This window comes from Pinus tabuliformis, chromosome 2_2 (genome assembly GCF_031772625.1).
Source record: "Pinus tabuliformis cultivar Carrire ecotype Pingquan chromosome 2_2, CPIR1, whole genome shotgun sequence".
NCBI classification, from domain to species: Eukaryota; Viridiplantae; Streptophyta; class Pinopsida; order Pinales; family Pinaceae; genus Pinus; species Pinus tabuliformis.
The window spans coordinates 166309660-166453838 of record NC_142300.1 but is presented as its reverse complement, the minus strand read 5'-3'; the positions used below and the strand labels follow the sequence as shown (position 1 = coordinate 166453838).

The following is a 144179-nucleotide window of genomic DNA, read 5'->3' as shown; positions in this document are numbered from 1 at the left end:
ATTAATAACAATCTAGTCCATGGTATTTGTCCCATAGTATTTTGGCAGTAGGTTTCACCTAAATATAACCCATTTTTTGAGTGTTCGTAAATATAATGTGACTTATGGAGTAAATATGAAAAAATGTTTTATTTGTTTACCATACCTCTCGTTTATTTATATTTTTATTAATTTACCATACCTCTTTTACAAATATGGTATTTGGCCCATAGGATTCACTTAAATAAAACTTCTTTCTTAGCCTTCATAAATAGAATGAGGGTTATGGACTAAATATAAAAAGAGGTTTTATTTATTTACGATACGTCTAGTTTATTTATATTTTTATTTATTTACCATACCTTTTGAGTAAGTATAAAAAGGCGTTTTATTTATTTACCATACCTCCACTTTACTTATATTTTTATTTGTTTACACCCTTACATGTATATAAGGTGACTTATGGAGTAAATATAAAAAATGTTTTATTTATTTACCATACCTCTCATTTATTTATATTTTTATTATTTATTTACCATACCTCCACTTTACTTATATTTTTATTTGTTTACACCCTTACATGTATATAAGGTGACTTATGGAGTAAATATAAAAAATGTTTTATTTATTTACCATACCTCTCATTTATTTATATTTTTATTAATTTACCATACCTCTTTTATAAATATGGTATTTGGCCCATAGAATTCACTTAAATAAAACCTATTCTTGAAAATGGGCGAATGGATTCACTTAAATAAAACTTATTCTTGAAAATGGGCGAATGGAAGGTTGTAAGTCCTAATTTCAAGGGCTAAATTTACCTTTTTTACCCTCTCCCTTAAAATAAGGTGGGCTATTTGAGGTGATTTGTAAAAATGTACTATGATACAAAATATTCGCCCACTAAAAATTTAAAACCCCTTAATTTCACCAAAGGGCGAACATTCGCCCCTAAAATTATCCTTGTCTTAGGTGCATTTTTAGTGTTTTGGAGTCGAGTCTTCACACCATAAAGTTTCATCTCCATACCTTTTGACCTAAGGAACAACCAATAAAAATAACGCTTAAAGTAAAATTTATCTAGCAATCTTTTTATTTCTAGGGCTCTTTATCACCAACATAGCTTAGGCTAGTATCTTGAAGTAGGGAGTAATTAACTCTCCAAGATAGTTAAAACAAACAAGTAGCTATATCTTGTGGTAGGAGATAAATTCCAATTGTTACATCTATGCTCTGGGAAGCTCCTCTTAAAGGAGTCAAGCACGAGATCATATCTGAACCAGTGGGGTAATCAATCCTTCCTCATTGGGAACGATAGAAGATATACACGTATTAAAAACGGTAAACCTCAGATTGACCATTGTCAAGGAGCCTGGGGTCACTTGTTGGTAAACCTTGAATTATGTCAAGGAGCCTTCAAGGGGATTGAGCTTTGTTACTCTGCCCTTGCGTGTGTATCAGATCACAGACTGTTCCCCCAAGTATATTTGTTTCTTTTGGTAACCATAGTGACCATAATCTATAGGATTCTTTCCTAAGGTGATGGTGGAGGGAAGATCCCACTGTACTTGGAGTAGACATCGACTAGACTCAATTGGACTCTCTGGGGGTTTTTCTTCACATGAGACGGTTTAGTGAAGAAACTTGTGCCAGTCTGTTTCATTAAGCAGGTTGTCGGGGTAACTGTTCCAACCACCCTTTCTGTATTGAATTCTACGACGTTGGATTTCATCACCAACTAGTGTCTTCGGTACAGAAAGTTACTGTTTGTGTGTGGTTTGAACTCCTAGATTTTTTAGGCGTGTGATTCAAATTGTTTGGTTCTTTAGAGACTTTAGATGGTTTTATTGAGATTTTTCTTTGTTTGCATGTGAAGTAATTAAAATATTTAATCGTGGCTGAATTACCGAGACAATCCCATAGACTGCGGGGGAACCTCCCGAGTATTCACCAAGCCAGCTTGAAGGGCTACGAGCTCTTGTAACTCCTAGTGACAGTAGAGTTGGGTCACCGAAAGAAAGAGAATCTTCTTTAGTTATTCATCCTAATTATCAAGTTCAAGCAATAGAGTATATTTCCGAACCAATTTCATTTTCCGAAGTTACTGTTAATGTTTCTTCTACTAATGAATTAGCTGAAGAACCTGAAATTTCTGAGCCTGAAACTGAACCTGCTGCTACTCCATCGTCAGGATTTTCTTCTCCAACTTCCAGTGGTCCTAGTTCACCCAGGGTAGGAAGAATCATTACCCAAAGTCTTCCTTCTAGACTCATTGCTATTGAAGAACTCGTTAGTCCGGAATAAGGTATAACTATCCTTGAAAATCAACCAACTATAGAACTTAGGGAGCGTGAATCAATTTTCTATAGTCCACCTAGGAGGGACGCTTGGTATCTTTCGTTGACCAACTTTTTAGAAAATCTAGGTCTCAGTTTTTCACCACCTCGAGTTCCTTTTCATCCAACACCTAAAGGTTATTATCCTCCTTTGAATATGTCGAGACAGTCATCCATGTTTCCTAATCACCGGAAACATTTTATTATGGTGGTCCTTCTGTTCCTTCTGGGTATCAATCACTCACTGGTACATTTTCAGAAGCATCTCCTCAACCCATTGAACATGGGTTATCAACTTGTAATAACGAAACTAAACTGTTGAGTGTAGAAGACATTCTTATGATGTCGGATACCATTCCAAATCCGAAACCTTAAGGTAGTCAGTTACCGCCTGGGGGACAACCTCAAGGTACTCAATTATCACTTGGGGGGCAACCTCAAGGTACCCAGTTACCACCTGGGGGGCAACCTCAAGGACAATACATACCTTCGGGACAATACATTCCTCAAGGTCAACCCCAAACTCAGTACATACCTCAAGGTCAACCCCAGTATCAATATATACCTCAAGGTCAACCCCAGTTTCAGTACGTGCCTCAAGGTTATCAACTTCAAGGTCAGTACCCAACCCAAGGTTTCCAACCACCTTTAGGTCAATCATTTGTCCAAGGAGCTGGAAATGTACCTTTGAATTATCAACCCTACCCTCAACCCGATTATGGTCCTCAATATGCTCAATCTTCTATGGGTCCATACCCTGGAATGAACATGGTGTGGGATCCATCTCAATCTCAACAGATCTTGCAACCTAATGTGCAGTTGTCATCTCAATCTGGACAACCTTTAGTTTCTGGTTCGACCTAGCAACCTGTCCAGTCTACTATTCAAACTTTTGCACCTTGTGTAGCTCATCAGTCTGGGCCTAGTTCGCCTCGAACTCCACCTCAAACGACTTCTGCAACTACTGCAGCTTCTGTTCAATCTCCCCCACCTACTTCTGGAGTATCGGTAGCTCCGGTTTCTACTGTTCCTGAATCAACTCCTCAAGCATCTTTACCTCAGTCTGGACATACAATTCAGACTTCGGTTCAGATGCCTGTAGGACAATTTGGTCCAAGTACGGTTGTCACAAGTCAACCTCAATTTACTTATCAACTGTACTAGGGACAGTACCAATTCGGTCCTGCTGTTCAAAGCCCAGTCTACCAGTATCAACCATACCCTGGATATACTTATCAACAACCTCAACAACCCCAGTACGGTTCGGTAATCCTGGTTTTCCGGGAGGATATAATATCGCAAATGTAATTCCAATTCCAAGTTATCCTGGATATCCTCCTCCTGGGGTTGGTCTTACGACCCAAGGTTTTCGAGACCCTAACCGTCAGTTACCATTCATTGCAACTTTGAACTTGCCTGATTCGTCGCGCCTTACGAATGATTCGATTAATTATCTTCCATTTTGGCCGCCAATGCCGAATAAGTTGCCCAATGATATCCCAAAGTTTGAAGGTAAATCAGGAGAGGATCCGTCAAACCATGTGATAACTTATCACCTCTGGTGTGCATCTAACTCCATTATAGATGATTCAATTCATTTACATCTTTTTCAACGCACTCTGATTGGTCTTGCGGCCAAGTGGTACATTGAGTTACCACGAGCCTCTTTTTATAACTTTAGTCGTCTAGCTACTTCATTCTTAACTCATTTTCAGTTGCCTGTCAGATATAACAATGTCACGGAATTATTAACTTCATTAAAACAATCAACGTCCACTTATATTTCAGATCACATTCATGAATGGAGACGTCGACGACGTTTAGTGAAAGTTTTTATTCCGGATCAAATCTTAGCATAATGGTTTGTTAAATCATTATTACCTAAAATCACCGAGGATGTAGCTAAGGCAGGAGTTGTTACTGAAGAGCAAGTAATTTCTTAAGCTCAGTACCTTGACCTCGTTTATACGCAGTCAGGTACTTTACACGAAAAAATCCCCGACCTTCCGAAACAAAATCAAATAACTGCAGCTCCTTCAGGGTCTCATGCCACTGATGGTATGATTGGTTCAGTTAACACTAAAAGTAAGAAGAAATCTTCAAATAATTCTTCTCCTATCATAACTTTACCAGATTCCCCGACAGGAGACTCTTCCACTGAAATTTCTGCTGATATTCATGTCGTAGAATCATCTACGGCCAAATCAAAATCCAGTGGTAAAAAGAAGGGGAAGAAGAAAAATAAACAAAATTCGAAAGAGAAATCAGATAAAACGGAATCTACTGACGAGAAACGTAAACCTCATTATCCTTGTCTCATTTGTGATGAAGAGAATTTTACAAGAGACTGCACTCATCGCACCGAGGTTGCAAAAATCGTCAAAGGTTCTCAAACGCCTGTTGTCTTGAAGGATCCTTTTCCTAGTCAAGACAGTAAGATGATCGGTTCATCCTCAAATGCCTTAGAAGAACCCATAATGATGATGTCCCATGTTAGGATTGTGACACAATCACAAGATTATGGAAGTAAAAGTCTTGTTGGTGGTAAGGAAGCAAAATCTTCTAATTCAAATCCATCAACTTCAACTCCTGGTTCTGATCCGCTACAGATCAAGAAACCTAACCCAAACTTAGTAATCAAACCGCCTGCTAAAGGTATACTTCGAAAGTCAGCTTTCAATCTGCATGCGAGAGCTACTCAAAACTATAAGATTGTTGAAGATTTAGCTATTTCCCCTTCAGCAATGTCGGCTTTGGAGGTGCTGCAATCATGTCCAGCACAGCGTAAATTGCTATTGTCGGCTATATGAGCTGTTGATATTTAGGATGCAAACCTTATAATCATTGATTTAGAAAATATTACACCTCGCTTACCTCATCAAATGGCTTTCCAGATTCCACTGTTAGTAAAAAACAAACCTTGCTTTAGGACTGTGATTGATGAGGGAGCTTCAACGTGTATTATGTCGATCCAGTGTTGGATATCGCTTGGTTATACTACACTCAATCAATCCCCAACGATTCTAAAGGCTTTTGATGGCCGTGGGTTCCATCCTTTTGGAATTCTACAGGATTTACCTATAGGGGTTGAAGGCAAAATTGTTAATCTAGATGTGGAAGTGGTTGATGCCCCTCTAGATTACAACCTTCTCTTGGGTCGCAGTTGGTCTTATGCTATGACTGCTGTTGTTTCATCGATCTTTCGGCTTATAAAGTTTCCTCATAATGGAAAGATCGTAACTATAGACAAGCTAACTTACTTTTCATCTGACCCAGCCTCTTCTGAAAGTATCCAGCATGTCGGCAAAACAACTATCCATTATAAGGATGTTGGGGTAGGATTGGTTAAAGATTCCAGTTTCTTCGGAACTTTTTCCTTTCCTCCTCCTAACGTATCGCCTTCTACTGCAACCATTCATATGATTTCATCAGACACTATTGTTATGATGATCCTTGGATTGTACCTTGCGAATTTGAGGCGGATTCATTAGGTGATGCGATGCCTTTGAGTCCCTATGAAATTGCATACCAAGCTGTACAGTCTTTTTCCGACCCTTCTTCAACCGAAATTGATCTAATGAATGTGGTCCATGGAGAATCACTTTTAACATTAAACTCAGATTCAACAACTTTTTCCGAGCTTGTTCATACTGATGAGCAGATTCGTGAAATTTTGTCTGTTGATGATTTACCATGGGAAGATCTGCATCATAGATCTTTGTTATTACCTGAATTGATCATTTTGAAAATGATTTTTCATCTATTTTTACTACTGATTATGTCAAAGAACCACAGAATCCATTGCAAAATCCTGATTCTGAGTTAAATTTGGGAAATATTTCTCGAACGATTCCTATTGACATTTCAGTTAAACCTGGAATTGTTGAAAACATTCATATGGGTGCCTCCTGTACGGAAAATGAACTCCAAGCTTATAAGGCCCTATTTCAAGAATTCCGCGATGTGTTTGCCCGGTCATATGAAGAAATGCCAGGGATTGATCCAACAATTGTTGTTCATGAAATCAAAACTTACCCAGATGCTAAACCCGTCCGACAATGTTTGCGTCAGATCCACCCGTGAAAAGTTGCTGCTATTAAAGTAGAAGTTGACAAATTACTTAAAATAGGTTTCATTTATCCAATTCCCTTAACGGATTGGTATCGAATATTGTTCCTGTTAACAAAAAGCAAGGAACGATAAGAATATGTATCGATTATAGGGATATTAATCGAGCTTGTCCCAAAGACAATTACCCAACTCCCTATATCGATCAAATAATTATGATTGTGCCAGCAGTGAAATTTTCTCTTTTATGGATGGTTTTTCCGGTTACAATCAAATTAACATTCTCCTTGCTGATCAACCAAAAATGGCTTTCATTTGTCCATGGGGGACATTTGCTTATTGCAAATTACCTTTTGGACTGAAGAATGTCGGAGCAACTTTTCAAAGAGCTATGTCTTACGTGTTTCATGACATCAAGCACATTGTGCAACCTTATCTCAATGATTTACTTGCCCATTCATTACACAGAGCCGATCATCTCACGCATTTACGAGCAATCTTTATGAGATGTAGGCATTATCGAATTAGGTTGAATCCACACAAATGTGTTTTCTATATAGAAACGGGTCGTGTACTGGGATTTGTTGTTTCGAAAGCCGACATTCATGTCGATCCCTTGAAAGTTGAAGCTATTGTCAAATTGCCTCCTCCTTTGACTCTTCGCCAACTCCAAAGTTTGCAAGGGAAAGCAAACTTTTTACGCCGATTCATTCCTAACTACGCTGAGATAACAAAGGGTTTTACCAGGTTATTGAAACATAATACTCCATTCTTTTGGGATGAGATAGCTGACAAATATTTTGATGCACTTAAACACACGTTGACCCATGCACCGTTATTGCATCCTCCCAACTACAACCAGGATTACTTCTTGTATCTCACCGCCTCTCATTCCACCATCGGGATGGTGTTAGTTCAGGAAGATGAATTCGGTAGTGAACACGTGATTTACTATCGAACTTTGAATCCGACTGAGCTAAAATATTCACATGTGGAGAAATTGGTCTTGGCAGCTGTTCAAGCTGTCCAAAGATTTCGTCATTACATCTTACTACGCAAAACTACCGTAATTTCTGACTGTAACCCTATGATCTATATTTTGACAAAACAATTGCTAGGGGGCAAGTATTCCAAATGGATTGTTATCCTGCAGGAATTTGACTCGGAATTTGAAAAATCCAAATCAAAGAAATCTTTAGTTTTTGTGGAGTTGATGTGTGACTTCCCGCGTGCTGATACTGAAACTGTGGCGGAAGAGCCCATTGCAGACGAATCCTTGTTTCTTATTAGCACTCTTGATCCATGGTATGGATATATCATAGTTTATCTCCAAACCCAATCTTTTTGGCCTGAATTTCATGATCTCAGCGACGGAAAATACGTTTCCAATCCCAACAATACAAGATTATTGGAGATAAACTCTATCATCATGGGGCGGACTCTGTTTTCCGACGTTGTTTAACTCATGAGGAAGCTGAAAAGGTTCTAAATGACTGTCACTCTGGAGCATGTGGCGGTCATATGTCTGGGTATGCCACAGCCCAAAAGATATTGCGCGCTAGCTATTTTTGGCTGTCTTTGTTTAAAGATTGTATTTACGCGGTCTGAAAATGCCACAATTGTCAAATTTTTGATCGAAAGATGCGTGCTCCACCTGCTCCTCTCCACCCTATAATTGCCGTCGGTCCTTTTTTCAAAGTGGGGTATCGAATTTATTACATGTAAGCCTCACTCGGTCAGGGGGCATGTGTATATCATCCTTGCGGTAGATTATTTTACCAAGTGGGCCGAGGCGATGCCTACATTTTCGGCAGACGGCAAAACTACTGCAATTTTCGTTTTCAATCATATAATTACTAGATTCGGTGTTCCACAAGCGATTATCACTGATCATGGGCGTCATTTTAGAAACATCATGATGACTGAACTAACATATCAACTTGGCCTGCGTCATGATAGTTCTACTCCATATTACCCATAGGCTAATGGTCTGGTTGACGCCATCAACAAAGTTCTAGTCATTATGATCCGACGAATCAATGGTATTCATAGGTCGAATTGGCATAACACGTTATTTTCAGTGCTTTGGGCGTATCGAACCTCAGTAAAAACATCAACTGGTTTCACTCCTTTCCAACTAGTTTATGGTTTGGAAGTTGTGTTACCCATTGAATGCGAAATCCCGTCATTGCAAATAGCCATAGAATTACTTCCAGCCACTTCTGAAGAGGAGAAACATTTGTTGTACTTGACTCAGCTAGATGAGAATCGACGTGATGCTGCACTAGCAATTGAAACTCATGCCAAACGAATTAAAGTTCAGTATGATCGAAATTTTTCGGAAGGAGACCTAGTCTTACTATACGATCAAGCAAATGATAACCTAGGGGCTGGAAAATTCGTACCTATGTGGCATGGTCCTTATGTTGTTAAGCGAAAGCTGGCAAAAGGGGCCTACGAATTGGTAGATTTTGACGGTGTCTCTTTAGGTAAGCCTAGAAATGGTCTTTATCTGAAGAGATATTATGCTTAAATCTGGGTGTGGAGATTTTAGTTATATTAGTTTTCTTTCTAGCTGGTGTATTTTAGATTAGAAAATTTTGCTTAGTTTAGAGAGTGTTTTTGTCATTATTCCTGCTTATCTTGATTTTATTATTGATATTGCAGATGTCGATGTCTCTTCAAACGTACATTGGTTTCGCTGATGGTGCTTGTCGTAATACACGGAACATTTCTTCCGCAGCTTGGGTTATCTATTCACCCTCTGATGAGTTGGTATCTATGCATGGGGTAAGCCTCGGTCAAACAACGAACAACATTGCAAAGTATAGTGCAGTGATTTAGTTATTATCTGAATCCATCTCATTTGGGATTCGTAGTTTGATTGTGAGGTTAGATTCTGAACTCGTTGTATTGCAGCTTAATAGAGTTTATGCCATTAGAAATCCAATGGTATTAAGATTATTTTTGAGAGTTCGTCTCTTGGAACGTGAATTTGATTATATTGAATATCAACATATTCCAAGATATTTAAATACATTAGCAGATGCAATTGCTTCTCGAATGTTAAATAGAAATTTGCAATAATCAAACAGTAAATTTAAAAACATTCCATAACATGTTTTAGAAGATAGCCAGTAATAGTGATATAGCATAGCATAGAAGTGTGTCCAATATACATCGTCTTCAATCATAGGTTGAAAAACACCTTATGATCAGCAAAAATGATAGTACAAAAAGCAAAAATGCCATATGAGTCTACAACAGGTGATCATCCTATCACTGGTGATGATCACGATAAGAAACCACTGCTTGGGCCACCCTACAAAGGAACCTCCTGAAAGGTCCTGGGACCCCAATCACATAGCACTGTAACCTAAGAGGAATGTAATCTATGCTAGTCTCAGGAATATCTGCTGTCAAACGCTCTAGATGATTTTCCAATTTGGCCAGGGTCTCTGTAGATTCGTCCCGTGGGGCTGGTACTGCTGCAGCTGGGTGTCTCCTCTCATAGGGCCGGAGAGTGGCTGGTCACCATGGACCCACATATGCATTTGAAACCTTTTACTATCAATTTTGGATGATTAAAAAAAAAAAATTAAATTAGAAAATGTTGAGAATGATTTTACCTGAGTCATCCCATTGCTCTCCTGGTGGAAGAACCATGTCTGGGTCACCACAATAATCCATCCCAGCATAAGGAAAATCCCGAATCACGAAAACTTGGTTCTCCAACCAATGAAAATACTCATGAGGAAATCAAACAACCTCTGAACCCTCCTTAGGATGACGGGCCATAACTACAACCCAACGCATCAGCTTGGGCTCTTGGGGAAGTCTAGCTCCAACAGAAAGATGCTGTGGGACCAACATCGGGACCCTCTCTAGACCAAAGCTCACAACTAAGAAACCATATCCAAAGTTTTTTAGTTGTCCATTATTTTCTCTAGTCAGTTGGCCTTTTACATTAGCCAACATAGCTTCGCACCAGTTGAAGATGGTGCCTCGATAACAGTCTACTGCCATTCGCATTTGGGATTCAGTGGCTACATGTAGTGCTGCGCTTTCGTAGAGTCTGGTGACAGTAAATGCAATCACTTTGAGTTCAGGACGGGAGATGGTTTTGATATCAATCCCTTTGTCTTTTGTTTGGTCATTACAGAACTCTAATTGGAGACTATCGACACACTGGCCACCTGGCCTAGTCCCGAATAGAGTCAATTGTTCACCTCTCTTGGGAAAACCAGTCAAGAAGTAAATGTCCTCTGGCTCCATTTCGAGCTGGTGGCCACCAATAATGAAACACTGCTCCTGTATATTCCATCTGTCCACCAGCCACTGTAAAAAGTCTACTTGGGCCCTCATGCCAGGTATGGCCCAAAATTTAAATAGCCGCATGCCTTCAATGCATCTATTGAAGGTTGATGATTAATTGCGGCAAGGTCCACATCTTCGTGCTCCCATTCCCGCCAACTGAGCAATGTGTATATCCTACATTGAAAGAAAATGCGGATTAGAACATTTTAGTTCAAATTTTTGGGCGGAAATTGAGAATATTGAAGTTGTAAAACCTATGTCGCGGGGTCCGCACTCTCCAGTTAGGGACAATGTGTAGGTCTGCAATCTGCCTAAACAGTAGGTGCGGGCCCCTAGCTTTTTCCTTTGTGGGAAAAAGTCGGGGTCCGCAGGTTTTGCATGTAGCGCCTGCAGACCCCCGCGAGCGGTCTTTTAAACTAAATTATTCCTAAAAATCAAAATAGAAGCCTAAAAACAAAATTCAAATGGTTGAAATGCAAAATTAAAGTGATGTGGATTACTTGGAGGTGACGGTTTTCGATTCCAATGGACGGATTTTCCGCAATCTTCACAGGAAGTTTCTTACCCAAAAGCTCTGTTTTCTCACTCTAAAGTCAAACGCTAAAAATGAATTTACAAAAGCCCTTTTTATAAGCTTTTTTGAATAAATGAATTTTTAATTTGTTTATTTTTTACTTTAAAAAGGTAACTTTTTGATGCATTTTTATTTATTTTAAATAGGTATGAGTAATGTTTGAGTTTTTGTGCAGAATATCAGATTTTTCAGGCAAAATTGATCATTTTCAACAAAAACATTAGAGTCATCTTTAAGCTCTTTTCTGACTCCTAAAATATGAAAAGATTGCTGAGTTTTTCTTTTTAAGCTCGTTAAAACGGAATTAAAAAGACGGTCCACTTACAGCTCTTTTTTGACCGTATAAACATGAAAAGACTGATGGGCTTTTGTCGTTTCAAGTTCGGTATTGGTTATAAAACGACGTGTCGTTGATCACTTTTTTACTTTTTCAGATCAGAGACACTAATTATGAAAAGTACTCCTTGATCGTAATGGTCAAGCGGTTCTCTCAAGTATTATTTTATACTTTTTCAGGCTTGGGAGACACAAATTTACGAAAAAGGACAACCATGGAGTTTTCTTAAGTTTTTCTTCTGACTCCCTAAAATTGAAAAACACCGAGTTTCTCCTATACTGGACTCGCTAAAATTTAACAGTAAAGGACCTGTTCAATTACAAGTAGGAACAGACCACTCCTTCTTAGGGTTTGAATTTTAAACTAAGTTGGACTCATCGAAGGATGAGCTTATAACCAAGCAAATGTTATCCTCCTCAAGATTGTCAAAAATAAAGAGGTACTTGCCAGAAATGGTGGGGGAAAAGAGAGAAAAATGAACCTATTTGTTATACTTTGTGTCTCAGAAAAGCATTCAACCACTCTTGAACATGACACTTTTTGTTCACCTGGGTTGGGAAATCCTTTGCCTAACAGTTAATCAAACCATATTGAAAGTCTTCAGCCGATTTCTAGGTATTAGCTTTGGGTCAATTGTCACCAAACCATCTGCAGTGTCGTTATGTGTTCAAGAGGATAGTGCAAATAAGCCATTCATCTGCAAAATATCTGTCATCCATCTTGACCATCCCTGAGTCAGTCCTTGCAACTATATTTCTTCAAACTTGATCTATGATTTCATGTTGTGGGCTTGCCTACGACGGATTGCTTTCTATCGACTTCAACTCATTATCTAGAAAGATGATCTAGAAATCGTTAGTACCTTGGCATTTGCATGCCTCAATGGCAGGTTTCTCGCCTTCGACAACAGGTTGCATCATTGACCTTCGATCAAAGGATTCCATTGCATGTTCGACATCAACTCATCTATTCACATTTCATGGATTGTACTGAGTACTTTGAGAGCCATTGACATTATTGGTGGTTTCTCTCACACTTGTTAATAGTTTACATCATTGACTGGTAATCAAGTGGTTTCTACCATGTTCGACTTCGACACATTCATTCACATGGATAGAATTGTACTAATTCGGGAAGCAGAAATCAAGACCCTGGATCTAGTTTCCACCATCCAGGCTGCGAGGAATTTTGTTATTCATTATACAATGGACTATTCATAAATAGATGGCTACGCCCATACTGTGTCTACATATGTCTATACTTGTGATGTATTACAAGATCATTCCTATATCAGAGCAGTTTAGTTAGTTTTATAGTCAGTTTTGATCTGAGTATGGGAATGCCTACCTCAGTGATGATATGATCACATATATATATATTTTGTATTGAATGTTTTTACAGGTTCCAGCCAGGCTCTCCACAAGATGATCCTCGAAATGATAAATTACTTCACTCTTCTTAGATGAAAAATGAAATCCTCATCTATTACAGACTTCGCACTTTAGGGGGCAATCTATTACACAAAATATTGTCACCATGACATTCTGCAGTCAGTGTGAGTCTATCACCACTCATACTTTCCTCCTATGCAAGTCTTAAACCTCAGATCTTCATGTCAAGCCTTGAAAAATGAGAGAAAGTCCTTGAAAATCTCTAAAACTCTGGTTCCGCACTTTCTCTTAGCATTACCTGCGGTCCTGTATGTACTGGTCATGTCCCTTACGGACCTACCCGCTCTGTTTCTGTGTAATGGGTGCGGAACCCTATAAAAGTAAAAAAGGCGCAAGTACATTCTTAAAAACTCACTTTGGGTTATTTCTGGAAGCTTCTAGAGGGAATCTTGAGGTGGCAAGTTCGCTCCTTTGAGGTTCATGCATCCCATAACTAAATGAGCTAACCCCTTGATGTGAGGAGCTTATCCCTTTGAAGGAGGACTCTATCCCTTCATAGGTGGACCTGTAACTTCTTTCCTCTGCACTATAAAATGAGGCATTGAGCTGGTTACTAGGGAGGTTGAAAGCTGAATATTTTTGAGGGTAAATGTTGTTGAAATTTAGACTTCCTAATTGAGCTTGAGAGGAGAGATTACATACCTTTTGATCTCATTGGGAAGAGTGTGAAGCTTGTCAAAGTAGAGGATATTCTTGCTTGGACCCTGGGAGGAGCTTGTACAACATCAAGGCACCAAGGTTGTAAAGTTCTTCTTTGTTTAAAGTTAATATAATCAAGTTTATTTTTCTCAATAAGCTGTGTCTTATGGTTTATTTCATGGATTCCTTGATCACCATGATGAATATGATTTATTATATTGGCTATGTAGGTGTTATTTGATGTGTGCTTGTTTGTGTTTTCGGGTTCCTAAAAGGAAACTCATTCGGACGGTCGAAGCGTGGCTGCCACAAACTAGCGTTGGACTTAAGGTAGGTTCTAAAACACCTCTTGGTTTTTATTTATAAATCGCAATATTTAGAGAAAGGTAGATTTGCTTGTTCTGCTTGTCGCTAGATATCAGTTGATACTAGGGAGATCAGTCTTGTCTGCAAGAATGATTTATGCGGCCGACATGAGCCATGACCAGTCAGCAATACAACAACCGTTTGGCTTGAGCCTGAATCCAAGGTATTTGAGACCCATCTCCAGCTCTTGTCTGACAAAATTAAATTGTTGTAAAGAATGTTTCCTCATTTTGGAGGCAAGACATTAATATGATGGTGGATTTGTTCAAGTTGGGCTCCATACATGTAGCTTTACAAAATAGGGATAGTATTTTCTTGAAAGAAGTGGTATCATAGAATGAACCATTTAAAAAAATAAGCACATCATCTACACACAATGGATGTGAGAGGTAAGACACATAAGATATCATTACATCTCCTAGAGACCATTTGCCCGAGCTTTTATTAACAGTCTACTTAATCTCTCCATGATCAAAAGAAATAACAAAGGGGATAAAGGGCATCCCTGTCTCAAACAACGTTCATCATGGAAAAAACACGAAGCAATCCCATTGATAAGGATGCTATATGATGCAAAAGTGAAACAACACATGATCCAGTTTATGAATAAATGAGGGAAACCGATATGAGTAAGGATAAGTTGAAGATATGACCAACTTGCACGATCAAAGGCTTTTGAAAGATCAATTTTGAGAATGATACACTTGTTGTTATTTTTTTGATCGAGTGGAGACCTTACTGAGCAGTCCCTATGGCTTCATGGATTTGTCGATGGCTGAGGAAAGCGAATTGTTCCTTGGAGATAATCTTGGACAAGAAAGGTTCGATGCACAAAGCAATGATTTTCGAGATTAGTTTGTAAATGTAGCTGCAAAGGGAAATAGGCCGATAGTCATCAAAAGATAGAGGGTTATCATCTTTGGGGGTGAGGGCAAGAAAATTCAAGTTGAAACCATCATACATCTGGCTAGAAAGTCTGCAATCCTCAATAGCCAAAAGGAGGTCATGCCCAATAAGCGCGAAAAAGGTAAGGTAGAATTCCATAGGCCACCCATCTGGGCCCATACTCTTATATCTTTTGAAACCTTTCAGGGAAACTTCCATTTCCCCTAGCGTTACAGGCTCATTTAGGGTCTCTACATCTTCAACCTCTACAAATCTAAGAAAGAATTTAGCAATGTGGAATATCTTAGTGACGAAGGCTTCCCTAAGTGCTTTGAAGATATGAGAGAAATGTCTGATGCCCATGTTTGCAAGCTAATTGAAAGTGTTGGCCTCCCTGCCCATCTGATCCCGCAAAGACCAAATAGTGTTGGAATTTTTCCTCCCCTAGCATATTGTTGGAAAAACTTTGAGTTCTCATCCCCAACCTTTAGCCAGATAGCTCTACTCTTTAAATGCCAAGTCTCCTCTTTCTGTCTTAGGAGACAAATCTTTTCAATTTCAAATTTGAGCAGATGACCCTTTGATTCAGAGTTTGTGTATCTTTTAATCCCCAAATTTTCCATCTTCTTAATGTCAGATTCAATCCTCTATAAGGAGGCCTCATCATTTTTCTTCTTTTCTCTTGCCCAACTGATGGTTTTGGTTTTTAAGCGGGCCAAGTTGCAAGCGATCACTTCTGCCAGAGAGGTACGATTTACAACCGAAAATCCTATCTAGCTTATTACAATGTTAAATTCTACTCTTATCCATATGCATCCAAAATATTTTAACAATAGAAATAATTAGCAAAATGATCTCAACTCAAATCTGAAAGAAATAAAAAACACAAATACTTAATCGAATAAAAATAAATCTATAGAAAATATGAAGCTAATTACTAACTACTAAAACATAATGGAAATCCTTACTGTCTCGAGGGGGCCCTCCACGAGAAGCAGGCAATCACCATAATGCTATCAACCAGGCACTTAACCACACATTAATGCTTACTTAGAAAACAAAATAATTCTTTGAAAAAAGTGTATCAATAATAGAGTTTTTTATCTTGTTGCCGCTCCCCCTTTTCATTTCTGCTGAGAGGCATATTTATATAGCTCATGGCAATTAATTGTTCAGAGATATATGCCTAATCCCTATCACAAAAACTAATTTTAACTTTAAAAAACAACATCACATAATTTGCTCACGATTTTCTATCATTGAAGAAAATCATGGAGCATAAATCTCGTTTTCACTTGCCTGTGCCGACTATGGAGGTTGACTTCGTCTTTAGACGAATTACTATGACCTTTTTCCATAGATTTGGCTCATGAGAGTAGGAGGAAATTTTTGGGTGCATCAATTTCCACCTACCCGCATATTTCGCTTCCCGGATAGCATCTTGGAACCTATCAAACCATGGACTTGGCTGCAGAATCGTGTGTTAGTTACAGAATCACTGTAATTCGATAGCTAAAGTAAACATTAAACTAAATAATAAAGAACATTATCATTTTATGAAATAAAAGACAATTGTATACGTGCCATGTCATAAATCTTGTAACTCGATGCCCAATGTGTTGTTATGAAGATAAAAAAGAAAGAGAGGGGGTGAAAAAGGATGTCAAAAAGAAGCAATTACGAGGTTCAACATTCCCCCACATGGAGGTCATTGCATGTCCTCATGCATAATTTCAAAATTGATGAACCCTTCCTGTTACTGGAATTCTTTAGATAGTTGAGCCAAAACATCTAGATTTGTCTTCCTTGCTTTCTTTCTGGTGACTGCCATTCTCGGTTCTTCATCAAAATCTTATACTTCAGACTTATGAATTTTCTCTCAAGGGATTTGTTCTTTTCTTTCAACTTCTTATTATTTTCGTACCATAGACAAAGATGTAAGAGAATGTTGTCATTATTGGTTCTTTGTATTTCATTTTGCACTTTTAATGTTTCATGCTCCTATTTTAAGTGCCTGTTTAGTGTCTCCAATTCACAAATCTCCTGTTTTAGAGTAATTATAATTAGAGGTTCTTGTGGAATATAAGAATGAATTTATTTTTCCTCATTTGAAGAGGATGCAATGGCCTTGCCTGTAGCTCTCTTTTCCAAAGATTCTATATAATCATATATTTCCTGTTGGACCGGGTCAATTTTGGGTGCCCTGCTTGCTGGGCTAGAAATTGGTGACAAAATGATTGGTGATGGAGCCCTTGGTTATTCTTCTTCCTCCAGATTGTCAAATTCGGTGGACTATTGAGATGGTTCCTTCATTGTTTTATTGAGTCTTGCACTCCTCCTTATAGTGGATGAGGTCTTAATAAGAGGATCTTGCTTTTGAATTTTCCTTCGTTATGTCTTTGCTTACTCTGTTTCCTCTATTTTTCTTTTAGGTGTGCTTTCTTCCTTATCATTGACTTTCTTTCTTCTAACATTCTTCTTTTTTAGATTTTCTAATACACCTACAAGAGGATTTTCATTCTCTGAGGGTTGCTCTTATTATGGAGGTAGGTCATCATTAGGGTTTATAGATAATCTTCTTATACTTCGTTTTATTTTGTTGTTGGGTTCTTCCTGTTCTACCTCTTTGAAGTGGTTTCTGACTAAGAAACTTTCTCAATCATCTCCTATATTTTTGAGGTGGTCTTCAATCAACATTTTTATCAAACCGTGATGATATATGGTTTTCTCAATAGATTGTATTTTTCTCTAAGTGTTACTGGTCATTTTCTTCAGACTATGGAGTAAGAAATAAGGCAAATTAATCTCATTCCCCTCAAGGAAATGCATCATCAAACTTACATGATAGAAAAAAATATTGCCAAATCTACCTTGACAAGTAATAAATTTTTGAACGACCAAGAATAATTTTCTCCATTTTTTTTAAAAGTTGTAATTGGAATGCCTTTCTTAAAGATTGAAGTATCCATACGTGGGATTTTGAGAAATGTTTTCCATTCACTTGCTTCAATTCCTCTGCTCTTGAACCATCTTTCATCAACCCTAGGTAGCTCGGTTACTTCTGCTATGAAGGATTTTGTTAATACTACCTTCACATCTCCAATTTCTCCCTCTACTCCATCGAATGCTCGAGAAAAGGAATTTGTAACGTCTTTGTCATGGCTGGTAAATTTCTCTATAAACTCCAATCATTGTGTCTGCTATAACATTTGTCTAACTTGTGGATAACGCTCCATGAATTTATTCCTTATTGACTTTGTCTTCACAATAACCCCCATGTTGCAGAAGTCTTAACCCGCAACTGCTTCTATTGACAAGGTTGCAGAGTGAAAATGGTTTCGGAAAATAGAGTATGGATGAGGGCGAAATTTTCAATGGAATAGGGTTTATGGAGTGGAGTAGTTGTGCAATGATGAGTGGTGAATTTTGAATTATGATGGGCTTATGGCCAACTTCGTTGACAAGACATAGTATTTATGGTTAAGTCTGAAATTGGAATAATAATGATGATTATTTAAAGTGGCAGTGGCAATGTCTATTTTAATTTCATAATCTAATGTTTTATTACCTTTATGATTTAATATAATATTTACATACCTTTAGATTCATGATTCTAATGTTTTTATTGACCTTTTATAGGTTTTCCTTGGATGCCTTCAACTGCAAGCTCGATCATCTTCTTCTTATGCCAATATCTTCAATTGTCCTAGTTGATCCCTGTCAATATTAGTTGCATAATTTTGTTAAATCTGTAGATTTTTAACAATTCTGTAGCTGCTTATTTTCAAGATAAAAAGAGGGTTACAAAGAAAATGGGATGAGAACAGAGTTTATAAAGAAAATCTACGGTGTCGAGAGTACTTGGGTTTTCATCCTATATTTTCTGTATAAACATGCCAACAATGTTGGTTTTCATGTTTATACAATTTATTTATTAATATATATATATATATATATATATATATATATATATATATATATATATATATATATATATATATATATATATATATATTTATTTATTTATTTATTTATTTTTTCTTTTATTTTTTTGATTTTATTTATTTATTTTTTAGAATACAAAAGGATTTTGTGAGTTAAGTTGGAGAGGAAGGAGAATCCTTCCTAACCACCTTCAAATCATCATTGCTTTGTAGATGTTTAACAAACTCCTCCCTTGTCAATGGTTTGTGATAAATTCTCAATTGATGACCATTTACAAGGAAGGTCACTTTTTCTTCATCAATGGTTCTAATTCTGACTGCACCATTATCAAAGACAGTTTCAATCTCATAAGGCGCAAGCCAATGCGTTTGAAATTTCCCTTGAAAATATTTAAACTTTGAGTCAAAAAGTAATGCCCAATCTCCTAGCTGAAATTTCCTTTCTTTTATGAACCTGTCATGCCATTTGGATCTTTGTTGTTGAATTATGTTAGTTCTTTGAATAACACCCTGTCTCATCTAATCAAGTTCATTTAGTTGTTCCATCCTTTATTTCTGTGCTTTAGATAGATCAAGACCCAATTTGACTACTGTCTTGAAAGTTTTTATCTAGAACTCAATAGGAAATAAGACTTTTTTTTCCATAAACAAGTTCATAAGGAGTGTGGCCAGTTGTATTTCTCCATGTGCATATGCCCACAAAACTTCTGGAAGCTTTTATGCCCAATCCCTTCTATGCAAATGCACAATTTTGGTAAGAATTGATTCAATTACTTTGTTGGTAGATTCAACTTGTTCATTGGCTTGTGGATGGTATGAAATTGACCTTCTATGTTTGATTTTGTATTCCTCCATTATCTTTTGTATCAACTTGGATGTAAATTGAGTGCCTTGATCTATCACAATTTCCCTCAGGACACCAAAACGAGTGAAAATATATTAAAAAAGAAATGAAACTACAACATTTTCAGTAGCAGAAGAAAGTGCTTTAGCTTCTACCCATTTTGTGACATAATTTGTACAAACAAGAATATACCTTTTTTGTCTTGATGGTGGATTCATTGGACCAACAAAATCTCAAGCCCATTTTTCAAAGGGTTCAATAAGTACATGACGCTGTAAAGGCATTTCATCTGAAGGAACATGTTTTCTCATTCTCTGACAATTTTCACATCTCTCAACATATTCCTTGACATCCTTAAAAATGGAAGGCCAATAATATCCTAAGAGGAGGACTTTATAAGCAATTATTTTATCAACGAAATGTTCTCCATAGGGTTCATCATGACAAGCTTTCAATATTTCCGGCACCTCATCTTCTCTGACACATCTCTGAATGATCAAATTAGGTTTTGTCTTGTATAAATTTTCATTTATCCATGAATAGGATGCACTCGTTTGAATAACCTTTCTTTTCTCTCTAGGAGACAAATATGGTGGTAACTTCCCTATAGCTGTATAATTAACAATTTCTACAAACCAAGGAGATTCAATAGATACTGCAAAAAGATATTCATCAGGAAAATTATCTTCTACAAGAACATCGTTATTATTATTTTGAATCCTAGATAGAAAATCAGCAACTATATTTTGTTTTCCGAGTTTATCCAAAATAGTAATATTGAATTCTTGTAATAACAATAACCATCTTGTAATTATGCCATTAGTGATCGGTTTATTCATTAAATATCTAATTGTAGAATGATCTGTGTATGAAGGTTTCATAACAACTGATGTAATATTTGAATTTATTGATGGCATGGACAACAATTAAAAACTCCTTTTTTGTTACAGTGTGATTTAACTCTGTAGGAGTCAAATTTTTTCTCGTGTAGTAAATGGCATAAGGAGTTAAATCCTTTTGTCCTAACATAGCTCCTAAAGTTGTATCAGAAGCATCAGTTGAAATGTGAAAAGGTAATTTCCAATTTGGTCCTCTTAAGATGGGTGCTTTAGAAATGTTTTCTTTCAATGTTTCAAAAGCTTTTTGGCAATCAGAATTCCATATGAAAATTCACAATCTTTTGTGAGAAATTTGAAAAGTGGAGAGGTTATTTTTGTAAAATCTTCTATGAATCTTCTATAATAACTAGTAAATCCAAGAAAAGTCCTAACATCTCGTTGACAAGTTGGAATTGATAATTTAGAAATAACTTCTACTTTAGATGTATCCACTCTAATTCCATTTCCTGAAATATGGTGTCCTAAAACAATTCCCTCAGTAAACATGATAAAAAAAATTTCATGACTTAATGGGAGATTTGCTTCTTTACATCTAATAAGAAGTTTTTCCAAAATTTTAAGAGCTTCTTCAAAGGATTTTCAATAGAGAGTAAAATCATCCATATAGACTTCCACACAATCATGAATTAGATCAGAGAAAATGTCGAAAATTTCTCTTTGTAATGTTGCAGGTGCATTACATAACCCAAAAGGAAGTACTCGATAGGCATAAGTTCCTCATGGATAGGTAAAAGTGGTCTTAATCTTATGGAGCTACTTGGATCTGGTTATATCCACCAAAACCATCCAAGAATGAGAAATGTTTCTTTCCTGCCAAAGTATCTAAAACTTGATCTATAAAGGGAAGTGGAAAATGATATTTTAAAGTGGCTTTATTCAATTTCCTATAGTTAATGCATACTCTCCATTTTCCATTCTTTTTAGGAACAAGTACCTATGGTGAAACCCACTAGCTATCTGATATTGGATAAATGAAATTCACATTTAACAATTTTTGTATTTCCTCTTTAACAATCTGTCTTAAATTTAGATTCATTCTTCTCTGAGGTTTTTAGATTGGTTTGACATTTTATTCAATATAGATATGATGTATACAAGTATTGGGATCAATTTCTTTCATGTCAGTCTATTCTCATGAATAAGTAGAGGAATGTTTTTGTAACATCTTTATTAATTCTTTCTTTTGAAATTCTTCCAGATTATTATTGATGTTCAAAGTTTGTTTTTTATTGTTTTTGTTTTTGTTTTTTGTTTTTGTTTTTGTTTTTTTGTTTTTGTTTTTTGTGTTTTTTGTGTTTTTTTTTTTTTGTTTTTTGTTTTGTTTTTTTGTTTTTGTTTTTGTTTTTTTGTTTTTTGTTTTTTGTTTTTGTTTTTTGTTTTTTTTTGTTTTGTTTTGTTTTGTTTTGTTTTGTTTTTTTGTTTTGTTTTATTTGGAAATATTTCTATTAAAGAATTGCGAAATTTTTCCATAGAATGTAAAGACAATTGACAAGATGATATACATTCAATATTACATTGTTCTTGAAAACTTTGATTAGGTTCACAATATGAGAAAGATTCAATATTTTCTATTAAATTCAAAATCTAATCTTCTTCATCTATTTATGAAGTAACAAAGATTTGTCGTATATCAATATCATCATCTATCCATTCTTCACTTTCTACCTCTATTGTTGTTTTTGCGGGAGGATATAATGTGAATTTCTTTGTTGAACTTCCATAAGAAATAAACATATCACAAGAACTACAACTTATAAAAGCATCAATTGTAGCTAACCATGGTCTTCCTAGAATCAATGAATGTCCTCCTAAATTATTTTTGGGTGTTAAGATCATAAGGTCAACAAGATATTCCCAAGAATTTAAGGATAAAAATGTATCTTCTAACACACCATTAGGTTTGATAATAGATCTATCTGCTAATTGCAATAATGTAGGTGTATATTGAATATTAAGAAGTTTTAATTGATTCATAGTTTGTTTAATCATGATGTTTATAACTGCTCCTAAATCAATCAATGTATTTGGAAATTCGATACCATTGATGCATGTTTTCACAATGGGACATCCTAGATCAAGATATTTCCGAGTTGTTGTTTTTCCCATCATGATATCTGCAATTTTTCCAACTAACTAAATTCTTTTGACTTATTTTCTCTTTCTTCCTGGTCTTTTAATACTTAACTTCGTGATTGTCTTTGCAAATATTGGTATTTCTTTGATAGCTTATAACAAAGGAATTTTTATGCAAATATTCTTCAGTTCATCTATCATATCATAATCAAGCAACAAAATTTGTTTTTCTACCCCTTTATCAATTTTCAATCTTTCAGGAAAAGGTGATGTTTGAACAGGCACTGAAGGTTGTTCTATGACGGGAGTTGAATTTATTGGAATATCATCATAATGTGCAGGGGTGGTTTGTTTTTGAAAATTTTCCTCTTGATTGAGATATTTCTCTTCATGAGAGATGTTCTTTTTCAGATACCTGAATAATAATTGATGGTGACTTCTTTTCCAGTAGTCTACCAGATCTAAGTTGGACATTGTTTAGATCTAATGGAGTTATCATGTAGGTTTGGAAATTTTTTCCTTCCACATTGTAAACAGGTTGTGAAATTTTATTATTATTCAGATTTGGAAGTGGTTGGGCAAGTAATTGATTTGGTCTTTGATGAAATGGTAATGAAAGTTGTGGATTTGGGTTCTGAGGTTGAGTTTTTTTTTTTTTTTCCAAAGAAGAAAATTCATAATTTCTATTATAAGAAATTACATGTTGTTGATGCCCATAGGCATATGCTGTAATGTGGTTTTCACCACTGATCAAAAAGCAAAATTTACATATAGGTACCCGCAGGGATACAGTAATAGGATCAATGTCCATCATAGTAGTGCATATTCGCTATACAAAAACAGATCAAGCTGGAATATACTGAGCAGTTCTGAGGTTGAGTTGGTTGAATAGGCTGAGGAAAATATTGTGGTGGAAAAACAGGGTAAGGTTATTGATATTGAGGATATTGAGGGTATTTTCCATAAGGATTTTTCCATCCTTATGCCCAAGGTTGAGGCCAATATTTCCAAGGCATGGGTGCAGTCCAATTGCTTTGTGATACTTGTGTAAATGTTTGAGTGTTAAAACCTTGAGTCATATTTGGTTGTGAATTTTTCCATGGCCTCTTAGTAATAAAACATAGGGGCTCTACTTGATTTGGTATTACTTCCTCTTGATAGACATCTTTAAGACTTGGTATTGAAGGACACTCCTTTGTATCATGATTTTCTGCACATATAACACAAGTTTCTACAATTTTTATGTCAAGAGGGCATTCTCTCAAAGCATGTCTTTTCCTACATTTTGGACAAAATATAGATAATGTAGCATTTTCAGCCTTTTGCTTGTTTTGTACTTTAAGGGTATCTATTTGTTCACTAAGACTCCATAAAATATATGTTTTAAAATTGTCAAGAAAATTACCTAATTCAACCCTACTTACTATCCTAGCTGCAGATTTATTAATCTTATACATGATAGGGTCTCTTGAATTTTTCCCAGTTCTTGCTTTACCTCTTGAAATGTGTATGCATAATTCACAAATATCTCCAAATGTTAACTAAGAAATATCTCCCTTACTCATAAAATTGAGAAGATCAATCCACTCATCTCTGATCGATTTTAATAAGAGAGCTTTCAAAGTTTCTTCATCTAGATTATGCATTTTAGCCCTTTTAACATTATAACCAAATCTTTCAATGAAATCTTCAAGATTTTCATCTTCTTTTTGCATCATTTTAAAGACTTCATCCTTAATATTACGAGGCATACATTAGTCCTTATATTTCTCTAAGAATATAGTTTTCATTTGTTCCCATGTTCTTATAGAATGTGCTTCTAATCCCATGAACAATTTTAATGCTACATCCTTAAGAGTTGCTGGAAATAATTTCAACTTTTGAGTGTCAAGAAAGTAGTCATAAGATCTACACAAGACTTCAAATTCAAAGAGAAATGTTTTAGGATCTTCACTCCTTAATCCATGAAAATTTGGAAGGATGGAGGGTGAGATATTTTTCATTGTGGTTGTGGTATCTTAATCGAAGATGGGAAATCCAAAAGGTTTTGGATCTCCTCTACCACCTCCTCTTCCTCTTCCTCCACCTCTTCCACCTCCTTTGTTTCCTCCTATTCCACCTCCAATCCTAAGTTGTTCACCATTCACATTATGTACTTCTCCTTCCCCTTCTCCAGCCATTGTAGATTCTTCAGAACTAATATAAGGTTCCAAAATTGGATTTTCTAATTCCTCTTCTAGTTCTTTTGGTTCTTCTATCAATGGAAGGTTAAAATAAGTTTCTTCCTTTTTGTCTTCACTAGGGATTTCTATTTCTTGTCCTAGAAGTTGCTCTCCAGTTGAAGATAGAAAAATTACACCTTCTATTGGGGATGTAGGATCCTCTTCTTATATTATAGCTTCAGTTGATGAAATTGGTGAATCTCTAGGTTGGATTTCAGATCTAAGTACCTCAGGAAGTTTGTGTTCACCTGCAATAGATGGAATATGAGTTTATGTGGATGGTGTGGCACTACGAGGTCGTGTTGGGGTGAGCGATGATGTTGGAATCAAACTTCTACCTCTACCTATAAATCTACCTCTAGAATCTCTTTCTCTATGCATATCATTTTTTTTTTTTAAAGGAAAAGAAAAAGGCTCTTATATACACTTCCCTGGCAACAATGCCAAAACGTTTGGTAATTTAATTGATCTTAAATTACTTACATGAATTATCAACCATGGCTAGTAATCTGATGAAATGTATGTGCATTGCATGTGATAGAAGTATTTTGTCACTCACACAATTTCTAAATTAAATTGAGTTATCCAAATGCACATGTCTTCTATGAGTAAATTAATTATTCCCAGAAAATAACTCTACAATGATGATCACACTCTCTTGCTTCCAAACAAAACTAATTTTTCTTATAAAATTCTACACTTTGCTTTGAAATAGAAAATCTCACACTTTTGCATAAATATAAATCAATATCACACTTTACATGAAGGAAAATCAATTCACACTTTACATAAAAATTATATACACACTCATTTGTACTCATTTGTAGAAATGAATACTACTCATACTTGAGAAATATCGTACTTAAATAAAATCATGCATTTGCATAAATAGAAATCACTTGCATGAATAAAACCACCCTTCATATTTTGAAACGAATCGACTTTCATAAAGGAAGATTAACTATACAACTGAAAATCCTATCTAGCTTATTATAGTGTTAAATTCTACTCTTATCCATGCGCATCCAAAATATTTGAACAATAGAAATGATTAGCAAAATGATCTCAACTCAAATCTAAAAGAAATAAAAAACACAAATACTTAATCGAATAAATAGAAATCTATAGAAAATATGAAGCTAATTACTAACTACTAAAACAGAATGGAAATCCTTACTGTCTTGAGGGGGGCATCCACGAGAAGTAGGCAATCACTATAACGTTATCCACCAAGCACTTAACCATGCATTAATGCTTAATAAGAAAATTAAATAATTCTTTAAAAACAAAGTATCAATAACAGAGTTTTTAATCTCTCTCATTATCATTTTATGAAATAAAAGACAATTGTATACCTGCCATGTCATAAATCCTGTAACTTGATGCCCACTGTGTTGTTGAAGATGAAAAAGAAAGAGATGTGGTGAAAAAGGATGTCAAAAAGAAGAAATTGTGAGGTTTAACAACTGCAATGACATTCGCTTGTGATCGAGAGTCAAACAGAGCATCAATCTTTGTTTTCTTGACTTGTATCTTTATATGGAAGAGTTTGGTCATTTCTTTCTCTTCTTGTTGTTGAAGGCTACTCAGATTCACCTCCTTCTACATTGATGTATAAACAATCTTCTCATCCACGTCTGAGTTTCTTTCATCTTATTATCTTTCTTCTTGTTCTTTAGGTTTAGCTCTGGATGCAACTTCCAACACTTCTCCTCTGTATGGCCATCAATGTTGCAGTGGTTGCTAGGATCTTTGCACTAGTGTGTTGTAGTTGTCGTCTTCTTATCTTTTCCCCCTTTTTGCTTCTTTTTCCCCTCAAAAGATTCTTGTTGCTCCTTATGCTTCGATCCACTTGATTGCGCTCTTTTTAGGCCTATGTTTATTGGGTAGCGGAGGCCCCGAGTAACGGTTTTGGGGCTCAAAGCCCACAATTTTGGTAATAGTATGGTACAGGCTCCGGGAGGTGCACGGAGCACGAATTGTAATGAGTCAATTCAAAAGGGTTGTCCACCGGAAAATAATGTAAGCAAATAGAAAGTGAGTCAGCAAGACTCTAAGGTTAGAGGTCATTTTTTGGTTTTTGAATCTGGAATGTTATGGGTTTATGAAGACAATATTCTCTTTGCGTCTGTAAGTCCAACTCGAGGGTGTTGACAAATAGATAGAGGCTTTGCAGCTATGTGCACAGAGGCCTGGTAGAGTCCACAACTATGTGCGTGGACCCTTGCAGTTGAGTGCGCAAGGCGGATCTGGTTGTACTGAAAAGGAGATAAATAAAGATAAGAATTGCCGAATCATTGTGTGCTTGATTGCGAATCTATCTGTTGCTTATTTTTGTATATTTATGATTGTATGCACTGGTTGTTACTGTTAAATGTTGGCTTAAGGACCTAAAGAAGTAGATCTGATCTATAATAAACTCTTTAATAATAAAGCGCACAACCTGGATCTACGCGGAAGCCTGACAGTAGTGCAGGTTGGCGCAAGGGCACAGATTGGTTCGTGACCCCTCCAGACCATATCAAGACATCCCAAAGGTGTGGAAACCTAGTTCTAGCACCCTCCCCTACTACCTCAGGTGAGACTTCAGTCCGCGCTTCGCGGACTGTTGCCGAAAGGGCTGGTAGTGCGGGATTTGTTTGGCTAAATCACTTCTGAACCTGGGTCAGGCCCCAACAAGCCAACAAATGGTTCCGTTTCTAGGACCGGATCTGCCTAAGGGATGTATGATGTTGGAACACTGGAACCCTATGAAGAAAGAACTTGAAGATTGGTTGGATCAGAAGCTTCACGAGTTCGTGGTACAGGAAAATAGAAATCCGCGGATATCTGAGGAAAGGTGGCTGGATCGCTACATATACACGGAAATCCACAAGATCTTCTTCGCGTCCTTCTCGACAGAACTATATGAGTGGATCATGAGGCTAGCTGACAGTCAAAGAAGGTGCAAACTTGAACAACCGATCGTGTGGACTCCAGAGTTGGTATGCAGGCTAGAAGCATCTGAAGATAAAATCGCAAGGGCTATAGATCATTGGTTGGATTGGATAATAGGAGGGTTTATCATTGAGTTCGCGATAGACACAACTGTGAGTTACAACGAAGCAGAAAGACGCTTTCTCCAAGGACTGCGGGGTAAGTACATCAAATTGTTGAATACCTGGATTAAAATGCTATTATGTGAAAAACGGGTTATGCACATCCATTGATGTCTGGGGTAACGCGGAGCAGAAGAGGCTACCGAGGAACTGAAGGATTAGAGAACAGTCCCCTGATTTCACTTTCATGAGAAAGCAAGGAGGAGCTCGCAGGGTTCTCTCCGAGAAGCGCAGTCCGGTTGATAAAGCAATGCATTCCACTGATACCACCACCATCCACACCATCACCCACTTCACCTACATCAAACCCATCTTCACCTACTCCACCTCTGCCACCACCGAGGGTTGGAATGACGAGTGCGATCAAGTTGCCGGTATTTAGAGGCGTAGGAAACGAGGAACCGGATCAGTTCTGGTTCGTGGTAAAGGCTGTATGGGAAGCCCAAGGTGTTACAGATGATAACATCAAAAAGGTTAATTTGGTGAGCGTGCTGCAGGATTGCACGTTGACGTGGTATATAAAGTACTCTAGTGATCACCCGAATGCAGGAATAGCAGTGATCCAGGATGCATTGAACAAAGAATTTAGCCGGTTGAAATCGGAGACACAGTCGATCACTGGGTTCAAAGAAATCGTGATGCTACTAGGTGAAACTCCATGGGATCTGGATCAAATATTGAAGAGTACGATCTGTGAGGCCAACATGATGTTGACAGATGCGCAGCACCGCGCGTGGTTTGTGGCGTCTTTGACACCACATCTAAGGACAGCGCTGTCACAGCAAAAGATCTTAGCCCAAGCTGAAGCATTAGAGATAGAAATGAGGTTGCATGAAACTCCAATACAGGATCTGGGGTTGGGAGTTCAGCAAATCCATGTGCAACTACAAAACCTATGCTTAGAAATGCAAAGTTTGAAGCAAGATAGGGCACCCCGATCGGAGGCGCGTGAAGAAGTGTGGTGTATCAAATGCAAAGGCCAAGGTCAGGACAAGGATCACTGCCCCGTATTCGCGAACTATCTGGTGGGGGGACGGTCAATGCCATTGAGGCTGGAGGTACAAGTAGGGCCAAGTGCGGCACCCGTGCTCTGTTGCGCGATTTGTCAAGTAGGAGGAAAGCACGCAACAGACAACTGTCACTTGTTGCAAAAGTATACCTAGACCACGCAGCCGCTGTATTGCAACTTCTGTAGATCAGTGGGTCACGATGAGCGAATGTGTCGAAGCTAGCTGCTAATGATGGAGAGGACCCCAGCCTATCGAATGCAGACTGAGACGCGGGGTTTTGACCCAGCTGCGGGGCCACATGGTGGATTCCAAGGACGTGGATGAGGGAGAGGAGGAATGGGACTTGGACGAGGGTGCAGACAACTGATCTGTTATAATTGCAGAGGGCCGGGGCACTACGCTTGTGATTGTACTAACCCGATGAGAATATCTTGTCCATACTGTGAGGAGTTTGACCATGAGATGGTAGATTGTCCGATGCTGATTTCCCAAATGCACAAAAAGGGGGTACTACAGTCCACTCCAACTCAAAATGTCCAAATGATGAGGTCTGAACCACATGAAGAGGACCCAAATGTAAACATGGTACTGAGGAGCGGCACAACTACAGGGGGAGATGCGAGGAAATAGCCTAGAGAAGATGTGAAGGGTCGCGATGCTCCTATAAAGGAACCTGACTTTGAGATGGAACATGTGAAGGGGATCTCTAAGGAAGCTAAGAAGAGCTTCACGGAAGCCTCTACTCTAGGTAGTAGGGATCCAATTAAGTCGGGAATGGATCCTTCCATGCTTACTACCTTTTTAGAGACATGTATGAAGTTGCTACGTGACAATAAGGTAGTTAAGGGATTGCAAGAGCTGATCACTAGGTGCGCAGGATCAGGGGAGCCGCGCGTAGTCCAGAAACTTGGAAAACATGCTCTGCGCACTGGGCGGGAAATGCAAATGATGATGCAAATTGGTGAGTATGAGATGGATCAGGTCATCCTGGATTTGGGGTCAGATGCGAATGTATTGCCTAAGCAAACGTGGGAACGCATGGGCAGGCCCACACTATAGTGGTCTCCTATTCAACTACGGATGGCCAACCAGCAAAAGATCTTATCGATGGGAAGATTGCAAGGGGTGACAGTGGACATTGAAGGTGTAAGTACGTAGACAAACTTTGAGGTAATAGAAATTGTTGATGATAGTAATCCATACCCTGCGTTGCTAGGGATAGATTGGGCCACAGACATGAATGGGGTCATCAACTTAAAAAGACGAAAGATGACATCTGAGAAAAAGTCACTCCGTGTTATAGTTCCACTGGACCCAGCTGAAGGAGTGTGCTACACCGAACCGGTGTGCAACGAGGATAATGATGATGAACTGGATTGCATCTACCAGATAACAGTGCAAGACCAGGATCAGGTGAATCCCACAGCAGATGGGAGAATCTCATGGGAGCACGATAGTTCCTGCACATTAGATTTAGATGAGGAGATAGAATGATGGCAGAACTGATTGCATGAAGTCACAACACTCAACTGTAACATGATGATTAGATCACTACGACGCGTGACAACCGAGGTAAGGAAATGACCAATGGACGATGGTGCAACAAATGGGGAGGACTTCGTCAACCTCTGCGGAACTTCAATTGTAGAGCAGAAGTGGCATGGTGCACCAGAAGGAGCATTGCGCGCGACAATCACACCAGTGTGGTGTGCACATAGGAAGATGAGGTGGAATGGGCATGAAGGTAGAAGGCAGATGCGTGTATGGGTTGGAGGACTTCTGCGGTGAACGCAGCTAGAGTAGCCACGACAAAGTAGTTCGGGCACCTGTCTACAACAGAGGGTATGGTTGTATGCTGTACAACCATCGACCCAACTGAATCTGTGTGTGACAGGGGTTTGCTGGGCCAATAAGGCCGTAAACACAGTAGGGTGTGCGAAGAGAACTCTATCCACGGTCAAACGTGTTGAAACCATGAAAGTGAAGAGAATTTCCCCGACCACTACCCCTGCAGTTCGACCTAAACGAGAGGACCTAGACAAGGGGACCCGATAGTTGCAGGAAGCTATTTGGCATGGTAGCTTGAGACTTCGGAACTTGAGGAAGAGGGGGCAAGGCTAAGGAGGAAAAGTGTGAGGCTAGACGAAGAAATTGGCAAAAGAAAAATTGGAGTCACACAAACAGGCCGTGCGGATGTGAAAATAAGGGGACCGGACCTGGCCGGTCCTCCTACGATACTAGAACGAGCCGTGACCCTACTATCATGGTTGCGAGCACACCCTGTTGAACGAGGGAGCACAACACATGATGCGCTACTTGATTCAAAGGTACACAAAGGGTGCCTGCAGCCCAGGCTAATAGGGAAGAGGAAGTCTCGCACGAGGGGTGCGACTACCTGACTATCGGTAGGAGGCCCAGTCTCAGCACTCCACGCAATTGAAAGAGGGCACAGGACTATAAAGAAGTCTATAGGAAGGGTGCGCGATTCAGACGTGGTAGCAGGACCAACAGGAAGCATAGAACGCGTCCATGTACCAGGGACTGCACTGCCACGTGGGAAGGATGGAAGGTGACCGTTGCAGATACTGTTCATGACAATATGTCCCATTTAAGACACCGAGGAGCAGGAAGTGGGCCATTAAGACACAGGGCTAAATGGATTTTCTGTCAAAATCACATTAATGGGCCACGAACGAGGAGCACGACCGAATATGAAGTCGAAAAGGTATATAAAGCACAGGTGGCTTGTTACCACACAACCTTTGGCCCCTTGCATTGTAAGTTGTTCTGTGTTCAAATAGAGAGGCGTAGGATGAATGAGGCAGTCGTAAAAGGAAGCCCATGGTTCCAATAATTATCAAAGGTAATATAAGAGTCCCTACTCAGGTCAATATCCACAACCAAGGACGTTACGGAGAGCTTTGTGTCACAGATGGGAGGGACAACCGAAGTTCCTAAATCACCCTAGACACTGCGGACCAAGAAGAACCCATAGGTAGCAGGACTGGTTCAGATTTCTCCGCAGAATCCGTGATTTAGAAAATTATCGATGGAGGAAAAATGCAAAACCATTACTATTGAGAGCGATGAAGAGGAAGAGGATCCTCTGACCTTTGTCAAAGAAATCGAACCAGAAGAAGAGATGGAAGAAGATATCCAGCCAGTACGGGCTCCAGCAAAGCAGCCTAAGTATGTTCCTCCAAGGAAAGGGAAGGCCAAGGTACCTAAAGATTTAGATGCCGTTGAAAACACACTCATCACCCCGTCTCTCCCTAAAGGGGTTCTGTTCGAAGGAACGACGACCGGCCACATCCCTACTATGAAATTTGAAGACTGGGACCTTGCAGATACTGAGAAGTTTCCCCATTTGGAAACTAGCGAACTAATGGAGAAAAGCATAGAGGGGGTTGTTACGACACTACAGCCATAGGAATGGCTATGAAAGGTGGAGGAAGTCAGGCTACTCTGCCTCCTGTCAATTCCACATTTTCATTGGGCCCCCATTACAATATTGGTCATCAGGCAATTGCTCTGCCTGGTACATGATGGGTACTTATGGATAGACAAACCTATCCCTATCACGACAGAGCTCATTCATAAGATCTCGCAGCTTCCCTATGAAGGAAGGGACCCTGTGGAAATAGTTGGTATGAGTGGCGATTTGACGATGATGGAAGCCCTGAAAAAGAAATACAAATTGGAGAAAAAGCAGAGAGGGTATGCTATTACTAGTATTCAGGACAAAGGGGTCTGCATTGCTACCCAGTTGTTGGTAGGAAAAGTGATGAGGAAATGTTGAGGCAGTGAGGTCCCAGCAATGGTCGTCGCATTAGCTGAGCAATGCGCAGAAGGGGAATGGTTCAATTGGGTGCAGTTCCTCTGTGACAAATTCCTGACCAACTGTAGGGAGGCCCAGGAGGAGGGTAAGACCTTCCACTATGCGTGGTTGCTTTTATCCATCCTATTGGTTACAAGTGAATTACCCAAAGATAGTTAGTTTCCTTCCCTAGACTAGGATTGGCCAGAGGCTGCAAAATACGTGTCGCTCTGGGTGACGAAGGATGCCGTAAGGATCCAAGAAGTCAAGATTTTCTGGATACTGATGGACGCGAACATATGACAGTGGATCAACCAGAAACCCCGTTTATCTACCGAGGTATATGACAGTGTAAAGAACGTAGCCTTTAAGGCAGATATGCACCATGTATACATCCGAGCGCGCAAGGATCCCGAGCAGAGGTGGACCACACTTCCCTTCAATGGCATCGACGAGGCTATTTTTGTGATGTTGGATACCTGGCCACCGGAGTGGCGCGGACCAGATGCGGTAGGGCGCAATGAGACCACCATCCAAAAATAGAAGGTTGAGGCCAAGTGCTTAGCACAACAGAAGAGGAACAAACAACATGCTACGGAAGTATGGGCGGCTCTGGAGGCAGCGCTGGCTTCCACAAGCAAGGTGCCAGCAAGAGGGGCTACTATGACAGAGGACAAATGTGGCCTGAATGTGACTACAGAGCCAAGCATGGATATAGGGATGGAAGGTGTGGCGCCAACCACCATCGGCTCACCCTTAAAATGACCACGGCCGATAGAACGGTCAAAGTCATGGAAGAAGACCAAGCCGTCCAAGTTGGATGGGGAACTTATCACATTAACTTAAGGTGACCTATGTGACATAGGGGATACAGTTTGCAAAGTCACCTGGGAGGCACTCGACAAGGCCATGATGGAGAAGCAGACTGTGTTGGGGGCACTCAGCATTTAGCTGTAGGAACTCGGAGCACAGGCCTCACAACCAGGAATAGTCACTACCCAGGGAGCTACGGGTATGTTAGCAACTGAGCAACTACTATAGGCCAAAATGGCTAATACTATCACACTCTCGACATGAGTGTTGACAACAGACAATGCGGTGAACAAAGCTGTGGTAGGCCGGCTTACGGGGCTTGGATTAAATTTGGCTTCCCTCCCACGCGAGAGCTTATACCAGCTCCAGGACAATGCAACGACAGAGCTCCGTGCTAGGGAAGGACGTGCGGTATAGGTACTCAGTGAGCAGCTAATTAACATAGAATAGTTGAATCTCCAACGTGATGAAGCAATAGCACAATCGGCAGTTGGAGAAAATTATGGGGGAAGCATGTTGTCGTGCCCCTGAGCTCGAGATTGCGGCAGATTCACCTATTGGCATACGGATTCACCTACTGGCAGATCGCAGAACTGAAATTGAAATCATAGCCCTCTACACCACTAGAGGTCACCGAGCGGCGGAAAGGCATCATTCAATCTGGGCGGGAAACAATAGCACGTGCCATGCAGGAGTGTGCCGGCTTGTTGGATCAGTCACTTATTATGGTCACTTCACTACAAGAAGACCCAACCTTACAGTGGTTGGAAACAGACGCAAGGGAGCTGCAACAACCCTATGATAATGTCAGGGGGACCACACAGACGGTTGCGATTATGCAGCACTTGGCAAGATGAGGGAGGCCCAGGCTCTCAAGATACAAGTTGATGTCGCTCGACAGAAGGAAGCAGTGATTAAAGAATGCATCCAACCTTGGCTTGATGAGGCATTCGTGGTTTCCACCACCATCGAGCGAAAGATGGCACACATGTAGGCAGTATATGAACCTGACCAAGAAACTGAACTGATACTGGTGCATTGGTGGCTTGCATATAACAGGTACAACAGATGGTGGAAGATTTTGTTGTGAGTGTAACCGAAGCGTAGAAGTTGTTGAATGACCTCCGTGTGAAGATTGCCGCACCAGCTGAGTGACTCAGGATGAGTCATGATGATTGTGTTGGGGGCCTGTTGGGTAGCGGAGGCCCCATGTAACGGTTTTGGGGCTCAAAGCCCACAGTTTTGGTAATAGTATGGTAAAGGCTCCACGAGGTGTGTGGAGCATGAATTGTAATGAGTCAAGTCAAAAGGGTTGTTCGCCTGAAAATAATGTAAGCAAATAAAAAGTGAGTTGGCTTGCCCATGGTCCGCGGACCATGGAAATGTATAAATGGAGCAAGGCTCTAAGGTTAGAGGCAGACCATGGGAATGTATAAATGGAGCAAGGCTCTAAGGTTAGAGGCAGACCATGGGAATGTATAAATGGAGCAAGGCTCTAAGGTTAGAGGTTAGTTTTTGGTTGTTGAATCTGGAATGTTATGGGTTTATGAAGGTAATATTCTCTTTGCGTCTGTAAGTCCGAGTCGAGGGTGTTGATAGATAGATAGAGGCTTTGCAGCTGTGTGCGCAGAGGCCTGGTAGAGTCTACAGCTGTGTGCACAAACCCTTGCAGCTGAGTGCGCAGGGCAGATTTGGTTGTATTGAAAAGGAGATAAATAAAGAGAAGAATTTCTGAATCGTTGTGTGCTTGATTGTAAATCTATATGTTGCTTATTTTTGTATATTTATGATTATGCGCATTGGTTATTACTGTTAAATGTTGGCTTAAGGACCTAAAGAAGTAGATCTGATCTATAATAAACTCTTTAATAATAAAGCCCACGACTCGGATTTACGCGGAAGCCTGACAGTAGTGCAGGTTGGCGTGAGGGTGCAGATTGGTTCATGACCCCTCCAGACCACATCAAGACATCCCAAGGGTTTGGAAACTTGGTTCCAACACCCTCTCCTACTACCTTGGGTGGGACTTCAGTCCGCGCTCTGCGGATTGTTGCCGAAAGGGCTGGTAGTGCACGATTTGTTTGACTAAATCACTTTTGAACCTGGGTCAGGCCCCAAGAAGCCAACAATGTTCTCTAGGTATTGTGCATGTACACAAGCCTCACCTACTGATTTGGGCTTGAACAACATTACTTTCTCCCGCAGATGGCGGCGAAGACCCCCCAAATACTTGAGGAGTACATCTAGGTTATTTTGAGAGATACCCAACTTTGTAGCCATCTTTTTAAATTTCGCGGTGTGCTCTTGCATGTTGTGGCCCGATTTTGCCTGAAGTAATGCCACCGGATCCAATGGTCCTTCTGTTATGAAACCAGCTCACAAAAAGATATAAAAGAGAGATCCACGCCTTAGAATTCAGCCTCTTCGAGGGGGCAACCTCCCTTACATTACATAAATGAACAATTCTTGGATGATACAAATGAAAATACCTCCTTTCTATATATAGGAGTCTAAGTGGTCCCAATACAATCAAAGCCTACATAACAATAATATTGTAGGGCACAACAGTAACAATGGTGGGCTTCTATGTGGCATAATAGTAACAATATGGGCACTACATGGGTACATCAATATAATAAGTGGGTTATACTAATAACAATAAGGGGTTACACTAGTAGTATAGGGGCCTAACATGCCCCTCTCCTTCAAAAAGCGTTGTCCTCAACGCTTGAGTAGTTCTTGATGCTTCTATATAAAATTCTTGTCCTCCCATGTGGAATATTCAACGGGTAAGTTCTTCCACTTGATGAGATACTCTGAAATTGATCGATTTCGTAGCTGTCGGGTTCTTGTTTCTGGGACTGCTCCAGGTTCCAATATGATTTTTCCTTCCTCTTCAATTTCTGGCAATATTGCTTGAATTGGGATCTTTTGCAACTTTTGAATAAGTGGCCATACTTCTTCATTATTCTTCCATTCATCCGTTGCTTCGTTTATCCACTTTGGTTGGATAATATAAATAGCACAAAACAATGCTTCCACATCCTCATCCTTGAAGCGTCTTCCCATTCGGTAAGGTCGCCATTTTTTAAGTGCATGTAGTATTGCCAACATTTCCTTCTCATAAATAGCTTGCTTGAGATGTAGCAGTAAAAATACCCAATCACTCACATCAAAACATTTTTCACTACGATGTTGATCTACCTGTTGTTTCATTTGATTTTGCACCGAAGTGGTGTTATCCTTTAAAAGTTGGAGAACTTGCTGTTGATGCTCGATATGATCTTTCTCTACTTGAACCTTTTTCTTCTTGATATGTCCTTCTATCTTTTGAGGAGTGGTAATTTCTTCCAGTCCTTTACAAGATATGGTCGGATTCATTTCTTGATGCTCGATGTGATCTTTCACTTCTTGAACATTTTTCTTCTTGATGTGTCCTTCTATCTTGATAGTTTGAGGAGTGGTAATTTCATCCATTGAATTACAAGATATGGTTGGATTCATTTCCTCTTTCTCGATGTGATATTTCACTTCTTGCACCTTTTTCTTCTTGATATGTCCTTCTATCTTGAGAGTTTGAGGAGTGGTAATTCTTGCCAATGCTTTACAAGATATGGTCTGATTCATTTCTTCTTTCTCTGGGGTGGTGTCCTGACGTATATCCTCTTCTTTTGATGTTTCTTGATCCTTTTATTCCTCCTCTTCATATTCTATGTAAAATAATTTCTTCTCAGCACACCTATGACCTTTAGTGCATTTGCTATCACAATTGTAACAAAGCCCTTTTTCTCTTTTTTCTTCCAATTGTTGTGGTGTAACCCTTGTAGGTTGTGGAAGGCTGGGAGAAACAACACTTCCATCTTTATAGTTGTGAGGGGTATGCTTCATGGTTTCCATAATTTTGCTTTCCATTATGTCACAAAGCCCTTTTACTCTTTCCAATTGTTGTGGTGTTGCTCTAAAGAAGGTGTTGCTCTTTATATCCTCATAATGTGCTATCATTTCCTCCGTGAAAATTGACCACGTAACAAGTTTTTTACGAGAACAAAGCCCTTTGTACCATAAAAATTGATCTGGTTCTAAATATGAAGATGCAATACATACCTTTTGTAACAGTTGTACACCATGTATATCAAAATATTGCTCCATCTGAAGTATCCAATTTACCGGATCCTTGCCATCAAACTTCCTCATCTTGCGTTTTCTTGATTTTAGGAGCTCTACCTTGAAACGACTGTAACTATGTACTTTCAGATCTTTAAGTTCTGAACTTGTGATATGTAGTAGCCCTCTGTGTCCTTTTTCCAATGCCACAAGTCTGATCCAAATTGGATTCTCCAAGAAAAAGTTATGCACAATCTCCCGCAGTGACCTGATTATAGACTAGTTCAGTAGAGCAAACTTGTATGAAGTGCCACGTGTCACTGTTTCAACCTTTGACTCTGAAAAATATATAAACCAAATACAGTCCGTCCTCTTTCTGTACCTTCTTACGAAATTTCAATCCGATGCTCAGAAAGAAAGTTATGACGATTTTCCCCAGGTCACCTGTTTTGAGTGTAATTCAGGAGTCTGCAAAAAGACCACCTTCCGCAGATCATATCTCCGAAAATATCGCGCGAAAAGATCTGAAATTTGGACCCAAGGTTCAGCGCCAATTCTTCTCAAATGGGTTTTTTTTGTGACTTCTGAAACGTCACAGAAAAAAAGTTATAGCGAAAATTCCACGATGACCTTCTTGTAGCACCGAAACCCTAGAATCCAAAGCTCTGATACCAAATGTTATGAAACCAGCTCACAAAAAGATATAAAAGAGAGATCCACGCCTTAGAATTCAGCCTCTTCGAGGGGGAAACCTCCTTTACATTACATAAATGAACAATTCTTGGATGATACAAATGAAAATACCTCCTTTCTATATATAGGAGTCTAAGTGGTCCCAATACAATCAAAGCCTACATAACAATAATATTGTAGGGCACAACAGTAACAATGGTGGGCTTCTATGTGGCATAATAGTAACAATATGGGCACTACACGGGTACATCAATATAATAAGTGGGTTATACTAATAACAATAAGGGGTTACACTAGTAGTATAGGGGCCTAACACCTTCACATACCCAATGGGATAAAACTGTGACTTAATGAGGGTTTTGAATTCTTCCCACTTAGTCACTCAAGGTTCTCCCTCCAACCTTAGGGTTTCTGTGTGTCTTTCCCACCAAGTTAGTGCATGACCCTCTAATTTCAATTTCACGAATGAGATCTTTTACCCTTCCTCAATCTGATGGACACTGAAACAAACTTCCAGTTGCTGCAACTAATGGTTCAGCTTCAGAGCATCGATCTCGCCATGGTACAACTTGATATCGACTTTCATTTCCATTTTAAACAGGGATTGATTCACAACACTCAAACTGGGTTGATCTTGGTTCTTTCTTCAGTTGGTTCTCCGTGTCTTCCCGATCTCTTGATCCCCCTTTTGATTTTTCCTCTGCATTCAAACCCCCATCTTCTCCAAATATCCCCAACTTATTTCTTAGGGCCGCTATGAGGAGGTTTACATTTCATTTTATATCCATGACTTATTTTTCGAGTCGTGAAAACCTCACCTCTGCAAGATCATGAGATTCGTTTACAGATTCGTCACCCATGATTAGGGTTTTATGATTTTCGGCCCCTTCGATCTAGATCCCTACAATCTCCACAAAATACACAAAGAAACCTTCTCCGATACCAAATGATTTGTAAACTGCCATGGATATTCCACTGGACCATTCGTCACAACATATCTAAATTATATTATATTAAAACTCTGAGAATTCTACACTATTACAGTTTATTAAACGTTAAGATATGTGGATTTAAATATAATTAGTGCATGCATGTGAATATAAATTATCTAGGAAAGTAGAGAACAACAAAATAATATCACACACACAGAAGACACAAGATATGCTCTATGGGAAACCCTTTCGAGAGAAAACCGAGTTGGAAGATGATGTTGTTTCGCTCTCTTTCTCTGTTTGGAAATATGGCTGCAGGTACAAAGAAGTAATGCATGTGGCCCGTGGGATGCTAAGGTGCACATATCCTCTTTGTGTACTCTACCTCCTATCTCTCCTGGCTATCTTTTCTCAGCTATGGAACAAAATTCTCTCGAAAGAATGGAATGGCTCTTCCTAATAGTGGCTATGTTATAACACAACCTGATAACCTACTAGTGGTTAAGTTTGACTACATCAAATCTTAACTAGAGTTACATTATAAACTCTTATAGAGTCTTTTACATCACAAACATGTGGCTAGACCTTTTTACATAAATAGTGGGGGTTGACGTGACATCCACTCGAACTATACGTGTGAAAACAAGAAGGTCAACTTCTAAGTGGCATAAATTTTACATACGAACTCTGATTGACGCACATATTACACCATTGGAAAGGTCTCTGTGTCTAGAATAACGTTGAAAGGCATTGTGCCAAAGTGGTAAAATTTTACCCCCAAAAAACATTGTTTTATGCCTCAAAATGCTCCAAGAATGTTTCAGACCCCGTTTAACCAAACTGGGTCCCACCACTAAAAACAGTCTCGTGAGTTCATTCCTCCACTTTTTCCACTCCAAATGCATCAATATGGATGACAGAAAATATAACGATCCAATTTGGATCAACAGGAGAGGTTATTTCTTCAAATGTCCACACGTAAGCCCGTAACCAAGGGTTTGGGGTGTGCACCAACATGGAGTAGAAACACTAATAATACATTGACTAACAATAAACCAATTATCAACACCAGATGTTTGGTACCGACTTAGGCCAAGGAGAAAACCACACCTACAAAGCTCACAGGGATAATAGCCTTGTCCACCCTTAAAGCCTACAACCCTTTGAGCATTAAGACAAAGCAACAAATATACATAGAAAAGAGACATTCCACAGTAATATCCCCCCTTTTTAAACCAAATAAACAAAACTTCAGACACCAACAAGATTACCCAAACATAAATTTCAAAAATAATAAACCAAATAATAAAGCTAGACTTGTTAACCAGGGTTGACCAGAGCTAAGCCTGGATTTTATCGTAACAAATCTAGAGCTTAGTAGACCATTAATAATTGACACATCGACCAAACTATGACTCACATTACTAGGAAAAATTCCAGGCAAAAGGAGAATTACCTAATAAACCAAGACCTGAGCAGTCGAATAAGAAGTGACTGAGAGAGGTGAGGACCGCTTGTCACTAACGATAACTAATGTCTCCTACAAGTTCCCCTAAGCCTAAATGAACTTCACCACTCTCAATTTCTTATCAAACCCCATACCAAGCTCTTTGTAATTCGAACAACAATCGATCTCAGAAACCAACAATGGAGAGGTTGGCTCCACAACCCTGCTCAGGCTCAAGCCTCCCTCACTACCTCTAGGCTCATAGCTTTCCCCACCATTCTCCACAGAGTTTTAATAACCATTTGTATCATTGCATGCACGTGCATGTCAGGGGAAATCCACACCCCCTATCCTTTAATGCCCATCACGTAGACAAGGTGGTGGGTTCGCCCCTTGAGACCCCCCTATCCACTAAACCCATCCCCGTCAGGGAGACATTAAAGATGAAATATCATGACTATGAAGAAATTAAAATTCAACACCTAAATTAAAGAGTGGTTCTACCAAGAAAAACTCTTTTTTTAAGGTTAAAATTATAACTCATTTGAAATCTTAGTCTAAGATGACTTGAGCCTCCTTTCCACTGGGACATTAAAATTGCAACATTTTTTTAACTAGAGCTTATACAATTATCACTGGTGTAAGAAAAATTATAAAAAAACACCACCCTTTTTCCAAAAAAGTGCAGTATAACATAGTTTTTTATTTTTTTAATAAAAAATAAATAAAAAATGAAATATATTAGTTTTAAAAATAAACAAATAATAATTAAGAATTATATATTTAAAATTTAATAAAACAAATAAAGATAAAACATAAAATATATATTATATAAAAAATAAATATTGTATTAAAAATTTAATACAAATTTTAAGAACACACACACACACACACACACACACACACACACACACACACATATATATAACATGAGGGGGTTTGTTGTGCATGGGGACGATATTGGGCATCACCACCCTGAGCTACTAGTTCTCATTGAATATGCCATACAGAGCCCACACAGCAGCTGGGGCTGCTGATAGGTGGTGGCCCGCGAACCACCAACCTTGTTGTACTTGATTTTTGTGTATGTGTGTTTTCAATTTTTATTTTTTTGAAATATATTTTGTGTTTCCATGTTGTTGTTGATTTGTGTGTATGCATGTTTTTAGTTTTTAGTTTTTAGTTTTTTGAAATATATTTTGTGTTTTTGTTTTTGTTTTTATATATATATATATTTCAAATATTTTAATTTTTAGTTTATGTTTCTATAAGTTTTATTTTTATAATTTTTTTGGTGGAGTGTTTCACATGAGAGAGGGTGGAAAGCAAGTTATTGTTGTTTCACCTAGCCATGAGATCGGGGAAGTGGGAACACACCCCTTAGCTAGTAAATGAAACCTCAGTCCAACACAAAGGAAATCTACTATCATGGTGCCATGTTTATCATCCACCACCTCTCTTGGCTATGCTCCCATCACATTGACCTCATTTGGCTTGCTATATCTTGGCCTAAAGGCCCAAGCCTCTCTCATGTGAGTACAAGCATTGTAATTATTAGCAATGGAAATAAATGACTCTGCAATTGCAATTCAAAGCTTTTACTTAGTCAGCCAATTTGGAATACAGGTTGTTGAGTGCATTAGAGTGACTGAAAAGGAAATTTCAGTGACCTTGATATTTGTACTTCCTTTCAAAGGTAATCACTCATTCATAGTAGATCACTTCACTTTGGCTCATTACTGCATGCCATGCCCATGGAATCACATTTCCTTTAGCCGCTCAGTTAGAAGTGGAAAAAAGGAAAGCCAACTTGTCTGCTACCTTCACTCCACAAAGTTAGATTTCCCCCTATTAACCAAAGATGGAATTCAGTTGCATCTAATGGAAAATATCTTAGTGTGCACATCTAGGTCAAACTATGAATCCAACCAACTATAATTGTGAATCATCTTTTTATTGGATGAGCATCCTTCCCTTCAAGTGGTTCCACCCTTCTCTCTTCCTAGTTCTAGTTTGCGTCTTCTTCTTATAGTCTATATGTTTTGTCTAGTTCTCCACTTAGCTGCCTGACATCCTTTTCTTTTTAGTTAATTTACAATGCTCTATCTGTTCAGGGTGTTCTCTCTTTCTCATGGTTCTTTGTCCCTCACAACACTCCCTTTTATTGGAATTCATCCTCGCTATCCCTTCCCTAACCACTTAGGTTTGTGGTTGACTTCCTTGCTTTGTTCAAGACACGGACATGGCCCTGCTTTGATTTCTCTAGCCTGTTACTTGTCTTTCTTACTCTCTTTCATGACACCCTTTCACTTGTTTTTTTTCATGTTCCCTCCCCTATGCAACCATCATGCCCCACAAACATGCTTGGGTTAGAAGGGGCACAATGTATTACCAAGAAAGGGCCAATTGTAGCATCACTTGAACCCACCATAGATTGGAGGATGTAACAACTCATTTTCTAGAGCTTACACTAGGCCCCATTTGGCAAGAACTCTCTTGTACCGAGAGAGAAGGAACCACCCAGAGGAACCTTCTCTCAGACACTAAGGTATTGGCTGAGTTGGCTCGACACAGGACACACACAAGGGCAATTTAACCAATACATGCATACGGTGGACCTATAATGGCACATGAAATTCCTTCTTGGTAAGGTGTTACTTGATCGACATGAACACAAAGAGGACCCCTTCCTCTCCTTGGATTATCTACACCAACATATGACAAACTTAAACCAATGACTGGAGTGCTTAGAGAAGCACCTCGACATCCCCCCCACTATTGTTTGCTCATTGCAACAACATGGAGGCAATCCAGGTTGTAGCTACAGATTCAGACCCCTCTTCTTAGTCTCTTTGATTTTGTTATGTCTTTAGTTTCTTGGTCCCTTGTTTATGTGGCTTGCTTTCACAACCTCAAAGGCCATTACATCAATGTATGTATGTTACATTTTGAACTCTTAGGGAGCTTTATGTATTTTGCCTCTCTACAATGGGTGCATTTTTGGATATAATCGGGTCTCCCTAGTGCCTAACCAATCTAAAGCCTTCATTTTTCTCATGTAATTTCTTGTTTAGAAGGCAATAAAAAATTTATTCCACAGAGAAAAAATGAAGAAGCTATATTTTTGTATTAATAAATATTTTAATTTTAATTTTTGTTTTGCTTTTGTATTGACGTATTTAGTTTTTTGTTTTGTTTTTTTTTTTTTTTTTTTGTAAATTCAATTATATTGCTTCCAATAAAACAAGTTACATCAGTAAACTAAAAAAAAACGGATTACAATCTACACTTCTTGATATTATACACCAGGATTATTTAGGGGTTTTTCCTTTTTTCCTTTTTGCCTAAGTACATCAATCCATCCTTTAGTGTTATCTGTAACAACTGAAGAGATAACCATTTCTTCATTCTTCTGGTAAATCTCCAAAGCTACCAATTGAGTGGGGTCCTCTATTTCTTTCTCACTTCTGAATGGTCAAATTCATGAGAGCACTTTTGACCACAGATAGTCGACACAATTAACATTGATGTTGCTTCACTGTCCTTCTCTAGGTAGTTCTCGTCTATGGAGGGGTGATTCACTGCAATAGGTAGTAGAATTGGATCTAGAGAGGATGAGTTATCCGAGGGTGGATTCTTTTGCTGAGGAAGCTCCTTTTTTAGATTTCTTAGAACCAATAGATGGCTTTAGATCTCACCACCCACAGTTAGATTTATTCAGCACCATGGATCAAAATGTCTCTCGAGGAGAAGGGCATGCATTTTGAAGGTGCCCAGGCTGTTGGCACCTTCTACACCTAAAAGTTGTATTCTCATAATCCAATGGTTGGATATAATCCTTACCATTGCACTTGAGGATGATTTTGTCTAGTAAGCCTTTGTTGAGGTCCACTTTGACATAAATTCAGATGAAGGTGATCATGATCCATTTTACCAGTCTATTGTTATCTACTTTGATGAATCAACCTATAGAATCTCTAATATCTTCTAACATATCTGCCCAAATCCATTGAAGGGGTAAATTTGGAAGTCTAACCCACATAGGAACATGCCTATATTTCATGGTGAGAGGGTTAAATCTGGGAACCATGGTTGGATCGAAAGACCAACTCTGCCCTAAAACCAAGGACCTTGGTCAAAGACCTTTTGATGGTCTTCTATATTTTTGAAGAAAATCACAAAATAACCTTTTGAACAATATAAAAACTTTATTTTTTGAGACCAGTTCATGTGAATTCACTCCTAGAGGGAAGATGATGAGGGCCAAAAGCCATTGAACCTACATATTATTGCTCATTGTTTATACTTTGTGACTATTAACTTGACAAAATCATCATTCACCTTCAATGATGGGGTCTCCGAAGAGTGTTCCACCACAAAAGCTTGACTAAAGATATCCTTAGGTGGCTAAGAGATGGGGGTGGGATTTAAGGCATCTTTGAAATACCTAAACTTTGTTGCCGAGGAAACCCCATTTCTCTTGGAGCCACCTTTCAAGCATGTAACTATATATATGATGACATCCCTCTTGATACCATAATCTCTAAGGCCTTTTGTCATGTCTCCCTCCATAGAGGAGTTACATCTCCCCCACAGTGGTTCTTGTCCGCAATTTAATGCTATCAGCCAATGCAAACACATCATTTTCTTCCCTTACTTGGAAGTAAAGAGACTCTCCTAACAAGGACCTAAATAAAATGGGGAATTTTTGGAGATCCAAGACCTCATCACCTGCAGGAGGCTTTCGTCACACTTTGTGATCTTCAACATATTCCCGGTGGGTATTTATTTCCAACATTTGAACAAATAATTTGTTGTCACCCTCATCCATCTCTTTCTCCAACTGACCAAACATCCTTGGCAGAGGCACAAACCCCAAACCCACAGAATGTCGACCACATATCAAGCCCTGGAGCAAAGAGATTGATGTTTCCCTTAAGGAATAAAACCCTATTTATGCCAATTTTAATGGCCTCTAAAGACCCATCTTTAACAACAACAAAAATTATGCAACAATCCTCTAGTAACAATGACTTCAATCCATTCAAAAAACAATGCCCAAACTACAGGGAGAAACACTGAATGGAACCAAAGCTTAGCCGCGAGGTTGTTAGAGTGTCTACAACTGAATGGTGTACCGTTCCCAAATGGTTGAGTCCGCTTACAACCCTTAGCAAGGGGGAGAAAGTGTTTGGGCACCGTAACCTTGTGTCTTCATCTATCGTGAATGGCTAAGACATGTCTAGCAGTGACGAAAACGATTGAAACTCTGCAAAAATCGAAAACCCGTGCGGGCATTGTACTCTTCATCTTGAGTGAAAGAAAACATATAAAGTTATTATTATAATTGTTGATTTTTAAAGGTATTTTTGCTTTTTTTTTAATTCATTGTTATATTTTGAATGAAATTTTGTGTTTTAATGTTTTTTCACCCAAAAGTTGTTTTTTTTTCTTAATTTTTTTATTTAAATGTTTCTTAGTTTTTTTAATAGAGAAAGGTCATTTTTTTTAATTGATTCCCCATATATATATATATGCAATATTTTTCCAATTAAAATATTTTAAATATCATCTTTTTTTTTTTAATTAATCAATTAATAATTAAAAGAAAGAACCATATAATACCATTTTTTTTTGTAAATTTGGGTGGGACTACATCATCATCATGTCCAATATATCACCCCAATCGGGGTGGGGAATTGAAACAAGGAGTGCCTTACAGAGGACGTGATCACCGTCTATCGAAAACCCCATGGACCATATAATACCATTTTTAGATTTAGAGTTGATTTTATGTTTTTATTTTTTATTTTCAAGGATACCAATAATCAAGGTCATGGTATCAATTATTCATAACTTTAATCCCAACAATAAAATACAATAAAAATTAAACAAATAGGAAAACACTTAAAACAAACCTTTGTAAATAACTAAAAAAGAAGATAAAATTTTAGGGTTTTTTGTAATCATGATATTTGGTCCTAATGCCATTGTTGAAAAATGATTGAGTTGTAGAAACCCTTTGAGAATTTCAGGAAATTCCCTTTGTGTTATTTTCTCTTCCCGCCCTGCACAAATCTGCAACTGCAAACCCTTATTGAAGATATCTACACCCAGATCTACTATGTGAATCAACTAATATGCTCACCATACCATCTTTCCGACAAATCCACTGCTTTTTGCTACTGCTTCTAGACAAATTGAACTTTTCCTCTTATCTAATTCTAGAAATCGATTTTATGGTTGTTGTGGACTGAACCCACCTATGGTAGTGACCTACTTCTAAACCCTAAAATGATCCAACTGGTAAAAATTCGAGTTCTGCCTGCTTGGACGCTGGAAGGGGCCCTCGTCCTCCCCTCCCTCCTGAGATCGATGCCTTCAAATGTCTAGTAGCCTCCTGCGACAAGAGGAAAGCAAACCCGAATCAACAGAAGTTTGTAAAGAAAGTCAAATCCATCCCCTCCGTTGAACTGCCTACAGAATGCCCGTGCCGGACTGCCCTGAACCTAGCAGAACGCAGGCTCATTGGTCAAATTACGGGCCTCTGGCCCTCACCCAAAGCTATTGATGGATGGGTCCAATGAAAATGGAGGCCCCTTGTCTCTGAAGGAATCTGAAATCATCTGGTAGGCAGAGGCTATTATGTTTTTGTCTTCGATTTAGTAGAAGATCGAGACCTTATTTTCTGAAATGGTCCATATTTCACGGCCCTCCAAGGGCTCTATATAAATAAATGGATGCAGGGCTTTGATCCTTCCCAGGATATTCCTTCAGTTGTTCCTCTCTGGGTAAGGTTACCCCACCTCCCTCTTCATTGCTGGAACCCGGAATCTATGGAAACCATCGGGAACAAACTAGGAAAATACATTGATAGGGCTAAAAGGAGAGAACAATATTCATGTGCCAGAATATGTGTTGAATTCGACTTGGAGATAGGGTTGCCCGAGGCGATCAAGCTAACCGTAGTTGGCTAGTCTCGCATATAAGAACTTGATTATGAACAACTCCCCTTCAAGTGCCGACACTGTCATGGCTATGGCCATTTCGCTCGAAACTGCAAGAAGAAAACTGAGGAAGAATTTGAAAAAGAGAAGGGTGAACAATGGACACAAGCCCAAAAAATAGGCACATCCAAGCAGACCAACAAAGAAAAAAGGAAAGGAGGGAATGCAGAGACCGGAGGACCCTCTTCTGGGAAGAGACTACCTAAAGTTCAAGCCACAACAAATGTCACGACTTCAACAAATCCTTTTGCTGTTCTAAACCCTCAAGAAGATCAAAACTAACCAGAACTTGAAGAGGGAGAGGTGCAATGGTATATTGAACAGATAACAGACGCAGAAATAAACTCAAGATCTCATGAACAAACTGGGGTAGCCACCTTAGAAATCCCCTGTGTAGATACAAACTCGTAGGAAACTCATGGCTCTCCAACAGGTCCCATATCCCCACTCTCTTCTGTAGAAATGATCAAAAAGAAAAAGCTGATAGACAACCTTGGTTCTTCTGAAGAAGAATCTTTTGAGCAATCCACCAAAAAGTCTGGAAGGAAGTCTCGTAAGGAGATTATAGAAGAAGAGGCAGAGAGATTAAATATGTAGGGCAGCTAGTCCACAATCGAAATGTCATTAGCCAGAAACACAACGGCTCGACCCACAAAGGGAGGGCCTACTCCTTCCTTCCCTGGTAAATAATGTAGATTATCTCTTGGAATTGCAGAGGTTTGGGGAACCCACTGAAAGCTGAAGTAGTAAAAGATCTATCAAGAATGTAACCCTCAGATATCCTCCTACTCCAAGAGATAAAGATAGAAGAGGATGCTCTTCTATCCTTATGTTGAATCAAGTGGAAAAAGAACACAGGAAAAGCGGTCAGCACCTGAGGTACTTCAGGGGTCTTGCAACCTTATGGTCAGAGGATATGTTTCAGCTGAAAATCTCCTTCACAACCCAACACTAGATATACACAGAACTTCAACATCTTCCAAGTAAGATTTCTTTCACTCTCTCTAATCTTTATGTCCCTGTTAATTACCTGGAAAAAAAAGACCACTAGAATTCTCTCTCAGACTTCCTAGAAATCTACATTCCCCCAAACATCATAATGGCGGGGGATCTTAACATCACTTTAGATCCGAAAGAGAAAAAAGGTGGAGTTTGGGGTAAATATCCCTTCCATGTCTCGTTGGAGTCTCTGATTCTTGCTTGGGACCTCCTTGACCTGAAACCTAAGAAAGGTCGTTATACCTGGACCAACAATAGAGTCGGTAATGCCAACATTGCTGCTCGTCTAGATCGGTTTCTATTTCAAAGTTCTTTGATGGTGGGGAAGCATTTAATCTCTTCAAAAATTTTGCCCATGATAACATCTGACCATAACCCCATCTTGCTGCTGCTAGAAAAAGAGGAAGACTTAGGCCCTATTCCCTTTAGATTCAGTCCTCTTTGGGTAGCGAGAGAGGGCTTTATAGACATAATGGCTCAAGCTTGGTCGTAACCAGTTGAAGGATCCCCCACTTTGTGTGGGAGTAGAAACTTAAGTATACTAAGTATGTCTTAAAAACTTGGGCGAAAAAAAACCCCCTCTCCACTCCAACAAGAAATAGACAAAAGACTATGCAGGATTTAGCCGAGATTCACCTAGGCATGGAAGAAACTGAAACCACCAAAGCTTAGCTGCTCATCGAACAGAACACCCAGTTCAACTCTTTTCTCTCCTTTCGCCAGGAAGAGGAGTACTGGTGCCTCAAGTCTTGTAGCCTCTAGCTGAAAGCTAGAGATAGAAACACATCATTCTTTCACAGACAATGTAGAGCTCGTCTCTCTCGAAATCACATCTCGGAAATATCCACCAGGGAGGGGGGAAGTCGTCAAAGGAAAACCTCTTTTAAAACAGGCTGCAACATCTCATTTTCAACAACTATTACAGGAGGATGGTTCTTCTGATGACGATCTGGCTATTGACTTTTTGTCAAACATCCCTTCACTTGTCATTGTAGATTTAAACACTGGGTTAATGAAGCCTTTTACTGAAAAAGAGATAGTGGAAGTCATATGGTCAATGGAGCCGGATAAAGCCCCTGGGTCGGATGGCTTCACCATCCATTTTTACAGAGCTTGCTAGAATGTAATAAAACTCGATCTCCTCTGAATGATAAAAGCCTTCCAAAAGAAAGCCAAAGTGGGAGGGTGCACCAACTCCACCTTCCATGCTTTAATCTTGAAAGAAGTTAACCCAGAGACTTTCGTCAGGTTCCAGCCTATCTCACTCTGCAATGCCTCATACGAGTTTCTTGCCAAACTCTTAGCCAATAGACCCAAGCCTCTGTTAGGGAATTTGATCTCCCCTCTTCAGGGTGGTTTTCTCAAAGGAAGGCACCTCATAGGCAATGTGATCCAAGTGCAAGAAGCCCTCCACTCTAGCCACATTTGGAAGGAAAAAGGCATGCTCATCAAGTTGGATATGTCAAATGATTTTGACTGGGCTAAACTCTCTTTCCTCTATAAAATCCTTCTCTCTTTTGGTTTTAGTGCTGAGTTCATCAACTTGATAAAATCCTGCACATATAGACCTTCGATAGCGCCAACAGACCCACTGATTTCTTCCAAGCTACAAGAGGCTCCGCCAAGGGTTCCCATGTTACCCTTTCTTTATATCTTGTTAGCAGAATCCCTAAGTAGAAAGCTAACAGTTGAAAGGGAAGTAGACTCTATCTCAAGCATTAAGGCAGCAAGAGGTGTGGATACTATAAATCATGTCCTCTTTGCGGATGACTCTCTCCTCTTGGGAGGGGCCTCGATTAAGATAACGCCCTTGGTCAATGGCAGACCTGCTGATTTCTTCCAAGCTACAAGAGGGCTCCACCAAGGGTGCCCATTGTCACCATTTCTTTATATCTTGTTAGCAGAATCCCTAAGCAAAAAGATAATAGTTGAAAGGGAAGTAGACTCTATCCCAAGCATTAAGGCAGCAAAAGGTATGGGTCCTATAAATCATGCCCTATTTGCGGATGACTCTCTCCTCTTGGGAGGGGCCTTGATTAAGATAGCAAGGGCTTTCAATGAAATTCTTCAACACTTCTGCTTAATTACAGGATCCTTGATCAACAAAAGAAAAATTGTTGTCTACAGTTGGAATATAGATCATCCAACTATCCTTCGAATTATGTGCTCCTTGGGATTCCCTCAGTATGACAAATGGGAAATGATCAAATACCTAGGCCTTCCCTTAACCTTGGGACCAAGCCCTCCCTCCCTCTGGATCGAAGTAATTAGCAAGATAAAAACAAAAATAGCATATTGGGGAGGCCAATGGCTAACAAAGGCTGGGAAGCTGGTTCTCATAAAGGTAGTCCTCTCCGCCCTCCCCATCTTCCAGTCTTCCCTCCTACTAGCACCCAAGTCTATCACAGAACAGATCTCCAAGCTCCTTCAAGATTTTCTATGGAACAGGGGTAAGGGCAACTAGAGCAAGTTACATATGGTAAGATGGGATATCCTTAAAATACCACTCCAGGAAGGTGGGTTACAGATTTGGGATCTAGGCCTAGCAAATTTGGCTCTTGGTGTAAAAATCATGTGGCAGCTGTATGAAGACAAAAAACATCTTGTTAGCAAGATCCTTTGGATGAAATGCCTAAAGGGAGGCTCCCTGAGAAACCTTACAACAACATCTACCCCAACAGGAACAACAATTTGGAATTTAAGCAGAAGATGCATCGATCACTTACAACAAAATTTATACAGAATCCTGGGCAATGGTCAGAGAACCTTACTGTGGGAGGATATTATTCAAGGGAATGCCCTTTGGCCTCCCTAAATTCCTGCAACGAGTTAAAAATCTAGCTAGTGAACAAAGGTCTCCTCAGGCTTGCAGAGATTTGCTCTTGGGACAGCAAAGGGAATTGGGCAGGTGTAAGGCCCCATCCTAGGGTCTTCTAATAGATCTATATTCTCTAGGAATTAAATGCAATAAGAGGTAATAATTTATTTTCTTACAAGACATTTAATCAATGATAGTTTACCATTTACATTCTAATCCCTACAACTTTAATAGTGAACATTTCATTTCAATAACTTACATGATTAATCTATGCATGGAGGAATACTTGTATCGATGGCCCAGTGGAGATGCCCTTGAGTTGCTTCTCCTGCTGAAATGCTCCTCTTGACTACAGACTAGATTTACCTCCCAGCCAACTAGGAAATAATTCCTAGCCCAGGAGACCTCCACAGGTTCCCTAGCCCTTCCAGCCCAAGTCCAACCAGATGTAGTGTGTCCAAGATGAATAATCCAGACCAAGATAAACAATACTTCCATCCTCCTTCCCAAACAATTTCTCCAAAATTACAACCAACCAAAAACAATAGCAAGACCAAGCATCCCCCCTTTCTCCCTTCCTCCTTCCCTTTTATGCCCCTCCTCTCTTCTCCACCTCAACCACCTCTCATTAATGTCATTAACTTCTCCCTCATCCTTAAAGTTGACTTATCTTCTCCCAAGTAAATATGAGAGTACATTTGGGAATGTGATATGAATATGAAATTGGGTAATTAATGGGAGAGGACCATGTCTTCTCCCAAGTAAATGTGAGAGATATATATATATATATATATATATATATATATATATATTGGTAATTAGTTGGAGAGGACCATGTCTTCTCCCAAGTAAATGTGAGAGTACATTTGGGAATGTGAGATGAATATATAATTTGGAATAATGGAAGGAGACCATATCCTATCCAGGATTCAATTTGAGAAGACAAGTTGGGGATTTGAATAATAGCAATAATGAATTTTATATCAGTAAATAAAATTTATAGTTTCCCAAATGAAGGTATTCACCAATATTTCTCAATATTTTTTAGGTATTATAAACATTAATAAAATTTGCATGATAAGATTAAGTGGGGCATTACATACACCCCTCCTTTAGAAAACTTCATCCCGAAGTTAGAGTGAAAAGATACAAGGAGTTCGAAGGCATAACAAAATAGAGAGAGTTATAGTAGTAAAATTTGATAAGTTAGACAATGACATTACTTCCCACCAGGAGTCTCTAACTGATCTATATCCTCCTATCCATTCTGACCTACTTCTGTTCCCACCCTATCCGTCCTCTGCTGCTATATACGGTGGCATCAGCTATACCAATCTAACCATTGATAAAATCAACATGGCAGAAGTGTTGACTATATTGACCTAACTTCCCCAACAGGCAACTAGAAATTATCATCACACATCTAGGGGAGCGTGTCCACCACTACCCTCCCACAATTCCAGGTTTTGGAGGTTACATGGTGGGAAATGCCTCCACCCCTCCTCACAACTAGGGTCAACGCCCTAATACAGACCACACTACAGTGCTGGTTAGACTTGTCATCGAATAATCCAGTCAGCTAGTCTTGCCACCTGTTATTTGCATTTTACTCATGTCATATGAGTGCATATCAAGTAGATACCAAATGTAATAGAACAATGTACATTATACCTTCCTCATGAGATGTCTCGACTTTCCCTTAATGGAAGAGTAGATCTTGGCTATCACATAGTTCTTTCCCCCTGTGGGTTAGCTCTCATTCATGCATTTATATAACAGCAAGATATATAATCATCATGTTATTAAGTCTAGTATCCACGTGTCAATCTTGCAGTTCATACTGGAAATAAATCATAAATTCACTAAGTCATTCATTTAAACAAATCATATCCACTTAAGCCATATATGAAGCAAAATAATTCTGATAAGTCACGCACTAGATAATTCACCACTAAATGAGTCACACATTTAGGCCATACATCAACCATTTGCATCATCAATATCAAATCTATCAATTGATTTATATAATTAGTTTCACGTGTTCAACCAAATGCATCAATATTACATAATGTTCATAAATAATAAAATGGAACTGTAAAATAGAGCCTTAGCATGGGTGGCTATCTAAGTCAAAATGGGCATCACAGATGCTCATGTGACAACCTTGTGAAACCTCTTGATAGCAATTAGAGTTGAAACAGATTCAACTGTGCACCATGGAAAATAACATTTGAATCCGAATATGCTATAAGGTGGTACCAAACCAAAATATTGGCAAGAAACGGATTATCAATTCCACTAGAAGGAACTAGTATAAGTTTCATGCATATAATTTATTTAATACCTCAGTGAATAAAAAAAAGTCCCACTCTTTCAATTTGCTGGTTTTTCATCTTCCAAACCAATTAGTTAACTTGAAAATAAAAGACTCAAAACTTCAGAAACTATTTCCAGCATGATTTTCATATTTTTTTTTAAGTAAATTGAGAGAAATGTCCTCTAAATGTCAAAGGTTCAAATTTATTATATATTTAATTATTGTTTACTAGTACTAAAACAATTTCATGATATATATTGCAGCTCACAATATGACCAGACAAATGAGAAATAAATAAACGAATGGAATAATTGCCTTTGCCCTGCTACTATTAGTATTTCCCTTCTAAATGGCACCACATTTCTAAAGATGCCTACTCCTTTCACAAGTGGCTAGTGACCACAAAAAGTTGCAAAGAAAGTTGAGGGTCCTTTTATCTAAAACTAGAGACACATTATTTTTCATGGCACTTTTATTCAACACTAGAATAATGGTAAAAGTGTATTCTAATATTTTCACTGGTCTTTTATTGACTAAATAAGCTTGCATTCTAAAATCCCAAATTCTCTATGAATTGATCTTCTCATTTAATTTAACATCATTAAAAACAACTATCACAGCAAGCCTTACACAAGTCCATGGTATTCAATCTATGTTTCCACTAGAAAATTCCACCACCCATAGAATAATCATTAACATGACATATAAGATATTTCAACGCATCCTAATCTGAATTCCCATGCTTCATAGTCGTTTACTTCTCAAACTCGAGATTTGTTATTATGACTTCCTCCATGAAGAATGAAAAATATAACAACTGAACGATAATCCTACTATCCGAATGGAAAATCTACTATATCTTAAATAAGAATAATGATAATCTACTATCAACAAAATTAAAAGCCACCCTCGTATGTAAAATATAACTGACTACATTCTTTAGATTGGGACACATTTTGGGTATAAATTACTGGCTCAAAACTGCAATTTTCAGTGCAAATATTATTCACACCATCCATATATTTACTAGACACTGAGGTTGACATCAAAACAAAGACCTCATGCACAGATTAGTGGGAACAAAAAGTACAATTTTTAATGTAAAATATAGTTCACCTCATTCTTCAATCAGAATTCTGAGACCATTATAGAGTTTGTTCAAAACGTTCAAGTGACACATCCTTCAACCAAATTTAATCATTGTGATGTGGCAGACTTCACTATACAATTAATGAACTTGGGCTGCATGTTGAAATAGAATAGCTACATCTTCACAAACCAATAATCATAGCTTGACCATAGATCCCTTTGAATGTTGGGAAAGTGACCTTGCCCATAACCATCGATCTATCTGCAACCTGTTAACCTTCCTATCATTAATTATTTGGTTCATGTGCCAAAGTCATCCAATCATAATCATATAGTTTCTATGCATCTTCTCAGATAATAGAGATATAACGAATCATCAGAGTCATTGGATCAACATCCTTCATCATGGGCTTCCTTCATGTAATAATCATTAGTTAAGACGAGTCATCAAGTGTTATACTAGTGATTCTATAGCTCCCTTTGAAGTCTTACTTTAGTTGGTCCTTTATCCTTCATCAATCTGCTCATTTTAAGATGAGACAATATCACGCTACAATTGTATCAACAAACTTCTAGTTACCAAATCCCAACAATACACATGCATGGGAAATCTCTCTCACATGCTCTTCCTATTTAACAACAACTTCTAAACAATAATATATTCAACTGACAAACATCAATAGCAGTATCATACCTACATCAATAGTACCTTTATATTACTGATATCACAAGTACTTCTGACTGTTTGAAGATACTAAGAGACTTGATCTGAATTTTGCCTTGGAATGATCTGCTCTGTTCCTTTTGAATTGTTTGCTTCGAGTCTGATTATGCTAAGGTGTCTTATGCAACACTGGTTCAGAGTCCTAGCCCTTATTAGCACTATTCCTAACATTTTCTACCACACTCTAGATAGTCCAAAGAGAACCCAAGCAATAGATCAATTCAAGTTATGCCAAGTTACTTCTTAGCCACAAATTTAAACTTTAGAACATGTTATCATAGGCTAGTTTCATGAGGTCATCAATATGCTTGGAATATATATAACTGCTGATGTATTAGATTTCTTGAAAGATTCAGTGTTGTTGCAAAAGAATGTGGCAAATAGAGAATGCACTTTAAACTGTTGATGAAGAATTGACATCTGCCCTCAAGGTTCTAATACTTGCCAATGGTTGTTGAAGATGCAAAAAAAAATGTGAACGCTTGTTGTAGCCTAGGATCAGTGACACAATGTTCATCACACAGTGCAATACAACTTTGACTTATTTCTCAAGCTAATGGAGGATTCAAACTACTTTAAGTTATCTTCTATATGATGTATGGTGAGAAAGAGAAGTGCTATCTGCCATAAATGAGTTTTGATCATAAACAAATATTCAGATTTCCACAAATTTGTACAGCTTCAGGACTACTTCTTTCAATGATGTTACTACAGGGCTTCAAAATAAATTATTGTATAAAAGATTTCAAGGAGACTATTTCTTCTCAAAACTGAAAGAGGATTAACTCTACTACAAAATATCAAATTCTTCTATCGCTTGATGCTTGCAGCTTTCCTTCTATCTAATGTGACCAAAGATTTACTGATGTCATTACTGATGCAAAATATCGAACCTCTGCTACTTCAAAGATAATTAGGCTTAGTCAAGATACCTCAGGTTCATTGCTTGAAGAGAAATTTCGTGAGATGACAAGACCAAGAGATGTCTGTAAGTCTGATGCTACAAATGATAAAGGATGTATTTTACAAATATCTCCTTCAAACCCTAAATAATCCTTGAGAACAATCTTAGATCAACAACAATAGTGCACCAAGTCTAATCTATCAATCGGGCTAGTGATATCAAATCTGAAAATGGCTTACAAAAATTTGTTCTATGAAGTGACTACTAAATTCATACCTTAATTCATTAATTAGAGCCATAGTGAGTACACGATATTAACTCTAGGTATCAAAAAAAACTTACGCATAGTTCTTAGATAGGTATTGCACAATGGAGCTGAAAATCTGTGCAACGATTGAGTCCTCCCGCTTACACATGTATACCCTTATTTATTCTGGCAGTGACTGCAAACATTGTCATACTTGGGGTGGAAAATATATGTATTGATGACCTCTAATTCAATCTCAAAAATGGATTGCATTAGTAGCTCAACTTCTTCTCACTCTGTTCTAGGGTCGAATGGAAATTGTATAGGAATGATGCCAGTGAATATTAAACTTCAATTAGGGCTCGTCTCCTAGCTTAGATAAATGGAAAAACCAAGATGAAACAAGACTGGATTTAGCTTGGATTCTCGAGGCCAAAAATATTCCACAAGAATATTTGAACCTCAAACAACCAACCTCAAAGATGTCGAAGATTATGCCCTCACGAAATCAAAAATTTCTTGCTCAGAAACACGCAGAAGATTGCCCTAATCAGTGGGTTGAATTCTCCTTCAGAAACTCGAGATGAACCTCTAATAAATGTGCCTCAGAGAAAAACAATTTTCGCTAGAAAGGAGGGCTAAAACCTTTAGAATGTGCTACATATATCATAGGCTGAAATCTATGCCTTGTTAAACCTGTCTTGAAGACCAAAATGATCCCAACCAATAGCTACAACCAAAATGTAAGAAAATAGCCCAAACATGCCTCAAATTTTGAAATCCTCTTGAGATAATTCATGAGAGTATTATGAAAAGATATCACAGAGAATGAATAAAAATTGATCCTTCTTTCTAGCCCTCTCTGAAACTCTAAGACACCACAAGTCCAAGAGGGGGTGGCCGTGGTGGATTTAGAGGGGGGCATGTTGAAATAGAATAGATAAAACACACCTTAAGACATCCAAAAAAAAGTGCACACGGAAACAAATAAAAATATCATGAGGCAATATTAGAAGCTGCCATATATCCAATACACCCTAATTATCATGAAACAAAGCAAATGGAGGGAAGTTTGAAGACAGTTATTCAGTGTAGATAGCAACAACATTCAGACAACTCGCAGTATTACTAAGATCATTGGGGTAACAAATCCTTCAACATCCTTTAACCAAGTAAACATCCTAGCTAATGCATTGCACCTTACCATACACGCCTAAAACTACTAGAACCAAGGCATGTGTTATGCTTGAGCATAAGATGAATTGTGCATCAAAGATAAAAAAACTCCTAACATATTCCCTGCAATGAAATATTCAAACAAAACAAAACGACACCACTAAATAGGATCCCATCTCACAATCCTAGAAACACAGAAGTACTTCACGATCCTAGAAAGATAGTGGATAAAACTTCTACAATTATACGGTGCTAGTAATGGAAAAGAAGTATACTTCAAACATGTTCCACAAGTTTTTCTTACTAGAAAATCAAAATATCTCTACTAGGTCAATGTATCTAACCTTTAATACTATCTTAACTGTTCTAAAGAATACCAGTTTCAACATCCATGCATAACAACCTGCGACCTTGAAAGAACCAACAGGTGATTCAATACAACTCAAACTATAGACAACTGACAATACCAAGATCCTCTGGGGACCAGAAGCTATTCCATAGTTGCTAAGTCACAGAAATTTATTGGCTGCTGATAAAACTTGACTAAGGTCAGAAAAGATGGACGTGACGACAACAGCTGCAACAGGACATTTAATTGACTTCAGACCCATAAGTGAGCATGCTGACGACAACTCTGGACCTCTGGACCCAGAGTGCAAAAAGCACTCATTGATCCACGTGTAAGATTCTTTCCTTCACCTACTTGATCAATGATTTGGAAACCCATTTGGAGAGGAGATGGTTTGCCAAAAGTAAATATGCTCTTCTAGATCATGGTACATCAAAGGCTGTTCAGTGTTAGCTACTAATAACCTCCCAAAAATGAATAAAAGGACCCTCTCAATGTGCATCATGCAGTTCTTCAGAGGAATCCCAGTGGCATTGCTTCTTTGGCCAGTTGTTCTCCAATCAGGTGGATACATTTGCAGAAATTGAGTATACGATTGCTCTTCCTCTGTCCTAGAGTGAAATGTTAATTACTTGGCACAAAATATATAATGGAACATTTCTGAATAAGCCAATTGTAAAAAGGGCCTGAATGGAAATCACCTAAGTTTATTTGCCGGGAAATATGGTTAGCTAGAAGCAGAGCCATCTTTCAGCAAAAGAACACCACCCCTAGAACAGAGGCAGTGAAACCTTGTGGCCTCCTGTTAGAAGCAATCTGCGTTAAAGGATTGAAAGGCCATAATGTGATGACGCTGGAGTAAGAAGAGAAAATTTGGCTTAAGGATCTTTTGATGGGAGATATCCAGAATCCAAGAAGTATCATGGAAAGACCCAGTCATAGGGCACCATGGCAAATCCACCTAGAAGATGAATTTCAAAGTTGGTTGACATTGCAGAGAAAGTCTACTCTTTTCTTTGATGAAGCTTTGAAAGGCAACCGTAGACAACAATCCCGATGGACAACAAGAAATAAGTTTTGAATGGGCATTAGGATGGCATCTAATAACCAGGCTGAAGCATTAGCCCTTTATTAAGCCCTTTATCAAGGATTTAAGATCATTGATCCAAGGTGGATAAGGAACCTGATAGTCATTTGAGACTCAGACATTATAATTAGAAACATGCACAACTCCACCACCCCATTGGACTGTAGTTTGGCAAGGCTTATATTGAAAATACCAATTGAGGCAAAAAGATAAGACTCCAATGAGCATTATCATGTCCTAAGAGTGCGAAATTACCCAGTGGACCATTTAGCAATTGATGCCTCCTGTCTGGGGATGCGGAAGCTAAGAGCAAAAGGACGGACTATCACCCATCCCATAGTATATCATATGATGGGTAAACTAAAAATTATTAGGCACTTTACAAGCCATGATAAGTGGCTCTTAGAATTCAAGTCAAGAGGTCAGGTCTCAGTGTTTGGGAAAATTAAGATACGCTCAAACATTTGGATTTCAATGGCAGACTCAATTTACATGCTGGCCATTGTTAATGCAATGGATGAAGAAGGGATTAATCGGAAGCCTGGTTCAGTCACCTTCCTCACTGAATGGAGATACGTTTTGACTCTTGAGACCTGAAGCACATCATTTACTCTAGAATTCAGGGCCAACCGCTATGGATTATGGTAGTTTCCAGAGTTAGCATATTGCAACAAATTGGTGTGGAATAGACCTCACATTTCCTTTGTTTTTATTGCTTGAGATCTTGCAGAACAGGCTGTGGGGTCCCTATAATACTAGTGATTACCCCATTACTATTGTAGTTGCATCCCTTATTAATATTGTTGTGCCCCTATTATCCCCATATTGTTACTACTGTGCCCCATAGAATCCCTCTATTTTTATTTTTGTGGCTTTATATTATTATTGTTAGGTCGGCTCGGTTATATTGTGACTCCTTAGACTCCTATATATAGAAAGGAGGTTTTGTCATTTGAATCATCCAAGAATTGTTCATTTATGTAATGTAAAGGAGGTTTCGCCCTCGAAGAGGCTGAATTCTAAGGCGTTGATCTATCTTTTCTATCTTTTCTTGAGCTGGTTTCATAACATTTGGTATCAGAGCCTTGGATTCTAGGGTTTCGCTGCTCCAAATTGGTCATCGTGGTATTTTCACTATAATTTTATTTTTTTGTGACGTTTCAGAATCTAAAAAAAAACCCATTTGAGAAGACATTATGCTGAACCTTGGGTTCAAATTTCAGAGCTTTTCGCGCTATATTTGCGGATATATGATCAGAGGAAGTTGGTCTTTTTGCAGACTCCTGAATTACATTCCAAACAAGTGACTTGGGGAAAATCGTCATAACTTTCTCTCTGAGCATCGGATTGAAATTTCGTAAGTAGTTATAGATAGAGGATGGACTGTAGTTTCTTGTATATATTTTTTTAGAGCCAAAGGTCGAAACAATGACTCGTGGCATGTCGTACAAGTTCGCTCTACTAAACTAGTCTATAATCAAGTCACCGTGGGAGATTTCGTATAACTCTTCCTTGGAGAATCCAATTGGGGTTAGACTGGTGGCATTGGAAAGAGGACATAGAGGGCTACTATAGATAGCAATTTCAGAACTAGATGATCAGAAAGTATATAGATACATCAGAGGCAATATCGAGCTCCTACAAAGTGAAAAAAGGTGTGTAGATTTTTTAAATTTTTGCTTAAGCTTGGTTTGAAAATTTATTTTGAAGGAATTCAAAGGACATAGTAGAGCATTATTATTAGTAACTGATGCCCCAAGGAAAGAAAATGCAAACACCTAGTAAGCAACCTGAAAGCTCTAGCATGACTCATGAAGAAGAGGAAGAAATGCTACATGACATATCAAAATGACAAGAACAAGTGCAACAAATGTCACTCTCACAAAAGTTAACAGAAGCTAAGATAAATGGCGTGGAAGCTAAGATGAATGGCATGGAAGTTAAGATGGACAACTTGAAGATAGATTTGAACGCAAATTTGAAGACAAACATGGCAGATTTGAAGACAAATTTGACAAATTTTCTACAAGAAATACTTACTAATGGTGAAAGGGTAATAAAGGAAACCCATGATGCGAACAAAAGAAATGTTAATCATGATTTCTTAGACTCTAATGTGGGATCGAAGACCCACCATATTCCAAAAATCGATATGAGGGAGTTTGATGGCAAGGATCCCGCAACATGGATATTACAAATGGAGCAATTTTTCGATCTCAATAATGTGCAAAACACACAAAAGGTACGTATTGCAACTTTATATTTGGAACCAAATCAGTTTGTATGGTATCAATGGCTTTGCTCTCGTAAAAAAATTATCACTTGGGAATTTTTTACGGAAGAATTGATAGCACATTATGAGGATACAAAAAGCAACACTTTTTTTAGCCAATTGATAAGTCTCAAACAAAAGGGTTCAATAATGGAGCACATTGAGGAGTTCCAAAAATTGAACATAAGGGTAAAAAATATTCCATAGGAGCATAGGATTGATGTGTTCATAAGGACTTTAAAGGATAATATCCAACATAATGTTCACCTTTGGGAACCTGATTCATTAGAGAAGGCATTCAGGTTAACAAGAAAAATGGAAAGCAAAATTATGGCAACCAAGAAGCATACTGGTGGGCTCCAGTATTGTAGCAATAATGCTACAACTCCTGGAGCTTCCTTCTCTAATTTTATCAATCCGGTAGTTCGTAACAAACTTGGAAGCGACGGTGCTGTATCCACAAGTACTAGCTCTTGTCGCAGCTGTCACTTGGTCAGCTGGCACAAGTCCGCTAGGGCTCAAGCCAACTTCTATATGTTCTCAGAAGAAGCTTTCTAAATGATGAACGAAGGCTATCTCAAAGGAAATTAACCTACTTTGCAAGAATGAACTGAAAGCCAACCAAACATGGAAACCCTAGTAAACCCTAATCTGACTAGCTTAATCTTTATGATGCAATGGTGGGAATGCAACTTCTAGAAATGATGCCATTACTTCTAGTGAGATGAGATGCATGAATTTAAACTACTTCCATTGAAGAGAACACGTTTTTGGTATTTTTGCTCAAGTGGGTGGAGTTATTGTGATTGTGCTTCTTACTGGGTCTTGACTGTGCAGGGGTAGTTCGAAGGGGAGGAAGGCTTGGGAAAGGTCAGGAGGACTCTGAGAGGTTCCAGGGGATCCCTAACATCATTCCACAGAAGTTCACAACATTCAGGTGCTTGGCAACCGTATTTGCAGACTTCTACAGGATGTCTGCAGGGGATCCTACAGGAAACTCGGGATTTCTACAGGAAGTCTGCTAACTTCTACAGGATGTTCTGCAGTCGGAGTTTTGGGTGATGGAGGAGTGAAGGAGATGTATGGGTGGATAGGTAAGATGAAAGAGGAGCTTGAGATGGCCTATGGACAGAGATATGAGATGGGGAAGGCGTGTGTAAAGTTGGTTGGTCGATAGAAGGGTAGAGTAGTGGAAGGTCAAAAAGATTGAGCAACGTGGGCAGTAGAAGGGTTGGAAGGCAAATGAGATGAACAGAGGATGCGTAGGTGGCTTAGGCATGGTTTAGAAGAATAAGAACACGATGAAATGGTGTTGCGCAGTGTAGATGAAACAAATCACCCTTATCTTGCATGTAAACGAAAGTTCACCAACCTATTCTAACTGTTTTATTAGGAATCAAAGAACAACAATGTAAGTTGAAGGGAATTCGTGCATGATGCTGAACCAAAGAGTCATTACTCAAGATATAATCGCATGGAAAATTCTTCAATCGAAAACATTACATCAATACTTGCATGCATATGTTAAAACAGTGTTTTTGGCAGTTGGCATGGTCTACACTTCCGGTCCCCAAACAGAGGTGAAAGTGAGCATGCATTCAACCTTTTTTTGAACTCAACGTAACTTCAATCTCCCTACGCTAATTTTGAACTACTGAAACAACTGCATTCATGAAACTAACCTACATAACCAAACCGAAACAGTCAACTCAGCAAACTGTATTTTTCAAGTGCATGTAAAGGAAAGAAATGCAATGATAAAAGAAAGACAAGTAACAATACAAAGAGAAGGAGGTCTATTGCTCTCAGGTTGGGCCCTAACCTGAGAGCTATAGCTCCCCTAAGAACTCAGAATCGAATCCAAATCTTCCTGCCTTTTATTAAAATATCATAATCATGAGTCTAACAACATGCCAAAATTGGCTTACAAAGAGCAAATACAGAGCTACAACTCGTGGTTCAAAATCTACAACAAAAGTTCAAGAGTCTCATCGAAGGCTACAACCTTAATATTTATACATGATGAGGGCCAAGCTGGCCTCCTCAATTAGTGGAGATTGGCTGTCCAACTAAAAGTAAACTGTTGTTCCTGTAGAATCCGTTGGCTGCCTTCTAGCTCGGTGGTGATAGCTGTTGGAGCTCGGAGTTGGGGTGGAGATCACGAGGAAGGTCATTCAAGGCTGTGGACAACCTCCCTATAAACCCGCAATGCCACCTTGGCTGTCTCCTTGTCTTCATTTGCGTGGTCTTTGCTCCATTTAATGTCAAAAAACTTGAAATCATCATGTATTAGCCACATAGGCATAATGACTGCCCTTCTTCCTACAAATAACACGAATATACTAAGAAATGATGCATAAGTGATAAAAATGAACGGTTGAGCAAAGTAAGTAGGCCAAATGAGCCCAAATTGTTACCAAAATTTGGGGCTCATCATCACCCCCCAGCTAAAATATTTGCGCATCCTTGAGCAATTTTGCTCCAGCTCCTTGTCCTTGGCCGAGAACTAGGCTCCGGAATACGCTCTTTCTTTCCTACTCTTGGTGGCTCTGCCTGTTCTACCCTTGGTGGTGATGAGGGTGCCGCTCCTTCCCTCTTCTCTGTTTCCTTGACCTTGAGCCGGGCTTTTGAAGCCGATTGGTCTAACCTTCCTTTCCAAGTAGTTGTTTTTGGGCTCCCCCTCTCGTAGGTGACCGATATCTTCGAGGGGGACCTCTCACTGGGTGAAGTAGGGGCATCCCCTGTAGTGATTTGGCTGCTGGATGGAGGCTGTGGCTTGCCCGTCTTTATTCTCACACTTCTTCGAGCTTTAAAGTATAGAGGGGTCTCCCTCTTTCTCTTCTCCTTTGGCTTAGGAGGTGTGCTGAGGGCGGCCAGCACAGCTGCTGCCTCCCTTTCATGAATGTCAGCTTTCTTCTCCTTGGGTTTCACTTTTTCGGGGCTTCCTGTAGAAGACCCTGTTTTAGTCAATTTCGGGCTTCCTGTAGAAGACCCTTTTTCAGTTAATTTCGGGCTTCCTGTAGAAGCCGGTTTCAGCTTTCCTGTAGAAACAGGTGTCACCGCCTTGGTTTGCTTTGCTGCATGAGTTTTGCTTTTTGACTTGGTTGCGGTCGCTGTCGATGCACTCTTGCTGATGTGGACCTTCTCAGCCTTGTCCACTCAGCCTTGCAACCTTTTCTCTCTTGCTGTCAAGATGGGTGTGTCATCTTTCTCCTTGTCATCCTTTTTCTCTTGTTTCTTCTCTTGCTTTTTCTTCTGCTTTGTGGTTGGGGTCTTTTGGCCTTTTTCTTTCTTTGCTGCGGCCACTGACTCTTTCTCCTCACTGCTAGAAGAACCAAGCTCTTCGGTTAGCATCTTTATATCCCCATCCTTTGTCAAATTCCTGAAGGCTTCCCATGAGAGAGGAACCTTTTATGTGTGGAGCGCATCCTCCACGAGGAGTTTGATCAGTCCATGGTGGGCTACCTGGTCTGGTGTGCCTTCTTTCAGCTTGGTTGCACACTCAATCAGAGACTGTAGTAGAAAGTAAGGGAGACTGAGTTTGTTTTCTACAGGTAGATCCATCTGGTGCCATAATTCAGTGAGTAACTGAAAGTGGTACCCGTATACAATGCTAAAACGGCCTTCACAGGTGATGTACTTCATAATTTGAAGGCTCACTTCATTCCATGGTGGCAGTAAACTGGTTCTACGAACCCCATTTTTGTCTTCTGAGAATTCCTCCTCTGGTGGAAAGAATTCTTTCTTAGCTTGTTGGCCCAATTTCCTTTCTTCTTAATCCCATGGTAATCCCATTGGGAGCTCCGTAACTCGGCTGATGAATTGTGGGGTGAGTTTGAGGCTCAGACCCCTGAAGGTAACGGTGGCCAACGTTTTAGATTTCGGCCTCAGAGCTTGCAAAAACTCTTCTGCCACTTCGTCGTCATAACCCTGCAATTTGTCATAGAAGGATATCCATTGTGCTCGTGTGAAGAGCTCCACCACATCAGGATTTTCTCTTAACTTTGTTGAATCGGTGGGTTCCCTTCTGATGAACCCACCCGGCATGGTGAAAAACTGCTGTGTTAGCTGGAGGTGGCAAATGGGGAAGAAATTCGGTCTACTGGGACAGAGCATAGGATTACGCCTCTGTCATGCACATAATTCACAAAGCTTACCCCCTGAGAACCTTTAACACAGCCAACTACACTGACATCCTGTAGGACGATAGTTCATGCACGACAGACAACAATTGCAACAATTTTCTACGACAAGACTGTAGACGACGATTCTGCCACCTTCAAAAGCCAATTGCATGGAGAGTTCAGGCTTACTTTTTTAATCCGCCACCTTTTGACGTGAGGAACCCGACTTCCTGTAGAAACAACTTTCCTGTAGGAGCAACACGCGATTTCCGGGGGATACTGCAGTGGGTCTGCGCTCTTGGTGTTGCTTCACAGGCGTTCTGATGGCCAAAGACTCGGAGTATCGGGCTGCAGAGGGATCCGGATGATCACTCGAGTCGCAAACGGTGAATGATAAATGCATGGGGTGGCAATCTAGCAGATTAGATTTGAATCGGCGGAATCCGTGGCGCGGAGGTGAGCTGTCCCTGCCGGACCGTTGGGCGACGTCACACCATCATTCTTCTGCAAGTTCCCTTACTGCCGCATCATTCCTCGCAGATCCGCCGCTGCCATTCTCGTTAGAACTCATTTTTTTCGATGGGATCGTTCTCACGTGTGTACTGCCCGTTTCTTTTCCCACGACCGCCACCCAAACATACGACTAGACCATTAACTGATCGACGTGGCCAGTCGAATGGCCATACAACCGCTCAACCCATTCACTTCACACTTGCAAACATTTTCAAAGTAAAATTCATGCAATTCGTCGGAAGAAAGGGTCGAGACACTTACCTGTGCGGCCGCAACACGATTGTTCAGGCTCTTGGACGACGATGAGTGGATTTGGTTGCTGCTGCTTGATTTGCACAGGCCCGGAGGTTCACATTCATAGGCCGCCGACGATGGATCTTATGATGCGGCTGCATGTGCCTGCGTGTTCATTGCATGTGGCAAGCGCTGTGAATAGTGTACACTCCAGCGGGCTTAACTGTTACGGGACTCCTGCAGGATGTCCTGTAACAGTTTTTCCTCCTCGGGTGCATGCTGCACGACGAAGGCAATGGCCCCACGATCACGCTCACAGAGCTCATGGATGGCTGGGATGGATATGGTATGACCTCTCAGCGTTTTTCCATCTCAAAAATTGCTTTTCTCTTGATAACTCAATAATCTGCTTTGATGGTGCAGGTAACTTCATTGCATGTCGACAGGGATGGTAGAAAGAGGTGACAACAATGTATAAGGGTGACAACAGTAGCTTGCATGCGTCCAAACCGATCCTTGGTCGTTAGATCTCCTCATAAAATGAATTCTGGGCCGTCCCGAACTTCTACAGGAAGTTTCCTGTAGAAATACAGAACTTCCTGTAGAAAGGTTGCGTTTCCTGTAGAAAGTCTGCACCTTCCTGTAGAAAGTCTGCATCTTCCTGTAGAAAGTCTGCATCTTCCTGTAGAAGACTCAAGCCGTGATGAAATTGTGCACATACCTTGGAGGAAATGAGTATTCTTGGAGGAGGTGCTGGTGAGGTCTCCTGGCAGCATGATAAGGATCTTTGGCTTTGCATTAAGAGTCCTCCTCACCTTCATAGAACACCTGCAACTTGCATGCATTTTCACATTATAAACTTGCTGTCCCTATCTTTTTGCTTATTGTCTTCTTTTCTCTTTTCTCTTTTCTTTTTGTCTCTTTTTTTTTTTTTTTTTTTTTTTTTTTGAAAAATAGCAGGGGCGCCTCAATGAGGTTTTCACCCTTGCCATCTGCCTTAAGCGCCTCAAAGAGGTTTTCACTCAAGGATCTTTTTCAAATCTCTTTTTTTTTTTGAAAGACAATAGGGGCGCCTCAATGAGGTTTTCACCCCTACCACCTGCCTTGGGAGCCTCAGAAAGGTTTTCACCCAAGGATCTTTATTATTTTATTATTATTATTTTTTTAGATCTTTCAGGGTATGCCCAAAGCAGAGGCAGAACCCTTCTCTATGACCAACACTGATTTCTCCATAGTTTTGATGAACTCTTTTCTTGAGAGAGGTTTCCTGTAGATCTTCAATCGATGCCCATTGACAAGCATGGGGATGGCTTCTTCATCAATGGTTCGAATAAGAGCAGATCCATTGTCATGGCATTTTTCCACTGCATATGGTCCTAGCCATTGGTCCTCAGCTTCCCCTTGAAATCTTTGTATCTGGAGTCATACAACAAGGCCCAATCTCCCGGCTGGAATTGCTTTTCATGGAGGTGTTGGTCATGCCACACCTTTCTCTGAAGTTGAACCACTTCTGAGTGAAGGAGGGCCTGCATCCGGTGCTCGTCCAGTCCATTCAGCTGAAATAACCTTTCTTATTGTGCATGGCTGAGATCTAGATCTAGCTGAGCTGCCATCCTCAAAGTGTTGTATTCAAACTCAATGGACAGCAAAGCTTTCTTCCCATAGACCAGCTCATAAGGTGTGAAGCCGGTGGTGGTCTTCCAGGTTGTGTTGTAAGCCCATGTGGCCTCAACTAGGCGATCTGCCCAATCTTTCCTACTGCTGCTCACCAGCTTAGTCAAAATCCCTTCCAATGCTCTGTTGGTGACTTCCACTTGCCCATTTGCCTGTGGATGATAGGGGGTGGAAGTCCTATGCTTGATTTTGTGGTGAGCTAGCAGGTCTTCAATCAAGTTGGATGTGAACTGGCTCCCTTGATCGGTGACCAGCTCTCTTGGGTAGCCAAATTTGTAGAAGATGTTCTCCCTTAAGAACTCAGCCACCTTTTCTTCTGTTGCTGCCTTGATTGCTTTAGTCTCTGCCCACTTTGTGAGGTAGTCAGTGCACACAATGATGTAAGACCTTTGCCTCGAAGGAGGGTTGATTGGACCCACAAAATCCATACCCCACTTCTCAAATGGCTCAAGAGTCACTTGAGGTTGGAGAGGCATCTCATCCCTTGGAGTCGGTTTCCCCATTCTTTGGCATCGGTCACATTGGCTGATATATCTTCTGACATCTTGATGAAGTGTGGGCCAGTAGTAGCCTGCCTGCAGGATTTTGAAGGCAGTCCTCTTTGCTGCAAAATGTCCTCCACAAGGCCCATCATGACAGGTGAGGAGGATATCAAAGACTTCCTCCTCCCTTACACAACGCCTTAAGATTTGATCAGGGCCAAGCTTGAACAGATTGCCCCCGATCCAAGTAAACGAGGCACTTTTTCTGATGATTCTGCTCTTCTCTCTTGAAGATAGGTGTGGAGGGAACTGTGCTGAAACAAGGTAGTTTGCTATATCAGCAAACCATGGAGAGAGTACTGAGATAGCAAACAGATGTTCATCGGGCATCTGGTCATCCACTGTTCCATCCTCATCTGCAGACAAATCCAATCTAGATAAAAAGTCAGCAACAACATTTTCTTTACCTGGTTTGTCAACAATGGTCAAATCAAACTGCTGCAACAAAAGTAACCATCTAATAATATGAGCATTCACATCTGGTTTATTCATTAAATATCTAATTGCAGCATGATCCGTATGTACAAAGGTTTGATAGCCAGTGATATAATGTCGGAACTTGTTCAGTGCATGGACTACATCCAAGAATTCTTTCTCGGTTACAGTGTAATTCAGTTCGGCTTTGGACAAGTTTTTGCTAACAAAGTAAATGGCATATGGAAGTTTTTGTTCAACTTGTCCTAAAGCTGCCCCTATGGATTTGTTCGAGGCATCAGTGTGGATGTGGAAAGGTAGGGCCCAGTTTGGACCTCTCAGGATTGGGGCTGACACCAACTTGTCCTTTAATTCATTCAAAGCCCTCTGACAATCGTCAGTCCATTTAAACTCCACATCTTTTGCCAACAGGCCAAACAATGGTGAGGCTAGCTTGCTGAAGTCTTTAATGAATCTCCGGTAATACCCTGCTAACCCTAAGAAACTCCGAACATCCCTTACCTTTTGAGGAGGTGGAACCTTCTTGATGAGAGCAATTTTGTTAGGATCCACTTGTAACCCTTGGCAAGAAATGGTATGGCCTAGCACGGTCCCTTCAGTCATGAGGAATTCACATTTTTCAGGACTAAGGGACAGGTTCATCTCAATGCATTTGGTTAGGACCTTTCCTAGATTGGACAATGCTTCCTGGAAGTTGGACCCATAAGGAGTGAAGTCATCCATATAGATTTCCACTGCATCATGGGCCAGCTCCGAGAAGATGCTCAAGACAGCTCTCTGGAAGGTAGCAGGAGCATTGCATAGCCCAAAGGGAAGAACTCGGTAGGCAAAGGTACCCCAAGGACAAGTGAAGGTGGTCTTATCTTGGTCTTTCGGGCTGATTTGGATTTGGTTGTACCCGCTAAACCCATCCAGGAAAGAGAAGAACTTCTTTCCTGCCAGTCCATCCAACACTTGATCTATGAAAGGTAGAGGGAAATGGTCTTTCTTGGTAGCTTTGTTCAGTTCTCGGTAGTCCACACAGATTCTCCATTTCCCATTTTTCTTGGGAACCAACACCAGAGGGGACACCCATTCACTATCTGAGATGGGGTAAATGAATCCGGCATCCAACAGTTTTTTCAATTCTTCCTTGACAATGTCCTTAAGGGCTGGATTCATTCTCCTCTGAGGTTGCCTAACCGGTTTACAACCCTCTTTGATGTATATGTGATGGGTACAGACCGAGGGATGGACTCCTTTCATCTCCTTATAGCTCCAAGCAAAAGCATCTAGGTGACTGGCCAACAGGCTACACAACTCCTTTTCCTGGGAAGGAGATAGGGAGGAGCTGATCTTTAACGTTCTCTCAGGGCCGAACTCCACATTCTTGACTCTGGGAGTGACAGGGTTGGTGGCACAAAGGTCCACTAAGGTGCTGGCTTGGGCGTCCTCCACCAATTTCTCTAAGGATAGTGCACTGGAAGGTGGATTTTGGATCAAAGTCTCAATCAAGTCATCCTCGGTTGGGGGGTCTCTTCTAGTGGTATCTAGGGTGCACAAAGGTGCTGAGTACACCTCATCCTCTTCTCCTTCCTCCAACCACAGTGGTAAGTCATGCTCTAAGGAGGGTTGGGCAGGAGGATATAGGACGAGCTGCTTGGACATAGGACCGTTTTTGATGGTCATGTTTCCTGCACGACAACTTATGTAAGCATCTGCTGTGGCTAACCAAGGCCTTCCCAAAATGAGAGGATATCCAGTAAGCTTTGCCTTTGGTTGCAGAACCAAGAAATCTGCAGGGTATTCCCAAGAGTCGACAGAGACCAAGACATCCTCCACAATCCCTTCGGGAGTCACAGTGGAGCGATCTGCTAGTTGCAGTACTGTCGAGGTCTTCCTCAAGGAACCCTAAAGATTGAGTTTGAGCATGGTATCCCTGGTCATCACATTAATGGCAGCCCCCAAATCAATCAAGGTGTGAGGTATGATGGTGCCATTGATGTGGACATCTACTACAGGACTCCCAGGATCTAGGTACTTTGGGCAGATGACTTGTCCTAACATAAGGTCAGACAGTTGTCCTAAGACATTGATGGTTGAAGCATCTCTCTTTCGCCTGCTTGGGTGTTTAAAACACTTTTCCTTAACCAGTTTGTTGTATATTGGCACATCCTTGATGGCTTGGAGGAGTGGTATTTTCACACACAACTGCTTGAGCTCTCCCAGAAGCTCATCCTCCTCTGGGTTGGGTTGTGTGGTGGCTGTTAGTCTCTCAGGAAAGGGTGGAATAGCCTTTGGTTCACTTTCCTGTTTGTCCTCCTCGTCCTCTGGGGGAGGAGGTTGGTGATCCGGAAGAGTCTTTCCAGATCGAAGATTGATCTCCTGGATCTCCACAGCATAGGTAGGGCATGATGTTTCCCTAGTCTATACCTGCTGGGCCTGTCTATTGTTGGGTTTCGGGTTCGGTTGAGCAGGCATTTGAGGTTGCCTTGGAGGAGCAGGAGGTAATGGTTGAGGTTGAACTGGTGGTGGAGGCAAAATGGCGGGAGGAGTGTTGTACTAGGGCCTCCACCCCGACTGAGGTGCATTCCACTGAGGCTGTGGCTGGGCATGTGAATGATATGAATGAGTAGTGGGCTGAGTAGGGTACTGAGGTGTATAAGACCATGGAGGAGGCATAGACCAGGAAGGATGAGCAGGGGGACCCCAGGAAGGCATAGGAGTCGATTGGTTGGGACTGTAATAAGCTTGGGGCGCCCCTTGCATCCCCTGCTGGTAAGGTCTAGGTCCTTGTGGCCTCCTTTGGTTGAGGAAATAGAGAGGTTTAGTGGGAGCTTTTGTCCCTTGGTACATAGCTTTAAGTCCAGGTAAGGTTGGGCATTGATTTGTGGGATGGTCCTCCTCACAAACGAAGCACACTTCAACCGAATGCAATGGGAATTCGTTCTTAGGGTGTCTCCTTGTACATCTAGGGCAGAAGATAGCCAAGGCCCTCTCAGCTTCTTCCTTCTTCTGCTGGATCCTGAATGTGTCCAGTTGCATGGCAATGGTCTGTCTCACCTCACTCTTAAGATCTTCTAATTGATTTGCAAACTCATGCTTGGAGAAAGGGATACCAGCTGAGAGGAGGTTTCCTCTACCTCGTTTCGGGGCTGCCCTAGAGTGGTTTCTGAACACAGTCTTGATGTCCTCATAAGGAAGCTGGTAAATATCTCCCCCAGCTAACATGTGAAGGGTATCTAAAAGGTCTTCAGGGACTCCTCGGAGCAGGACCAACTTGAGGGATTCAGGGTCAAGTGTGCACCTGGCCCGCTTATAGCTAAGTTGGAACCTCTCCTCATAATCCTCTAAGGACTCATCATTTCCCATGGTCATCCGAAAGATTTCTCCCTTGGTTTCCTTGGACCTATAGTAGTCCCGGTACTTGGTATTGAAAGTTTGCTACATCTGAGCCCAAGTGGTGATACTATTCCCAGGTAAGCCCATGAACCAGCGTAATGCTGCATCCTTAAGAGTTGAAGGGAAGAGTTTCAGCTTCTGCTCATCTTCAGTATAGTCATAGGTTCTACAAAGGACAGCAAACTCAAACAGGAAGGTATCAGGATCTTCAGTAGTCAGTCCATGGAAGTGAGGCAGAGCAGAGGGGCTAATGTTTTTCATTTTCATGTCTCCATTGGTTTCTCGGATGGGGAAGGCACCTTCTATTCTCTCATCTTCTCCTCTATTGTCAGCCATGGCTTCAGATGGGATGGTCTCTAATTCTTCTTCTGCTATAAGGTCTTCGTATATCTCAGGAGGTTCACCTATAGGTTCTTCTGGATCACTGTCACCGAAGAAGAGAGAAGGGTGACTCAGTGATGTGGTGGGGGTGTTGGGTAGGAATTTGCCTGTTTTATCTCGATTCCTACGAGGCATGAAATGGAAAGACTTTTTGATTGCTTTTGTTTTTTTTCTTTGGTACCTGCAAAACTGAAACAGATTGATCTACAACTAACTATCTTGCTGGAATAAAAATGCAGAATTGAAATGAAAGCAGGAAAGGACTAATCTACTTTGCTCAAATGGAATTGTAGGAATGGAAATGCTAGTCTACGCTTGCAGAATTGAAAGGCTAATCTATGCTTGCAAAATTGAAATTGCGGAATTGAAATGCTAATCGATGAAAGCAGGAAATGTCTATGCTACTTTTGCAGAATGGAAATGAAATAAACTACTTGGCAGAAGGCAAGAGTAAGAAAATAGAAGAAAAGCAACAATTACTAATACTCTGACGCTTCCCTGGCAACGGCGCCAAAAAGATGGTGGGCTCCAGTATTGTAGCAATAATGCTACAACTCCTGGAGCTTCCTTCTCTAATTTTATCAACCTGGTAGTTCATAACAAACTTGGAAGCGACGGTGCTGTATGCACAAGTACTAGCTCTTGTCGCAGCTGTCACTTGGTCAGCTGGCACAAGTCCGCTAGGGCTCAAGCCAACTTCTATATGTTCTCAGAAGAAGCTTTCTAAATGATGAACGAAGGCTATCTCAAAGGAAATTAACCTACTTTGCAAGAATGAACTGAAAGCCAACCAAACATGGAAACCCTAGTAAACCCTAATCTGACTAGCTTAATCTTTATGATGCAATGGTGGGAATGCAACTTCTAGAAATGATGCCATTACTTCTAGTGAGATGAGATGCATGAATTTAAACTACTTCCATTGAAGAGAACACGTTTTTGGTATTTTTGCTCAAGTGGGTGGAGTTATTGTGATTGTGCTTCTTACTGGGTCTTGACTGTGCAGGGGTAGTTCGAAGGGGAGGAAGGCTTGGGAAAGGTCAGGAGGACTCTGAGAGGTTCCAGGGGATCCCTAACATCATTCCACAGAAGTTCACAACGTTCAAGTGCTTGGCAACCGTATTTGCAGACTTCTACAGGATGTCTACAGGGGATCCTACAGGAAACTCAGGATTTCTACAGGAAGTCTGCTAACTTCTACAGGATGTTCTACAGTCGGAGTTTTGGGTGATGGAGGAGTGAAGGAGCTGTATGGGTGGATAGGTAAGATGAAAGAGGAGCTTGAGATGGCCTATGGACAGAGAGATGAGATGGGGAAGGCGTGTGTAAAGTTGGTTGGTCGATAGAAGGGTAGAGTAGTGGAAGGTCAAAAAGATTGAGCAACGTGGGCAGTAGAAGGGTTGGAAGGCAAATGAGCTAAACGAAGGATGCGTAGGTGGCTTAGGCACGGTTTAGAAGAATAAGAACACGATGAAATGGTGCTGCGCAGTGTAGATGAAACAAATCACCCTTATCTTGCATGTAAACGAAAGTTCACCAACCTATTCTAACTGTTTTATTAGGAATTAAAGAACAACAATGTAAGTTGAAGGGAATTCGTGCATGATGCTGAACCAAAGATTCATTACTCAAGATATAATCGCATGGACAATTCTTCAATCGAAAACATTACATCAATACTTGCATGCATATGTTAAAACAGTGTTTTTGGCGGTTGGCACGGTCTACACTTCCGGTCCCCAAACAGAGGTGAAAGTGAGCATGCATTCAACTTTTTTTTGAACTCAACGTAACTTCAATCTCCCTACGCTAATTTTGAACTACTGAAACAACTGCATTCATGAAACTAACCTACATAACCAAACCGAAACAGTCAACTCAGCAAACTGTATTTTTCAAGTGCATGTAAAGGAAAGAAATGCAATGATAAAAGAAAGACAAGTAACAATACAAAGAGAAGGAGGTCTATTGCTCTCAGGTTGGGCCCTAACCTGAGAGCTATAGCTCCCCTAAGAACTCAGAATCGAATCCAAATCTGCCTGCCTTTTATTAAAAGATCATAATCATGAGTCTAACAACATGCCAAAATTGGCTTACAAAGAGCAAAAACAGAGGTACAACTCGTGGTTCAAAATCTACAACAAAAGTTCAAGAGTCTCATCGAAGGCTACAGCCTTAATATTTATACATGATGAGGGCCAAGCTGGCCTCCTCAATTAGTGGAGCTTGGCTGTCCAACTAAAAGTAAACTGTTGTTCCTGTAGAATCCGTTGGCTGCCTTCTAGCTCAGTGGTGATAGCTGTTGGAGCTTGGAGTTGGGGTGGAGATCACGAGGAAGGTCATTCAAGGCTGTGGACAACCTCCCTATAAACCCGCAATGCCACCTTGGCTGTCTCCTTGTCTTCATTTGCGTGGTCTTTGCTCCATTTAATGTCAAAAAACCTGAAATCATCATGTATTAGCCACATAGGCATAATGACTGCCCTTCTTCCTACAAATAACACGAATATACTAAGAAATGACGCATAAGTGATAAAAATGAAGGGTTGAGCAAAGTAAGTAGGCCAAATGAGCCCAAATTGTTACCAAAATTTGGGGCTCATCACATACCACTCACAACTATAAAGATGGAAGTGTGGTTGCCCCTAGTCTTCCACAACCTATAAGGTTGAAACCAAAAAAATTGGAAGAAAAAAGAGCAAAAGGACTTTGTTACAGTTGTGATAGAAAATACACTAAAGGTTATAAGTGCGCTGAGAGGAAATTATTCTACATAGATTGCAAAGAGGAAGAAGAAAAGGAGCAAGAAAGGTCAAAAGAAGAGGATATACTCCAGGAACAAAGCCTAGATAAAGAAGAAATGAATCCAACCATATCTTGTAATGCATTGGTGGGAATTACCACTCCTCAAACCATCAAGATAGAAGGACAAATCAAGAAGAAAAAGGTAATAGTGTTGATTGATTCAGGAAGTACCCACAATTTTATTCATTGTAAGGTAGCAAAAGAATTGAATTGCTTCTTATATCAAGCACAAGAGTGTCAAGTGATGTTGCAAATGGAGGAACAATAAATTTCTTTGGAAAGTGCCATAATATCAAGCTATCGATGGGAGAATATGTATTGACTAGCCCAATGCTTTCCATTCCAATGGGAGGTGCTGATGTTGTACTAGGAGTCCAATGGCTACAATCCTTGGGTACAATAGCTTTTAATTTTCAAGAACTTTTCATGAAATTTTCCGTGGAAGGAAAGGAAGTTGAATTAAGGGGTATTGTAGGGAAACCGGGAAAGATAATTAGCTCTAATGGTATGACAAAGCTTCTGAAAAAGGAACAAAGGGGTGTAATTGCACAATTATGTTCGCTAGATGTTTCCACATTGCAATCATCTATTTCTCCAGATCTCCAAAAAGTCTTGGACAATCATTCCAAGGTATTTGAGACTCCCAAAGGTCTCACACCTATTCATGATCATGATCATGCTATTCATTTGATTCCAGGAAGTGTTCCTCCAAACATCAGGCCATACAAATATCCCTATGCCCAAAAGAGTGAAATTGAACGTATGGTTGCAGAAATGCTAGAGGCTGGTATAATTCAACTGAGTCAAAGTTATTTCTCTACTCCAGAAGTATTAGTGCATAAGAAGGATGGATCATGGCACATGTGTCCGGATTATAGGGAGCTCAACAAGCTCACTATTAAAGATAAGTTTCCCATTCCCATCATTGATGAATTACTGGATGAATTGCATGGATCAATTTACTGCACCAAGTTGGATCTTTGTTCAGGATATCATCAAATCAGAATGAAGACTGAAGACATTCCAAAAACAACATTTAGAACTCATGAGGGTCATTATGAATTTTTGGTCATGCCTTTTGGCCTTACCAATGCACCTTCAACATTTCAAGGTTTGATGAATTCCATTTTCAAACCATTCCTTAGAAAATTTGTGTTAGTATTTTTTGATGATATACTAATCTACAACAGGTCTTGGAAGGATCATGTTGAACATGTTGATAGGGTGCTACAACTATTGGAGGAGAAACAATTATATGCAAAAAGATCCAAATATTTCTTTGGAGTACAAGCAGTGGAATATCTGGGTCATATTGTATCTCATGAAGGAGTTAAGGTAGACCCTAACAAAATTAAAGCCATTAAGGAATGGAAAATCCCCACATCCATAAAGCATCTGCGAGGATTTCTCGGGTTGACAGGGTATTATCGCAAGTTTGTTAAGAATTATGGGAGAATAGCAGCACCTCTAACAACATTATTGAAGAAAGATGCATTTTCATGGACTCCAGAAGCAACAAAGGCCTTCGAACATCTGAAAGAGGCAATGTGCCAAGCACTGGTCTTAGCTACACCGGACTTCACAAAAACCTTTATTGTGGAATGTGATGCTTCAGGAAATGGAATTGGTGCTGTTTTAATGCAAGATGAAGACCCATTGCTTTTGAAAGTCATCCAATCAAGGGAAAGTTTTTACAAAAAGCTATTTATGAGAAGGAAATGTTGGCAATACTCCATGCACTTAAGAAATGGCGACCCTACCTAATGGGAAGACCCTTCAAGGTAAAAACGGATCATGATAGCCTTAAATACTTTTTAGAACAAAGATTATCCTCTGAAGAGCAACAAAAGTGGGTCACAAAGATGTTGGGTTATGACTTTGAAATCATCTACAAAAAAGGGAAGCAAAATGTGGTGGCAGATGCACTCTCAAGAAAGGGCGAGGATGTGGAAGCATTGTTGTGCACCATTTCTATTATCCAACCAGATTGGATAAATGAAGCAAGGGAGGAACGGAAGAATGATGAAGAAGTGTGGGCACTTATTCGAAAGTTACAACAAGATTCCAGTACGTTTGATACATTTAGCTGGAAAAATGATTCTTTAGGTACAAAGATCGCTTATACCTCTGTAAGAATTCCCAACTAAAACAAAAGATTCTTATGGAATTGCACACGTCTCCCTTAGGAGGGCACTCAGGATTTTTAAAAACTTACCACAGCGTTAAGAATGAATTTTTTTGGGATGGCCTTAAATCGGATATTCAAAAATTTGTGGCGGAATGTTTGGTTTGCCAACAAAATAAAGTTGAAACAATTAAGACACCGGGTCTATTACAACCTTTATCCATTCCAAGCTAACGTTGGGAGGAGGTTTCAATGGATATTATCACAGGTTTACCCAAGTTTGAGGGAAAGGGTGTCATCATGGTGGTAGTTGACAGACTTACCAAGTATGCACACTTTTGTGCATTATCACATCCATTTAAAGCCAGTATAGTTTCTACTGGATTTATGGAAACAATTCAAAAGCTACATGGAAACCCAAAGATTATTGTAAGTGACAGAGATCCCATTTTCACTGGAAATTTTTGGACAGAATTATTTTCTTGTCTTGGTACTCAGTTAGCTCATAGCTCATCTTATCATCCTCAATCTGATGGGAAACACTGAGATAGTAAACAAATGTTTGGAAGGATATCTTTGTTGCTTTGTATCTGATAAACAGACATAATGGGTCAAATTGTTGCCTCTGTCTGAATGGTGGTATAACACTTCCTTCCATACAGCAACAAAAATGACCCCATTTATGGCACTTTATGGATATCAACCACCATCCATCACATCATATTTAAGAGAAAATTTTAAGGTTCAAGTAGTGGAACATCACATCGAACATCAAGATCAAGTCCTCCAACTCTTAAAGGATAACCTCGTGTTGGCACAGAATAGAATGAAACAACAGGAAGATCAACATCGTAGAAAAAAAAGTTTTGATGTAGGTGATTGGGTATTCCTATGGCTACAACCATATAAGAAAATGTCCCTCAAGCAAGCTAAGAAGGATAATAAATTATAACCAAAGTATTATGGTCCGTACAAGGTGTTGCAAAAGATTGGTACTATGGCATACAAATTGGAGCTTCCTGCAGCTTCTCAATTGCACACAGTTTTCCATGTTTCATGTTTAAAGAAGGTTATAGGCAACATGCTCCCAGTTCAAACAATATTGTCAGAACTTGACGAGGAAGGAAAAATTATATTGGAACCGGAAGCAGTCACAGAAACAAGAACTCGACAGCTACGAAATCGATCAATTTCAGAGTATCTTAAGAACTTATCCGCTGAAGATTCCACATGGGAGGATGAGAATTTTATACAGAAGCATCCATAACTACTTAAGCATTGAGGACAACACTTTTTTGAAGGAGAGGGGCATGTTGGGTCCCTATAATACTAGTGATTACCCCATTACTATTGTAGTTGCATCCCTTATTAATATTGTTGTGCCCCTATTATTCCCATATTGTTATTATTGTGCCCCATAGAATCCCTCTATTGTTATTTTTGTGGCTTTATATTATTATTGTTAGGTCGGCTGGGTTATATTGTGACTCCTTAGACTTCTATATATAGAAAGGAGGTTTTGTCATTTGAATCATCCAAGAATTGTTCATTTATGTAATGTAAAGGAGGTTTCCCCCTCAAAGAGGCTAAATTCTAAGGCATTGATCTATCTTTTCTATCTTTTCTTGAGTTGATTTCATAGCACAGGCCCTCAGTCTCACACCCATATCACACCGTCTTCCCTTGAATTTGATGCAGGTGAGATAAGACAATTACCTATTGTTCCAGTTACCTTTATCACTTCCACACTCTATAATGATATAATCCTCTTCCTTGCATGTCATAGGAAGCACGTATGCCACCATGGTTCTCTCTCATTTGACATAAATAGTCACATTGTGATGTTTCGCCCAGGGTAGCGTGTATGTCTCCCACGCTGCTCTGATTCGAGTTTTTTTTTTTTTTTGGGGAAGAAAAAGCAACAGATATTATATTAAATAATTCTGGCAATATCCTGAAAGGATTCAAAACATAATCTAAATGCCACATATTTCCACATCAGTATGTCATCACCAAAATAAGGAAAAAAACTATGTCCTATACGATCCAAGGAAACATAATAATATCTATTCAGAAAAGGAGACTTAGATGTCTTGAAACTAAACAGAAGAAAAAACTAAACCATATAGCATCAAAATTCTAAAACTAGAAATATGTCCACCACCAATGTGACTGTCTCTGAAGAAAGCTTGGTAAAAAAAATCAAGCCTAGTTGAAGAGACAAACCCAGTTTGGACCAGGCATCAACATTCAAATTCTGTCCACAAAAAATATGGGCGAAGGATATTTTTTTGAATAACCCAACCAATTTCTGAATACGACAGGGCTAGTTTGATAGGAAAGGAGGAGCAAACTTAGTCCCTTTGTTGATCTAGTTGATAGAAAATTTGGAGTCCCCAAAAATCTTCTCAATAATTAACCAGCGGGCACAATATAATTGACCCCATAGAGCCCAGATCTCCACCCTGGTGTTTGTCCATGACCACTGTTCCAATTGAAAAGATAAAAGATATCCTGATCTATCACAATTAGCGCCACATCCGCAAAGCATATTTTGAGCTGCCTATCTCCTCCAACAATGGAGTGGTTGAAAGTATTTTCTAAATAATTGATTTTGTTTAAATTGGTAGTTAAGGATAGTAGACTGTTAGAAGCCAATACATTGAATATATTGAAACAATGACTTATTGAGAGTAAGGTGGAGAAATCATTTCCACTTTTTTTTTTTAATTTTATTTAGTGGAGATTCGTGTCTAGTGGGTCTTGGGTCCAGATTTCGAACATGCTCTGATACCACGTGTAAGGCCCCATCCCAGGGTCTTCTAACAGATCTATATTCTCTAGGAATTAATACAATAAGAGGAAATAATTTATTTTCTTACAAGACATTTAAATAATGACAGTTTACCATTTACATCTGAATCCCTACAACTTTAATAGTGAACATTTCCTTTCAATAACTTACATGAGTAATCTATGCATAGAGGAATACCTATACCGATGGCCTGGTGGAGATTCCCTTGAGCTGCTGCTCCTGCTGAAATGCTCCTCTTGACTACCAACTGGATTTACCTCCCAGCCAACTAGGAAATACTTCCTAGCCCAGGAAACCTCCACAGGTTCCCTAGCCCTCCGAGCCCAAGTCCAACCAGATGTAGTGTGTCCAAGATGAATAATCCAGACCAAGATAAACAATACTTCCTTCCTCCTTCCCAAACAATTTCTCCAAAATTACAGCCAACCAAAAACAATAGCAAGACCAAGCATCCCCCCTTTCTCCCTTCCTCCTTCCCCTTTTATGCCCCTCCTCTCTTCTCCACCTCAACCACCTCTCATTAATGTCATTAACTTCTCCCTCATCCTTACAGTTGACTTCTCTTCTCCCAAGTAAATCTGAGAGTACATTTGGGAACGTGATATATATATATATATATATATATATATATATATATATATATATATATATATATACTGGTAATTAGTTGGAGAGGACCATGTCTTCTCCCAAGTAAATGTGAGAGTACATTTGGGAATGTGAGATGAATATATAATTTGGAATAATGGAAGGAGACCATATCCTATCCAAGATTCAATTTGAGAAGACAAGTTGGGAATTTGAATAATAGCAATAGTGAATTTTATATCAGTAAATAAAATTTATAGTTTAAATGAAGGCATTCACCAATATTTCTCAATATTTTTCAGGTAATGTAAACATTAATAAAATTTGAATGATAAGATTAAGTGGGGAATTACAGTAGGATGGACTTTTCCAGGGGTCCCAGAACCTCTCCACGCTAAAAAAACTTGCTGTATACAACTCTCTTTGGTCTCGCCCCTGTCCACCGCTCATCCAAGGACAAATGGGGGTGGGGAAGAACATGAATTTACACATCAGCTAAGGGATTCTCCTCTTTACAATCTACTCATGCCCCTTCACTGACACTAAAGCTCTGGAAGTCAATTTGGTCCCCCTTTAGCCTACCAAAGGTGAATTTCTTCACATGGTTACTCATGCATAGAAAGGCACTAACAGGTGAAAATATAAACAAAAGAGGGTTCCATGGCCCCTTTAGATTCTGCTTATGCAACTCTGCTGCTGAAACCTCTAATCACTTACTGGTTGACTACGATTTCACACAAGCAGTCTAGAATTTGGTCCTTCACGGTCTTAGTGCTCCCTTCCCCTCCCAGACATTTGTCGCTTCTCTTTACATCTCCTGGTCAGACCAAAATCCTAAGAAAAAAGCTAAAAATGCAGTCTGGAACAACATCTGGCAAGATATTCCAAAATGCCTTTGGTAGAAAGTGTGGTTGGCTAGAAACGACTGTGTTTTCAACAATAGGCTTCCGAATTCAGTGATAGTGGCGGCCAAAGTGAAAGCCTTCTTGCTGGAAATTGTAGGTAAATAAAATCCTGCCTCCTCTTTACCTTCAGAATCTTCTACATGGCTGGGATCCTACTCGATAGGAGAGAGGAAAAATTCAGTCAGCAAACCATTGAATTCTCCTTCTTGGCGCTTGCGACTCACTGAAGGTGACTTTCACACGTGGTGGTAGGGGACCTCAAAAGCCACGATCTTCTTTGATGGAGCATCCAAGGGGAACCCAGGAACTGCAGGTGCAGGGGGTTTGATTCTTTCCCTGGATAGATCGAGTGAAATCGGCTTCAATTGGGGCCTAGGCACTAGCTCGAACAATCAAGCAGAGAGTTACAGTCTCTTAAAAGCTTGTCAGATTGCAAAGGAGCTAGGTTATAAAATAATTCAAATTTTCGGAGACTCGGAGCTTTTGATTAAACTTTTAAACTCCGAAGATCATTTTTGTAATCCTGCATTAAACAAAACTCTGCAGCAAATCTGAAACACTTTGAAATATTTTGACAGAGTTGACTCTTACCACATTCTGCAGGGTTTAAACAAGCAAGCAGACTCTCTGGCAAACAAAGGTTATTTGCTGCCTCAAGGAAACATTAGTCTCAATGGAGTACCTTGCTCACTTCATCTTTTTCCTTAACCAAGCTATAGCAGGTAGACCTGCATTCATTGGCCTCAACACTCAGATTGAGTGTTGTACTCGGAATATTGAAATAAAATCCAGACACGAAGGAGATCTTCATTTCAGGGCTCTCTGGAGAGATGTTAAGCTTCCAGCCATCTGTGTTATGCAAACGTCCAGCCACCAACCTCTCTCCCCCTCTAGCGACCATTTCCGCCTCTTTACCTCCCCCCATTAGCGCCTCTTCTCCCTATCAGTCACACTCAGGAACGCCAAGCAGCAAGCAGAAGGAACAACACAACAACAAAAGGAACAACAAGCAGAAGGAACAACACAACAACATAAGGAACAACAAGCATAAGGAACAACACAACAACAAAAGGAACAACAAGCAGCCCAAGGGGAAAAAGAAGGAAGAAAACCAAATGGAATTCAAGACAAGAAGAATTAGCCCCTCTCAGGAGTAGTGGGTCTACAAACCATGAAAAAATTTGAGAGAACCAATGTTATTACGCCGTAAGGCGTTTCCCTTTGAAATGAATTACCCCAGCCGATGCCATGTCCTATTGTTGACCGTAGATTTGGGGTGTTAGACGATTGAATGATGTTGGATTGTTGATCCTCACACTGTCCTTTTGTCTCCCAACCCAATGGATAACATATTGTATGCCTTCGGCAGACTAAAATCAGGATGCGGCCACCGTGCGTTTCAAATCTACTGTCAATCCACCACGCCCTATCTCACAATCAACAACGTGAGCTACAGGGTTTTGGGCTATAATCAAAACAGTATGAAAATCGCCAGTGGCACAGTTTTTACAGACTGTGGCATTCCGCAAGCTCCTGTTAATCTCACTGCCTCTCTGTTTAAACTTGCTGGTTCATCCTACCAAAGTATAACCCTGGGAATATGATGCCTGACAATATGAAATTTGCCTGTGCTCAATGTCCCAACAGGGGCGTTTGAAAGAAGCACTCCATCCTCTACCTCCCATGGATACCCGAAAATTTCAGCCAGACTCCCATACTTATGCTTCCCTCTTGCAGGTTTGTCGCAGTACGAATTTCTTACCCCAAGCCAAACTCGTCCATGCCCACATCATATTAACTGGATTTAAGCTCAATAAATTCTTGGACACCAAAATTCTGATTGCGTATGCCAAGTGCGGGAGTCTGGTGCATGCGCGCCGAGTTCTAGAAGAGTTACCGCAACCAAATGTGGTCTCGTGGACAACAATGATCGCAGCTTACTCCAAATACGAGCATGATGACGAGGCTCTGGGATTGTTTTATCGAATGCAGCGATCCGGTATCAGACCAGATGAGTTCACGGTCGCCAGTGTTCTTCCGGCATGTGCTAGCATGGCAGTTTTGGAACACGGTAAGCAGATCCAAACCAATATCATTAGAAGTGGGTTCCTGTCTGATGTCTTTGTGGGCAGTGCTCTGATAGATATGTATATTAAATGTGGGTGTTTTCGGGATGCACGCAAAGTGTTTGGCGAAATGCCTGCACGAAATGTTGTTGCATGGAATACTATGATCACAGGGTATGCAGAGAATGGAAATCATGAAGAGGCATTGAGTCTATTTTGTGAGATGCAACAGGTTGGCATTGGACCAGATGAATTCACCTTTGCCAGCGTCCTCCCTTCGTGTACCAATCTTGTGGCTTTGGAGCATGGAAGACAGGTCCATGAAGACATTATTAGGAAAGGGCTCCAGTCTGATGTCTATGTGAGAAGTGCCCTGGTAGACATGTATGCTAAATCTGGTAGCATAGAGGACGCTCGCAAATTCTTTGACAAATTGCATTTACAAGATGTGGTCGCCTGGACGGCAATGATTGTTGGGTATGCTCTGCATGGTTACGAGAAGGAGGCCCTATGCATGTTTGAGCAGATGCAAGATCTTGGCATGAAGCCTGACCATGTTACCTTTGTTGGTGTTTTGTTTGCTTGCTGCCATGCGGGGCTAGTGGATGATGGGTGGCATTACTTTCATTGCATGAGTCGAGATTATCAAATTATGCCTAGAGTTGAGCACTATTGTTGCATGGTTGATCTCCTTGGTCGTTCTGGGAAGCTTAATGAAGCTCTAGACTTCATCAATAAAATGCCGACCAAACCCGAAGCTGCTTTGTGGGGAACTTTTCTCAGTGCTTGTAGAATCCATAAGAGCATAAAGCTTGGAGAATATGCAGCAGAATGTGTTATTGAGTGTGACCCTGAAACTGCCTCCCACTATGTGGTATTATCAAACATCTACAGAGAGGTCGGTAGATGGAATGATGCTGAAAAAGTGCGAAAAGTTATGAAAGAGAGAGGTATAAAAAAGATGCCAGGTTGTAGTTGGATTCAGGTCAATAAGACAATACATGCTTTTGTTGTAGGAGATGGCTGAGACATGAGAAAGGGAACGTGCTGAAACCAGTTTTAAACCACACATGCCCTAGACAATTATGAAGATCAGGAGTCATGTGGCTTGTATATATGTGAATCAAGGAGGCTATTGAAGTATGTGTTGACTGTTTGAACGGATTTTGGATTGGTGGTTAAGCTAGGGTGGTGATATTCCTCTACCAAGGTTCAAATCATCAGAGATATTTTTTGCCCTCGTGGACTGTTTTGACCATGTAAGTGCACCGTTGGGTACACCATTCCTTGCAGTTGGGGTAAGGTGCAAGTCTTTGGCAAGTTTGGCAAAACAGAATACCCCAGCTTAGCCAATAGGGTTAGGTGGAAGTCCTGGGCAACTTTGGAAAAACAGAATACCGCAGCTTAGCCAAAGGCTTTTAATTTGAATGTTACACCCAGAGTAGAGAGTAAACATGTTTGCCACATCTCAATAAATAAAAACAAGTTCAAGAAGAAAGGTATGTGGCGACTGCATTCTGCCACCGACTTCATCTCCATGACTTGCACAAAAGTTCCTTGCGCAGAACACCCAGTACTGTTGGTACTAGAAAGATGGACGGTGTTCTAGAAGAACATAGTGGAGACTCATGAAGGGAGCTTCAATCAGGACAGGAGGTAGATCAATTGTCTGAAATAGCTATCTAGGATTTCAAAAAAAAATTGTAATCCTATGGACTGAAGGGAGATCAATTGTTTGAAATAGCTCTCGCTAACAAATACGCGATCTTGTATAAATAAAAAGAGAGTACATATATAGATCTTCGTTTTTTCTGTTCTTCCTGTTTTGTTTTTCCCTTTTAATCCTTTACCGATTTTATCCATTTACTGGAGGAAAAGAATACCTGGTCACAATGTGTCTGTCTGATTTAGACTGGTAATTTTTTGTTTCAATAGCTATCGAATGCTGGAGGAAGGCTTATCATTGCAACTGATGGTGTTTGGGATGCATTGAGCTCTGAGAAGGCTGCAAATTGTTGCCGAGGCTTGCCAGCAGAACTTGCTGCAAAACAAATTGTTAAGGTACAAATACTGTTGACAAGGATAAGCGATCAATGTCACCATCTTTAAGTTTATTTTCTATCATAGCCTAACCGATTTAGCTGTAGGAGGCTTTGAGGATAAGAGGACTTAGGGACGACACTATATGCATTGTAGTGGATTTGATCCCACCTGAGAAATCCGCACCACCAGCTCCAGTTAAGAAGGAAGGCAAATTTAATAATTTAACTTGCAGTCTCTAATATTATTCAAATTGGCAACAATCTCAATTCAAATTCAACTCAGACTTTTGTGATACCGCTGATACAGAGATACAATATGACCATATAAAAGTTGATTTGGAAATATCATATGCAATAATTCTGGCACACTAACATATACAATTAATCAGTAAACTGCATGATGATAATGAATGCAACCTTTACATTACAGATATGGTCCAGCTTGATGATTGGGTGTTGTGCCGAATTTACAAGAAAAATGGTCATTCTCAGAGAGTACAAGGGGTAGAACGAGATGAATCACCAAGTGTAGATGAAGTGATGGCTTTAGATATAGACATTGTCCAGGAAATCTTTGAGGAGGGGTCAGCAATGCTCGCTGAAACTCTTTGGAGGAGTGCCTTTGTTCTGGTTGCCAGAGTTTGTCATTGTTGTCCGAACTAAGGGAAGTGCAGAACACCCAGGTATGGGTTTTGCTTGTAGAAGTGTTCCCACCTGGTCAATTATCCTCTTCTGGTTGGAAATATCCAACATCTTTCCAATACCTGTCTCTGTCACAGCCTGGTCTCAGGTTGAACGCATGAAGTGGTTCCAACTCTCATCAGTGTTTCATTCTCCTCTTGATGTCTGCAGTTTGTTTCGATTCCAACTTCATCTCTATGATAACCATCTCTGTCACAGTGTTTTCTCGAGTTGAACGCATTAAGTGGTTCCAACTCAAATCAATGTTCCATTCTCCTCTTGATGTTTGCAGTTTGTCTCGATTCCAACTTCATTTCTATGATAACCATCTCTGTAACAGCGTGGTCTCGAGTTGAATGCATGAAGTGGTTCCAACTCATATCAGTGTTCCATTGTTCCCTCGACGTCTGTAGCTCATCTCAATTAGTTACCATTCCACATCATCTCTTGGAGCTTTGCCATGGCTTCCTTCTTGATTTCCCACATTATTTCTCTAAGCTTAGATTTGAAAGCCATTTTCTCCACCGTTCCATTCATAAGGCTCCCCACAATTCTAGCCAGCGATTTGTGGATCCTCTGCTTGGATGGACTGTCTACAAAATGCGATTGTCTTCTCATTCCAAGTCTATCCTTCTCTAGTAACCAGGGTGGGCGTCCCCCCCCTGGCTCAATCCCATCTTAATCATCTCTGCAACCCTTGTTCAAGAGCCTTTCCGAGTCTATAGGTCTGCTATGGAGCATTTGGAGGCTCTGCCCTTGGGCCTCCTTTCCTTCCCTTAACCTGCCACAATCTCCCAAGTGCCAATTCAAAAATAGTTCAGACCTATGTCACAAGGTTCACCGAACTTCAACTTTGAGGTTCAAAATTCAGCAAACCTGATTTTTTTTTTTTTGAGGTTTAGCAAACCTCATCGAACCTCTGGGTCATTACCATTTCCATGGTTCAAGCTCATAACATCATGTCGCAGCTCACACTTGTAGTCCATCCAAAATTCGGCAAACCTAAATTTTCTTTTGGGGTTTGGCAAACCTCATCGAACCTCTGGGTCATTGACCAATTCCATGGTTCAAGCTCATAATTTGATGTCACAGCTCACACTTGTAGTTCATTCTTGCAGTTTCGAAGTCCATGATAGCATTTTTTATGTTTATTGATGTTGATTTCTTACTATCTTGTGCTATATAGCGAACCTCATCAAGAAATTCAAACTCGAATCAAACCTAATCATTATTGAACCTGAACTTGAACCCCAAACCATGTGACTTAGGTTCAGACCAAAGCAAGAAAGTGGCAAACCTCAGAGAATTTTCAGGCGTAAAGCATAGAATGAAAATTATGACTAGATTACTCATCCATAATCACAATTTATTGCCAGATTGAGGATGTTATTACGCTGGGGTGGTGTTTGGTTGAACACCAGATCTGCCTGCTTTGGGGCTCTCAAGCATAGTCTATTTTGCTTCCATTAGAGCTCTCAATTTACCTGAGTATATGTGTCCATTGTTATCTATTTTGTGTAGACTGCTAACATATCTGCAGTACTGGCTCTGATTCATCAGCAATTCTGTTGGTGCCTGCTGTCTACAACTGAGTTGATAATTATGACATTTTTCTTTGGAATATTTGCTTCATTAATTTATCTCTAAATGGTGAATTTACTTCAAAATTATGAGATTATTGGGTCTTTGTTAATGGTGGTCAAGCTGGAAATCGCTAGTTTTTCGAATTGGGTTGAAACTTGAAAGTTATGATCTTTCTAGGTATTTTATATTGGTTTGTGTTTTCTAAATGTATATGTTTTTGACAAGTTGGGTAGACGATCATACTATTTGTATGTTGAAATTTCTATGGATTTTTCATGGTTGTGGTGTGTCTGTATATAGTTATATATTGTTGAAAACTAGACAAGCTATAGGAATTGAACCTAAGATCTGTCCTCAAGCAATTAGCTGCTCTATCAATGAGATAGATGCCCCTTCATGACAGGCACCCTTAAGGTTCAATATAAAGTTGCGGATTGCTACCTCTGAAACCCACCCTGTTATCCCCTTTAACACACTTTGGTAAAAAATTGACAGGCTAGGAATTGAATTGAAAACTTGCCCTTTAAACAAGTGTTTGCTCTACCACTAACCTGTGTGGTGCTTTGTGATAGGTACCATTAGCAGTTTGATCTAAAGGTGTTGATTGCAACCTTTGACATATATGTGCTATTGGTGAATAGGGTTGAAAATGTGGGCCAAAATCTATTCATATTTTTGGTATTTGTCACAATTATTGGGTGGTGTGAAGTGAAAACTATGTTGATTGTGTTGGAGTTTATATCAGATTCTATCATTCTTGTAGTGTATCTGCTATTAGTGTATGCATCACCTATGAGTGAACTTTGTTGGAAATTACGAAGTTCTGTTTTAGGTTTCTGCTATTGGTTATCAGGTTAAAAAGAATAGTTTTGTGTTATTTGTTTCTGGTATGATTAAAACTACTATTTAAAAAATTATGCAATTCCTTTGTAGGTCCTTTATTGGTGGATTGGTATTTGTCACAATTATTGGTGGTGTGAAGTGAAAACTATGTTGGTTGTGTTGGAGTTTGTATCAGATTCTATCATTCTTGTAGTGTATCTGCTATTAGTGTATACATCACCCATGAGTGAAATTTGTTGGAAATTACGAAGTTTTCTTTTAGGTTTCTACTATTGGTTATCAGGTTAAAAAGAATAGTTTTGTATGCATCACCCATGAGTGAACTTTGTTGGAAATTAGGAAGTTTTCTTTTAGATAGCCATTTCCAGCTTAGCATCCTTGCAGTAGATTATGTTTTGTAAACACAGACTTATCATTGGATTCAGAACAAAACATGATAAATTGTATCTGAGTTGTTGCTCCTTGAATGTGGACAATCTTTGTTTACAAATTTTTATTAAAATTGGATAATTGTGTTGCAAATTTGAATTGTGGCTATGCATGGGTAATGCCTGCTTATATTTTGGCATTTTTGAATTTTCAATTTTTCAATCTGTTTTTTTTTTAAATAATGTTTTTCCTGTTAACAGATTTAGTTTATACTCGGTTCAGCCTTAGTAAAAGCATTAATCTATTTCTTATGTGTTTTTTGGGTTCTAGGCATTTAATATAGAATGGTGTTTCCTTCCTTTTAGGATTTGGTATGTTATTTATACTGAGGTAAGAGAAGTCCAAAGGAGGCCTTTTTCTGTTATGGCCTTGTATATCTTTGTCTCAGCTACGAAGGATTAAATCCTTGCTTTTCCATGTGATGTACTGAAATAAAAACTAGCTGTAGAGAATATTGTAGAATGCATCTTGTTGCAAGTCCGTCATGCTAATAATTGCGTATTTGACATTGCAGGCTGGGCTCGGAATATACGGTGCAGACAGTATCAGGATTTTTTGCTTGTGCTGTCTGTCAAACTGACATCACACCTAGTGAGGGAATTTCTGTGCATGCTGGCCTTCAGATAAGGATTTTGCAGCATGGGGTCAAAACTTTGTTGATGACAAGCATCGCATTTTGTTGACGACACTACATGCATTGTACTGGATTTGATCCCACCTGAGAAATCCGCACCACCAGCTCCAGTTAAGAAGGAAGGCAAATTTAAGAATTTTTTCAGAAGGAAATCCACTGATTCATCGTCTAAGTCAGTTGAAAAGCAGCAAAATATAGACATTGTCCAGGAAATCTTTGAGGAGGGGTCAGCAATGCTCGCTGAAAGGTAGATAGCCATTTCCAGCTTAGCATCCTTGCAGTAGATTATGTTTTGTAAACTCAGACTTATCATTGGATTCAGAACAAAGCATGATAAATTGTATCTGAGTTGCTGCTCCTTGAATGTGGACAATCTATGTTTACAAATTTTTATTAAAATTGGATAATTGTGTTGCAAATTTGAATTGTGGCTATGCATGGGTAATCCCTGCTTATATTTTGGCACTTTTGAATTTTCAATTTTTCAATCTAGTTTTTTTTAAAATAATCTTTTTCCTGTTAACAGATTTAGTTTATACTCGGTTCAGCCTTAGTAAAAGCATTAATCTATTTTTTATGTGTTTTTTGGGTTCTAGGCATTTAATATAGAATGGTGTTTCCTTCCTTTTAGGATTTGGTTTGTTATTTATACTAAGGTAAGAGAAGTCCAAAGGAGGCCTTTTTCTGTTATGGCCTTGTATATATTTGTCTCAGCTACGAAGGATTAAATCCTTGCTTTTCCATGTGATGTACTGAAATAAAAACTAGCTGTAGAGAATATTGTAGAATGCATCTTGTTGCAAGTCTGTCATGCTAATAATTGAGTATTTGACATTGCACGCTGGGCTCAGAATATACGGTGCAGACAGTATCAAGATTGTTCGCTTGTGCTGTCTGTCAAACTGACATCACACCTAGTGAGGGCATTTCTGTGCATGCTGGCCTTCAGATCAGGATTTTGCAGCATGGGGTCAAAACTTTGTTGATGATAAGCATCGCCTTTTGCGCATCATAGATCCTACTCTTCGACCAGAGGTTGAAGGAAGGGTTGAAATCTCAGTGTCTGTGGGGATTGCATTGAATTGTGATTCTGCTTCCCCTCAAAAGAGACCATCAATGATGGAGGTATTGCATTTTCTAGAAAAAATGCCATCATCCACAACCGATTAACCAATTCTTTCTTCCTATGTAGCATCCTTGCTTTGACATAAGTCGAACAGAGATGAGGACTAACACCCACATTCCATATTCAACAGCTCTACTTAGACATTGACATAACTCATATAGACATCTCTATGATTGGGACTCAGCAACAGACAAACTCTGCTGTCAACTCAGCGGCTTATGAAATGGCCAGAGTCTTCTTAAAAATTTCAATATTTCTACAATTGAGGATTGTAGCAAAGCTCAGGGATCAAACTTAACTCCATGCTTATGAGGCATCCGCGTTCTCACAGTTTACTTGCAGCTCATTCTCAATTTTAATGGGAAGGTGATATATGGTGTATTATTGTTGCAGTGGCAGGGAATGGATTTTATCCATTTACTGGAGGAAAAACATACCTGGTCACAATGTGTCTGTTTGATTTAGACTGGTAATTTTTTGTTTCAATGGCTATCGAATGTTGGAGGAAGGCTTATCATTGCAACTGATGGTGTTTGGGATGCATTGAGCTCTGAGAAGGCTGCAAATTGCTGCCGAGGCTTGCCAGCAGAACTTGCTGCAAAACAAATTGTTAAGGTACAAATACTGTTGAAAAGGATAAGTGATCGATGTCACCATCTTTAAGTTTATTTTCTATCATAGCCTAACCGGTTTAGCTGTAGGAGGCTTTGAGGATAAGAGGACTTAGGGACGACACTACATGCATTGTAGTGGATTTGATCCCACCTGAGAAATCCGCACCACGAGCTCCAGTTAAGAAGGAAGGCAAATTTAAGAATTGTTTCAGAAGGAAATCCACTGATTCATCGTCTAAGTCAGTTGAAAAGTAGCAAAATATAGACATTGTCCAGGAAATCTTTGAGGAGGGGTCAACAATGCTCGCTGAAAGGTAGATAGCCATTTCCAGGTTAGCATCCTTGCAGTAGATTATGTTTTGTAAACACAAACTTATCATTTAAAATTGCAAAGGGAGTAGCCAGAGGCCTGTCTTACTTACATGAAAGGAAGTTTGTTCATGGAAATATTAAGCCAAGCAACATCGTTCTGGGCTTTGACATGGAGCCATGCATAGCAGATTTTGGGCTAGAAAAGCTACTGGACACTGTCAATGTCAAGTATAGTAGCTCTACTATCCACCTAAGGAACCTTGAAGGTATATTTTCAAGGAGCAAACGATGAGAGGTTGTATCCTCCATGGTCACTCTAGAAATCCTTATAAACCCATGTAAATATGGTCTTTGATTAATATAAAACCTTAAGTTACAAAATTTCTCTCTCTCTCTCTCTCTCTATATGTATGTCTTATTGATAACCAAATATGTATATATTATTTAGACGTATCTTTCTCTCAATTATAAAATCTCTTAGATTTTCGGCCAATCTTGCTTTAAATTATAAAAAATTGTGAAATATTGGCGAATCTTTTGTTAAAATATTAGACCTTATAAATAAAAGGAAAATATTTTCTACTAAAATATAATTTACTCATTTTCCACACTAGGGAAAATATGCCTACATGCCTACTTTTCATCATCTAATAGGTTTTTATGATGCACTCCTGCAAATCTATTTGTTTGTTTTGATCCCTTTTACAACAAAGGTCATGTATGTGTTAATCTAACCTCCACTTCCCTCAATCTTGGGAGATATTAATGTGTGCACTCTCACTTCATGAATATCAACTCTAGTAATTAAATTACATCCATATCCTTGAGAGCTTGTGTTATCCATGTTGATGTAATTAGATGTAGCCTTAAACCTATTTATTTAAGGAGAAGCACCATTAGGAAATTTTAGGAAGCTTCTCTCAAGAGTAGTAAGTTCCCACAAATTCTATTTTGTATTATTATCGAATAAGAATTGATGTTTATCTTCCTTTTTTATTTAGTGACCTTATCTTCTTTAGCACATCTCTAAACATATTTAACTACTCTCTAAAATATCTTAATATGTTGTTAACAGGAAATCTATATAGGATTCTTTATAAAAGTTGTTACTACACTTTTCCCAAGCTACCTTATACTGTTCATTAGCAAGCATCTCTTTTGTAATATTGAGTCATTTGTGGACATTAAAAGCATTTTCCTCTGACTTTCTTTCTTTGATATTAAGTTTTTTCTACTGATTGGAGATCATATTACATGATGCATGATTAAAAAATGCTTCTTATTTGTACAAAAAATACACTGGAGATATAAAAGAGTTAAGACACATGATAAATGAAGAGTTTGGTTTTATTTATCTAGATCACAATATCACACATATGAAAATTATTTCACCATTTGAAAAACTTATCATTTCTTTATCCACTCACTATATGAGTTCCATTAGGAGTGTATGTTGTGGGGAAAAATGCCTATGCAGGACGATCCTATCCACCTAAAGTGTGACAGTGCCTTAGCAACAAACGAGTACAGCTACACTAGTTTCTTCCTTTATGAAATGTGAAAGAAGAGAGATCAATAGACTTACCGGTGTCTTCCGTTTGTCCCTCGATCCAATCTCCCTTCTCTTTGGGTGTTCACAGCTACTTGCCTTCTTGCTTATCCAGCTACAACTTCCTGCAAGATCACAAGAGAACAACTACTTGCGACAAGAGAACAACTACTTGAGACAAGAGAAGAACACTACACAAAGACAGATGTTCACATTCATAACTAGTTTAGGATTAGAAATAAACCAAATACACTAATACATTTATACATCAAAATACATCAGCATATAGGAGAAACCAAGATAGCTTTATTGATGAATAACAAGGTTCAGGAAGAGATACAACCCAGAGGGCTCCAATCCAGCATCTCCTTCCCAGTAAATGGAATTCCTATCTTCAGCCCCTTCAAAGCATTAAGCACCCAATGATTCCAGTCTCAAACCAACAACAATTCTTTGCAATAATAAAATTCCAGCCTCTAGATCTCATGGAGGAGAGATCCATATATAGATGTTTGGAGAGAGGATGAGTCAGCTTGAGATCTGACTAGTGTCCTCTCCCTCTATCAGTTCTTGAGTCCACTTGGAGGTTCTTGCTTCCACTTGGAGATTTGGAACCTCTTACTCATCACCAGTCGAATTCCCTGAGGCAAGTGTCATTTTGGAAGCTTCCTGGGTTTTGACACCTTGAGGAATGAGTCTGCCACTTGTCCAATCTCGCTCAGCGCAGGTAGCCAGTGTTGGAGTTGACATTCAGCGCAGGTAGCCAGTGGAGCCATTGACATTCAACGCAGATGGTCAGTGGAGCAGTTGACATGATCCTGAATTGACTTGTTTTTGAGCAGTTTCAGGTGGAGAACTTTTGTGAATTGCTGTGGTTTGTTAGCCTTGTTCCTCTAGGGGTAGGAACAACATGTTTAGGGACTTTGGATCCCTTAGATTATGGACATTTCATGCTTAATGCTGTAAGGCACAAAAATGTCTATAACAGTTGCCCCCTAAAGTATGAGGCTGTTTATCGGGCGAAATGCTTTATCAGGGGGATCCGAAGTTCATCCAATGCTGGGAGGGAGACCTGTAATTCAATACAATACAATACATTATTTTTCATACTGCTTTCATGATCTAGCTGAGGCGGGCATTCCCATGCTCAACTTTATAAATACATTTTTCTGTACATAGAACAGACAATCGTCTGATGATAGACTGATAATTTTGATGAAATTATCATCCTTTGAGTAGGATGATTATCTGCTGCAATGATGTACATGTCAATGTCTTTATCTTTCCTGAATATATATCGCAGCCCGGATGGATGAAACTAGATCCGGGGTCTTCAAACTCATTCGATCTTCACTCTAAGTACAAGTCGATCCATGTGAGAATTGTTCTGAAGTCGAACATAGAAAGACATCGCTTGATTACCGGTCAATGATGTAAACCGTTAACAAGCGCGAGAGGAATCACCGATAATGATAATGACCCTCAAGGTACTGCAGTACAATTTACGTGGTGTGAATAAAGGACTTGGCGTCGAACACCACGCAAAATCTTCTGGTCGAAGGTCATTGATGTATACCTGTCGCCGGAAGTGAGAAACTTGCCATTGTGGCATGCAAGCTTCAAAGTACTGAAGGGGTTGTTCCTAGATCTACTTCATGGATAATGAGCTGATGTCGACAAGAAGCGATCCATCACAGGAGGGCCTTAATGAATCCCACATCAGTGACACGGAACGGAGCTAATGATTTTAATGGAGGTGAAAACGATCTGTGACATATGATTCAGGGTGGCGGTCATGAATGGATGAAGGATAATGTATGGCAGTGGATGGGACACGGTTGACTCTTTCTGAACGACTTCTCTTGAACATATGGCGACACTGATGCGATGGATCGGTAGCATTACCCCAAATATGGATGGTATGGCGAGACCATGGTGATGTGACCGATGAATGAAACAACCCAACCCGATTGTGGTACGGAGGAAAAGTGTCATGTTCAAGAGCGACTTGCTACCATCAAAGTTTTCTTTAGTTTCTCCCAATTTTTCCCCAGTCATTGCTGACCAGTACCTCTTTATTTTTGTCAAGCTTGAGGAGGATAACATATGCTTGTTCTATAACCTGCCCTTCGGGCAAGCTCATCGCTATGTTTTAACGAGCCTAGCGATAGTGAAACTCGTTCTCGTCTAAAGACAAGTTTGTCGCTATTTAATGATTTTAAGAAGTCTAACGACAAGGATAACTCGGTTCTTTTCATTTTTAGAGAGTTTGAAAAGATACATAAAGTTAACTCCAAAAGTCATTTTTCGTCAGCTAATCCCTTAAGTCCAAAAAAGTATAAAACAATACAGAAGGGATGAGTTTTCGATAGTTTTAACGAGCCGAATAAAAAAAGCGCTCGATCTTTTTGTGCAATAATCCCTCAGGTCCAAAAAGATTAAAATCTAGAGGAGGGATAGCTCTTCTGGTCGCTTTAACGAGCTGGAAGGCCAAAACTCGGCAATCTTTTCATATTTCACGAGTCAGTTGAAAAGAGCTTAAAGAAGACTCGTCTTTTGAGGAACGAGTGATAAACAGGGATAGCAGCTGATTCCAGGTACAGGTTGGAATTTTCCAATCACGGCAGTGTCACAAGGATGGCTAGGTGAAATCACTCTTCGCAGCTGTTCCTCAAAATGGGTAAACAATCACATGGAGGTGAACGATCGGCCAATGGAAAAGTGGAGGTGACGGTGCAAACACGACCAAGGCTTTAATGGCTGATAAGGTTACATTCACGGTGGTTATTTACCGGGTAGGTTCATTTTTTATTTTAAAATGAGCTTAAACGCTGGTGGAAACACTTGCTCATTGCTTATGTTTATTTTTTAACGAGCATGAAGTCCGCGTTAAAACTGCTCGGATCTTGCGTTTATTTTTTAACGAGCATGAACTTTATGCTAAAACTGCTCGATTATACCAGTCATATGATAAGAGTGTCTCATCAAGATTCTATTTTTTATGGAGCTTCATCTCACTAAGCTTTGCTCCAGATCCTTTCTTTATGCAAGTTTGGAAACGACTAATCCTACGAGTTTAAAGGGTTAGAGGTCCTAAAAATTTAAAAAATAAATAGTTGCCCCTTGCTTGCACTCCAAAAGGTTTGCATGCCCCCAGGCATAAAGCACGATTTCAAGGTTACCTCTACTTCACTTCTGCCAAAAAATTTGTTTTAACGAGAGAGGCTTACCTCTTTCAGGTTACCCAAAGATTGTCTCGTTCACGGAGCAAACAAAACATTTCTTCGGCGATGTCTACCGAAATAGGCAAAGGTGAGCGACGTAGCCCGCCAACTCACATAACTTTAACAAAAGGATCTTATTCTAGAACAACCCTCTTCCTAGACGGATGGGGTACGGACTAGTCATATTCTCCCGCGGAAACCTACCCTATACCCAAAGTTTTCCTGCCGAAGCAGACCAGGACGCATGCCCCCTGGGTTCCAGTCATATCCTCCCAGATTACTCGCGCTCATCAGGAGGACGGACCGTGGGTTGAGACACTTCTTGCGTGAATAGACCATTTAGGGATGGTACATGACTATTTGCGATGCGTGATTCGGGAAATGAAAGTTGGTCCACGAGCTTGACCACTCTTCCTTCGTGCGGAAAACACATTACTCTAAAGAGTGAGGAGACGATGGCCCCCATGCAATATATATAGTCTCGTCCAAGGAGTAGGTTATAATCCAAGGGTCCTTGAATGACCATCACATTCATTTGAACGGTCTTCCCTTTCAATGTTATGGGCACATTGGGGAGGATCCCTAAAGGTCGACTGGTTCCTTTATCAAAACCTGATAGATTTCTCATTTCAGGTAAAAGCGCTGGCGAACCAAGCGCTTTCCAAGCAATAGAGGAAAGGATACTCACAGATGCCCCCTCATCAATGATAGTGCCAACCATTACCATTCTATATATTTGAACGATAATTCTGAATGGTATACTGGCTGGCAACCGGGGTCTGCCTAGTTGGTTCCAGTCGAACGAGACAACTAGGTTGCTTGGTGGTGGGACCGAGTAGACGGCCGGATATCGCTCTGATGAACTTCCTTCCTGCGATAAAGGAATGGTGGCATTGCCCCCTTGTTCATCAGAGTCAGTGCTGATGAAGAGAATTTGGACGGTGTCGTCTTTATTCTCCTCTGTGATGGTATCATTCGAAGATAGAGCCTCTGAAGGCAAAACCGGGTCAACTGCCGTTTCAACCTTTAGACTTTCGTCAGGTATGGATTCAGACGGTTCATCTTCAATGACAGGTGCTTCGGCTGACCACCTGGGCGGGTCAGCCGGGTTCTCAACTAGTGAAGGACTTGGCAAGAGTCTTTGATATCTAGGAGGAAGTTGCGTTCGTAAAATCAGGCGATCTTCCAGAACTCTTTTTGCCTCGTCTAAGAAGGGACAACGATGGATGGCATGATTGCCTTCACACAGTCTGTAGGGAAATTTAGCTTTCCCTCTCTGTCCTGGGGCTTCACTCCCACTAGTTGACGGTGAGCAATCAACATGGCTATCAGAGGTTGATGCTACCGAATTGTGCAAACGGGGAGACCAATCCCTTAGTATTCGAGGGATACAGGGACAATCTCTATGGAAGTGGTCTCCCTTGCATATGACGCATGGTGATTTAGGCCTGGTCAGTGCTGTGTGTGGATTTTTGTCAGACGACTCTCGTTTGCCCCCAGTCGCCTTTGGCTCCTTCTTTTTCTTTTCTTTCTTCTTCTTCTCCTTCTTCTCCTTAGGAGCCTGGTTTTTGGTTTTACCAGTTCCGTCAAGCGAAGAGGAAGGAGGAGAGGAAGATGAAGTAGAAGGCTGGTGGGCGACTCTGGTCTGGTCTGACTGTTGACTCGACTGTTCAGGAATGGTGACATTCTGAACGACATTGGTTGAAAAGAGCCAGACTGGCATGCCAATTGTCAGTCCTGGAAGCGACAATGTGGCCATGTGGGGCGCACCAACATCTCCCCAAGAGGAGAAGGGATTAGGATTTCCACCAAGGGGAATTCCTTGGTTGGTGTGCTCCATCTTTCAACCTAAAGATCAACGCAGGAATTAAAGGGTGATTGTTCCGTTTAAAATAAATTTTAACGACGCTTTAGACACAACTTGCTTTTTCAGTTTTAAAGAGTCGAGAAAAAGCTAAAGATGACTCTAGTCTCCTTCTATGTTTTAACGAGCCCGAAGTGACAAATGCTCGGATGGACTTTTTCCGTTATAGAGTCTGAAAAAGGCCAAAAGGAACTGCTCTGGAGTTCTAGGCAGAGGGTGTGCCAAACTTTTCGCAAAACCGCAGAATACTTTTTAAGGTACGGGTGGTCGATCTTCGTGAATGCTGTGTTCACTGCATTGTGATTAGTAGGGCGACCGACACGGCTTCCTAAGGATAAAGGATATATGCCTATAGGGGTCTCCCAATATATACGCGACGGTACGTGGGAGCACAATCCGTACTAGCGCTATCGTCCCTCAAGAGGAATCACCCACCTTCCACGAGATCGACAGTCACTAGGCTTAACGACGCCGGAACACGTCTCTAGCCTAGACCTCTATGTTGTGCGTTATGTTACAAAGCGTTGTTAGGTTCATTCAGTTTATTTTAGGTTGATCTTTTTAAAGTTTGCCTTTCAAGGTTCACCACGAGATGTATGATACAAATTCCTAAATGCAGTCTAAAGATGATAAGCAAGCTTTATATCTTTTCAACTTTGAAAACCCTAGCTACTAAGGGAAAAGAAAGACACCATCTTTTCTCAAAGAGCAATCAGCACACTCTAATGCACTTTTCCTAAATCCAACATGCAAACTATCAAATGCAAAATGCACAATGCAGGTGTTTGTTTTCCGCTTTCTTAGTATTGATGCCTACAAAGAAAGATTTTTGTACAACTTTGAATTTGCTTTTAAATGATCAATACAAACAAGTTCACTTTTTCGAAATCAGAGAAGATAGAAGAGATTACAATACTTAACGATTTTCGAAATAAAGACTTGTTTTGACACTTAAAAGAGACAAATTCAAACCAATAAGCAAAAGTAAATGTATAATCAATCTGCAAACAGCTAATGAACTCTCTTCTAAGATCACAATCAATTAGATCTGAATCAAGGGCTACAGGATGATTATTTCACTCAAGCAAAGGAAAACTGTAAATGATGCCACAAACACATAAAAACACTCATAGTCTTTTTGTACAAAAGGAGGCGGAATCTAAGCAAAGAAAAGGAGTTATCTGACTGGTACCTATGCTGGTTAAAGGCTGCAAAAAACAGAGATCAAAACAGGCAACAGAGAGCAGAGAACCCCAGCTGCACAAGGCCAAACTGGTTCAGCGCAACCTCAACACTGAGGATTTGTCATTCAGCACAGGTAGCCTTCACGGGACTTGCATTGAAATGCAGACTGCCTTCACAGCAGTTGCGCTGAAGGAGAAACTCTCGTTTCTCCTGGGTTCTGGGTCACAAATTTCTCAAAAATCAACAGTTTCAGGCCAAATCAGAAACACAAGCAAGGTATAATCAAAGGGATGCTTTGAAAGCTACTAAGATCTATCACAAGGATCATCAAATCATTTGTGAACCCATTGTTCAGATCATAGACAAATCCAGCAACTGGATCAAAGCAGCAACTTTCTACTTTGCATCCGAGAAAGATGCAGTTCGATTGTTGCTGTCAAGTCTATGAAGTAAACAAATGATGGAAACACAAATAAAATGACTAAACAAATCTTCCCCAGCGGAGTCGCCAATTTTTTGTGGGGAAAAATGCCTATGCAGGACGATCCTATCCACCTAAGGTGTGACAGTGCCTTAGTAACAAATGAGTACAGCTACACTGGTTTCTTCCTTTATGAAATGTGAAAGAAGAGAGATCAATAGACTTACCGGTGTCTTCCGTTTGTCCCTCGATCCAATCTCCGTTCTCTTTGGGTGTTCACAGCTACTTGCCTTCTTGCTTATCCAGCTACAACTTCCTGCAAGATCAAAAGAGAACAACTACTTGCGACAAGAGAACAGCTACTTGAGACATGAGAAGAACACTACACAAAGACAGATGTTCACATTCATAACTAGTTTAGGATTAGAAATAAACCAAATACACTAATACATTTATACATCAAAATACATCAGCATATAGGAGAAACCAAGATAGATTTATTGATGAATAACAAGGTTCAGGAAGAGATACAACCCAGAGGGCTCCAATCCAGCATCTCCTTCCCAGCAAATGGAATTCCTATCTTCAGCCCCTTCAAAGCATTAAGCACCCAATGATTCCAGTCTCAAACCAACAACAATTCTTTGCAATAATAAAATTCCAGCCTCTAGATCTCATGGAGGAGAGATCTATATATAGATGTTTGGAGAGAGGATGAGTCAGCTTGAGATCTGACTAGTGTCCTCTCCCTCTATCAGTTCTTGAGTCCACTTGGAGGTTCTTGCTTCCACTTGGAGGTTCTTGCTTCCACTTGGAGATTTGGAACCTCTTACTCATCACCAATCGAATTCCCTGAGGCAAGTGTCATTTTGGAAGTTTCCTGGGTTCTGACACCTTGAGGAATGAGTCTGCCACTTGTCCAATCTCGCTCAGCGCAGGTAGCCAGTGTTGGAGTTGACATTCAACGCAGGTAGCCAGTGGAGCCATTGACATTCAGCGCAGATGGTCAGTGGAGCAGTTGACATGATCCTGAATTGACTTGTTTTTGAGAAGTTTCAGGTGGAGAACTTTTGTGAATTGCTGTGGTTTGTTAGCCTTGTTCCTCTAGGGGTAGGAACAACATGTTTAGGGACTTTGGATCCCTTAGATTATGGACATTTCATGCTTAATGTTGTAAGGCACAAAAATGTCTATAACAGTGTAGAGCCTTACAACAATAATATATTAGTGCAATTTTCAAAATTTCATATAATCTACTAATTATCAGCACTAAACTCTTTATAAATGAAATTGAAACACTAAAAAAGGATGCTTGTCTTTTAATTTAAAAGAGAATTATCATGGTAAATTGGTATAAGAATATTAGTAGAAAAAATCACCTAGTTATAAGCCTAAATATTGGCAAAGGCTAATTCTTCATGTGGCATAATCAATTAACCATGTGATCTTGCTACATGATGCAAAAAAAATGACCCATGGATCCTAATACTTTTTAGGGTTCTTTTTCAATTCAATAGGCTTTTCTTCTTCTTCTTCTTCCTGAGATGGTAAAGATAATGACTCAAGAATGACTCTAAGCTTACTAGATAACCAAATTCTCAACATACCTTGCAATTTCCACACTAGCCACTTACGGATTTTCAAACATCAATGTTTAGATAATAAATAATGGATGGCCATAAAAAAATATAAACATTAACACCAAAAATAATAATAATCACATGAACCTACTGAGAAAGCAGAAACACATAAGATATCATCTTCACATTGGATACTTTGGAGAAAGGCAATCTTGAGTACCACGATCAAATAAAGAAACACGAAAACACATAAGATATCATCTTCGCATTGGATACCACGATCAAATAAAGAAACACCAGACTACCGGAGAAGTGACTGTTAATTTTTAAAATTTTGATATAAACATTGGTTTTCAAGAGAAATTGCAATTAGCAATGTACAAATTACTGAATAAATAATTACCAATTAAACTTTTAAGTCACGTTTTAAAGGTGCAATTAAGTTGAGCTTTCATCTTGTCATTCAATTGATGGACACTGAATATTAAATATAACATAAATATATAGGAGTAGCATGTGAGTGTTAGTTTTATAAAGAATATTCTTTTTATTATTAATAAAAATATAGATAGTTAGTTTCATTTTAAAGGGTTATAAATATGAGTTATAAATACAAGACTTAAAAGGTTGTAAATATTTAAAGGGTTGTAAATATGAGTTATTAATTGTTTTTACTCAAAACCTGATAAATAGCAATTTAGCAATTTATTTTTAATTGAGTGACTCAAATTCATGTTTCTTTAGGTTGAAGGTAAACCCACTAAAGTGGAAAAAATTGTGATGCTAATAATTATAGGGATTGTCATCATGGGGTGATAAGAAATTTAATATTAGAAATGCAACAACATAAATGTTCACAACAAATTTAGAGAGATCCACCTTGTTGAATAATGCACACACTACATGGATAATGGATTTCCGCACTTTATGCTTTACGGTGTTTTCTTTGCAACATCTGGTGCAAATGCTAGTGTAAATTTGCTTTACTAGTAGGACAATATGTTAGACAATATTCAAGAATAGCTACAAAAATATATGAATTTTTGAATATAAGCACAAGAGAAGGGACTGCGTTCCCAACACATTCTCACGACTTAGTTTCCACTTATGCTACAGTTGATTGTAATAGGAGCTTGCTCCATCACAACTTTTGGTAATATATCCACTATCTGATCTTGTTAAAAAGAAATGATTGAGTTGTAACCCTAAAAGGAAAGGATAATGTTGCAACAGTACTTTTGCATTTCAGAGTGTTGTTGTCTTTTTTGTTTGCTTGTTTTGTTTTTTTTTTTTTTGTTTTTTGTTTGTTTGTTTGTTTTTGTTTTTTTGTTTTGTTTTTTTGTTTTTGTTTTGTTTTTGTTTTTGTTTTTTGTTTTGTTTTTGTTTTTTGTTTTGTTTTTGTTTTTTGTTTTGTTTTGTTTTGTTTTTTTGTTTTTTGTTTTTGTTTTTGTTTTTGTTTATTTTTTTATTTTTTTTTCAGTGATGCTATTTGCTTTTTAATACCATGCATGAAAAGAAATTTTAGCACTATAATTGAAAAAGGTGATGTTGCATCACCACTTCTCAAAATGAGCATAAAAATCAATACTATATACAACATCTACAAAATCAACACTATGTCAAGCTCTCATTAAGTTGGTAATTTTGTTAAGTGTGTGTGGGGGTGATATAACGCTCCCTTCCACCCCCTTGTACTATCTTAGGTTGTGGGAGGTTTTACTTATTGTTTAATTTGACCTCCAAGGTCTATTATGAAGTTGGGGTTACAAAATCCCCTTATGTCAAAATCCTCAAATCTCAAAACAAATGTCATCATTGCTCAGAATGTTGACCACGTCGTGCCCATGTGGCCTCCACACAGTCTTAACTAGTTAATTTGGTGGGTCCTATTTGAGGCTCATGTCATATGTATAAAGGGTTTTTATAGGGATGTGTGTGTGTGTGTGTGTGTGAGAGAGAGAGAGAGAGAGAGAGAGAGAGAGAGAGAGAGAGAGAGAGAGGGAGGTGTTATATAGTATTTTGTCACACTCCCTGTCTCATATCCTAAAGTGTTAAAATGATGAAAGATGTCAATGTCTTCACCATGAAACATGTTTAGAAGCATCCCTGAAGAAGAGAAGAAGACTTGCCTAGAAAGAATTATGGAGAAACTTGTCAAAAAACCTGGTTTTCAAGATCAATGCATTATTATTGGCGACACATGTTGGTAACTTGTTGCACTATGTTGTTCTAGCACTGCCAGCGCGGATTTTATCAGGAAAACCTACGCTGAACTTATTTAGGTAGTTTTTCCTAAAGTGGAGGAGAAGCTTCTCTTACTAGAAGTCTCGAGAACGACAAGTTGGTTACTAGTGAATGATGATTGGAACGAGACCTCCCATTCTTGGTCCTTGATCCTACTTTCATGGATCTTTCCCTTGAGATGTGGAACCTCTCCCTCCTTTTATGGATTCTTAACTCCCTCTCCTTCCCTATAAATGAGATCCATATTATCTACAACTGGTTTGCTATTGATTGGTTGCCTTCCTAGTGCTGAACTATGCCCAAATGCTGCCCATTTTTGCCAAGGAGAAAGGAGTGCTTGAAGGTTAAGGCTAGGACATGGAAACTCACCTAAGGAAGGTTTCCAACATCAAGGCTTAAGTGGTTTTAATGCTCCCTTTATCATTTATTAATAATTCATGATGTGTTCGATTTTCATAAATGTGTCATTCATTGCTCATTTAGTATAATACTCCTTGATTTGTTATATGGTTTATATTGGAATGTTTTTTTCTATGTATGCATTTGTTGTCTCCATGTGACTTTCCTTGCAGGTCTTCATCCATAATGAAAAAGAGGAGATTGAGCTTGGAAGCGAGAGAAATGAGGACAACACCAACAAATGTTAGCATCAGAGTGAGGTAGGTAATCTATCCTCTGTGTTTTCTGGTATAAACTAGGAAATTTTGCACATATTTGTCTTTGTTTGTTGCTAGATCCTCCCATAGGACTAGAGGGATCGTTTCTGTTTGCAGAAAGGATTTCCTGCACAACAAGAGATGATGATGGTTAGGAGAGATTGTGGTGGTATGTGACTTGCAAAGTGTTGTGCATGTGAACTGAGTAACCTATGGAATGAATCAAAACCAATGGATTCTAACACTGTGTCTCTGAGCAAAAGATGAGAGAAAAATCCTTTTGAGACATATCAACCTGTGTGGAGTTATCTATTACCTGATTGTCAAGGGAAGTTAGTGTTGAAGATTTTAGTATAATCTAGAAGGCCAAAATGAAAATTTGAGAAATTTATTGTATATATGCATGAAAGGCATCCATAGAAATACCGAGGGACAATTGGACCAAAGGACTCCCTTTCTATTATGCAGGCCCAATGTGGCAACAATGTGAAAGGTAACATGCCTTGTCCTAGTGGATGAAAGGAAACACATACAATTCATGTGTCTGAAGGAGAGTATAATTCATGCTTTCTACCCCGTTTGTATCCCTAATATTAGCTAAGTGAGTCTTCCTCTCAAGGTATTGGATTTTCCTCAAGGGTGGCTAGCTACAAGAAAAAAATGGTGTAGCTTAGCTTATGGTTGGGTGAAGAGATGTCATCCAATCTTCAGTTAAAAAAAATAAAAAAATAACATACAAGTGTACCTTTTTTCTCTCATAATGAAATGAACTTATTGTTCAATGTTTTGTAATTATTGCTATGATATATTTTCGAGTGTGTTTACAATGATGAGTTGAAAGTAATGGTAAATGGTGTTTGGCTAATACTTGTAAATTCATTTTCTAAGGAATGTTATATGAAAGAATAAATCCAATAAGCATGTTCCTTTGTGTTAAATATAACATGTATGGTATGGTATAATGTAATGTACAAACTGAGTTTAGAATGGTGGCTCTTCTTGTTATTTTGTTAGTGTTTCTATCTATTGATGGGTCAAAAGTGGGATTAAATAGCTACACTGAGCCCTTGAATTAATGTGAGAAGAATAAGAGGTTTCCCTCAATTAGAGGCCTTAGAGAAGGGTGGTTAAGATCATGATTGTGATAGCTTTGAGTGGCAACTGTAGATCTATTGTTGAGGAGTTAAGGGGACCTTTTTTACTTATGTGTTAAGCTAGAATTTTTGTTGTTTTGTTTGTAAGATTATAGAGATGACATTTTTAATTAACTAATCTCAAGTGTGTGAAAATACCATTTTAGTTTGGGTTCAAGAGGTGAATTTGGTCATTGGCCATCTTATGTCTTTCCATTGTGAGATGTCACATTGAAGGCATTGTTTTGGAGAACTTCATAGTTTTGAGAAGACCTATACACTTTTAGAAGCCTTTAGGTAAGGTATTTTCCTCATTAAAAGTTAGTTTCAACCATTTAAAAGAGGCTTAGATACTTCATAGAATTTTTAAAAATTTGGGGATTTGGGATTTTAGCCCCAACCCCTAGTCATATGAGTTGGTAAGGGGCCATGATTGTGTGCTAACCACAACAGGGCTTAAGTGGAAAGGGTCTAACCAAACTAGGATAATAATGAAATCTCCTTCTTGTTTTCCCAATGATTGGTTGCTTGGTTATAAAGCCCTAGATGATAACACCCTTAGTTAATGGAGACAAGAAGTTCAGGATCTATCAAGCGATATAACTAAGGGTCCAAATTTTGTCAAGATTTGGATTTTGTTAATAGCTAAAGATAAACGTTAGTGGGGTCTTTTAGGTTATAGATTGGGGATACAAAAAGTATCGATATTCAGAGATCTAGGCATCTGAAATAATTTGTAATTGTAATTTAACGAAATTCAAGCTGCTAGATGGGCCCAATGGTAATCTTTGCATGCAAGAATCCCAAATTCAAGGTTGTGGGGATCCAAAGATTCAAAAAAATTACAAAGCTATACTTTTGGAAAAATATGGATGACATATGTTAGCATAACAAACCATGAGAAGGACACATAGAGACAAAATAAGCACTTTTTGCCTTACTGGTAAGTGGGCACTAACATGGCTAGGTAACATGTCATGATGATGTGTCATGTAGGCTAGTTTTTGGTGATGTGGCATGTTGACATGTCTCTAATGTGGCATGTTGACATGTCTCTATTGTGACATGTCAACATGGTGAGGTGACATGGATTAATGGTGCTTTGGAATTGAGGTGGAGGCTAGGTGGAAATCTCATGGAGGTGATGTGAAATGTAGGAGCTCACTTAGTGGACATCCGAAAATATGGAATTCTAATTGAATAAGTTTTTTTAAAAGCATTGGATCCATATATCCAATGGATCAACCTATTAAATGTAGCTAGAATACTGAGGTCCTAGATCTGGAAAGAATTGAATGTTTTGGAAACCACATATCTAGCTAGATATGGATGTTTGGAGTCCTCATATCTATCCAAAATCGAGAAATCTATAAATTCTTATGATAAGGGCTAAGGGAAAATCTCAAATCTAGATACAAAAGGAAGGACACTAACATGTTTAATGAGGATTTGGACTTAGGTGGCGGAGACATGTCGATAGGGATTTCCATGTGCCAACCACATATAGTTGATGTTACATTGAATAATGGGGACACATGGGCAAAAAGACTACCATATGTTTTCCATGTGATAACCATATGGATGTTTATGTGGAATTTGGAATGAAAAATCTTTAGAAGGGAATAAATTCGTGTCCAAATCTATAATTTTGATGAAATTCATATCATTCGAAAGCTCTTGACAAAGAGAAGATGGTGGTGGTTGAAATAACTTAGTTGGTTGGATATGCTATAAAGTGGTATCATAGAAAAGGTTCAACACTCATATTAAATGGATTGAGGAGAGACCGAGTTTGGTTTTGATAATGTGAAATATTCTTGTACATGAAAAAGAGAAAGGTTTGCTCTAATGAAATTCTTGAATTGAGATTTACTTGATTTTCTAGTCACGATTTGAGTGTGTGTGGCAAAAATAGAGCTTCAATTTTAGGCCAATTTAAGACAATGCATGTGTAACCCAGGTAACTAGATATAGTAAAATTTTATTCCTTTCTTAAGTTAGTAGTTGTGTTTTGTTTTAGCACATAAGAAGACTTACCCACAAAAGAAAAGAAAGGAAATGATTAGTAGGATGGTGTAGTATAGCATGGACATAACATCACACGTTACAGATGATGATGCAAACGAGAGAAAGGTTGATGAAACCCCTCCAAACTTGGTTGAGATAGAGGAGTTTAAAGTCTATACTTTAGAGTGGTAAAGATGATAATGAAAATACCATGAGGGCATAAGAGTAGTGGGGTAAGATCAATTTAGTGATGCTACAAATTCTATCACATATATAGTGACAATTAAAACATTGATGAACTACTAGTCATATAGGTAAACACTAGTAATAGAAGATAATAAAACCATCAAAAGTCAGAAACATGGGCCAAGTACTAGTAATGCAAGGAAAAGTACCTCAAGGAAGAGGCACTAGACTTTTAGGAAAGAGATTCAACAATCAAACACCTCAACACATTGAGAAATAAATATGCTTATAGATTAGTGTATATTTCTATCACTTGATAATTACTTGTGAATTTTGTTGGCATTTTATTATTTATATTATCTTCCCTTCATCAAGAAATTACCAAATATACAAAACATGAATATCACAAGAGCCAAAGAACATAGAGATGTAGGCTCCAAGCCAGGCAAAACCCCAAAAGGGGGAAAACCCAAACAAATCCTCTTCTTATAGAATCAAATATAAGTGAGATATCCAAGACCCTAAAACAAAGATTAAAATTACCACAAAATCCCCAAGTCAGCCCTCCTTCAATTCTTCCTTAACCAAGTCAAAGTCAACAAAGTCAACACTCTCAAAATCTAGTCAAACTCTAAAATTCTTGGACCTGCAGTTTCTCTGAAGTCTCGACCTTGTACTAGCTCTAAATTTTAGCACATGTGGACAAGATTAGGGCAAAAAATCTCGATTTTTCTCTCTCTTTTGACCTTCGCTCTTCCTCCTTTGACTTTTGCTCTTTCTTCTTTGAATTTCACTCTTTCTTCTTTGAATTTCGCTCTTTCTTCTTTGACTTTCGATGGTTTTCCTTTTCTTCTTGGCATAGAAATCGAAGTGATGAGTTGGTGGTGAATGAGGTCAAATTGCACTGTATTTATACAAGTATAGGTGGTTGAATTGCACTATATTTATACAAATATAGGAGGTTGAATAACTACCTCTCTAGGCTGAGTTATCCAGGAGGGTTGAGTTGGCCTTGTGGATGACAAAATTGACTTTGTAACTCAAATAATATAATTTTTATTTTTCTTACAAATAGTCCAAATTGGACTTTGACTCAAGTAAATTTTTTGACTCATGGAAAATTTTCTTTTGACTCAATAAACCATAGAAGCATGAAGAACATGCTTTAGCTAGAAAATAAAATAACTGTGAATGTAATAAATGAACATAATAAATGTTTCAATAGTACAATTGAATTACATTATTAAGACTGACAATAGTTACATTTTCAACACTCCCTCTTAATTAGGGAGGTATTTATAATGATACAACTTGATAATCTCAAATTGAAATATTCTCATAAGAAGGGATTCAGATTGGTAAGCATCATCATAACCAACATCAAACATATCAAGGCCTTGAATAACAAGCTCTATCTCTCCACTAGATTAGAGCACAATGTTGGGAGGCATAAAATTGGACACCCACTGCCTCTTAAGGCACATACTCTATCCAGATGTTCACAATGCATGTCCTTACAGGACTATTCTCATCTTGGATATCACCCATCCTCAAAGAATATTAATCCTTGGGACTTACTATCTTGGATTCAAATCCTCAAAGAATATCAATCCCAAATTCTTATCCAATAAACCATTCTCCCTACCAGTGCCTTCACTAGGCTTATGACTATTAGTCCAGGCTATAGTGCATGACACATGGAGAATACGGTGTCCACCCTCACTGCCTCTCAACCAAGGAGGAAATCCTCACTCCCTCTCAAACAGGGAGGAATAACCACAAGATTAATCTTGTCTCAAAAGTACTAACCAATGCATTAACTACTTGTTCTTTTTTTATCCATTGTAGCTTCTCGGTTCCCATCTGCATCACGTCATAATGAGCTTCGACCTTCTTGTTTTTTTTGACAATATTCATCTAGCTTTGAATCCAACATGTTATCAAGTAGCTCCTTAAACATCTTACAGAGCTAGACTTCGTTCACAACTAATCACACAAGCTTTCACATCTTCTTTCTTCGTACTACAACATAATTATCCTTTCATGCTTATCTAAGAAATTATAACAGTTTCCAATCATTAGTAGTAACTTTAGCAACATTACCTGTCAAACCAGTCAATGTATAACTAATTATAGCTTCCTCTTTCCAGTTGAGGTGGGTGAGCTTATTTTTTATCAATGTGTCATCAAGTGATTAGTAAATTGTCTCATGAATTCTTATATCAGTTCACTGCATTTTCTTCCCCTATAGTGTACATACTTTTGCTATAAATTCTTCCTGGAAGCTGTTGAGTCTTGAAATTGTCATTCATTTCCATTACACTTTCACTATTATGTCCATTATATCACCTCCATTTCACCTCCATTTCACTACTATGCCACCACATTCATCCCACTTTCATTATCATTGGGCCACCTTTATGTTTTTTCAAATCTTTATTATTTCTAAGCCTTCTAAGTGAATTTGTGGTTAAACATTAGAAAATAATGTGCATATGCTTATACCTAACAAATGGGTTGAGATTGTTGACATGTGTAGGTTGAAAGGAGGCTTCTAGAAGACTCTTATGTGGCACTCTAAGGCCAAATTCGAATTTGAGTGGAAAGAATCATGGGATCATGAGGATATGTGTCACGTCTCCTAATTGTATTGTAACTCTAAGAAGACATGTGTCTTATCAGTTCCTATTTTGATTAGGACTCTAGAGGTAGAGGGAGAGATTCATGGATTCTCATTAATGAGATGACTTCTCATCTTTTTGTATAAATAGGAGATCTCTCTCCTTCATTTGGGAGCTTAGCTTATTAGTCCTCTTTAGCTTAGAGTTTGGAGTTCTTAAGTCTTTTTAGCTTGTGAGTTTGTAGTTCTTCCTTGATGGCTTTTGAAAGCTTTGGAGAGCTTTGTTGTACTTTGTAATTTTGAAGAATTTGAATAAAGCTTTGATGTTCTCAACATGGAAGGAGATGTGAAGTAGATGTCATGGAGCACATTAGAATGTAAGGTAGAGTAGATTTAATTTTGTAATTTTTCTTTGATTTCATTATGTCATTTGATTGCTTTCAAGTTGGTAGATTAGATTTTTCATTCATGCAAGTGTGTTCAACCGGTTTATTGTAGGTTAGTAATGCACATAGCTTTTTAATGACTAATGACATGACGGAATCATCTTGTCCTTCTGCTGATTTTTTTTTTTGAGTTCTAATTCCAGCATTGTTATTTCAATCAGTTTTGTTTTGCTCATTTACTTTCCTGCAATTTAGATATCATATTGCTTAACTTGTTCATGATTGCTTCCCATAAGGTAGATTGAGCTGAAGGGTAAAGGATCAGAAGAGTTGAAGTAGTGTGATTAGTTTCCTTTATGCAATTTAATTTCTTGCAATTTAGATATCATATTGCTTAACTTGTTCATGATTGCTTCCCATAAGGTAGATTGAGCTGAAGGGTAAAGGATCAGAAGAGTTGAAGTAGTGTGATTAGTTTCCTTTATGCAATTTAATTTCTTGCAATTTAGATATCATATTGCTTAACTTGTTCATGATTGCTTCCCATAAGGTAGATTGAGTTGAAGGGTAAAGGATCAGAAGAGTTGAAGTAGTGTGATGAATTAGTTGCTTTGCTTTCAGTCTTTGAGTTGCTTTAAGTTCAGTTTTTACTTTCTTTTTCATACAGCAGCAAGGATACTGGGTTTCATAGTCACTAGTTCATTGATTGGTTGTTGCATTCCATTTTGATTGAGTAGCTGCATATTTACACTTTTTTTCAATTACTAATTCCACCAATAACATGTTTTGAGATCTTTTGAAGTGCTAAAGTTTTGGAAGTTACCATTAGGGATTTAGGCCTTAGGCCTTGTCTTGAAATCTCTATCCATACTTGTCCTTTAAAAGTATTCTTAAGACCTTAGAATAGGATTTCCATTTGCATTAGACACTTTACGAAACCAACAAAAGCAAAACCCCAAAACAAAATAAAATCTATAAAACAACGAAGTAAGAAAAAGGTTAACTAAGCACATATGGTGCACCACACTTCATCAGTTTACGATACCCGGATTGATAATTTATGTAGAGCAATTTAAGACGTTAAATTGACTAGACATTTTGGCGCCGTTGCCGGAGAAGTGTAATTAGGAGACCTTATTTCTTACATCTAAAAAAAAATTAACAATTCTTGAGTATGCTCTCCTCCTGCACTTTGTGTGATCTGGAGGATCAGAAAAAGGATTGTTATGTAAAAAATAAAAATAAAAAAAAATTAATAATTCTTGAGTATGCTCTCCTCTTGCACTTTGTGTGATCTGGAGGATCAGAAAAAGAATTGTTATGTAAAAAAAAGAAAAGAAAAAATAAAAATAAAGAGGAGACAAAATAAACTTCATCATTTCAATTGATTAAAAAAAAAATGAAACTCAACTGCTTTGATAGGTTCAAATTGTCCAAAATTGACTGGTTATGGTTTGTAGTGACCCCCAAAACACTGTATCCTGTTTTAATAAGGTTTTGCAACTTAGCTGCGGAAAGTGCCCTGATTCCGCAGCCAGTTGAGAATTCCGCAGCTGTTTCAAGGTTTAGCAGGTTACAGGCATCCAATGAAAAAACCGACCACATGGGCATCTCCAGAATCGTCCCGACATGGATCCTATCCTAGTCACCCAGCTCAGATCAATGAAAAACCAGCCTAAGACCTCAGTCAAAGTCCTGTTTTTAACATGTTTTTCTTGAAGACTTTGCTGCCTGAAATTGAAAATCATTAATTCTTATTATAAAAATTTACAATTTCAGAGAAAGAAAAAAAGAAGAAAATTATGACCATCTTGAATCCTAGCTTTTCACTGTGGCTTCTGTGGAGCACTTGGAAGGTATGCTTTTGACAAGCAATCTAGTGGTTTTTCAATAATAATTGTAACCTTTTTTGCATTAGGAATTCAAAGAAGATAAAGGATTTTGATAAAATGTGCAAAAATAGACAAAGGAAGCTCAAGTGCTAATAATTGACGTTTTCTATGCAAGAAGACGTGTGAGCAAGGGGTTCCCGTCCAAAAGCGAGAAGCAGAGGAAAAATAACTGCTGTTCCTCCAGTAGGGAACCGGATGCGGACACGATCAAGCAAAATCGGAATTGTATAGTCCAGGAAAAGAATGCGGGATACCGGCTCGGCGAACGCAAGAAAGATTGAACGATTAGCGAATCCCTCAGATCTTTGATCCTGAGGGATCGCTGCTTTACTTATCTATGATTATCTAGATATCTCCGTCATTTCTTTTATATAATGGCACAGCATCATTAAGCAAGAGGATGACTGTTTTTGTAATTTTACAGTTCCAGAACAAACTTTAATCATTGAGTCTCACTGAGACCTGATTTTGTTATACTTTTGTGGATGCGATTAATATAAAAGACTTGGTATTTATTCCGTCTCTGCGTCTGGAGTAATCTAAGGCGGTGTACCATTGGCAGCTAAGGGCCCGGCTCCGAAGGACACTTGCTTTTGTATCATTATACGATGATTTGTGTGTGGTTTGTTTATCTTTATTACTTAGCAATTTGATAAATTCTTTATATGATACACTATGCTCTGTTGTGATCAATGAATGAATGATCTCTCCATGTAAGGACTCTGCACTGTATAATCGGATTTACACAGGGTCGAATTGTATCTTTATTCAGCCATTTCTGTAACAGAGTGCTGGTATGAATGTTACTATCATTGGATTTATGTGAAACAATATTTGTGGGATTTGAGAGTAGCGTCATTCTGTTTAGAAACATAGTTATATCATCCAATATTCTCAGATTGCTATATTAGTGTAGAACATGTACATACAGGTGATGGTTGTTGTTCCATAAATCATTAAGGATTGCTGTTCCATTTGATTATTGCTGTTCCATTTTACTGCTGTTCCATTTACTGTTGTCCCATTTCCGTTTTGCTGTTCCATTTTACTTTCCGCTGATTCATTTACCTGCCTTTGTTGTTTTGGTGTGAGAGAAGGCCTAAGGCTGTAGTGAGCCTCAGCAAGACGCTGCTTAGCTCCCAGACCTATAAGTCCATGCTCTAATTTCCCTTCTTTAATCAATTTCTAGAGGGATGGGTTATTGCTTCCATACCCTTGACTGATCAACTGTTTTGTGTGATTCCATCTTTTGGGTTAGTTTAGTTACAGCTTAGCATCTGTTTTCCTTTTGATCTTCTGAACACTGTACTACTAAGCATTACTCGGACAAATAACCTCGGATTGAGCTACTTCTTGCAATAACAAAACGTTCCCGGATTGACTTATTAATGTGGAATAATTAGCGGTGTGAGAGACCTTAGTTACAGCTCTACAACTTCAACAAGTAAATCTGCCTCCCTGTTCAAGCTTTGGCCTGAAATAAACCTACAACATAAAAAATGCACTGTATATGTGAGAGAAAAAAAGGTGATCGAATGTTAAAACGATTAGGTAACAATGAGGAGGTGAATGAAAATTTGAAGAATCCATGATAACTCCATCAAGGGGCCTCGAAATTTCTTTTTAGAGGCTGAAACTTATTATTGTTCAGGTGGATTGTGCTCCTTGTTTGAGGACCGAATTGTGAATTTTTGGAGGTTGATTCCTATAGGAGGCATTCATCATTTAGTGGCAGATTTTTGAGTTGATTTCACCTTTGGATAGCTACAGTATCAGTTAGAAACAGAGGGTTGAATTCTTGAAGGTAGCTTCTGGTGACCCATTAAATTATTGAGGGTAGAGTAGTCATTTTTCTCCAAGGGTGAGTGCATGTAAGCTGATAACATTTTCTGACAGAAGGACAAATTTGTTAGTTGAATTTTATCTTATTTCAGGGGTCAAATTCTCTTACTGTTGGAGCCAAGTTCCTCTGCCATTATATCCATCAGACTGCAGATCTACTTCAGGGGATGAGTTCAGCATTCACCATAATTATTTGGAGATTGATCTGCGTTAAAATGAATCAATGAGCTCAATAAAATTATTACTGCCACTTAGATTTCCACCACCTACAAAACCCATGATATAAACGATCTAAGCTGCAAGCTTCAACAAAATTATTAAGTCGTTGTTTTAAAAATCCAAGGTACCATTATTAAAAACAACCACTACAGCAATTGTTTGGCAACCTATGGGTTGGGCGTCATCATTTGACATTTCTAAATATTGACTAAAATAGATCAACGATTGGCTCATTATTCTGTTTTCAGATAACAAACCTGTGACTATCAGTCGCCCCAATTCTTCAACTCTGTCATTGTACCTGTGTAATACACCTGCAGAACAGTAAAACTCAGAAAAAACGCAAAACAACAGAAAAACGTCAAATTTCAAACGCTCGATTTGCCCAAACAGAGATGAATTTGAAAAAACTAAAACATGGGTTTTTTCGCCAGCTGGGTTAATTAGATAACCCAGAAACCGTTTGAAGAAATTTGTGGCGGTCTGGGAGAAATCCTCGGTTCTTTGGAGCCTATTTTTTGCCGCCGCGTGAAGAAAAACAGAATTTGAGTTAATTAACTGATAGTTTGATGTGTGATTCAATTCCGCGTGCCTGAGGAAGAGAAATCCAAATAGGAATCAACTATGTGTTGTTATTCAAGCTTAATTACATGTCTTTAATAACTAACAGTCCCATGCAACGTGTGATTGTGTTTCAGTTTCACGACCAGCAACAAAGACGTGTTTAAAACTCATACGGCTCCTCTCCACCGTACTTTGCGCAACCATTTCATCAACGTGTAACATCTCTCACGCAGCCGTTCAGTTCAAAAATTCCAACTCCACTTCACTACCCTACCATTGTGTTAAAGCTGCACCTCGTTCGCATACGTCTCCATTTCATTTTGTGAATTCATCTCGGCTGCTCATCCTCTGTTTCTGCTTACAGCTCCTGAACACTCCCATTACCCGTATCCATCTTCCATTTTCAGCCATTATTCTTCCATAAACCTTGCAACATAGTCATCTTACCTCTGTTAAACCATCACACGCAGTTGAATTCCAGATTGAATTTTAAACAGAGGAAAGGATGGGTCGGTTATTAAGGGCAGAACTGGAAGGGCCTAAGTCTATGAAAGGGCCAAATAGTTATGATCATGGTTATAGGTTGTTTGTCAAATTATAAGTCCATCAATAAAACTGTTTTGCTCCATTAACAGAGTTCCTAAATGCAGACAAAAAAAATAAAATAAAAAAATTCAAAATTGATGGTTGACTGTTCCAACCACTTTCCGCAGCTTGCTCAACTTTCCGCAGCTGACTTAACTTTCCGCAGCTATTTTGTTAAACTCTAGGTTGCAGGTGTCATCAAGCAAAACAAGCCACATGGGTAGCTGGGGGAATGTCAGTACATGGATGGTGTCCTATTCATTCGGTCAAATTTGATGAAAAAGACCCCGGTCAAAGGGAAGTCAAGTTTAGTGTTATCACAAAGTCGCCACACTAAATCGCTGCATGTCAAGAAAACAATAATAATTTTGAATCAATGAAATGAATAAGTTATTTGCTCACTTTTCTGAAGGTATTGATTAATTTTGGATTGATGATGAAAGATGAATGGCTAACTTTTTATTCAAGATTTTTAGCTACAGAAACTGTGCACATTCCGCAGCTAAAGTCCAATTCCGCAGCTGTTCTCTAATTCCGCAGCCAGAAAAACCTCATTGTTCAAATCAGCCTATATTTTTCATACAAAATCAGATTTTGATGATTTAAGTACCATTGGAAATATCTCAACAAGATCTACACAATGAGAAATCCATCATTTGAGTTTGAAATGGCAAATAATGAAATAAATTGCTGAAAAGAAGCAACATCAACTTGCGGCACTAATTCCAAATCAAGTATAAATTCTTTTGATTTCTCCTTTGAGAACTTGTTTCACTAATACAAATTCTTAAGTTTTGTGTGTAAATATCATAACTAGAGAGATTGGCCATCTCTCTCCTTTGATAATCTTACATTCCATTGCAGAAGAAGTATTAGTTTTTTTTGCAGGTTCCAGGAGGAAGGACAAATGACTACAACAGAATGGTGTCTCTCTAAGAGACCAATTTGTTTCATAAGAGGATGATCAGCAACAAAGAGGAAATATGTTGATGCAAAATCAGATCCAAACACTTGAAAAAAAACTTTCAGATACTATTGTCTCCATCACATCCATCCATCACATCCATACTTCATAATAAACCATTCACCTCATTCCACTCCATACTTTCCACTTACATTCACATACACTTTCCATCTCTTTTTTTCCATTCACAACCCACAAATAAAAGCAAGAGGCTCATTCATATGCTTATTTCCCATTGCCATTTCTACTCTCCATTGCCATCTTCCATTTTCATCTTCCATTTCCTGTCATTTTCATTCTGCAAATAAGCCCTGCTTCAATGCAAATTATTGAGTCCATAGTCCTTTGAGTCTAAGTTCTTTGTAAAAACACCTTGAGGCTTGCATGCCTTAATGGCAAGTCCTCATGCTGACAAACAATGGGAATACATTAATGTCCCTTGTTCGTTAGATCTTCTATGTGACTCGACATCAGCAAATTCATTCATACCTAGCAAGATGTGTTTGGGCATCTTGACTCTCATTGTCATCAATGGTGAGAGTTCTCGTGTTGACTAGTGGCATCCATTAATGGCCACTAAGCCAACAATTTCCTACTATGTTCGACATCAGAACATATTTTCACATAGTAGGAATTGTGCCAAATAGTTTTGAAGACGTGAAGACTATTATTTTCAGCATTTTGGAGCAGATTCAGCAAGTTTTAGTAGAAGCAATAAAAAGTCATCTTATCTCTCTATCCATGACTCCTCTTGTTCAGCCACTTGAAGAAGAATATGATTAGAATTTTTCAGCCACCACACATACAACTCATCCATTTCAAAGGGTAAGTGAAGGTACGTCATTTTCTAACTTTTGACCATAGAATTCCATAAAAAGCTAGAATGATAATTGTTGGAAAAACATTTCTCTTCCTCATTTCATAAAATTGCCAATACCATCAGCTGGGGGGGGAATACATTCATATTCATATCTTTCCATGTCCATATCATATTCAGGAGCTCACATACTTCCAACATATATTAATTATTACATTGCTATTATGAGCATACAATGGCTTTTGAAAAAGTGCTTAAAGGATAAATTGGATACAAATAAAATCATGGTTGTCACACAAGAACCAACCATCATGCAATCCAATAAAGATATACTTTGCAACAATAATCAAAATATCATTATGCAAAGTTCAAAGATCAAAATAGAAAGCAACAACAAAAAAAAAAAAATGGTTGTAACACAAGAACCAACCATGTTGCAATTCAAGTGAAACACTTTGCAGAAATATGAAGTTATCAAATGATATCATGCAAAGTTAAGCCAAAGCTCATGGATCAAAAGAGTTAATGTAATATATATTGCATGAGGACATGCAATAGCTTCAGTTGGGGGGTATGTTGAGTCTTGAAAATGTCATTCATTTCCATTACACTTTCACTATTATGTCCATTATATCACCTCCATTTCACTTCCATTTCACTACTATGTCACCACATTCATCCCACTTTCATTATCATTGGGCCACCTTTATGTTTTTTCTAATCTTTATTATTTCTAAGCCTTTTAAGTGAATTTGTGGTTAAACATTAGAAAATAATGTGCATATGCTTATACCTAACAAATGGGTTGAGATTGTTGACATGTGTAGGTTGAAAGGAGGCTTCTAGAAGACTCTTATGTGGCACTCTAAGGCCAAATTCGAATTTGCGGAAAGAATCATGGGATCATGAGGATATGTGTCACATCTGCTAATTGTATCGTAACTCTAAGAAGACATGTGTCTTATCAGTTCCTATTTTGATTAGGACTCTAGAGGTAGAGGGAGAGATTCATGGATTCTCATTAATGAGATAGCTTCTCATCTTTTTGTATAAATAGGAGATCTCTCTCCTTCATTTGGGAGCTTAGCTTATTAGTCCTCTTTAGCTTAGAGCTTGGAGTTCTTAATTCTTTTTAGCTTGTGAGTTTGTAGTTCTTCCTTGATGGCTTTTGAAAGCTTTGGAGAGCTTTGTTGTACTTTGTAATTTTGAAGAATTTGAATAAAGCTTTGATGTTCTCAACATGGAAGGAGATGTGAAGTAGATGTCATGGAACACATTAGAATGTAACGTAGAGTAGATTTCATTTTGTAATTTTGCTTTGATTTCATTATGTCATTTGATTGCTTTCAAGTTGGTAGATTAGATTTTTCATTCATGCAAGTGTGTTCAACCGGTTGATTGTAGGTTAGTAATGCACATAGCTTTTTAATGACTAATGACATGACGGAATCATCTTGTCCTTCTGCTGATTTTTTTTTTTGAGTTCTAATTCCAGCATTGTTATTTCAATCGGTTTTGTTTTGCTCATTTACTTTCCTGCAATTTAGATATCATATTGCTTAACTTGTTCATGATTTCTTCCCATAAGGTAGATTGAGCTGAAGGGTAAAGGATCAGAAGAGTTGAAGTAGTGTGATTAGTTTCCTTTATTCAATTTAATTTCTTGCAATTTAGATATCATATTGCTTAACTTGTTCATGATTGCTTCCCATAAGGTAGATTGAGCTGAAGGGTAAAGGATCAAAAGAGTTGAAGTAGAGTGATTAGTTTCCTTTATGCAATTTAATTTCTTGCAATTTAGATATCATATTGCTTAACTTGTTCATGATTGCTTCCCATAAGGTAGATTGAGCTGAAGGGTAAAGGATCAGAAGAGTTGAAGTAGTGTGATGAATTAGTTGCTTTGCTTGCAGTCTTTGAGTTGCTTTAAGTTCAGTTTTTACTTTCTTTTTCATATAGCAGCAAGGATACTGGGTTTCATAGTCACTAGTCCATTGATTGGTTGTTGCATTCCATTTTGATTGTAGCTGCATATTTACACTTTTGTTCAAGTACTAATTCCATCAATAACATGTTTTGAGATCTTTTGAAGTGCTAAAGTTTTGGAAGTTACCATTAGGGACTTAGGCCTTAGGCCTTGTCTTGAAATCTCTATCCATACTTGTCCTTTAAAAGTATTCTTAAGACCTTAGAATAGGATTTCCATTTGCATTAGACACTTTACGAAACCAACAAAAACAAAACCCCAAAACAAAATAAAATCTATAAAACAACGAAGTAAGAAAAAGGTTAACTTAGCACATATGGTGCACCACACTTCATCAGTTTACGATACCCGGATTGATAATTTATGTAGAGCAATTTAAGACGTTAAATTGACTAGACAGAAGCCATGCCATATCCTAGACATTATTGATGTCATTTTGTTCCAGGTGGATATTGGTGGCCACCTACCTATTCCACCTATACCTATAATCAATTTCATCAGTTTCCTTGATTATAGCAACATTTACTATTTTTAGCAAATTTTCAGGTCCTGAACTTTCGATTCTATTTTGACCCCCTAAACTACGTTTTTTTATGTCTGCAATGGGCTTGCTACAAATCCTGTAGTACTCAGAGAGACCTTTCTAATGAGGTATCGTGCACACCAAATAATGATCATATGACCAGGTTATGACCTCAAGAAGTTGGGTGCCCAACTAACCCCGATGGGGTCCACAAACGCTTGGCATTCTATCTCCTAGGGCTAGGGTTTTGTTTGTTTAGGGTTTCCCTTTATTGTTAAATAGTAAAAAGGCCCCTGAGCCTCATTGTAACACAATTCAGAGGCATGTAGCCGCCACATCTCTTCTAAAAGATAAGCTACCATTGCCCGAGCTAGGTTATTTCCATTCTGTATGTAAGCATCTTTCAGTTCTTTCATATTAATGAAATGAAGATTTATTTATGTTGCATATTTGTGTTTATGTTCATATATGTTTTCTGCTGCGTTCCTACATAAGTTTGGATCACATTCGTTATGATCAAAGTAGACAAAACAATTGATGTTGCTCCAATTTTCAAGTTGTAATATCCTTCAAGTCAATTTCTACTTCTAGCTCCCTTTGAAGTCGATGTTTCCTTCTGATTATCTAACTTCTCATTCTTCAAGAAATCATAATGACCAACGATAGTGTCAACAAAAGTTTTTCCAATGATGTGTGACACTTCCATATGTCAAATATCCATCTAGAAGTATCTTGACTTTCCTTTTCAACTCTTTGACCAAGACATATCATGTCTTTTCTATTAATTTCATGTCCAACTATATTTCATTAAATTCTTCCTTCAATTCTTTTGAAGATATGAGTCATTTTCTAGATGTCTAATGAAGAACCTTTTCTAAGATAAACATACTTCTTTCTCTCATGCTTTCATTCGGTTGACTACTTTTGAACTACTACATTAACATTCTTTGAAGATGATGTCCATAAATGATGAGGTTCCTTCTTTTATGCTTCCATGTTGGTACTAGACTATCATCACACTTTCATACATCTACAATGCTTTAATTTTTCTTCCATGTTTTTCTAGTAGAATAAACTTATGCTACATTCTTTTAATGCTTCCATTTGAAACAAATTATTATGTTGAAAAGACTTCTATATTGCTACGTAATATTGACCTTGATTCTACTATAGTTCTGCTTCTATTCTAAATCTTGTAGTCCTTGCTTGCTAGATGACTACTTCAATATCTTCATGATGAAACTAATTGCTTTGGTGACTGTAGAATGCTTGTGACTGTGGAATGAAGTGTAGACAACTTTTGATGACCCAAACACTTTCATTCTAGATAAATTGATGATGTGGTGTTTACTTTCAACTCTATGTGAAGATATGCAACTGAGTCTCCCTTCATGTATACTCTTCTTCTTCTAATTCTATATGCTTCTTCATGATACTATAATTTGTGAATCTCAAAACTCTTCTACAAAAGTAACTGTAACTGCTACTCTAACTGTCATCTTCTAAAATGAAAAATAACTTGTATGCAAACCTGGTGTTGGTCAAATCCTTCAATAGTAGAGGTCCTTGTTGTCTTCAATCTTCAGTTTCTTCTCGGCTTCTTCATCTTCTGCAATGTGTGCTTCACTTCTTTCTTTTCTTTTGTTGATCTTCTTGTTCTTAGAATCTTTCGGACAGTCTGTTTTATAATTCCTGAATTCATTGCAACCAGAGCATTTCACTTTAGACATGTCTCAATTTCCATGTGGCTAATTGTAGTTGTTATTCTTGTATTTATGACGATGTTCAATCTTTCAAATCTTCTTCCTTGATCTAGCAACAAAAGGTTGAGTATTTTCATTATTGGGTTCAGTTTCATCCTTGGCTTTTATCCTTGCATCTTCTAGAATAAATTGTGCCCAAAGTTCTTCAAATGTTGGAGTTTCTTTTCTTGCATAGTGCTACTTACAAAACCACTCCAGTCTAGATGTAGGGCATCGTGTATGAAAATTATTAATTCAAAATCAGATATGACTTCTCCAAGTCCTTGAACTTGATCCTTCAATATTCAAACTTTCATGAGGTATGAGGCCACGTCTTCATCTTTTGATTTCCTTGTTTTATAAAGTTGATTCCTTAATGATATTTTCTGAATTGTAGTATTGATGGAATATAATATCACAAATTTTTTGTAGAATTATTTGGATGTGGATAGATTTGAAACAAAAGAAATGAGGTGATCCTTAATAGACTCAAAGAGGATTCTTTGAGCCCTAATTTCTCCCTTATTATACTTGGCCACTGCTTGAGCATTGTTCTTATCTGGTTCTGTAACTTTACCAAGAACAAAATCCATGACTTCATTTTCTATGAGAACCAAATCAATTCTTTTCTTCCAAGCCTTGAAATTAGAGGCTCCATCGAGCTTTTTTCATTACATATAGATCCCATTTGACTAGAGGATTGTGACATATAATGTATTAAAGAACTTAATTGTCAAAGAAGAGTGGGCTGATGTAGGAGTGCTTCAAGAAAGTTGATGATGCTTCCTAGAGTCTTCAATGATATTCTTGAGTGTTGACTTGTTGTAGTGATGTATTCAAGGTTGACTGCTACAATAATGTATTTAAGCTGCTATGATGATGGATGAACAATAACTTGATAATGTTTTCAAAAGCCTTCAATGATATTGATAGAGAGATAACTGCTACAATGGTCTCCTTTTGCTACAAAGATGATGGTTTTTGGATCTTATTCCTTTTTCCCTTTATAAAAGCATATCTTCAAGTGTAATTATTGCAAATGATTCCCTCCAATGTAGTTTTTGATTTTTGTAGCAGTATCTTCAAATGTGCCAACAAGAGTGATCTTCAAGGTGCCCTTCCTTCACCTTAGCTTTAATACCATGTTGAGAAATCAATATGCTTGTAGATTAGAGTAGTTTTCTCTTACTTGATAATTACTTGTGAATGTTGTTGTCCTTTTATTACTTATATTATCTTCTCTTCATCAAGAAATTACCAAAATATACAAAACATGAAGATCATAAGAGACAAAGAACACAAATATGTAGTGTCCAAGCCAAGGAAAAACCCCACAAGGGGGAAAACCCAAACAAATCCTCTTCTTATAGAATAATATCAAAATGAGATATACAAGACCCAAAAACCAAGATGAAAACTACCACAAAAGCCCCAAGTCAACCCTCCTTCAATTCTTCGTTAACCAAGTCAAAGTCAACAAAGTCAACATTGGTCAACTCTCTCAAAATTTGGTCAGACTCTGAAATTTTTGGACTTGCAGTATCTCTGAAGTTTCAGCCCTGTAACATCTCTAAAATTTTACACATGTGGACAAAATTAAGGCAAAAAATCTTGATTTTCTCTCTCTTTTCACCTTTTCTCTTCCTCTGAATTTCACACTCTCTTTTCTGACTTTGGTTGGTTTTTCTTTTCTTCTTGGCACAAAAATCAAAGTGACGAGTGGCTGGTGAATGAGGTCGAATTGTACTATATTTATAAAAGTCTAGGAGGTTGAATAAATACCTCTCTAGGCCGAATTGTCTTGTGGATGACAAAATTAACTTTTTGACTCAAATAAACTTAATTTTGTTTTTCTTACAAATAGTCCAAATGGAACTTTGACTCAAGTAAATTTATTTGACTCGTGACAAATTTTCTTTTGACTCAATTAACCCTTAAAGCATGAAGAACATGCTTTGACTTGAAAATAAAATAATAATGAATATAATAAATATTTCAACAATACATTTGAATTACATTATGAAGACTGACACTAGTTACATTTTCAACACAATATACACCTTTGGTGAGGAGACATGTATCTCGAGAAAATTGTCGAGCAATGCAATCAGGTTTGGATTGCATAAGAAAAGGAAGGAGAAGCCTAGAAGGAGTATCTTGCCTAAGGAATTAAAGAAGGATGAACTACCAACTTTTGATGGTGAGATTAATAAGAATGACGAGGTAGAGGCAAGGTTGCAAGGAATAAATAAATATTTCAGAGTACAAAATTATTCTAAAAACATGAAATCTAGAGTAGACATATTCAAATTAAATGGAAAAAATAACTTTTGGTGGGAAGGCCTCAAGAATGTGAAGGACGTTGATGAAATGAATCATGGGAAAAGTTCGTAAAATGCTTCAAAGAAAATACTATCTTAAAGGTATTATGATGGAAATATTAGAGAGCTCCATGAGCATAGATTTGGACAACTCACAATGGATTAGTAAGAAATTAGATTAATAGAGTTGCTTTGTTAATGGTTTTCCAAAGTCCTATCAAGACCACGTTGAGTTTGATGAACCAAAAACACTTGATGACACTACCAAGAAGGCTTAAAGTTTCTATGATCATTCTAGGAACAAGATGGAGTCTTAGACAACGTGGAAGAAGAAAGTTAAAATTGAATTGAAGAAAAAGGATCCAAATCATCACACTACAAGATGTTTAGAAAAAATCTCAAGTTTAATGTTCCAATAAGGAGTGAGTACTAGTAGAACCATCCCAAACAAAGTGGGGATTAGACAATCAAGCTAGCAATGGAGAGGCTTGAAGAGAAGAAGAAAGGGCCAAAGAAATGTTGGGGGTGCCAGGGAAGAGCACCAATTGAGAGATTTTTCACAAAGGAAACATGATAATAGAAGGATATATATTGTCCAGGAGGCCACCACTATTGATAATGTGGCGAGGAGTGTACCTCATATTTATGAAGTTGTGGAGAATTGGAAAGAAAGGCACCATGAATTAGTGGTGGATATGGAAGGTATACTAGGAAACCATTCTATTTAAATTATAATTGGCCCTACCTATAACTTCAATCATGTTGCACCACAAGTTGTTGAGGCAAGTTTTTTATAGAGGAAGAATCACCCAAAGTCACGATTGGTCTAGTTAGTAATAGGGACCAAAAGAAAGGTGACCTAAGCCATCCAAGCCTACTAGTTCATAATGAGTGATTTGCACATCCAATCCACCTTAAAATGTTACCTATAAGGTTGTATGACATGTTAATTCACATGGATAAGCTAGTAGATCACAAAGCTAAATTGAAATACTACAATAAAACCTTGGAATGTGTAGATGAGAAGGATAGAAAAATATTCTTTAGAAAGTGTAGAAGCCCATGCCTATACGAAAAATTTGTAGAAATTAATGTGTAGATTCAAAACCGCTCATGAAATTTATTAAAATACAAGACTTGAAGCTACTCTACTAATCTGAGAAAGGTAATTTACCATCTAGAACACAAATCATAGACATGCAAAAGGAAACATCACATGCACAAATATTTATCTAGGGGAAAACAACTGCTCATAAACCCTTCTTATCTATATTGCATTAATTAGAGAATAGAGGTGAAATACATATGCCTGCTCAAGCTTGAGCACACCCTGCAAGTGTATAGTCTATCCCTTTGCCTAACTAATTGACTCTGGCCAACACTTAGCCAATTTTCAAGCCCTACAAACTCCTATTTCCTTACATCGTTCGTCTAGGAAATTGGCCCCTGTTATTTAGAAATTTACTACTATTGAATTATGCAATTACTCTAGGTCCTTCCTCTAACTGCATGCACCACCTGTACAAATGGAAATATGCTACAACTGAGAGTAAACTACCTTGGAATATCCATCTCAACTGGGTAACTCAAATTCTCTGCATGCAACAATTATTTTGGGTTGGTTGATCACTGAGTGTGGTTGAAGTCCCACTTCCACAACTTGACCTCCACTAGCTCTTCTGACAATTAGAAATAATTTAACTGACAATAACTCAAATTAACTGAAATAGATTGCTACAAATTAGCAATCAAACATATGGAACTTAACTCAAGCTTTCCCAAATCGAATTAATTGAGTGACAAGTGCCAAGTCACCTCAATTAACTACCTTGAAGATTTCTGTTGAAATAGAAATTCAAATTTTTTCTAGTTTGACCAAGGTAAAGTCAAATTGAGATTTTCTTGCTGCATTTTCAACAATCCCTCTCAGTAAGAAATGAATTATCAACCACCCCTATCTTGCACCCATGGAACTCAAACTTCCCTCTTGACAAGGCCTTTGTCAAAATATCAACATCTTGTTCCTCTATCATAATGTACTGCAATAACATAATTCATGTCTACACATAATCCCATAAATCGTAATATCGAATATCGATATGGTTGGATCGATCATGAAAAATAGGATTTTTAGAGAGTTTGATGCAACTATGATTATCATAGTAAATCATAGTTAGATCCATCACCTGACCAAACAAGCCAACACGTATCTTTCTCATCTAGATCACCTCACATGTTTCTTTCCATGTATTTTTCTTTTGTCGAGTTGAGTGCCACATATATTTATTTCCTACTGTACCAAGAAACCATTGTGGACCCAACACTGAAAATCCCACTTGATGTACTCTTCCACTCTGATGGACTCTCTACCCAATCTGCATCTGTGAAGCCACACAAATTCACTTCCTCTATCCATCTGTAAAAAAATTCCAAACTGGGTAGTGCCTTTGAGGCACCGTAGAACATTATTAGCTACCCTCCAAAATAATTTGACTGGCCTAACCATAGCTTGACTCATTTGGTTGACTGCAAAGCACATGTTTGGTCATGTGTTCATATGATACATGAGTGAACCCACCAAATGCTAGTAAATAATATCATTCACTTCCTCACCTTAAGTGGCATCCTCTTTCCTCGAATTGGTCGCTAGAGGAGTCTCCATGGGTTTGCACCTATCCATGCGGAACCTCTAAAGTATCTCGTTGACATACTTTCCTTGAGAGACAAACAATTCCCCATCACCTTACTATACTTCCAATCCGAGGAAGTAGTGCATGGGGCCCATGCCCTTCATCTCAAACTCTCTTGCAAGGTCCTCGTTGCAAGATCTGACCAACTGCTAATCACCAATCAAAATCAATTCATCAACATATAAAACAATTTACCTTCTACCAAAATATGATAGAGGTTTTCATCCGCTTCACTTTTGGTGAATCCCAAACCGGTGAGATAATATCGATCCTAGTGTACCAAGCACGAGGTGCTTGCTTGATACTGTACAATGCTCACTTGAGTCTGCATACATGAGACTCTTGATCAAAAGTCTTGAAGCCTTCTGGTTGCTAGATATACACCTCCTCAATAAATACATTGAGGATTGTTGTTTTCATATCCATCTGTTGGATCTTCCACCCAATCTGTCAGCCATAGAAAGGATTGATTTGATGGATGATTACCTTGCTACAGAAGAGAATATCTCCTCATAGACAATCCCCTCAACCTGAGAGTAACCCTTGGCCACAAATATGGCCTTATACTTTTCTATGCTTTCGTCTGCTGCATGATTCACCTTGAAGATCCATCTCGAACCGACAACTGATTTTTTTTTGGTCTTGGGACCACTTCCCAAACACTGTTCTTTACAATGGATTCATACTCCTCCACCATTGCATTGACCCATACTGGTTTCTCTACTACTTCCTTGAAAGAGGATGGCTCAATCTCTACTAGCTCAATCATTAGAGTCATGTAGACAATGTATCGATATGGTGACCTTCTCTACTTGCGCTAATTTGAAGGAGCACCCACATTCTCCCTTGCATCCTGCACAAGTCTCTCAACTTCTCTAGTCATTTTCCTACCATCTATGGATGGTTCCGCTTGAGTGGTTGTCTACACTCTTTTCTTAACTTGTGGCTGCTCCACAACATCCAGAGGCTCCTCCTCTGGTGGGATCTGAAATTCCCTCTCAAGAGAGCACCACATGGCTTTGCCTTCATCAAATTTTACGTCCCTTCACACAACTGTCATTCTGAGGGATGGAAAATACACACGGTAGTTGTGGGGAGTTTTTTTGTAACCTAAAAATACCCCCAACTCTACTGTCGACTCTAGCTTCTTCCTTAATTCTTTGGAGACATGGAAGTAAAAGAGGCTCCAAAAATCCTAAAGCGTGACACACTCGACTTCCTCCCTGAGAAATCATCCTCTGGCATAATCATGCCAAGAATTCGATGAGGACTCTTGTTCTGCAAATAGACCGTTCTGTTGCATGCTTTAGCCCACAAGTGTAGAGGTAGGCTTTCATCATGTAACATTGCCTGTACTGCTCCCACAAAGCTATGGTTCATCCTCTTAGCCACTGCATTCTATTGTGGGTTTTGGGGTGCTGTCAACTCTTGTTGAATGCCTTATTTTGCACATAAATTTTTAAACACATTCGACACATACTCACCTCCATTATCACTCCTGAGAGCCTTCACCTTCTTGCCCGTTTATTTCTCCACCAATTCTTTGAACTCTAAGCACGTGTAGAAAGTCTCATCCCTCTTCTGCATGAAGAATATCCAACACTTCTGTGAAAATTCATCAATAAAGATGAAAAAATATTTGTGTCTGGTAGTGGAGGTTATTGAGAAAGGTCCACAGACATCGGAGTGGATCCTTTCAAGGATTGCATGTGCTTTGTTGTCTTGATCATGGAAAGTATCTTTTGTGTACTTCCCAAAGGTACACCCTTTGCATGTATCTTCTTCTCTAGTGCTCATTTGGGGAGGCATGTGGCTGCTACATGACTTCAAAGAACCATGATGAAAATGGTCAATTATTCTATGCCAAAGTTCTCTGACATCGTGGCTCAACATGACCTTATCCGCCTTTGTCCTCATTGCAACACAATCCTCCACATCTAACTTATAGAGATTCTTTACACGAACCCTGGTTTGCTTCACCAGTCTCGTTTCTATGTGTCTAAGGAATGCCTTTCCTTTACTGAAGATCACATCATAACCATGGCCTTCCATAACTACAATGGAGGCAACATTCTTCTTTAGACCCGGAACAAACATCACATCCTTAAGTCTGAGAGGGGATCTTGATTCCCTCTGAAAGGATGTTGTACCAATATCAACTGTGTTGTACCTTCCATCATCTCCCATCTTGCTGTGCATATGGAGATCCTTCTCCTCCAAATCATTTAAAAAATATCTATTCCCCTTTATATGGAATGAGGCCCCATTGTCCAAGTACCACACACTTCCCATCATTGTGCTGGACATGCACGCAATGAGAGTAAAATCAAGCTCGAACTGTGAAGCCAAAGCTCCTCTTGAGTTATTCTCTCTTGTTTTCTTGTGTGGACACTTTCTGGCATAGTTCCCAAATTCATGACAGTGAAAGCACTTGATTCTGGACAAATATTCTTCTTGCTCCCTTGACTAGATTCTTCTTTGGATTGGGATTTCTTCCCTTTCCCTTTCTTTTCCTTTCTATCCAAGGCACGTTTCTCTTCATCGTCACCCTTGGATGAAGTCTCCTCTCTAGTATTTCGCCTTATTTCCTCTTGCACCAAATTAGACCATAGACGTTCCTAATTTGGTAGTTTCTCTCGCCCATTCACTGAATCTTGGTAGTTTTCAGGGAAAATTTTAGGGGCTACTATTCGCGCATGGGCTAATTTTCTATACTTTTTCCAAAAAAAGATTCGCTAATTTCCATTTTTTTGTAAAACTGATTTGCCCAAATTTTATAGAATGAAATTATTTTACCGTAAAAATCACCAAAAAATTATATGTAGACTATATAAAAATATTATAAATTTGAATATTTTTACAAAAATATCTCCAAACATTTTATATATTTCATATTATGGACTAGTGGGATTCCCCAAGGTTTCTAAACTTTAAGATAAATTTCCACCCTTAAAATTTTCCCTGGTAGTTTTTCTAGCTTTTGGGAAGGGCTAGGCTTACCAAATCATCCTCCGCTATAGTAACTCCAACTTTACTAAGTTAATCATAACATTGTGTGAACCTGCTCAGGTACTATGGAGTTGTCTCGTTCTTCTGCATCTTGATATTTCAAAGTTTGTGCTTGAGTGCCAACTTCCTGTGGTCACTACTATTCTGGAACAGATTTATAAATTCTTGCCACATTCCATATGAAGTCTCTTTCCCACAAAGATTAGAGAAAATATGGCTCTTACTACCTCCAATATGATTCTCCTCACCTTGGCTAGACACTCCTTCCATTCTACTAGATATTGAGCATCAGATGCTGTTGGTTTCAGAATATCATTATCAATCAATTCCTTCAACCCATTATCTTCCAACACTTCCTTCATGCGGTCATTCCAAGAAACATAATTTGAGCTTCCATCAAGGGAATACTCGAGCCTTAGTCCATAGAAAGCCATCCTAATAGATCTGAAGAATTGATCCTGCAAATCCGATCCTCTTATAATAAAAACCTTGAAATATCCGCTCTACAAAGAATCCAACTCTGATACCATTTAGAAATTAATGTGTAGATTCAAAACTTCTCATGAAATTTACTAAAACACAAGACTTGAATATAATTTACTGATATGCAGAAGTTAATTCACCATCTAGAACACAAATCATAGACGTGCAAAAGAAAACATCACACATGCACATAGATTTATCTAGGGGAAAGTAATTGCTCAAAACCCCTTCCTATATGTATTGCATTAATAAAAGAATAGAGATGAAATACATATTCTTGCTCAAGCTTGAGCACACCCTGCAAGTGTATAGTCTATCCCTCTGCCTGACTGACTGACTCTTGCCAACACTTAGCCAATTTTCAAGCCCTCCAAGCTCATATTTCCTTGTGATGTTCCTCTAGGAAATTGGCCCCTATTATTTGGGAATTTACCACTATTGAATTGTGTAATTCCTTAGATAGATAGAAAGGGTGCTTAGAGAATTGGAGGATATGTTGAGGATGTGTGTTATGTTTCAACCCAATACATGGGAAGACAACATACCCGTAGTGGAATTTTCCTATAAAAGTGGTTACCATAAATCACTAAAAATGAGTCCCTTTGAAGAATTATATGGTAGAAAATGTAATATTCCAATTAGTTGGGATAATACAGTGGATCAAATTACACTTGGACTAGACATGTTGAAGGAAATGGAGCAAGAAGTGATAGAGATCAAGCAAAGTTTGAAGGTGGCACTTGATAGAAAGAACATATATGAAAATCAAGATAAAACTCATAAGAAATTTCAAGCAAGGGAGAATGTGTATCTCAACATCAAACCCAAGAAATTTTCCTTGAAAATGGGATCATGTGCCAAGTTGGCACCACATATTCTAGTCCCTTTAAGATCCTAAAAGAAAGGTGCCAATAGGATATGGTATTGTCCTCCTACCGTGGAAATACATAATGTATTCCATGTATCGTTTCTTAAGAAATATATGGATGATACATTTTTAAACACTCCATTTACTTGGCCACAAAATATGTCAAATGAATATGAGGAAAGAAACATTGTTGAAAGACAAGAATATCAATGTGTTATTTAGTCTTCCCAAGTAGAAGAAAGAGAGAAGTATATTGGTTCTAGGAGATATGTGCACATTGCGAAGGCATGGAATACCTTTAAAGGAGTTTGGTACATGATATCAAGGAGGGTTTCATGATTGCAGTGTTAGTGACTAAAGATCCACATGGTTATCCATTCTCTGTTGCAAAGGATATAAAGGTAAATAAATAAAATGAAGATGTTGTATCAGTTGAAGTACAATGGTATGCAATAAATACACAATAATTCAATGGTGTGTACAAGCCATAGATGGTAGTTTAAAAAGTTGATAGTAGAAAGAGAAAAAGAAAGGGACATTGCCACATTGATCTCTTAAAATTAGAGGATGTTGACATACCTGTCTATGACTTCAATTTGATAAGGAGACGAACTCTTTGCTCTAGGACCATAGAGATTATCAAGAGGTTGCTACCACAACATAGAGCTGCAAGATGGGAATATGTTGAGATTATACATCTAAATGGATTTTGACATTTGGAATGATTAGCATACACGAAGGCTCAAATAATGCACTCCTTGATAATAGAGAACAAATAGGATGATATACACCTTCAACTAGTCATTCATATTAAGATGATGTAGATTGTGATGGTGCGATGAAATGTATGTGTGAATTTGAAAAAATACACAAAACATTTTATGTACTTTTGATCAACATGATGTTTGCATGGTAACTCGAAAGGAGTGGTTTAACTTACATATCATCTTACATGAAGTTATGAATTATTTATACGTTTGTTGAATTATATGTTTTAGTTATGTAACACAATTACTTAGCTCATCTATTTTGAATATTGATAATGCAACAATAACTTTTGAGATATAATTTATATTTCATTAAACACAATCAACATTGAGCGTTTTAATAGAAATGAAAACTATTTGGAATTAAATGTTGAATTTTTAGGTTATATGGTGATATCGTCATTCCATTATGTATTATCTTGTGCTTGGATTGATAAATAAATCATGAAGGAATGAACATTTTAGAGTTGATTTTATGATTTTTTTTACACTAGCGATGATTTTTTAGACCATTGTTTAGAAAATCGTTTCAACTTTAAACCCCCGTTTAAAGTGTGTGTTGTAGATTTTACAAATTGTTAAATTTTTTTTTTTTGGTAGGTAAACACCCACAGGGGATTTGAACCTGTGACCTATCGCAAGAAGTGCCTTACTAGTGCACCCATTCATCGTCAATCCAAAGCCATGTGAGCACAAATTGTTAAAATATTATATTTAAAACATGTTTAAAATTTAATTTCGAAAAAGGTGTTATTGGCAACAATACTTTTCAATTTGATGGTGATTTTGAAGTTTTGCTTGAAATGATAGTGGTTTTATTTTTAAATATTTAAATGAGATGTAATATTGACCTTTAAAATAATTGTGAGATATAGCTATTGGTAGCACCATGCTTTGGTTTAGAGGTTGGTTTTCAAGTTTGTGTGTTTTTTTCAATGATAAGAGATTTTAAGGCCATGTTTGAAAATGCTAGAATTTTAACGCCGAAAAAAGGGGTCCTACTAGTAGCACTACTTTTTCTTCTTGTTATTTTGGTGTTTGTTTTTACAAAAATATAGGTCTTAAGGGCTAGAGTTCTTGTTTTGAGGTCAAAATTCTCATTAAGTTGGTAACTTTGTTAATCTCATGTATGGCATTTGTGGCCTTTGATTGAAGGTGTCTTTTGGCTATATTTTTCACTTTTTCAACCCAATATGATTTTTGGCCAATTATTCTATACTTTCTAATTTTTATGCAATATGAATATGCTGTAAATATTGGGCATGTAGTATACATATCTTCATCTAGATTCTATACCTAATCCCATCATGGTTTAGGTATGACTTCTTCCCTTGATGCATATGTATACGCTGTAAAAATGTTTTCACCTTTGATTGTTACTAATAGGATAGTTATCAACCTATTGCTTTTAGCCCATTCTATATTTATCAATTTTTATCTGTTAGGCCCCTATACTACTAGTGTAACCCCTTACTGTTATTAGTATAACCCACTTATTATATTGATGTACCCATGTAGTGCCCATATTGTTACTATTGTGCCCCATAGAAGCCCACTATTGTTATTATTGTGCCCTTACATTATTATTGTTATGTCGGCTCTGATTATGTTATGACCCCTTAGACTCCTTGTTGTGGGGAAAAGTATCCGACTCGGAATGACCCTATCCCTACTCTAAGGGTGATAGTTCCTTAGAAACAACTGAAAGTAAAGCTTTGATATTTTTCCTTTATGAAAGTACAGAGAAGGAAGAAAAGATTGACCAACCGATATCCTTCGCTTTTGTCGATCTTGTCCTCTCTCTTCGTCCCTTGCTCCCAGCTCCTTGTTCTCTTGCTGGCCCAGCTACACAAAGATCCTGCACAAACAAGAGAGGGAAACTACAAGAAACATGTACTCATAACTGATGCATGGATTAGAATGAATCAGATATACAAGTAAATACAATACATCAATGCAATACAAGTATATAGGAGAATATTCAAAGCTTTATTGATAGAAGTAAAAGGGTTCTGAGAAGGTTACAACCATCAATGGCTCCAATCCAGCAGCACCTTCCCAGCAGCAAGAAATCTCCTCTTCCCCTCTATAAAAGCAATCACCCAATAGCTCTAACTGTAAACCAACAGCACTTCCTTACTTTGCACAAAATTCCAGCCTCCTTAGACCTCATAGAAGAGCTCTATATATAGGATAGAAGAAGAAAGGATGAGTCAGCTTGAGACTGACATAAAGCTGCCTTGTGTCCTTTCCCTCTTCAGTTAATCTTCAGTTCTTAAGTCCACTTGGAGATCCTTGCTTACACATGGAGATCAAGTACCTCTTACTCATCACAGGGCGAATTCCTTGAACCAAGTGTCAGTTTGGAAGCTTCCTGGGCAGTTGACACCTTGCAGAATGACTGTGCCACTTGGCCAATCTCGCCCAGCGCAGGTAGCCTTCATTGGTTTTGACTTTCAGCGCAGGTACAAGGAGGAGCAGTTGACATTCAGCGCAGATGCTCAGTGGAGCAGCTGACATGATCCAAAAATAGCCTGTTTTTGAGTGTTTTCAGGTGGAGAACTGATGGGAAGTGCTGTGGTTTGCTGACCTTGTTCCTCTAGGGGTAAGAACAACATGTTTAGGGACTTTGGATCCCTGTAATTATCGACATTTCATGCTCCATGCTGTGAGGCACAAAAATGTCTATAACAGTTGCCCCCTAAAGTATGAGGCCGTTTATCGGGTGAAATGCTTTATCCAGAGGGTCCGAAGTTCATTCAAGTGCTGAGAGGTGCCCTGTAATACAATACAATACAATACATTATTTTTCATTCTGTTTTCATGATCTAGCTGAGGCGAGCATTCCCATGCTCAGCTTTATAAATACATTTTGGTACATAGAACAGACGATCGTCTGATGGTAGACTGATAATTTTCTGCTGAAATTATCATCCTTTGAGTAGGATGATCATCTGCTGCAATGATGTACATGACAAATGCTTTTATATTTCCTGAATATGTATCGCAGCCCGGATGGATGAAACTAGATCCGGGGTCTTCAAACTCGTTCGATCTTCACTCTAAGTACAAGTCGATCCATGTGAGAATTTCGCTGAAGTCGAACATGGAAAGACATCGCTTGATTACCGGTCATTGATGAAAACCGTTAACAAGCGCGAGAGGAATCACCGATAATGATAATGACCCTCAAGGTACTGCAGTACAATTCACGTGGCGTGAATAAAGGACTTGGCGTCAAACGCCACGCAAAATCTTCTGGTCGAAGGTCATTGATGTATACCTGTCGCCGGAAGTGAGAAACTTGCCATTGAGGCATGCAAGCTTCAAAGTACTGATGGGGTTGTTCCTAGATCAACTTCTTGGATAATGAGCTGAAGTCGACAAGAAGCAATCCGTCAAAGGAGGGCCTTAATGAATCCCACATCAATGACACGGAACGGAGCTAATGATTTTAGTGGAGGTGAAAACAAACTGTGACATATGATTCAGGGTGGCGATCATGAATGGATGAAGGATAATGTATGGCAGTGGATGGGACACGGTTGACACTTTCAGAATGACCTCTCTTGAACATATAACGACACTGATGCGATGGATCGGTAGCATTACCCCAAAATGTGGATGGTTTGGCGAAGACCATGGTGATGAGGCCGGTGAATGAAACAACCCAACCCGATGTGGTACGGAAGAAAAGTGTCATGTTCAAGAGCGACTTGCTACCATTAAGCTTTGATGTTCTCCCAATTTTTCCCCAGTCATTTCTGACCAGTACCTCTTTATTTTTGTCAAGCTTTGAGGAGGATAACATATGCTTGTTCTATAACCTGCCCTTCGGGCAAGCCCATCGCTATGATTTAACGAGCTTAGCGATAGGGAAACTCGTTCTCGTCTAAAGACAAGTTTGTCGCTATTTAATCATTTTAACGAGTCTAACGACAAGGAAAACTCGGTCCTTTTCATTTTTAGAGAGTCTGAAAAGGTACAGAAAGTTAACTCCATAATTCCTTTTTCGTCATCTAATCCCTTAAGTCCGAAAAAGTATAAAACAATACAGAAGGGATGGGTGTTCGGTACTTTTAACGAGCCGAACAAGACAAGCGCTCGATCTTTTTGTGTAATAATCCCTCAGGTCCAAAAAGATTAAAGTCTAAATGAGGGATAGCTCTTCCGGTCCCTTTAACGAGCTGGAAGGCCAAAACTCGGCAAACTTTTCATATTTTACGAGTCTGAAAAGAGCTCAAAGAGGACTCGTCTTTTGAGGAACGAGTGATAAACAGGGATAGCAGCTGATTCCAGGTACAAATTGGAATTTTCCAATCACGGCAGTGTCACAAGGATGGCTAGGTGAAATCACTCTTTGCAGATGTTCCTCAAAATGGGTAAACACACATATGGGGGTGAACGACCGGCCAAATGACAGTGGAGGTGATGGATGAAAACATGACCAAGGCTTTTAAGGTTGATAAATTTACGATCGCAATGGTTATTTACCGGGATAGGTTCATTTTTAATGAGCTTGAACTCTGGTGGAAACTTTTGCTCACGCTTTTCTATTTTTTAACGAGCATAAATTCCGCGGTAAAACTGCTCGAATCATGGCCAAATTTGATTTTTCACTTTTACTAGCTTTTCTCTTTTCAAATGTAGTACTTCACCATCAATTGCTCTCATTTACCATTTCATTTGCATTTTGCTTGTTGGAGCTCTGGAGGTGCCTCTTCTTCCTTGATTTTCACCAGCTGATTCCGGGAGATCCTGTGGACGATTTTCGGCGCCGTTTGGACCAGGTAGGAGCTAAACCTTAGCCCTTCACTTTCATGGTTTCCTTTTTCAGTTTCATGCACATTTTTCAGGGTTTCTGAGCCTCAGGGGTTTCATCAAGGCGCCCTGGCATCAGCGCAGGTTCTCCTTTCGAAACTTGCGATGTATGTCAGGTGGTCTTAAGGCAGACTGCGCCTCAGCGCAAGGGAGAGACTCTCTGCCTGCGCTGGGCCTAGAAAAACTGATCCTGCATGTGATTTTTAATGATTTTTCGCCAGTTTTTCATCAAAATTAGGAACTTACTCCTTCTCTTGTTTGCTTTCAGGGAACTTTGAACAAAATGTCCCTTACATGGCGAGAACGAGAACATGAAGCAGAGGACATGGTTGCACTCCATGACCCGGTCACGGTGAACGCGCTTCGGAACTGTGGCCTACTGAAGTTCTTCCGTATCTCTAGCATGAGAGCACAGATTTCTTTACTGCAGTATATGCTTGATGCTTGGGATCCTGTTAACCAAGTATTCCAGATTAGGGGGAAAACCATCCCCTTGACCATAGAGGACATGTACTTCTTGACTGGGTTGTCAAGGCGGGGTGCCCCCATTTCTTTGTCAGGTACGGCTCGAGGGACTAATTCCACCAGAGACTATATCCGTCAGTATTGCCGGGAAGGTTGACAGCCGAGCAAAGACGGCAAGATCAATATCCGTGACATCACTGACAGGTCTCTTAGGTCCATTCTGTTTACCATTGGTAGGATGGCCGGTAGCGCAGCTTTACATGTTGCCAACAGATCTTACATGCAGCACGCCTTGGAGTGTCTCCAACCGAAAGTGTTTAACTGGTGTGATGCAGTACTTGTTCAGACGAAAAGTCAATTGACCAAGGTAAAGGACGGGAGGCTGAAGAACTTTGGATTTGGTTCTATTCTGACTGCCTTCGCCTTGGAGAAAATCCCATTGATGCAGCCTCAGTACATCATACTTGACTTGCCTTCTCCGACCGAGCCACGCATGCAGAGGTGGGTTGACCACATGTCCCGACATGCTGGTCAACCTCAGATTACTTTCACTGAGGCCTTCTTTAGGTGGTTCGAGCGTCAGGAGATGGTGTTTTCTGAGTATCCATATGTGGGTATGGACTACCGAGGTGATCCGGACTTGGTGCTACCGGATGGCGAGCAATGGGGCGCTATTGGTAAAATCTCTGACCATATCACTGTTTATTGTTTTTACTCATGATGTTACTGTGCAAAACTAATCAAACTCTTGGGTGCATGCAGATGTTGGTCCTGTTCGTCCAGCAGCCCGTGCACGATCGCCAGCTGCTGCCCTAGCAGCAGAGCCTGCTAGGAGAGTTGTTATTCGCGACCTTGGTGATACTGAGACACTTACAGCTGTGCAGGAGCAGGTTGAGAGCCTTACTCGTGGTCTTCCGGATGTACAGATTGACGAGCTACCTTTACAGTTGCAGCGGCACACTATTGGCGTGCCTAGACGATGGACTCGTCTCTTGCGCATGATTGCACAGACCGTGACGTACTATCATGAGCACCACTAGGCTAGGGTGCCCCCTAGCATCTTTTTGAGTTCTAGGTCATACGACCAATTTTGTTTTGATTACAGCACATCATGTACAAACTATAAACAGCTTTATATATTTTGATTTTCGGGGTTTATTCTGGTTTATTTGTGATCCACTTGCATAGCACCGATGCATCTCTTTTTATATATGTCGTAAATGTCTATCTAATACATAGTTTGCTAATGAATCTGTTAATGTGTTCAAGTTTCTGGAAATATGTTGGTATTGAATTGAATCAAACTCTCTTTCCAAAATCTTAACCCTTAGAAACATTCGATAAATAGCTGGATTGCGGACTGAATATATACCAGTGAGTTGTAGTATCACAAGCTGTGAGTCTAGCCTAACAATTAGTCGGCGTATACCATGAGCGATGGTATCAGAGAGGAGTTCAATCAACGCGCTATACTCAGCGATGTTGTTCGTTGACTGCCCAATACACACACCTCTGAAACTCACTAACTCTCCGCTTGGATCAAAAATGGCCCAGGCTGCGGAGGACAAATTCCGCGTACTACGACTCGCTCCGTCGGCATATCCTACATATGTCTCAGAAAAATTCGACATCTGCAACAAACGAGAAGGGTGGATTACTAAACCGAAACAAAACACTTTAGCGAAAACAAAATACAACAAAAGCACTCAGGTTACTATTCAGGCATAGTAACGCTTGAGGTACAACCCGTTGCGGGGTTGCGCCAGTGGTATCCCGTCATAATCCATTAACTCGTAGGCTCCTTTTGCTAACACCCTTTTAACAATGTAGGGACCCATCCATAAGGACTTAAATTTTCCTGCTCCTAATTTGTCGGATTCTTGGTCGTAAAGCAAAACCAAGTCACCCTCAGAGAAGATACGAGGTTTGACATTCTTGTCGAACTGCGCCTTGACTCGTTTCTTATGGGCTTCGTTCGCCAAAGCGGTGTCACGACGGTTTTCATCCAACTGGATCAATTCCAAGAAACGAGCCTCTTCTTCTGAGGTTCCGGGGAGGAGGTCAATTGCGAGTTTAAGAGACGAAATTTCGCACTGGATCGGTAAGACTGCCTCCAGGCCATACACCAATTGGAATGGTGTGAACCCAGTGGCGTTTTTTACCGAGGTTCGGTAAGCCCACAATGCTGAGTACAGGAGTAGGTGCCATATTCTTTTGTGAACCCCGATCATCCTTTGCAACATACGCTTCAGGACCTTGTTGATTGCCTCAACTTGTCCGTTGGCTTGTGGATAATATGGGGTAGAGCTGTCGTGAGATAGCCCTAGCTTGGCAGCTAATTCAACCATCATGTGATTGCGAAAATGCGATCCATGATCTGTCACTATAGCCTGCGGAACGCCGAACCTGGCGACTACATGATTAAAAAAGAAAAGGGCAGCTGTTTCACCAGTGTTATCCAATGTAGGCATCGCCTCGGCCCATTTGGTAAAATAGTCAACAGCGACTATAATATACCCATGCCCCCTGGTCGAGGTGGGGTTACATTGCATGAAATCGATGCCCCACTTGGCGAAAGGCCCAACAGCAACTATAGGCTGCAAAGGTGCGGGCGGTCTCCTGGTTTTGCTATCAAAGATCTGACACGCATGGCAACTTCTGACAGCTATTATGCAATCTTTAAACATAGTTGGCCAGAAATATCCTGCTCGTAAGATTCTTTGTGCTGTTGCATATCCAGATTGATGCCCCCCGCACGCGCCTGAATGACAATCATTCAGGGCTTTCTCGGCCTCCTCATGGGTAAGGCACCTCCTCAGAACCGTATCGACACCACGACGGTAAAGTGTATCACCGACGATCATGTAGTCTTTAGATTGGTATCGTATACGCTTCTGTTCCGAGTGTGAGGTATTAGGCCTAAATTTTTGTGTTTGGAGATAAACAATGATGTCTCCATACCACTCATCGCTTACTGATATCAGAAACAAATTTTCGTCCACGATTGACTCTTCTGATGTTTCATCGTTGGACGACGATGGGAGATCGCACAGTAATTCCGCGAAAACTAGAGCTTTCTTCGATTTGGATTTTACAAAATCCAGATCAAACTCTTGAAGGATCGCTATCCATTTTGAATATTTGCCCCCAAGCAACTGTCGCGACAGTATATACGTCATGGGGTTGCAATCTGACAGAACGATAGTTTTCCTAAAGAGGACATAATGTCGAAACCTTTGAATCGCTTGAACAGCAGCAAGCGCTAGTTTTTCAACATAGGAATATTTACTTTCTGTGTCATTTAAGTTTTTACTTAAATAATAAATAGGATGTTCAATTCCATCAACTTCTTGCACTAAGACCATCGCAATGGTCGTATCCGCTGCAGCTAGATACAGGTTAAAATCTCTTTGATAGTCCGGGGCGTACATTAATGACGCTCTTACTAGAGAATCTTTCAGAGCGTTAAAGGAAGCTTGCGCAACCTGGTCCCAGACAAAAGGCACATCCTTTTTCAAAAGACGAGTATAACCTTTGGCAATTTCTGCGTAATTTGGAATGAACCTCCTCAGAAAGTTTGCTTTCCCTTGGAGTTTCTGAATCTGAAGCAAATTTGAAGGTGGAGGCAAATTAATGATTGCCTGAACCTTACAGGGGTCGAGACGAATCCCATCCTTAGAGACTACAAAGCCAAGTAAACGACCAGAACCGACGCAAAACACACACTTGTGGGGATTGAGTCTTATCTTGTAGTGTCGGCAACGTAGAAATATTGCTCTCAAATGTCGCAGATGATCAGTCCGCTTCCGCGAATGAGCCGGAAGATCGTCGAGGTAAGGTTGAACGATGTTCTTGATGTCATGGAAGGCATAATTCATTGCCCTCTGAAACGTCGCCCCTGCGTTCTTTAAACCAAAGGGTAATTTTCGATAAGCGAATGTGCCCCACGGACAAATAAATGCAGTCTTAGACTGGTCCTGTGGGCAGATATTTATTTGATTATAGCCGGAAAATCCATCCATAAAGGAAAAGATTTCACATCCGGCGCATTCATCAATTATCTGGTCGATGAAGGGTGTAGGGTAGTTGTCCTTTGGACAAGCTTGGTTTACATCCCTATAGTCAACGCACACTCTTATCGTCCCTTGTTTTTTCATAACAGGGACAATATTCGATACCCAATCGGTTAGAGGAACCGGGTAGATGAATCCAGCATGGAGAAGTTTTTCAACTTCTGCCTTAATGGCAGCGGCTTTCTTGGGGTGCACCTGCCGAAGCCGTTGTCTTACTGGTTTGACATCAGGATACATTTTAATCTCATGTTCAACTATGCTCGAGTCAATGCCTGGCATTTCATCATATGACCATGCAAAGACATCTCTAAATTCGCGAAAGAGAGCACCATATATTTCCAGTTCTGAAGGGGAACAACTTTTGCCGATATGAATATTCTCTACAACATCAGGTTTTGTCGAGATGTTTATGGCTACGGTCTCTTCAATATTGGATAGGTTTCGCTCTGAATCCACCGTATTTACAGTATTTGTTAGGAATTCAAACACTGAAGGGTGATATAGGTCGTGTTGAGTTTCTTCTTCACACTCTGGAAGAAGGGAACGATGGTGGTGATCATTCCATGGTGCCCCCTCAATCATCATTGATTGTAAGATTCCTTCGTCAGTCCCATGAACTTTTGACCATGGATCTAATGGGGTACCATATTCTCCAGACCTATCTACCCAAACGCTTGACGAGCGTTGATTTGGGCTCGCCTCCCATGCCTGAAACATTGATTGCTATAATATTTCTATAGGGCTAGGTGGCAAAACCACTTGATAATCCATGACGACTTTGTCTCCTGCGACCTTCGAAGAAGATACCATGTTGCATGTTGCTACAAACGGGATATCCCTTACATGGAAAGGAGGTGGCAACGCGAAAGTTCCCATCATTGTGGGATCTTTTAGCAAGCCTACTCCGATATCTTGCACTGAATGGTCGCTTCCATGGATCATGGGAATGCTTCCAGTAACTTGTGAACCATTAGGGAGGAAATTCTGTTGATCGACGATCGTAATCCCTCCTTCAAACGGGAATGCGATCTTCCTAAAATATGTCGACACTACAGCTGCCATGGCATATATCCATGGTCTTCCCAGTAGGATGTTATAGTCAAGATTGCCATCAATGACTTCAACATCGATTTCCACTGTTTTTCCTCCTAGTTCAACCTTAAAGTTGTTTAGGATACCGTACGGAGTGTACGTCCTACCGTCAAATGCTTTCAATGTCGTCGAAGATCGCGACAAGGTTGGAGATCCAAGAGTTTTCCAGCAACTCATCGACATGATACATGTCGATGCTCCCTCATCAATAATCGTTCTATGAACAGTTTTGTTGAGTGCTTTCACTTGAATAAGGAAAGCTAGTTGCGCTGGTAACTGAGGATCATATCCTCTGTGATCAAAGGATACAAGATTGGAATCTTTAGGATCCACTCCACCAATTGCTGATAACAATGCCTGCCTTTGGGATGGACAATTTTGCAGTACCTCAAGAGTCGACATAGCAGATGGCGATTGGGCCAAATCTTCCACTATGTTATAATGCTGCGCCGCTCTGGCGCGAGGATTAAATGTCGACTTGTGTACTACTCCCTTAGGTGGCTTTATTGTTAATTCATGCGTGAGGGGGTGTACAGCTTCTGCCGAAGTTGTTGTCGAACTACTGGGTTGATCTTTCCCTTTGTCGTTCGACACCGGCGGATTCCCATAATCTTTATTCCTGGTCGAGATCAAAGCATCATTTTGCTTAGAAACCGACAACATAAGCACTTGTGACGGGGAAGCATTTCCACTCTCAACCATATTTT

At 39.1% G+C, this 144179-nt stretch overlaps 1 protein-coding gene and 1 long non-coding RNA gene across 2 annotated transcripts; both read left to right on the top strand.

Annotated features, from left to right (window-relative positions):
* The first annotated feature begins 32094 nt into the window (after positions 1-32094).
* Positions 32095-91077, top strand: LOC149191942 (putative pentatricopeptide repeat-containing protein At3g13770, mitochondrial). Its single transcript, XM_089406784.1, has 3 exons — positions 32095-32265; positions 84010-84433; positions 90522-91077. Exons 1-3 carry the CDS (start codon positions 32095-32097, stop codon positions 90632-90634), a joined length of 708 nt encoding a protein of 235 aa, XP_089262910.1. The 3' UTR covers positions 90635-91077.
* LOC149191943 (uncharacterized) lies at positions 85624-87702 on the top strand. Its single transcript, XR_016254304.1, has 3 exons — positions 85624-86084; positions 86364-86489; positions 86576-87702. It is a non-coding gene; the product is annotated as an uncharacterized LOC149191943 (long non-coding RNA).
* Positions 91078-144179: the final 53102 nt, after the last annotated feature.

Coding starts and splice junctions, on each gene's coding strand:
- LOC149191942 (XM_089406784.1), top strand. CDS start 32,095: ATGGAGGAAAAATGCAAAACCATTACTATTGAGAGCGATGAAGAGGAA. Junction 32,266..84,009: donor CAAGGAAAGGGAAGGCCAAG/GTACCTAAAGAT, acceptor ATGTCCCAACAG/GGGCGTTTGAAAGAAGCACT. Junction 84,434..90,521: donor CATGGCAGTTTTGGAACACG/GTAAGCAGATCC, acceptor TTGACATTGCAG/GCTGGGCTCGGAATATACGG.